The 144,179-nt window shown below is 37.5% G+C and overlaps 2 protein-coding genes and 1 pseudogene across 4 annotated transcripts; 1 reads left to right on the top strand and 2 right to left on the bottom strand.

The window, feature by feature from the left end:
* Positions 1–2,752: 2,752 nt before the first annotated feature.
* Positions 2,753–53,145, bottom strand: LOC105870545 (amine sulfotransferase-like). 2 transcript variants are annotated; one of them, XM_012763190.3, is made up of 7 exons: positions 52,910–53,145; positions 20,271–20,422; positions 18,021–18,229; positions 14,699–14,825; positions 13,714–13,808; positions 12,231–12,417; positions 2,753–3,496 (listed from the first exon to the last, which is right to left on the bottom strand). In XM_012763190.3, exons 2-7 carry the CDS (start codon positions 20,410–20,412, stop codon positions 3,369–3,371), a joined length of 888 nt encoding a protein of 295 aa, XP_012618644.1. In that variant the 5' UTR covers positions 20,413–20,422; positions 52,910–53,145; the 3' UTR covers positions 2,753–3,368. The 2 variants fall into 2 exon arrangements, with proteins under 2 accessions (XP_012618644.1, XP_075858843.1); XM_076002728.1 differs by lacking the exon at positions 52,910–53,145 and adding an exon at positions 44,841–44,865.
* Positions 53,146–91,362: 38,217 nt separating this feature from the next.
* Positions 91,363–126,106, top strand: LOC105864882 (putative ATP-dependent RNA helicase DDX43 pseudogene; annotated as a pseudogene).
* Positions 114,075–126,242, bottom strand: LOC105864983 (amine sulfotransferase-like). 2 transcript variants are annotated; one of them, XM_076003037.1, is made up of 6 exons: positions 126,101–126,242; positions 122,627–122,835; positions 119,789–119,809; positions 118,794–118,835; positions 117,268–117,454; positions 114,075–115,126 (listed from the first exon to the last, which is right to left on the bottom strand). In XM_076003037.1, exons 1-6 carry the CDS (start codon positions 126,240–126,242, stop codon positions 114,999–115,001), a joined length of 729 nt encoding a protein of 242 aa, XP_075859152.1. In that variant the 3' UTR covers positions 114,075–114,998. The 2 variants fall into 2 exon arrangements, with proteins under 2 accessions (XP_075859152.1, XP_012608698.2); XM_012753244.3 differs by having other exon boundaries at positions 118,794–118,888; positions 119,683–119,809.
* Positions 126,243–144,179: the final 17,937 nt, after the last annotated feature.

Below are 144,179 nucleotides of genomic sequence, written 5' to 3' on the forward strand. Positions count from 1 at the left end.
CCCAATACAATAATCATTGGAGACCTCAGTACTCTACTTTCAGGTTTCCAAAGATCTTCCAGAAAGCTAGTCAATATTTAAACATTGGACATAACCTTAATGATAGTGCAAGTAGACCTAATGAATATTTACAAAACTCTCCTTCCAATAGCTGCAGAATTCTTGCTCTTGTCCTCAGCTCATGGATCATTCTCAAGCATAGACCCTGTGGTAGGCAAGAAAACAACTTCATAAACAGTCAAAAAAATTGAAATCATACCAACTATCTTCTCTTACCATGATAGAATAAAACTAGTCAGCAATTTCAAGAGGATCATTGCAATATATACAAACGCATGGAAGTTAAACAGAATTCTACTGAATTAATAGTGAGTTAACAAAGAAATTAGAAAGGAAATGTAAAAATTTCTCTAAACAAAGGAAAATGAAAACACAACATATCAAGACCTATGGAATAAAGCAAGAGTAATATTTAGAGGAAAGTTTATAGCAGTAAGAGCCTACATAAAAAAGTAGAATATCTTCAAGTGATCAACTTACTGATGCATCTTCTGAAAGGAGTAGAAAAACAAAGGCATACAAAGTTCATAACTAGTAGAAAAATAAATAAATAAATAACATTGAAGAAGAAATAGATATTAGAATTAATAAAACAACATAAATGGTCCAAGAAACAAAAAGATGATTTTTTGAAAACATAAACAGAATAGACATAACTTTAGCCAGACTAATCAAGAAAAATTTCTGAAGACATAAATAAATAAAATCAGAGATGAAAAAGAAGACATGAAACTGACATGGCAGAAATTCAAAGGAGCACTACAATCTACTATGAGCAACTGTCTGTATGCCAATAAATTGAAAAACCTAGAAGAAATGGATACATTCCTAGATACATACAACGTACAAAGATTGAACCAGGAAAGAATAAAAAACCTAAATAAACCAATAACCAGTAATGAGATAGAAGGAAGAATAGAAGTCTCCCATCAAAGAAAAACCCAAGACCCAATAGCTTCACTGATGAATCCTACCAAGCATTCAAGGAAACACTAATACCAGTTTTACCTAAACTATTCAAAAAAAATGAAGGAGAAGGGAAACTTTCAAACTCATTCTACAAGGCCTATACCACCCAGATACCAAAACCAAAGACACAACAAAACAATAAAATTGTAGGCCAACATCCCTGATGACCATAGAGGAAACAATTCTCAACAAAATACTAGCAAATAAAATTCAAGAACATGTTAAAAAAAACTTTTCATCATGATTAAATGGGATTCATCCCAGAGATGTAAGGATATTACAAATTACACAAATCAATGTGTTACATCATATCAATAGAATATATGGCCAAAAACCATATGATCAGTTCAATTGATACTGACAAAACATTCAATTAAATTCAGCCCCACTTCATGATAAAAATTCTCCAAAAACCAGTGCATAGCAAAACTACCTCAATACTACAAAAGACATCTATGAAAGATGACAGCTAGTTTTATACTGAATAGGGAGAACCTGAAAGTCCCTCCTCTAAGATATAGAACAAGATGAGGATGCCCATGTACACCACTGTTATGCAACATAGTACTGTAAGACAAAACAAAGAAAGATCATCCAAATTGGAAAAGAAGGAGTCAAAATATCTTGTCTGCAGATGATATGATCTTATGTCTAGAGAAACCTAAAGAATCCACTGGAAACCTACTAGAACTGCTAAACAAATTCAGTAAATTTGAAGGATACAAATCAACACACAAAAATTTCTAGCATTTCTATATACCAACAGTGATTAATCTGAAAAAGAAACCAAGAATGTAATCAACTTTACAATAGCTACAAATAAAATACCTAGGAGTACACATAACCAAAAAAATGAAAAATCTCTGTAATGAAAATTGGGAAACATTGATGAAAGAATTTGAAGAGGAAAGACAAAAATGGAAAGATGTTCTATGTTCATGGATTGAAAGAATCAATGTTCTTCAAATGTCCATACTACCCAAAGCAATCTACAAATACAATGCAAGCCTCATTAAAATACCAATGACATTCTACACAGAAATAGAAAACATGATCCTAAAATTTATATGAAACCACAAAAGATCCAGAATAATCAAAGAAATCCCGAGCTAAACAAGCAAAGCTGGAGGAATCACATTATCTGACTTCAAATTTTACCATAGAGCTGTAGTAATAAAAACGGCATGTGATTGACATAAACAGAAACATTGACCAAGGGAACAGAATAGGGACCTGAAAATAAATCCACACATCTATAGTGAACTTAATGTTTCACAAAGGTGTCAGAAACATACATTGGGGAAGGGAGAGTTTCTTCATTATATCGTGTTGGCAATACTGGCTAACCTTATACAGATCAATAAAAGTAGACCCTTATTTCCCACCATGTACAAAAATCAATTCAAAATGGCTTAAAGCCTTAAATCAACTCAGAGATGACAACATCCTTAAACTTAAGGAATGAAATTATAAGACTTCTAGAAGAAAATGTTGGAAAAACTCTTATAGACATTGGCCTAGGAAAAGAATTTATGAAGAAGAATGACCGCAAAGGCACTTACAGCAACAATAACAAAATAAAACTAAAAAAATGGGACCTGATCAAAATAAAAAGCTTCTGTACAGACAAGGAAACTATCCTGAGAGAAAACAGACAATGTAGAGAATGGGAAAAAATATCCAACAGAATTCTATATGAGAATTCATAACATTATTTCAGATATTTATTTGCCATGGTTTTGATAAAAGAAATCAAAGCAGAGCTATGTATACAGAGTCAACTTATTTACTCACAATTTTATGAAATATAATAACATCTATTTTAAGCAGTAAGAAAATGGTGGACAATTCAATAAATGATGCTGCATCAACTTGTTATCTGTAAGAAGAAAAAATTGACTACTGTTTTTACACCATTGGAATAATATCCAAATAAAATTAGATATGATCCATGAATACCTAAATACATTTCAGATAACAGTCCACCAAAGTAAAACATAAACCATACAAACCCTGAAATGAATGTTTGACTCATGTTTTTCTATAAAATTAAAATTCTGAATATGTCAGGAAGATCATAATCAGTCTATAAGTAAATGTAAAAGTAAAGAGTACAGCTCTCCATGATTATATGCCAAAAAGTTATGAGTAATCCTCAGTGGATCAGAAAAGGAGGAATCCCTGGACATGAGACACTCTCCTCATGGCAAAAATATAAAGCAATTAATATACATTAATGAGTGAGATTTTTCAATGTGGTTCAGAGAGTCAAAGATTTAAGTGTAAGATTTAATTTATTTCCTGCTGAAGGTGTTTTCTTGACATTCTGTGTGTTGATCTTAATTCTGTGTTTCATTTACATCCCAGATGAACTGCAATGGAAAGTCTTTCATCTGCTTTTGGAAAATCTTGTCAAATCTTTCATTCTGCTTGACGGTCATGTCATTTTTCCAATCTCCAATGGTGCCTGGTAGAAAATAACAGAAAAATTGCTTCAGTGAAATTTTGTAGTGTACTGAGGGGCAAAACAAACTTATAACTCAGTGCTGGTACAAACATTATTTCCACTTTTATTTTTCTACCCATTAAGCTCAAAGGCAGTCCTCTACCTGGCTAAGAATCTTCCTCTTTTTTGTTTTTTATTTCAGCATGTTTTAGGGGTACAAATGTTAAGGTTACATATATTGTCTTAGCCTCCCCTCCCCCCTCAAGTCAGAGCTTCAAGCCTGTCCATCCCTCAGAGGACGCTCATCGCACTCATTATGTATGTGTATACCCATCCCCGCCTCCCCCCTCCCACCTGCCTGACAGGCATAAATGTTATTCCTATGTGTGCACTTAAGTGTTGATCAGTGAAACCAATTTGCTGGTGAGTACATGGGATGCTTATTTTTCCATTCTTGGAATACTTCACCTAGTAGAATGGGTTCTAGCTCTATCCAGGAAAATACATGAGGTGCTATATCATCATTGTTTCTTTTAGCTGAATACCACAGATAAACACACTTATCATTGCAATTTTACTATAATTAGGTATAATCATCTCCCTCATTCTCATTGTCAGCACCTGGAAAATTGAAAATTACTACAACTTGATCACTGTTTTGTTCCAAGATCAAATAGGTTCCTGTATTCTATAGAAGTCTCTTAAAAATTAGGTAAGATAAGTCATCCCTGAGATAATACTTACAGGTAAAGACTTGGATGCTCAGAGAGATTTTGTGAAACAGCCCAAGATCACACAGTTTCTAATGGCAGAGCTGAACTCATGACAGCTTTACCACATTTACTTGCGAGTTAGCCTTAAACTAAACTTCGAAAGACACGCAGTTGTCATGAGGAATAGTAGGTGACACAAAAAGAGGCAAAAGAAGAAAGATTGATAGGAAAAACAGGTTGTGCTGAAAACACACTAAAAACTGAAACAAATGACTGAAGCACTGAATGAAGTAAGAACACAAACACCTAGTGCAGGACAGCTAAAGCCACAGCAAACGATGATAAGGTGGATAAAATCAAGGAGAGTCCTGTATGAGTCTCTTTAGAATAAACACATGACTCACTTCCACAAAAACACTTTTCTCACTCATATTTCTGATAGCCATAATGGTCTCTCATTGTCAGGGTTTCCTAAGGACATACAAACACAGAATAATGTCGTCTTTCAAATACAAAATACAAGTGTGGTGCTAACAGAGGTGGTCAGTGGCCTGAGCATCTGGAAGACAGTTGGGTGTATTTGGCCTAATGGCAATGGGCGTGTCCCACTTCTTGTCAGCTCAGTGCTACCAGTGCTTCAGGTATTTCAATAGAAGGGGAAAGGACACACCAAAGAGACCATGGGAAGGAAATACTAACTTAGAGAAATGTAAACCCAATATTTATTGCTTCTTGACATAAGATATATAACTTTATGAAAACATCAACTGCTAAGAGGGGAAAAAATGGCAGAGTAGAGGTAATTTTCCAGACTTCTGCTCCCAGAGAAGGAGACATAGATCTTGGTCTCCTACACACGAGTGGATCTTCCCACTACAAGGACAGCGTTGAGAATCTGCAGAGGTACAGCGCAGGACTCCCATAAAAGGATAAACAAGGTGACAGGAAATAAGATTGCGTTCTCTGGAGAGTGCAAAGCAAACAATAGGGTGTGTGGGAGGGCGCTGGCCCTCCAGGCCAGGTGGTGAAGTGGGATCAGACCCACAGGAGAACTCCTTGCTTCCCCATTGACCTCCACACCCACCCAGCCAGAGACCTGTCTGAAACTGGTGCGAAATCGCAGCAGGAGAAGAGGGTCCTGGAGGGTGCGGTTGATGGTGAGAGGCGGCAGCGTGGTCTCCCCTGAGCCCTGTGCTAGGACGGCTCCAAGACAGAAAGAAACTGATCAGCGCAGACCTGGGAGGTGGTTAGAGGTCTCACCTCCGGTAACCTTCGAGACTAAGAGGGGGCTCTAAGCTGGAACTGCCCCGGGTGAATAAAACTGCACAGGGTGGGCCAGTAAAAGCGTGGGCTCTGACTGAAGACGGGCGGGCAGGCGGCATGGAGGAACCTGCGGGGCATCCTATTGACCCAGGCCCCCAATGTGGCACTGGCTGCACCCTGATCAGTCGCCTCAGTACTGGTGCCCTATGAGTGGGCTAGTGATCGCCATTGAGGAGGTCCACAGCCCAGCTGGCAGCGGCCAAGTCCCCTACCCCCGCCCAGATTAGAGTCTCTCCTGGCAAATCCCGCCCCTACACAATCTGCAGTCGGCTCCTCAGGCCTGGCTCCATCAAGGATCTACTGAGAAGTCTAACAGCCGAAGGGAGTTACAGCCACTAGGGTGCAGGGCATGCAGGGCAGCCTGGGGAGATACCGCCTCCCCTCAGCCCGCATCTTTCTTGTCCAAAGTGGTAGGCTCCACCCCTGGTGGTGGGGCGAGACAAGAAAACCCACTCTCTCCAAAAGCTACCCCTGTCAGGGGAACCTTCCAAGTGTGGTGGAAGAGCTTTCCCCAGTGGTTGATCAAGAAACCACAAAAAGTAGTCGACTGAGCTCTAGCAATCTACCCAGGATAGGGAGGACCCAATGCAACTAAAAAAATCAAGCCGAATATACTCCCCCTACGAGATACACCAACTCTCAAGAAATGAAGCCTGAACAAACCCAAAACACTAAAATGACAGAAGAAGAATCCCAAAATTGGATTGTTAAAAAGCTTAATGAAATGCAAGAAAAAATGGATAATCAACACAAAGAAACTACGAAGAAGATACAAGAATTGGAAGAAAGGTTCACTAAGGAGATCGACATCTTGAAGAAGAATCAATCAGACATCCTCGATATGAAGAATTTATTCAGGAAAATTCAAAACACAGTGGAAAGCCTCAAAAATAGGGTAGACCAAATAGAAGAAAGAATCTCAGAGCTTGAAGACAACTCATTCAAATCAAATTAATCACAGAGCTAGAGCAGAAAAATAAGAGACACGAGCAAAGCTTACAAGAATTGTGAGATTATACGAAGAAAAATAACCTGCGGGTCCACTGGATTCGCAAGAAGGAGGAAGAAAAAACCCAAGGGTTAGATAAGCTTTTTGAAGAAATAATTGAGGAAAACTTCCCAGGTCTAACCAGTAACCTAGAATTAGAAATACAAGAGGCCAAAAGGACTCCTGGGAGATACAATGCAAACAGGAAAACACCATGCCATGTAGTCATCAGACTGACCAAAATATCAACAAAAGAGACCCTCCTACAAGCTGTGAGATGCAGGAAGAAAATTACATATAAAGGAAAACGAATCCGAATACCTCCAGATTTCTCAACTGAAAAAAAACAAGCAAGGAGGGAATGGAGACCCATTTTCACTCTTTTAAAACAAAATAACGCCGAGCCTAGAATCTTGTAACCTGCAAAATTAAGCTTCATATATGAAGGAGAAATTAAGACATTCTCAGATAAGCAAAGTCTCAGAAAATTCACCAAGACAAGACCAGCCCTACAAGAAGTCCTCAAAACAGTGTCACACACGGAACACCATAATAAAAACTCACGAATATAAAAACAACCAAAACCCAAAGATTAAAGGCCAGATATTACAATGGCTCAAGACAGAAATCAAAGCAACAACATCCAACCCAACAGAATGAACAGTAATCTACCTTACCTATCAGTTCTCTCAATATATGTGAATGGCTTAAACTCTCCACTCAAGAGCCATAGGCTGGCTGAATGGATAAGAAAATACAGGCCAAGTATATGCTGTCTTCAGGAAACACATCTAACCTGCAAAGATGCATATAGACTAAAAGTAAAAGGGTGGAGATCAGTATTCCAAGCAAGTGGAAGCCAAAAGAAGGCTGACGTGGCAGTTCTAATCTCAGTTGATTTAGTTTTTAAACAAACAAGCCGGGTGTGGTGGCTCATGCCTGTAATCCTAGCACTTTGGGAGGCCGAGGCGGGTGGATTGCTCAAGTCAGGAGTTCGAAACCATCCTGAGCGAGACCCCGTCTCTACCAAAAATGGAAATAAATTAATTGACCAACTAAAAATATATATACAAAAAATTAGCCGGGCATGGTGGTGCATGCCTGTAGTCCCAGCTACTCGGGAGGCTGAGGCAGTAGGATCGCTGAGCCCCGGAGATTGAGATTGCTGTGAGCCAGGCTGACGCCACGGCACTCACTCTAGCCTGGGCAACAAAGTGAGACTCTGTCTCCAAAAAAAAAAAAAAAAAAGTAGTGAAAGACAAAGATGGTCATTATATAATGGTGAAGGGCACAGTTCAACTAGAAGACATAAAAATTTTAAATATATATGCACCCAACTTAGGTGCACCCAGATTCATAAAGCTAACCTTACTGGATCTAAGCAAATGGATTAATAGCAACTCCATAATCACCAGAGATTTCAACACCCCACTGACGGCACGAGACAGATCCTCCAAACAGAAAATTAATAAAGAAATAATGGACTTAAACAAAACTCTAGAACAACTGGCTCTGACTGACATTTACAGGACATTCTACCCAAAATCCACTGAATATACGTTTTTCTCATCAGCTCACGAGACATTCTCTAAGATTGACCATATCCTAGGACACAAAGTAAACCTCAAGAAATTTAAAAAAATAGAAATCATACCATGTATCTTCTCAGATCACAGTGGAATAAAAGTAGAAATCAACATAACAGAAACTCACACTTCTACACAAACACGTGGAAATTAAACAACCTCCTACTAAATGACTACTTCATAAATGAAGAAATCAAGATGAAAATAAAAAAAATCTATGAAGAAAACGACAATGGAGAGACAAGTTATCAACTCCTCTGGGACACAGCTAAAGCAGTTCTGAGAGGAAAGTTTATTTCCATAAATGCCTATAACCAAAAGTCAAAAAGATCACAAATAGACAATCTAATGAAACAACTCAAAGAGCTGGAAAAAGAAGAACAGACCAACTCCAAACCCAGCAGAAGAAGTGAAATCAACAAGACCAAATCAGAACCAAATGAAATTGAAAACAGGGAAGCTATTCAGGAGATTAATAAAACAAAACGTTGGTTCTTTGAAAAAATAAATAAAATTGACTTGTGATTGGCAAGGTTAACGAAAAGCAGAAAAGAGAAATCTCTGATAAGCTCCATCAGGAAATAGAAGATATAATTTATGAATACTACAAAAACCTTTATGCACACAAACTAGAAAATGTGGAGGAAATGGACAAATTTCTAGAAACACACAGCCTCCCTAGGCTCAATCAGGAAGAAATAAATTCCCTGAACAGACCAATCTCAACAGCTGAAATAGAAACAGCAATTAAAAATCTCCCTAAAAAGAAAAGTCCCGGTCCAGATGGTTTCACACCCGAATTTTACCACACTTACAAAGAAGAACTAATACCTATCTTGCATAAACTATTCCACAATATCGACAAGAATGAAAACCTCCCCGACACCTTTTATGAAGCAAATATTACTCTGATACCAAAACCAGGAAGGGATGCAACACAAAAAGAAAGCTACAGACCAATATCCCTAATGAATATAGATGCAAAAAATTTTCAACAAAATCTTAGCTAACCGAAACTAGATGCCTATCCAAAAAATAATCCATCACGACCAAGTGGGCTTCATCCCAGGGATGAGGGTTGAACGTACGTTCAACATACGTAAATCTATAAATGCAATTCACCACATAAACAGAAGCAAAAACAAAGACCACATGATTCTTTCAATAGATGCAGAAAAAGATTTTGACAAAATTCAACACCCCTTCATGATATGAACACTCAATAAAATAGGCATACAAGGAACATATCTAAAAATGATACTAGCCACATATGACAGACCCATAGCCAACATCATACTGAATGGGGAAAAATTGAAATCATTCCCACTTAGAACTGGAACCAGACAAGGCTTCCCACTATCTCCACTTCTATTCAACATAGTGATGGAAGTCTTGGCTACAGCAATCAGACAGGAAAATGGAATTAAGGGTATCCAAATAGGGGCAGAAGAGATGAAACTTTCACTGTTTGCTGATGATATGATATTATATTTAGAAAACCCCGAAGAGTCAACTAAGAAACTCCTGGAACTGATTAATGAATTTAGTAAAGTCTCAGGATACAAAATCAATACACAGAAATCAGAGGCATTCATATACGCCAACAATATTCATATATGAAATCAGAGGCATTCATATTCTCAATCAAATTGAGAACCAAATCAAAGATTCAATTCCCTTCACAATAGCAACAAAGAAATTAAAGTACCTAGGAATATACTTGATGAAGGATGTAAAAGACCTCTACAGAACAATGAAACACTGAAGAAGGAAATAGCAGAGGATGTAAACAGATGGAAATCCATACCATGCTCGTGGGTCGGCAGACTCAACATCATTAAAATGTCTGCACTACCCAAACTGATCTACAGATTCAATGCAATACCTATTAAAATCCCATCAGCATTCTTCACAGATATAGAAAAAATAATTTTACGCTTCATATGGAATCAGAGAAGACCCCAAATATCAAAAGCAAGCCTAGGCAACAAAAATAAAATGGGAGGTATCAATATGCCAGATATCGAACTATACTACAAAGCTGTAGTAATTAAAACAATCTGGTATTGGCACAAAAATAGAAATATTGACCAGTGGAATAGATCTGAGAATCCTGATATAAAACCATCCTCATATAGCCATCTAATCTTTGACAAAGCAGACAAAAACATCCATTGGGGAAAAGAATCCCTTTTCAATAAATGGTGCTGGGAAAACTGGATAGCCACTTCTAGAAGGCTGAAGCAGGACCCATACCTTTCACCTCTCACAAAAATCAACTCATGCTGGATAACAGACTTAAACCTAAGGTATGAAACTATTAGAATTCTAGAGGAAAATGTTGAAAACACTCTCCTAGACATTGGCATAGGCAAAGAGTTTATGAAGAAGTCCCCAAAGGCAATCACAGCAGCAACAAAAATAAATAAATGGGACATGATGAAACTACAAAGCTTCTGCACAGCCAAAGAAATAGTCATGAAAGTAAACAGACAACCTACAGAATGGGAGAAAATTTTTCCATCCTACCCATCTGATAAGGGGCTGATAACTAGAATCTACTTAGAACTCACGAAAATCAGCAAGAAAAAAATCAAATAACCCTATTAAAAAGTGGGCAAAGGACTTGAACAGAAACTTTTCTAAAGAAGACAGAAGAATGGCCAACAAACAAATGAAAATATGTTCAACATCTCTAAGCATCAGGGAAATGCAAAACAAAACCACAATGAGATATCACTTAACTCCAGTGAGAATAGCCTTTATGAATAAGTCCCCAAACAATAAATGCTGGTGTGGATGCGGAGAGAGAGGAACACTCCTACACTGCTGGTGTGACTGCAAACTAGTTCAACCTCTGTGAAAAGCAATATGGAGATACCTTAAAGTGATACAAGTGGATCTACCATTTGATCCGGCAATCCCATTACTGGGCATCTACCCAAAAGGTCCAATGACACTCTACAAAAAAGGCACCTGCACCCAAATGTTTATAGCAGCACAATTCATAATTGCAAGGCTGTGGAAACAGCCCAAGTGCCCATCAATCCAATAATGGATTAATAAAACGTGGTATATGTATACCATGGAGTACTATTCAGCTCTAAGAAACAACAGTGATATAGCACATCTTATATTTTCCTGGTTAGAGCTGGAAGCCATACTACTGAGTGAAGTATCCCAAGAATGGAACAACAAACACCACATATACTCACCAGCAAACTGGTATTAACTGAGTAGCACCTAAGTGGACACATAGGAACTACAGTAATTGGGTATTGGGCAGGTGGGAGGGGGGAGAGGGTGGGTATATACATACATAATGAGTGAGATGTGCACCATCTGGGGGATGGTCACGCTGGAAACTCAGAATTGTAGGGGGGAGGGGGGAAAGGGCATTTTTTATACCTTAAAATTTGTACCCCCATAATATGCTGAAATAAAAAATAAATAAATAAAAAAGAAAACATCAACTGCTATGCCTATGTTTATAATTCTATGTAATACTATGTTAACAAACATGAAATATAGTATGGAATGATAAAGTAACTAAAATATTTTTTAATTCTAGTAATTGTATGAAAAAATCCATGTATTCTAAAAACTCATTCTACAGAGGCCAGATAAATGAAATATAAATATAAATTTTTAACGTGTTATACTAGTTTAATAAAAGACATGTTGCAGTCATCCCAATAAAAAAAAGAATAGCCAATGTGTCTTGTTCTTTCACCACAGTCAGAATTCCAGGATAAATCATGGAGATAGAAGAGAACAAGTGATGATCAATAGGCTTGTCAATATTTCATTGTCAGCTGTTGTGGCTCTGTTTAGTATGGGGAATCATATAATCTTAAATGAATATCAATTTGTTGGCAGGTAGACACTGTGCTAGACATCAGTAGATTTTCTGTGGCCATAGAGTTTGTGAGCTTAGGTTTCCTATCAGATAACCTTCATGAACCAGATAATGTAGTCACATGGAGAGCACCAGGCAGACATCATGTGAAAGAAACTGAGTAGAGAAGGGCAAAGGCCAAGAAGGCTCCACTGTTTGAAACTCTACAGGAAACCCTGGGGCTATACTCTGTTCCATCCACACCACAGTGGAAAACAGCTGTTCACTCTTCACTGCTGAGCTTCACCTTTGCGAAGAAAATGGCCTTCTCTTAGTTTTGGCCCAAAGTTCCTGTAGAGTGTGCTTTCATTGTTTGCTAGTGGGTCATCCTTCATGTTCTCAAATGAGGCCTGTTTCACCACGCCATCCAAAGTCTCCTCACTCAGGTCTTCACCCAGAAATTTGCAGAGTTTTAACACAGAACTTCTGAGATCCTGAAATAAATCACAGTGTGATAGATTATACAAATTGTTGGAAGGGAGAGATATGCAGGTATCACAGATAAATATCATTGCGGGAGTGAAAAATGTAGGTGCTTCAACTGGTATTCAGTTTGGAGTTGGACAGTGCAACTTGACTTTCTTCTTCCATACTGGTAAATATTTCATTTATCTGCTGTTTGAGAGTTTAATTAGGTTAATTGCACATTTTTCATTTTCTCTGTGTTCACTTAGCAAAGTTTCTACTTTCAGGGACTCTCCTGGGTGACATGGGGATGGGAGAAAATCAGTGCTGGGAATTGAGTCCAAGATCTAGGGAAAGGGACTGATTGTGGAATGGAATACAAGAAAGTTACAACAAAGAAGTGATATTACTCTGGGTCTTAAAGGAAAAATAGTAATTTTATAGGTAGACAAAACTGGAGATATGCAGTGTGAACATAAGAAAACAAATACACAGTACTGTAGTTGTATGGTATGTATGAGATATCAGGCAACAAAACATTTAGAAACCTGGTACCCTCAGATTGATGGAAACAGACCTGGGATGAGAAAGTAGGAGACATACCTGGAGAGATGGGCGGGACCAGACTGTAGGGAGGCTTCAAATTGGCCACATCGACTCAACTAGACACACACATTAGACTCAACTTTGGCCATTGAAACAGAAAGAGGAAGTCAAATGTAAGAAATTTCTGAGATTGACTTTCATCTTGGAGCAAAGCTGAGAGTAAACAAGAGAACCAGTCCCTCTAACCAACTTTCTTATAGTTGTGAGGATTGATGTCACTGATATAGGACATATGACAATATGGAAAGGTAGAAAATGTTTGAAACATTCATAACACCCTTGAGGTGCCATGCCCAGCCTCAGGATAGCCAACCTCTACATCTCAGTTACTAAAGAATAGACATTTTTGTATATTAAGCCACTTATAGTTGACTGTCCTGGGAGCCAGATTCTCACAACAAAACATAAACATTTTCTTGTTTATGTAATATTTTTTATCTTTTTTCATTACACACCATTCTGTTGAAGGATGGCTTTCATGGATTCCAGTGAGTGGGCTGCTCTGCTAAGTACGATTTTTTTCATTTAATTTTTCATGCAATTCTTAACTAAAGACAACACAGATAAGGTGAGTGATACCAGAAAAAAAGCCTCATATTAAACTTAATCTTGGATCTCAAATTCCACATCATTTTCTGTGTGTTGTGGTCATGAACAATGATTAAATAGTCCACACTGGGTTAGAGCTTACATAAAACACAAATGTGATCCCATCTCACCTTCTTCATCTCTTCGTACATCATGAACTGAATATTGAAGTTGTTTCTGTGCTCGTACCAACCTCTGACATGGTCAAACCAAAGGCCTCCTACCACTGGGGGAAGAAGAGGTAAGTAATTAGGTAAATATGTTGAGTGGGTTGAACAGATTATGACCTGTAGGAATCTCGAGGAACCAAAAAGGAAACAGATGTCTGTTGGTAGTTTCTAGATTTTCCTTGCCACATGTTTATTGGGGAAGCATTTAGCTGCCACCAGGGAAGAATTTTACAAAATCAAAAACAAGTTAGTGTTTTAAAATGCAGTTTTTATGAACAGAAAAGCAGCCTAGAGTGAGGAAAGACAAAAATGGAGAGCTGTTCAAGGAATTATTCTTCTCCATGGTACTCCTCTACCTGTCCCCAAACACAGAGAGAGAGAGAGACATTTCTCCTCTCCAGGTGCCAACGTAGAGTCCCAGAGGTGTTATTTTAGCTTTGCCTAGTGGATAATTGCCTAAGCTTAGGCGTCCTGTGTGATATTATCATCTCTGTCTCTGCAGGCCTTGCTCCTTCTCACCCAGTTATGTTAGATCCTTAGAAAAACAAATGGGAAGGGAATTCTGAGACAGAGTCCTCTGGGAGGTGCCACATGTAAGATGAAATGACAAAGCAGTAAAGCAGTTGTGATCTCAACTGAGCTCCCTTCTTAGCTGAGATAGAACAGACACCTCCGTGTTAGGGAAACACTAATCTGTCTTCACTCTTTTCATGGTAAGTGATTTTGTAATCTAGGCAACCTCTTGAGGATGGTTGAGACTAGAGGAATTGGCATGAATGGCAGGACTTGGTCCTTCTAGAAAATCATTCCAATGGGTTGATACATTGACCACTGTCTGCCACTCTACTCTATTTTCGCCAACCTCTTCCCCCCCCCCCATATTCATAAAGCCCAAAAACTCATCGCGACACAGCAAACATAGTATTTGGGTGTTAATATCAGTTACCTTTCCCTTCCAAAAATTGTTTCATAAATGCCTCAATGGTGTCTACAGCTTTAAATATTGGATAAGTGTTTACATAATGAAAACAAGAGCACATAACATCCTTAGGGTTTCTGTATATGTATACAATCTGCAAAAAAAGAAAAGAATGATGGTTTCTGATGCTTTAATTTATCATATTTTCTTCAGAATACATTTCACTTGGGTTAAACACATTATTTTTAGCTTTCATAATTCTCTGTCCTGAACATTCACAGTTTCTCCTCTATACTTAGTGCTTCCCCTGCTCTGCAACACCAGATACATCTCAGAAGTTACTTCTTCTTGTCTCCCCGAGGCAGAAAGAGCAATTTCGCCCCAAAATCAACTGACTCACTAATGCATGTGAAAATACTTCATTAAAAAATATGAGAGAATAGCAACAATTTACTAAAATGGTTTAAACTCAAATTATAAAATTTATGGTTTGCTTTAGTCATCTTTTAATATAAGGTTTACCTAATTTTTATTTGTATATCCTTATTGAATCAAGCACAAGTGATTGGCACACAGAAGTTACATTCTAAGTATTTTTTTGCTTTCAAACTATCAATAAGTAGAGAATTTGATGGGGTTTTTTGTTTATTTTTTGTTGTTTGGATTTTTTTAGGCTAGTCAAGTGAAACAGTGGGAATGGATAAGGAACCCAGGAATCGTTTATTTGTTGTAATCAAATATTTGTAAACACCTCTGCACTCAGATAAGCCTAGGAGATTTGTTTTTTAAAATTGTCCACCATAACAAACAAATTAATTCTGAATAACAATTAACCAATCCAATAGTATTTAAATACAAAAGATCATCAATATCTACTCTGGCTGATTCTATATCTGCACAGAATATTCAGGTGCTCTGGATAAAATTGTATGCCTATATCTTTGTTTTTATTTTTATTTGTTTATTTTTTGAGAACAGAATCTCTCTCTGTCACCAGGCTAGAGGGCTACGGTGCTGTGGCATCAGCCTAGCTCACAGCAACCTCAAATTCCTGGGCTCAAGTGATCCTCCTTCCTCAGCCTCCCATGTAGCTAGGACTACAGGTATGCACTATGATGCCCAGCTATTTTTCTATTTTGAGTAGAGATGGGGGGTCTCACTCTTGCTCAGGCTGGTCTCTAATCCCTGAACTCAAACTATCCTCCCACCATGGCCTCCCTGAGTGCTAGGATTACAAGCATAAGCCATCATACCTGGCCATATATCTTTGTTTTTAAATTAAATGTATGACTTTTGTTGCTCCTCTGTGAAAACTTCCAAGTTTGGTACAGAGAAGCTAGCCCCTAATGCTGTGAGATGAGATGATGGATGCAGGGTGCATCTGATCCTGATTCTCCTCATCCCTGAGTAATCTCTTAATGCAGTGAAGTACAGTCCTTCACCCATGGGTTATCAACAACGGTTGATATTGGTGGAAATGAACAAATGCTTCTTCTGGGCTTGAGAAAAATAACTAACTCTTTTTCAGTTCCTTGCTATAATTGTTTGGTTATAAGAATGCTTCCTGTCATTTTTTAATTTGGTTATGTAAAAATGACACACATAAAAGTAGTATCCCTGAGTTCCTTGTGCCACTTGTCCTGGTTGTGTCCCTCTTATATAGATAATGACATATGTTCTTAACACAGGGAAAGTGGGAGGAGAAGAGGTGTGAGGAAAAAATAAAAGGTTCTATTTGAATCTTTTGAGTTTGATATGTCTATTAGACAAACAATGGAAAATATTAAATAGTTTATATCAGTCTAGAATTGAGGAAAAAGTCAACTATTTATACATTATATTTAACTTGATGTGATTGGATAATATTACCTACCAGTTATCTACACAGGGAAAAGAGGAGGAGAGGCCAAATATCTGGGAATCATCAGCACTGGGAGGTTGGACAGAGGAGTAACCAGTAAGGAGGAAGCAATAATGCCTAAGCATGTTATTATTGGTTAGAGAAAAGCCCAAGTGATGTTTTCTGAATAGCAAGGATGTCTAATTTCTCACAAAGCAGGAAAGCCCGGAATTAGTTTGGAAGAGATTCAGTTAACCTATCATCTCAGAGTTGTCATCAGGGAGTTACAGTCTCCCTGCTTTTCTACTCTGACAAGCTGACTCTCGTCCATGTCTGAGCCATCACTGCTTTTTCTTCCCCAAGGCCTCTTTAAAGAGTGAAGAGACTTTCTTGAGAAGATCCCCAGTAAACTCATTTTCCTGTGTCATAGGCCAGAAGATTATTACAATTGGAGCACCCTAAAAGGAATAAAAATCATTGGAGGCAACAGCCAAATAACCAGGGGCTTGAAGTCACACTTTAAGTTCAGGTGATTTCTTCATTCATTCTTTCAACCAATCCACCTGCCAGGCACTGTTCTACACACTCTGAACACAGCAGCGAGCACACCTATACCTTTGCCATGAAGGTGCTACAGTCTGGCCAGAAACATTAAAAACAAATGAATACCCAAGTATATATCAGATACCAATCAGTGGTGCCAATAGATGCAGGCCTGTTATAGAAGACAGTGGCTAAGGCGGGTGAAAGATCACAGGAGTCTAAGAACACCAGGAGGCAGGGAAGGGCTACCACCAGGCTGAGGCAAGTGCAGAGCCTGAGTTATGAACTATAAGGAGGCCCTCACTCTCAGGATTTTGCAGGACTGATTCTGCACTTGCACAAACCTGAGAACATGGGCCTCCTAAAATGCTGACCACAGCTGCCTTGTTAGTCTGTGCCTTGTGTGGCTCTGTCAGAAGATCATTTCTATGAACTTTTCCAATCACATGAGGGACAGGCATAGAGCTAGAGAGAAAGGTAGAGAGCCAAGTGCTGACATTTTCAATAGATGGTGGTCACTGATCCAGGGAGGAAGTTACAAAGGGAGAGAATGTCATTATACAGAAGAGTGACTTGGTCCTAAGTTCCCTCGATCTTCAAAGTAACTAGGTCTATGGGGAGAAAGGAGCTTGAGAATTAGGTTGGGAGTGTCAAAGGGAACCTGGGAGGGCACTAGGGGTGTAGGAGGGACAGGAGTGCTCATGCGATGTGTGTATGTATAGATGCCTATTAATGCTTAAATTAGCTCTATTACCTACACAATTAGGAAAGAGACAAGATGAAAAATCAAATTCAAATATTATAACAGAAGAATGCAGATGTGTGCTGAAAATGACAGTATGTAAAATACGTTCAATTTCATCCTTTGCTACCAGATAAATTATTATTATATCAGTGTGAGGAGGTACGAGGAGGTAAAGAAAGAGAGCAGTTCTTTTCAGCACTCATAGTATTTCTATGCCCTACTTTGGCTTTTTTGTCTTTCAGCCCTCTTGGAACCAAGTAGTATGGGAGGTGGGTAACAAAGAGACGAGGAGATGGTCTTTTGCCAAAATCTATATGTCCAGAGGAGTACTCAAGAAAGGGGACACGATGAATTGTTTCCAGATTTTCCGTTCTTTTGCGATGTTCCTCAAAATAAATCAAGCTTAATATTTGCTGAGCCCAGATGGTTCCTACAAAAGTAATAATTTTTTTATTAATGCATGGCTTTCAGAAAAATATATATAACCAGTTTTCTTGTCAAATAAAGTTTGTTATAACAGTATGATAATTTCATTTATGCAAAATGACTTAAGGCTAATGGAACATATATTGCTTTTCTTTTTCCTTTTAGGATGTTCGATGCAGGTTTCTCACCAGGTTTATCCTTTGATACCTTTTTAAACTTTCTTCTGCTTCATATATGGTACCTTTCAAATTATCTTCTATGCTGACTTGTATATTTTTGCCCTCAACCTTATTCTTGCAGCATTAGCTAAGATAAACACAGACAAAAAGAATTGCAGTGAAGAAGTAACTTTCTATTTTCCCCCTTTCCCCATGTTTACCTCCTGATTGTTGATTAAGGAAATGGTGTTTAATTTTAATACCTGCAAAAGGGCTTTTGACACCAACATGTAGACAGAAATGAAAAGTTAGTAACTGAAGTTTGACCGTTGGCTTGTAAAGGGGACTTAAAAAAAGTATTTAGATTAATTATGATTAGAGGGAACATTTAGTTTCTTATACTTCTTTTGTACCCTTAATTATTTGGATTCAAGATTTAACACATTCCTTGTATATAGGTAGTGTTTCTGCAATTTTCGGTCGAAATGTGTTGAAATGATTGGTTTATGCCACCAAAAAGTCACAAGGTCCAGTTGGATATTTATCAGATTTCCACTAGGAGAAAAAGTATTGCTTCTCAACAATTCTCATCCTAGACCTCAATTTCAAAGACTATTCAATCACCCCTGGTGAGCAGCTGAACCTGGTAAGATCACTGTTGAACATACATCCCTTGATGGCAGGTACAGGTGATATGGACCTTACATGTTCCTCTTACTACCTAAATATTGGTGGCTGTAGTCTTCAGTGTTGCCAGGGAAGACTATGACCACATGTGCCTACTTGCTGTCATATCTGGACCAAATATTCCACTGAAAATTCATTGATATGAAACTCTACAGAGTTTCTTACATTCTTCCTTCTTTCCCAGATAACACATACTGCTTTTAAAAGAGATATCATCTCGTTAAGTCCACCAACTCTGGTATGGGACAGGTTGCCAATGCTGAAAAGAGGTGGCCACAGGTCTGTAGATATTGAAGAACAGGAGACCTGGAAGAGTGTGTTCCCCATGCAAAAGAGTCTACCTACATTTCTTCTCCCTCCTCTCCTTATTCCTTATTCTCCCTCTCTCTCCTCTCCCCTCCTCTGCTCCTTATTCTTCTGTTTCCACTTCCCTTCACCCTCTCCCTCCCTGTTTTTCCACATTTTTGTTCTTACCCTATTAGGATGTCAGATGTTAGAGTAAGGAATCTTCATCTTTCCCTGCACTAAATGACATATTACCATCACTGATTCATTTCAGTCCCTCATTTATCTACTTGTATGTTCCTTTTATTCCCACTTCCTACCTCAAATGCTACACCTACTCCTATCATTGCAACCAGTCAATTGGTTTTAAGGTGCATCTGTTTGCTTGAGTGTATTCTTTTGAGATGTGTACTGTTGTGAGTTCTTATAAAAATCACAGGCATGGAGACTGACAACCTTTTAGGGTTTCCATACTTGAATTTCCATATAGCATGTTGCTTTAATCAAACAAACCATTCTATGACTTAGAGATAATTAAAAATGTTTAGAAATTATTCTGTAATATGATAATTAGTATGCCAACTTTTCTCCTTCTTATGCTCTTCAAATATACGTTCCATCCTTGACTAAATGCTAAATATTCTTGCTTCCTTTCTCATCCTACCTGAGTATTTAGTGTTTGATGTTATCTTAAGTTTAAAAGTTTTAACATTTTGCCCATTCCAATGCCAAGTAAGAAATAACTAATAACGGCATTGTAAGAAACCTATGTCACCAGATATTGAATAGTGAGTTTTCTATTTACAAAGGAGTAACACTATATGGCCATATGTAATACTAGTGAAAAAACTAAATTCTCATAATACAGAAGTATCATTTTATATCTTAGATTAGCTATTGGAATACTGAACTTACCAGATTTGGGGTATGTGACTACGAAGATATCATCATCTCTAATTTCAAAATCATCTAAATTTTCTAAAAAGTCATTATCAAATGCTTTATGGTGAACATAAAATCCTTTAAATTTCAATAAATCTGTTTCTAAATCTTCCATAATGCAGTACCTGCAAAAGACATATAACATTCTTTGAATGAAATTTAGATGAATTTTTATCTTCTTTCCATCAGCATTATTGCCTTCCAGTCATATATTTAGAAAAGAAATTGATTATTTATTTTTTCCATAAATATATATAACATTCTAGACCTATAAACCAATGCTGGGTGTGTGTCACTTGCTCCAATCCCCAGGAGCATGTTGCTCAAGGGTTGGGTCATTGTTTTATGTGTATATGCTCCACTCACATAGCTACAGGGAGGAGAGCTGAAAGTATTTATCATAAAAATTTCAAAAAATGGTGTTATCAGATGTTTGGTATATATTCCATTATAAACAAATATAAGCATTGTATTTAAACAGGTATGAGAAACATTTGTCTGTTGTAGTAGATGAATAATCCTTTATCAGCTGAGTCCTTTATGCTTTTTTTTTATTATTTTGATCTGTAACTGAAGTATGGGGGCTTAGCTTTTAGCAATTTTATAGAAGCTTTTCTTTGTATATTTTCTGGAGTTATGTCCTTATATTTTCTGACAACTTTTTACTAAAATATGATTTTATGTCTTAACTTATTATTTAGAGCAATTGGGATAATAAAACAAGGAAGTCACAGATATAAATATATTGAAGGAAGCCTGGGAAGTTGAAGATGACCAATTAAATTGTCCATAATGAGAAAATAAACATTGGGAGAAAGTAAGAACATGAAATAAAACATTCAAATAGTGGGTCAACATGAAAAGTGATAGAGGGAAGATTTTAAACCAAATCTTGTGAGTCATCATCTATATATATTTTACCTTGCATTATTTTATTATTTTAATATTGGAAATTCTGAAGATTTATTAATTAAGGAGTTCTTCATAGGAAGCTCACCTTTTCTTCTTCTTTCCAATTTGCTAATTATAGGATTGAAATCAAGAAAAGCATAAGAAATGCACAATTTGAAAGCACTTAGCAATTCCATGTAGCTTAGGCAAAGAGTCAGTCCAACAGAAAAGGAAATAAGTAATTTAAAAAATATGTTTAGAAAGAAATACTCTGACTATGTATCTTAATTTTGATAGCTTTTCCTCTAGAATTATATTTATGAAAGATCAAAATTAGTTGGCACCATCAGCATATGTTTCTTGCCAAAGCAAGGAACAGGGAGGGAGGTGGGAAGGAGGACAGCAGAGAGACAGAGACTTGTTCTGTCACTAGAGTTACTTAAAAAGCCTCTTTTCTGTCCCCAAGTGTTAAAGCAAAATGGCCTAATTTTCCTATATTAGAGATTAGATTTGGGCTCTACTATTAATTACTCCTAGAAAGAAGTAGAATTCCATGAAGAATAACCAAATCCATAGCTTAGGATCAGAACAATGAGGATGAAGCTGTGAGATCATTCCCTTATCATAAAGTAAACATAATTTCAGTGCTTTTGGAGTAATGCTAAAGGGACAGAAGATCATAACAAGAATGGCTAGTGACCTAGGAGCCACTATTTGAGTATGAGAAGGCAGAAAATGATTATAATCATCTAGAAAAGTAAACATGATTTGAGGAGCATGAGTTGATGTTGATGGTATTTAAGGAAGGAACACAAATTTAATGTGATGTGCAAGACATTTCCAAACCACTAACAGACATTCCATGACTACCACATGGAATTCTAATCAATAACCAGGTCATCAATTACAGAGTATTGGTTAAATTAGACGATATGCTCAGAGTGCATTTTAAAATGTATGTGCTGTTCAGGGTTCTTCCACCACACTTGGGAGGCTGCACCCTGAATAGCACATATATTTTGAATTGCCTCTATCAAAAAGTCGCAAAATGACAAATGTTGGCATGAATGTGGAGAGACTGGAACACTCTTACACTGCTCATGGGACTGGAAATTAGTACAATTTCTCTGGAAAGTAATTTGGATATACCTCAAAGAGCTAAACATAGAAATACCATTTGATCCAGCAATCCCACTACTAGACATCCACCAAAAGAAAAAAGACATTCTATAAAAAAGATATTTGCACTCGAATGTTTATAGCAGCACAATTTGCAATTGCAAAGATTTGGTTGTGGGGAGAGAATAGTTGAGAGTACTTGAGTCAGGCCCGTGAGATCAGCTGCTTCTCCCCGTGGAGCCGAGTCCCTAAGATAGTGGTCGCCACAGAGGATAAGGAAATTGATAGGCAACAGAGAGTAATAAAAGAATAGACAGAGGCTGAGGTATAATTTATGGTTTTATATATATATATAAAACTATAAACTATACCTTACCCATATATATATATATATAAACTATACCTTAGTTTATAGGTATAGTTCTTATGTATAAAAGTTCTTATGTATAAAGATCAGATATAACACAGAGGGAAGTTCCTGTGGGACTGGCAGATCTCCACAACTGCCAGCAATATGGTTAGATTCATACAGATTTTTATAATCACAGACATCAATTACCAGTTGTCAGGGTAACATATTTGTATATCAGGGAATACAGTTGCTAGGGGATACAGGTAGTAGGTTAGGGTCAAAAGTCCTCTCAAGGGGTTTCTAATCTATCTAGGTGAACAAACAGGTACAAAGTCTTCAGGGGCTAGTTTCTAAGTTCTAAGAAGTAGTTGTCAATAAACAAAGGTAAAACAAAAGAGGTATAGTGACTCAATATTTATCTTTGATTAGTTATGGTGAACTTAAAGGTAGACAGAGAGCAGGAAGCCTATCTCTAATAAAACAGATTTATGACCACTGGGGCGCTTCTCTGGGCAAAGTGCACTCATTGTCTCCAGCTCCCATTCTGTGTGCCATGTTTGCCTTGTCTTGTCTTTCAAGACACAGGGAAGCTCACAGATTTTGGGATACTGGGAAGCCTTCCTAGAAAACATCCCTACCGGAGATTTGAGAGCTCTCCCATGATAGCAGCATTTAATAAGTCAACCATTGAGTCCACATATTCCTTCAGGGCAGAACCCTGCAGACTCCTGTTTTTGCCTTTAACATAGTAATATTGGGTTGTACAATAAAATAATTATCTTATGAGCCACATTTCATTAATTCTTCAATCATGTTTTCCCAACATGTGGAAACAACCCAGGTCCCCATCAATGTATGAGTGGATTACTAAAATGTGGTATATGTATACCATGGAATACATCTCAACTACAAAACACAATGGTGATCTAGCACCTCACATATTATCCTGGATAGAGATTGAGCCCATCCTTGGAAGTGAGGTATCACGTGGATGGAAAAACATGGACCACGTGTACTCTCCATCAAACTGGTACTAATTGATCAACAATAAGGTGCTCACATAGTAGTAATACTCACTGGGTGCCCATCAGGTAGATGGGGTCACAGCTAGGGGGTGGAGCGGGTGGGTTGAGTAAACCCACAGCTAATGGAGATGGAGCAGTCTGTATGTGGGAAGGACACTCTTGTAGCCCTGGCTTGAGTGAGGCAAATGCATTTTATGTAACCAAAATGTTTTTACTCCCATAATATCCTGTATAAAATGAAATGAAATAAAATAAAATATATGTGCTTAATTCATTAGTTTAGATGGAGGGAGAATGAAGATTATTAACACAAAGAATGTAGAAAATTTATAGTGGCTTTTAGCATTGAGAGAAAAAGTTGTAAAAAACGTGTAAAAGGTAGAGGAATGTGAGGGATTGAATGTTTGTCCCTTGCTATCTTTTCACAGGGTGAAACAACAGTACCGGATGGTCACCAAACTAAAATATGGTTACAAATGCATCTGGGAAAGAGATTGTTCATGATCTGGAATGCCACTTGATTCTGATAGATCCAGTGGATTATGCACTATTATGTGAAGGAAAAAAAAATGTACAGAGCAGGCTTTTGGGGAATGCATATACCCCACACCTAAGCCCTACCTGAAGCTAAATTGGATTGGAAGGAGCACAGGGCATGTGACATATGCACGATTACACATTATGGTATTTTGAGGTGTAGAATTAGAAATATTTTCAATCACAATCTTTTAAAATGGCACATTTGGGATTTTAAAATGTTTTTAATTGTCTATTTCTTGATGTTTTAGAAACCAAAAAATATATGAAAGCAAGGGAAATTGCCATTAACTGGAAGTAGCCAAAGAGAAAAAATATTTAAATGTAAAGCAGGTGGTGTAGCAATTAATGATTCTGTAGAGAGTGGCAGGGAGGATATAAATAAACTTTTCTTATTCATTGCAATATATAATGCAAAAAGAAATCTGTCTCAATGTTTATGGTAGCAGGAAGACATTGTGTATGATTGCAACAATTGAGCCTTGTTCAGAGGGAATTCACATTTAAAGAGATTGAGGTTACTGAAACCCTGTTTAGAATAATACAGAATGTTGCAATAATAGAAAACTTTATTTTTTTCTTCTAATATTTTTCTATAGCACTAGGATATAATGAAACTAAACAAAATGGCAGAAGGGCAATACAAATGAGTTCTTTTTTCTGAGAAAATGAAACGTCAAAAAGACTCAAAAATCTTGGGAAAAAGTTGACTGTGCTAAGTAGATCAATAGTAGGAGTAGAATAGAAGACAAACAAGCTGGATCTGATATCTAGTTCTACTGTCACATAGAAATTCCACTGCTTTATAATCTAGTTATATATAGAATCTATATGTTTTTTTAGACAGAGTGTTGCTCTGTTTCCAAGGCTAGAGTGCCATAGTGTCAGCCTACCTCATAGAAACCTCAAACTCCTGGGTTCCAGGGGTTCTCCTGCCTCAGCCTCCCAAGTCACTGGGAACATAGATAAGTACCAACATGCCCAACTAACTTTTTCTATTTTTAGTAGAAAGAGGATCTCACTTTTGCTCAGGCTGGTCTTGAATTCCTGACCCAAGTTATCTTCCTGCCTTAGCCTCCCAGAGCGCTAGGATTACAGGTTTGAGCCACCGCACCTCACCTATAATCTATGTCTTTGCCTTAGTAGAGTGTGTTTTTAAATCACTAAATAGATATTTTGGAGCTACATCATTGCTAGGTCTGTTGAATGTCAAAACAAAACAGTCACACAATAATTTTGTTTCTAATAGATTAGAGGGGGTATCTTAAGCATATTTAGGGTAGTGTTTGGAAATCACACCAATGAAACTGCATGTAACTAGTATACAACTGACACAAGAAAGAAGCTACTACCATAGGAGTTATGTGAGAATTAAGAGTTAAACTCTCATATAAAGGCAAGTGAGAAGAAGAATTGTGTTGTTGAAAGCAATCTAAATCACTCTAGTGAGTAGTACTCCCACAAGATTGGCTTTGAGGAATTGCAGGGAAGCTTCAAGGGTCAAGCAGTGCTGGGAAAAGGAGGAACGTGACTCAGTGGATTTGCCACAATGTTCCAAGAGTCTGAGTTGTACAGCAGGGATTTTAGCACAAGCTGGCTGCACTCAGCGGCCAGCCAGTGATCTGTCCCACAGGGGGACATCTTCTCCCTCCCTCACTGACCCCCACACCCATGAAGATAGCAAAGTGCCTGAAGTCAGTGGGAAGAGGTAACATGGGTGGTCAGAGGGTGTGAAGAGGAGACAAGAGCGGCAAGCAATTTGAACTCTCCAGTGCACTGTGTGGGAACTCTTTGGATGGGGTGAGGGGGGTCTGTACACACCCGCGGCTTATGTTTTGCTTTTGGAGGGGCATTAAAGTGGAAAGATCGCTCATTTGGCTGAGTTCTCTGGTGGACTCCGGTGGCCCAAGCTCCACCAGTGATGGGGAGGAAAAGCGAGAGTGTTAGCTCCTGGGCAGAACCTCCCAGGGGACTCCGGTGGCGAGGGATGGAAAAGGGAGAGTTTACACTCCTTGTTGGAGCCTCCCAGGGGACCCTGGCCGCTCAAGCTCCACAGGTGATGGGGCAGAAAAGGGAGAGTGTTAGCCCCTGGGCAGAGCCTCCCAGGGGACTCGCTCCTCAGTGGAGCCTCCTGGTGGACCGCAGTGGCTAAAGTTCCACAGGTGAGGGGGCGGAAGAGGGAGAGAGATTGCTCTCTAGGCAGTGCCTCCCAGTGAGGTTGGATGGTCCCCATTCCACCCAGCCACCTGTGTTTTTGCCTAAAAATTAGACCCCGCCCTAGCAGGGTGGAGTTGGGAAGGAGACGAATTCCAACCGTGAGCTGGGACAACAGTACCACCCACACTTTCTTGTGTTTTGGTCTGGGTGCTTCTGTCCAAAGCTACAGACTCCAACCCTTGGCAGTGTTGTGAAACAAGCCATTTTTCAAGGTGATACTGGAGGTTGGAATGCTACTTCATCCTGCTTATTATACACGGCTGGCCCATTTTTCTTCAAAGGGCCAGATCCCACCCCTGAAATGGTTTAGCAAACCTTCTGTAGACCACTACCCAACCTGAGACCCATGGCCATCTCCTGGATGCGACTTAGTAGACAGGGCCTCCAGCCAAAGGATCAGCCCCCAGTCTTGGAAGCACAGAGTGGTGAGGGAGACCACTTTTAGGACTAAGGCATGCCTGGGTTGTGGAGGGTCCTGGTCCGTGACCAGGCCACTGGTATTTCCTAGGGAAGGGCCTGACCCTCCTTTGCAGGAGCAGAGCATCCAGGTAGGTTGCTCTGTTCTGTGTCCCTCAGCGGCCCTGAGCAGGGCCTCTTCAACAGCTCTGAAGCTTTTACTTTATATCAACCAGATAAACTCCATTCTTCGAGGGGCGGAGTAACAAGAGTTGATGCCCTACTATGAGTTGGTATGGATCATCTGATAAAAACAGAATACAAGGGCTTGCCCTTGGTATCCAGGCAGTTGCCAAATTACAGGCTTATTTTCTGGGAAGGAAAATCTCAACCAGAATCCCTAGCAATTGCACCAAAAGACACCTCCCACCAGGTGCTGCCCCATATAAGCAGTGAAGGTTCTCTGAATAAATTTTTAGCAGCTCCCTCCTAACAATAGATCAAGCAACCTCTGAAGTATACTCTTAGGCTTGCCGATACCTGTTGCTTATCTCACCCTATCTAAATAGGTAACAGGTCTCAAGGATCTCTTGGGAGTGGCATGACACTATCCAAAGACTGAGCTTCCTGTTTTCCACATTTAGGGGTTTAGAGCTCATTACATTGGTATTGGAATAACTTGATAATTGACACCCCCCCATGCAAACCACAAGCAACAAAGAGAGAGAGAGTAACCTCATAGCTCATCACAGTGCCTCCCATCTCATACTAGTAGTTGTTAGGGAAGTCACACACACAAGAGTGATATAACTCCTGGGAGTCTAAGCAAGGGATCCAATCTCACTAATCTCTATTAAGACGGTGAAGACAGCAAGTGAAAGATAACTCAACAGGCTCAAACTTCTCTAAGACATTATAGGACTAAAGCACATATCCCAAGATCTGCCAAGGATCATGCAATCCCAGAATTTAGCTTATAATCCTGTCCCTGCACCTTTGGTCCTTGATAAAGCACCCAGATGAGAAAGAACCAGTGAAAGATCAAGGAAACATGAAGGAGCAGAGAGAAAAGTCACCTCCAAAAGAAAATACTCAATCTCCATCAATTTACACCAACTTACATGTTATGATAAAACTAACAGAGGAAGAATTCCAAATATGGATTGTTAGAAAACTCAATGGAATTGAATATAAAATAAAATCCCAACATAGAGAAACCACAAGAACAATTCAGGAAGTGAATGAAAAATTCTCTAAAGCAATTGAAATTATTCAGAAAAAACAAACAAAAATTCTGGCAATAAAGGAAACAATCAAGGAACTCCATAATACAGTGGAAAGCATCAAGAACAGGATGGACCATGCAGAGCAAAGAATCTCAGAGCTTGAAGATTATGCCTATACGCTAAACAAATCAGAGGAATAACGGGAACACAGAAACAAGAGACAAGACCAAAGTTTACAAGAAGTGTGGGATTATGTAAAAAAGCCAAATCTCAGATTGATCAGGATTGTGGAAGGGGAAGAGGAATATTCACAAGGGCTGGAAAACATATTTCATGGAATAGTGGAGGAAAATATGCTGGGCCTGACTAGAAATTTTAATATCCAAATATAAGAAGCACACAGAACTCTTGGGAGACTCAACGTGAAAAGCCAATCACCTTGTAACATGGTTATTAGGCTGACCAAAGTAAATGTGAAAGAAACAATTCTCCGTGCAGCTGGATGAAAGCAGCAAATAACCTATAAAGGAAGGCCTATCGGACTAATAGAAGACTTCTCATCTGAAACCTTACAAGTCAGGAGGGATTGAGTGCCTGTCTTCTAAAACAGAATACTCTTCTAAAACAGAACAAAGCCCAACCTAGAATTCTTTATCTGGCAAAATTAAGTTTTGTCTATGAGAGAGACATAAAGTCCTTCTAAGACAAGCAATCACTGAAGGTATTTGCAAAGACCAGACAAGTCCTACAGGAAAGTTTCAGATCTGCTTCCACATCGAACAGGGCAATAAACACTCCTCAAAGTTAAATATTCAAAGAATTTAAGGCCAGAAAATTGAACTGCATGATGGCTCAAACACCAAGTCAAAGCAACAAGACTTCACCCAGCAATATAAATGGAAATTTTCCTCCAATTTCAATCCTCTCGATAAATGTAAATGGTTTAAGCTGTCCTCTAAAAAGGCATAGACTAGCAGAGTGGATAAAAATCCACAAGCCTAGTATCTACTGCTTACAGGAAACACATCTAACCCACAAAGATTCCTCCCAGCTGAAGGTCAACTGATGGAAAACTATCATCCAGGCAAATGGAAGTTAAAAGAAAGAAGGGGTAGCTATACTATTTGCAGGTAGCAAAAGCTTTAAAATAGCAAAAGTAAAAAGGGATAAATATGACCACTTTATAGTGGAAGATCCAACAAGAAGATTTAGCAATTCTTAATATTTATGCACCCAATGCAGGAACACCCAATTACATAAAGCCAACCCTGTATTATCTAAATAGCATGTTAAACAATACTGCCATAGTAGCAGGGGACTTCAACCCTCCACTGAATGAATGGGATAGATCCTCCAAACAGAAAATAAGCAAAGAAATATTGGGCTTAAACAAAGCTCTTGATCAAAAAGTTCTGACAGATCTATACAGAACATTCCACCCAAATAAAGTTGAATTTACATTCCTCTCAGCTGTCCATGGATCCTTCTCCAAAACTGATCACATACTAGTCCACAAATCAGAACTCAAAAAATTCAAAAAAATAGAAATTATACCATGTGTCTTCTCTGACCATAGTGGTATAAAACTAGAGTTCAATTCCTATAGAAACACTCAATACTTCACAAAGTCATGGAAACTAAACAATCTATTATTGAAGAATTATTGGGTCAAGGATCAAATTCAGAGGGAATTCAAGAGTTTTTTCAAACAAAATGATAACAAAGATACATGTTACTAAAACCTGTGTGATACAGCAAAATTATACCTGAGAGGAAAACTAATAGCAATAAATGCTCACATCCAAAAAACAGAAAGATTAGATACTGACAACCTAATGATTAAGCTCAAGGAATTGGAAAAAGAAGAACAAACAAATTTCATTCCTAGTAGAAGAAAATAAATAACTAAGATCAAAGCAGAACTAAATGAAATGGAGAACAAGAGAATTATACAGAAGATGAACAAAACCAGAAGCTGGTTGCTTGAAAAGATAAAAAAAAATTGATAGCACTCTTGCTAGACTGACAAGAACCCAAAGGGAAAGCACTCTAATAAACTCAATAAGAAATGAAAAAGGAGATGTCACAACAGACACCACAGAAATACAAAATGTTATGTTTACTATAAAAAACTATATGCCAAAAAACTAAATAACAAGGAAGAAATGGACAAATGCCTGGATTCATACAGAATTCCTGAATAGACCAATCTGAAGCTCAGAAATTGGAGCAGTAATTAACAACCTTCCCAAAAGGAAAAGTCCCAGACCAGATGGCTACACTTCAGAGTTTTACCAAACATACAAAGATGAACTCATACCTATACTACAGAAATTATTTCACAACATTGAGAAGGATGGTATCCTTCCTAACTCATTCTATGAAGCCAATATCACCTTGATACCAAAGCCAGGAAAGGATGCAACAACAACAAAAAAATTACAGCCAATATTCCCCATGAATATAGATGCAAAAATCCTCAATAAAATTTTAGCAAACAGAATTCAGCAGCATGTCAAAAAAATAATTCACCATGACCAGATAGGCTTTATTCCAGGGATGCAAGGCTGGTTCAACACACACGAGGCTATAAATGCAATCTGCCTCATAAATAAAAATAAGAACAAAGACCAAATGACTCTCTCAATAGATGCAGAAAAAGCTTTTGACAAAGTCCAACAGACCTTTATGACAAAAACTCTTAACAAAACAGGCATAAGCAGCTCATACCTTAAAATTGTCTAATCCATTTATGACAAACCCATGGCCAATGTCATACTCAATGGGGAAAAACTGAAACCATCCCCACTTCGATCTGGAACTAGACAAGGAAGTCCACTATCTCCTCTTCTATTCAACATAGTACTCAAAGTCTTATCTATAGCAATCAGACAAGAGAGAGATATTAAAGGCATCCAAGTGGGTGCAGATGAGATCAAACTCTTGCTCTTTGCCGATGATATGATATTATACCTAGAAAACCCCATGGATTCGTCCAAGAGACTCCTAGACTTGATAAATTAATTTGGTAAAGTCTCAGGTTACAAAATCAATATACACAAACCAGAGGCATTTATATATGCCAACAACTGTCAAGCTGAAAATCAAATAAAAAGCATAATACCTTTTACTATAGCCTCAAAGAAAAGTAAATATCTAGGAATATATTTAACAAAAGATATAAAAGACTTATACAAGGAGAACTACAAAACACTAAAAAGAGAAATTGTAGAAAATGGAAACAGATGGAAAAATCTACCTTGTTCATGGATTGGTAGAATCAATATGGTTAAAATGTCAGTATTACCTAAAGTGATCTACAGAATAAATGCAATCCCCATCAAAGTACCACTATCATTCTTTACGGACCTAGAAAAAAATAATTCTTCAATTTGTATAGAATCAGAAAGAAACCCATATAGCCAAAGCAATCTTAAGTAAAAAGAACAAACTGTGTGCATCAGTCTTCCTGACTTCAAGCTGTTGTATAAACCAATAATAATTAAATCACCCTGGTACTGGCACAAGAACAGAAGCATCAATATTTGGAATAGGACTGAGGTTCCAGAAATGAAACCATCTGCATACGATAACCTAATCTTTGATAAAGCAGACAAAAATATACATTTGGGGGCCAGGCGCAGTGGCTCACGCCTGTAATCCTAGCTCTCTGGGAGGCCGAGGCGGGCGGATTGCTCGAGGTCAGGAGTTCGAAACCAGCCTGAGCAAGAGCGAGACCCCGTCTCTACTATAAATAGAAAGAAATTAATTGGCCAACTAATATATATACAAAAAAATTAGCCGGGCATGGTGGCGAATGCCTGTAGTCCCAGCTACTTGGGAGGCTGAGGCAGGAGGATTGCTTGAGCCAGGAGTTTGAGGTTGCTGTGAGCTAGGCTGACGCCATGGCACTCACTCTAGCCTGGGCAACAAAGCGAGACTCTGTCTCAAAAAAAAAAAAAAAGAAAAGAAAAATATACATTTGGGGAAAGAATCTCTCTTCAATAAATGGGCCTGAGAAAACTGGATAGCTACATGCACAAGAATAAATCAGTATCCCTACCTCTCACCTCTCACAAAAATCCACTCAAGATAGATAACAGATTTACACCTAAGGTATGAAATCTTAAGAATCCTAGAAGAAGAGGTTGAGAAAACCCTCTCTGACATTGGCTTAGGCAAAGAATTCTTGAGGAAGACCCTCAAAGCAATCACTGCAACAACAAAAATAAAGAAATGGGACCCGATCAAATTAAAAAGCTTCTGCACAGCCAAGGAAATGATCAGTAGAGCAAATAGACAACCTACAGTATGGGATAAAATATTTGCTCTCTAGGTCAGATAACAATAATCTATCTGGAGCTCAAAAGAATTAACAAGGAAAAATCAAACAATCCCATCAAAAAATGGTCAATGTAAATGAACAGAAAATTTTCTAAAGAAGACAGAATAATGGACAACAAACATATTAAAAAATGCTCAACATTGCTAATCATTAGAGAAATGCAAATCAAAAGCACAATGAGATATCATCTAACCCCAGTGAGAATGGGCTGAAGGCTAAGCAGGACCCACACCTTTCACCTCTCACAAAAATCAACTCATGCTGGATAACAGACTTAAACCTAAGGTATTAAACTATTAGAATTCTAGAGGAAAATGTTGGAAACACTCTCCTAGACATCGGCCTAGGCAAAGAGTTTATGAAGAAGTTCCCAAAGGCAATCACAGCAGCAACAAAAATAAATAAATGGGACATGATCAGACTAAAAAGCTTCTACACAGCCAAAGAAACAGTCATGAAAGTAAACAGACAACCTACAGAATGGGAGAAAAATTTTGCATCCTACGCATCCGATAAGGGGCTGATAACTAGAATATACTTAGAACTCACAAAAATCAGCAAGAAAAAAATCAAATAACCCTATTAAAAAGTGGGCAAAGGACTTGAACAGAAACTTTTCTAAAGAAGACAGAAGAATGGCCAACAAACATATGAAAAAATGCTCAACATCTCTAAGCATCAGGGAAATGCAAAAGAAAACCACAATGAGATATCACTTAATTCCAGTGAGAATGGCCTTTATCAAAAAGTCTCCAAATAACAAATGCTGGCGTAGATGCGGAGAGAGAGGAACACTCCTACACTGCTGGTGGGACTGCAAACTAGTTCAACCTCTGTGGAAAGCAATATGGAGATACCTTAAAGCAATACAAGTGAATCTACCATTTGATCCAGCAATCTCATTACTGGGCATCTACCTAAAAGATCCAATGACACTCTACAAAAAAGACACCTGCACTCGAATGTTTATAGCAGCATAATTCACAATTGCAAGGCTGTGGAAACAGCCCAAGTGCCCATCAATCCAAGAATGGATTAATAAAATGTGGTATATGTATACCATGGAGTATTATTCAGCTCTAAGAAACAACGGTGATATAGCACATCTTATATTTTCCTCGTTAGATTGGAACCCATACTACTAAGTGAAGTATCCCAAGAATGGAAAAACAAGCACCACATATACGCACCAACAAACTGGTATTAACTGAGTAGCAGCTAAGTGGACACATAGGTACTACAGTAATAGGGTATTGGGCGGGTGGGGGGGGTGGGTATGTACATACATAATGAGTGAGATGTGCACCATCTGGGGGATGGTTATGCTGGAAACTCAGACTTGGGGGGGAGAAAGGCAATTTATTGAAACGTTAAAATCTGTACCCCCATAATATGCCGAAATAAAAAAAAAAGAAATCCCCAAATAGCAAATGCTGGTGAGGATGTGGAGAGACAGGAACATTCTTACACAGCTGGTGGGACTGCAAATTAGTGCAACCTTGTGGAAAAGAATTTGGAGATATCTCAAAGAGCTAAACATAGAAATACCATTAGACCCAGCAATAGCATTATTAGGCATCTACCCTAAAGAGCATAAGACATTCTATTATAAAGACATCTGCACCCGAATGATTATGGTGGCAAAATTCACTATTGCAAGGATGTGGAAACAACCCAAGTGCCCATCAATTCATGAGTGGATTATTAAAATTTGGTATATGTTTGCAATGGAATATTACTCAACTCTAAGAAATGACAATGAGCTAGCACAACTTATATTATCCTGGATTTAAGTGTAAGCCCATTATCCAAAGTGAGTTGACATAAGATCAGAAAAACGGGCTTCACATGTACTCGCCATCAAATTCATACTGACTGATTAACATTATGGTGCTCAAAGGGTGGGGGTGTTCTCCAGGGATTAGGGGGTTGGAGGGTAGACCCACATCCAAGGGATGTGGTGAGCATTGTGGAGGTATGTTATTGACCTTAACTGCTACTTCTTGTCTAGTTTAGTACGTCTTGAATAACATGTATGTCTTACCATCTGCTAAGATAATTTATGACTCTGTTGGACCTGCTGACTTAACACCAAGGACATTACTAGATTTGAAACACAGCATAGACCCATCCCCACATATGCACCTTCACCTCTATTTTGTAGACACAAAACTAAGCAAAGCTAGTTTGTATTTCTGGCCTTAGTAGTTTTGGATTTCATGGCTTCATCTTGCCCATTGTCACCATTCACTAAAAAGAAATTTTATGTGAATAAAGATGTCAATCACTTTTGTTGGAAAAATCTTTAATGCTAAGAAAATTGGGTTTTACTCTGACAGAAATTTGATCTTGTAACTATTTAGACTGCCTTTCTCTCATAGTGATTTCTAAATTTAAATAAGAAATACTAATTTCCTTAAGACCAAGTATGTTAATAGTTAGAAAGTAATAACTGCCTGTCACTAACTAAAATACATAACTTGAGAAAAGCAATTAAAAATTATTATTGTTAAACCTTTAAATTTTTTTATCAGCCTTATAGGGTGAAAGGTGAAAAGTGTATCAGTTTCCAGTGTTTCAGCACCACCTGTGACCTACAACTGATCAACTACTAAGCTGTGTTGGTCCAGATCTAAATAAAAAGGAATGGGACTGAATACTAGGGCACCCTCCTTGGTAAATTGTATGGAGATACCTCAGAGAACTAACAGTAGAACTACCATTCCATCCAGTAATCTCACTACTGGTATTTACTAAAAGGAGAAAAAGGCATGCTATAATAAAAGCATCTGCACTCAAATGTTTATAGTAGCAAAATTGACAATTACAAAGGTATGGCAACAACCCAAGTATCCATCAATACATGACTGAATTAATAAAACATGGTATATATATACCATGGTCTACTACTCAGCCATAAAATGATAAACTACCTTTTGCATGGTCCTCGATGGAGCCCATTCTTCTAAGTCAAGTATCACAAGAATTGAAAAACTAACACCAGATACACTCACCACTAAATTGGTACTAATCAAACAACACTATGTGAACATATCAAGGTAACATTCACTGGGGATTGAACTGGTGGGGGATGGGAGGAGGGGATGGGTAAATTCACACCTAATGGGTGTGGAGTGTATTGTCTAGGGATGTGCCTGCCTATAGCTTTGACACAGGAAGTGCAAAGGCAAGTTATGTGATCAAAGCGTTTATACCATTGTAATATTCTGAAATTTAAAAATGAATAAATAAAATAAAATAAATTTCCAAGGACATAAAATTCAAACTGAATAAATCATCTTTTGGCCTTCAAAAAACAAATCAGTGGATATATGAATGTGCACATTTTGCTCATGAAACAGATTCCATAGAATTACTTCTGGTGTTTCACTAAGTTAAACACATGAAAACAAAACAACAGAGCAGAAACAAAATTATCTCCAGGAAAAGAACAGAATTCAGAGAAACTGTATTATACAGAATGTTCAATTTTGAACAAAAACAATATAACATTCCAAGAAAGAAGAAGGTATGACATATATGTTCTTAGTTCCTTTCACATTGCTATAGAGAAATGTCTGACACTGGATAATTTGTTAATAAAACAGGTTACTTAGCTCATGATTAATTTCTTTCAGTTATTATTTTACACGGAAATGAATTAAACCTCCCAGTGAAAAAGCAAACATAGCAAAATGAATAAAAATTATGATGCCACTGTATTCTATCTACAGGTGACTCACTGTAAATCTAAAGACATCAATAGGGTTGAAAGTAAAAGAATGAAAAAAAGATATATGCAAATAGTAATCAAAAGAAAACTAGGGTGGGCATATTACTACCAGAGAAAATGTATTTTAAATAAAAAAAACCTGATCTATATGTAAACAAGGTAATTATGGACTTATAAAAGAGTGAATCCACCAAGAAGATATATCAATTATAAACTTATATGTACCAAATATCAGAGCTCAAAAATATATGACACCAAATTGACAGAATCAAAGGCAATAATAGAAAGCTCACAGAGTTGAAAACTTTAATACCACCCTTTCAAAAATGGATAGAGTTTGTAAAGAGAGGACTTGAAGAACAACATATATCAATTCAACCTAAAGGTCATACCCAGAACACTCCTGTCCAAATAAATCAAAATACTCTTACCTCTGTGCACACAGAACATTCTACAGGATAGATAACAAATTAGGCCTTAAAGCAATAAGTTTTCATTGAAATTTTTATCTAAATTTAAATCTAAATAAAATCTAAATCTAAATAAAATCTATTTAAATCTAAATAAAATTTCATTGAAATTTTATCTATGTCTCCATCTATTTATTTTATGTGAACATCTGTGCATAATTAATTTACACAGCTTGATGTTTTGGTGATGAATGCACACCTTTGAAACCATTATCACAATCTCCACCCTAAATCTATCTATATCTATAACTTCCCAAACTTTCTTCGATTCTCTATTTACAACTTTTCTATTTATTTTATGATAAAAACATTTTATAAAAGACCTAGACTCTTAGGAAATGCTTAAATATACTGTATACTATCAGTAAGTATAAAATACTGTATTGTATACAAATTTTTAATCATGTAATACAGTATTTTATTATACTATAATTTTAAGTACAGTATTATATTACACTATAATTTTAAGTACACCATACAGTATACAATGCATAAGATCTAGGTCTTAAAAAAATGTTAAGCTATATTACAGATAACATAACATAGGCACTGTTTTGTACACCAACTATCTAGGAATAATTTATATGATATAAGTAAAATCTTGTGCCCTTTAATGAATATATTCCTATGTCCTATTTCTGTCAGCCCCTGTCAACCACTATTTCATTCTTTGCATTTATCTGTTTGACTAGTTCAGATTCATCATAGAAGTCATGTAATGTAGTATTTATGTTTCCTTATCTGTCTTATTTAACTTAGCATAATGTTCTCCAGGTTAATCTATATCATCACATATAGAAGATTTTCTTATTTTATAAGGTAGAATAATAACACATTGTTAGTGTGCAGTACAAATTCTTTATTCATACATTTATAAACATTTAGGTTGCTTCTAACTCTTGGTTGTTGTGAAAAATGCTATGATGAATGTGAAACATCTCCTTGAGATACTGATTTTATTTCTCTGACTATATATTCAGAAGCAGGACTGCTGAAAGACATATTATTTGTATGGTAATTTTTTAAGATAGCTGAATAATGTTTCCCATAGGACCTGCACCAATTTAGATTTCCACCATCAGTGTACAAAAATTCCCTTTTCTCCATATCCTTACCAAGATTTGTCACTTTTAAAAATAATAATCATCCTAACAAAGGGGAGGTGATATTTCATTGTGGTTTGATTCACATTTCCCTGATGATTAGGGACATAGAGCACCTCTTCATATACAAGTGGATTTACCTTGGGGTTGTATTCTGTTCCATTTGTGTATATTCGTGTTTGTGGCAATACCATACTGTTTTGATTACTATAGCTATATTTTCAAATTGAGATGCATGCTGTCTCCAGCTTATCTTCTTCCTCAGAATTGCTTTTGGTAATCAAGATCTTTTAAAGATGGCTGAGTTTTGTTAAATATATCACTGGGGTTATGATAGGAATTGCATTGACTCTGTAGATCATTTTGGGTAATATGGATATTTTAACAAAATTAATTATTGCAAACTATGAACACTAAATAAAATTTCATTTATTTGTGTCTGTTATAATTTCTTTCAACAATGTTTATAGTTTTCAGAGGCCAAGTTTTTTACTCCCTTGATTAAGTTTATTCAGAAATATATTATTCTCTGTGATGCTATTGTAGATAAAGTTGCTTCTTTAATCTTTTCTTCAGATTTCTTGGTAGTGTGAAAAAACACAATTCATTTTTTATGTTCATTGCTTCTTCGTGTGTGTGTGTGTGTGTACGTCTGTGTGTTTATAAAGACTTTACAGTTACCCCACAAGATCATGTTATCTGCAAACTGATCATTTTACTTATTCCTTTCAGATTTGGTGACTTTTGTTTCTTTTTCTTACCTAATTGCTCTGGGTGTGACTGCAAATACTATAATAAATACAAGTGATGAGAGTGGGTACCCTTGTCTTGCTCTAGATCTTAGAGGAAGAGGTTTTAGTTTTTCACCTTTGAGTATGATGTTAGCTGAGGATTTTTCATATGTGGACCTCATTGTTTTGAGGTAGTTTCCTTCTATATCTAGTTTTTTAGAATTTTTATTTTGAAAGTGTGTTGAATTTCATCAAATGCTTTTTCTGAATCAATGGAGATGATCATATAATTTGTATCCTTCATTTCATTAATGTGAGGCATCACATTGATTATTTTGCATTTGTTCAATCTTCTAGGATCTCAGTCATAAATTTCACTTAATTACAGTGTATGATCCTTTTAATATGCTGTTGAATTTAGTTTGCTAATATTTTTTTCAGGATTTTTTATCCATATTCATTAAGCATATTGGCTTGCAATATCCTTTCTGTAGAGTCTTCAACTGTCTTTGAAATAAAAGTAATTTTTTTCAGTCTAAAAAGAAGTTGGAAGTATATACCCTATTCTATTTTGTCTGAAAAGTTTTTTTTTAAGTTTTGAGATGATTTTAATATCTGTTGGTTTCAACAGAATTCAGTTTGTAGGTTATCATTTAAAAAGTTTTTAAACAAACTTTACTAAGTGAGATTAAAATTAAAAAATAAACAATGGGGTGGAATTCAATAGTAGATAATGAAAGTTACACATGGAATATCTTTGTTAAACAACCTGGTCATTTTTTTCTCTGGTGTATGGGGCTTTTTGCCTTAGAGGTAAAGTTCAAATTCATTTTTGGCATGATGTGTGACCTGTGCCAACATTTTTCCTAAATGTTGGTAAAGGAGGATTGATGTAAATTTTTCTATAAATATTTGGTTGTACTCATTTGTGAAGCCATCTGGTCCTGGGCTTTCCTTTATTGGAAGACTTTGATTACTGATTCAATCTTATTATTTGTTACCACTGTATTCAGACTTTCTATTTGTTCATGAGTCAGTCTGGATAGTTATATGTTTCTAGGAATTTACCCATTTACTCTAGATTGTACAATTAATTGGCAGATAACTTTTCATAATAGTCCCTTATAAATGTTTCCCCTTTAGCATGTTGCAAAGTCTGATATTCATTTCTGATTTTATTTGTTTGAATCTTCTCTCCTTTTTGTGTAGCCTAGCTAACAGTGTGTCAATTTTGTTTATTTTTTCAAAGACCCAACCATTAAATTTATTGGTCTTTTTCTATTCTCCATTTTATTTATTCCTGCTCTATTCTTTATAATTTCCTCATTCTTCTAAATTTTTCTGAGTTTTTTTCTTATTTTGATAGTTTCTTGAGGTGTAAGGTTAGGTTGTTTATTTGAGACCTTTAATTTTGATGTATACATTTAACCCTATAAAATTATTCCTCCAGTTTATCAGTATTAATACTCCTATTCTCAGAATCATAAGTTTTTCTGTTTCGTGTTTTTGTTTTTGTCTGTCTCAAGATGGTATATCATTTCCATTTTGGTTTCTTCTTGGAACCATTAGTTTCTCAGGAGTGTGCTGTTTAATTTGCATGTATTTGTGAATTTTTCCCTTTTGCTCCTTTTACTGATTTTAGTTTCCACTGGGTTCAGAAAAAGATAACTGGCATTATTTCAGTCTTTTAAAATTTGAGACTTCTTTAATTATGTAGCATGGGATCTATCCTGGTGAATATTTCATGTATGTTTGACAAGAATGTGCCTTCTGCTCCCATTGTGTTGAATGTTCTGTGTATGTCTACTAGGTCCAGTAGGGCATAGAGGATTATAATGGTTCACACTCTTCCACTATAAACTTTTATATCTATAAGATCTGCAGTGATGTTCTCTCACATTTCTGATACGATAATGTGTCTCCTCTCTCTCTTGTTTTTTTTTTTTTCTTGTTTTGTTTATTTGTCTTATTTTTGTTTTTGTTAGCTTAGCTGGAGTTGTATTAATTTTACAGATTTTTTCAAAGAAACAGCTTTTAGTTTCATTGAATTTGTCTATTGATTCATTATTTTCAGTTTCATCAATTCTTCTCTACTAATTTAATGCTCTTTTTCTAGTTTCCTATTATGGAGGCTTAAATAATTTATGCAGCTTTTTTTTCTTTCCTTATATATGGTGTTAATGTCTCCCAAACACTGCTATACCTATATTCTACAAATATTTGGGAAGTTGTGTTTTCATTTTGTTCAAGATATGTTTTATATATATCTTATATCTTGAGATTTCTTTCATTGACTCATGTGTTATTTTAAGGTTTTAATCTTGTTTTAATCTCCAAATATTATGAGATTCAGATTCTCTTTATGGTATTAATTTTTAGTTTAATTCCTTTGTGATCTTAAAGTAGACATTGTGGGATTTCTTTTTTAAAAAAATATGTTAAGGTGTGTTGTATGGCCCAGAATATGCTCTATCATGCTGAATGGTCTATGTGATCTTGATAAAAATCTGTATTCTGCTATTGTTGTGTGAATTAGTTGATTGACATTCTTTATATCCAATTGATTGATGGTGCTGTTGAGTTCAATTATGTCCTTCCTGATTTTTGTCCATGCTTACTGAATCTGTTCATTTCTAATAAAGGATGTTGAAACGTCGAACCGTAACGATGGCGTTATCTAAACAGATAACTCTTTGCAACTGGCTATGGTTTAGTTTGTCCCAACCAAAGCTCTTGTAGAAATTTGATCTCCACGTGTAAGCGTTTGGAGGTAGGGCCAAAGTAGAGGTGTATTGGACTTAGATGTGGATCCCGCATTAATAGATTAATGTCCTCTTGAGGGGAGGAGGGAGAAGTGAGTTTTGCTCTTGCAAACTGGGATTAGTATCCCAGAGAGTGGGTTGTTTTAAAAAGTATGGAGGCTGAGCACAGTGTCTCACACCTGTAATCCTAGACCTTGAGGAGGCAGAGGCGGGCAAATCATTTGAGCACAGGAGTTCAAGACCAGCCTGAGCAAGAGTGAGAACTTTAAAAAAATAATAGAAAAATTAGCTGGACAACTAAAAAATATATGAAAAAAGTTAACCAAGCCTAGTAATATATGCCTGTAGTCCCAGCTACTTGGGAGACTGAGGCAGGCAGATTGTTTGAGTCCAGGAGTTTGTGGTTGCTGTAAGCTACACTGACGCCACAGCACCCTAGCCCTGGCAACAGGGTGAGACTGTGTCTCAAAAAAAAAAAAAAATCAGTATGGCTTGCTTAGTTTCTCTCTTTACCTTTTCCTTTCTCTCTCACCATGTGGTCTCTTGGTAAACACTGGCTTCTCCTCCACATTCTGCCTTCAGCTGAAGCAGCCTCAGATGATTACTAGATTGCATGTGTTCAATCTTGAACTTTTACACTACCAATATCATGAACAAAATTAACTTCTTTCTTTATAACCTACCCAGTCTCAGGTATTCTATTAGAGCAAGATGAAACAGCCAAAGATACAGCTCCATCAATATATGCCTCATGTATTTTGAGACTCTGTGGTTGGGTACATACATATTAAGGATGGTTATGATTTTTGGAGAACTAACCCCTTTCTTATTGTAATTCTTCTCTTAATCTGTGATAATGTGCCTAGCTCTGAAATTCAGTCCTACTGAAATTCATATATCTACTCCTACTTTCTTTGTATCAGTGTAAGCATGGTGTCTGTTTCTCAACCCGTTTACTTTTAATCTACCCATCTTTATATTTAAAATGAGTTTCTTGTAAACACCATATAATTGAATGTGCTTGTTTTTTATAATTATAACTGATACGGTAAATATAAAACTAAAAACATTTTCATTTATAGGAGGCTAAAACCCAAAACTATTTTAACTTTAGTTCAATATTCTTTGTCTACATTATTGAGTATTATCTTTTAAAAGAAAAAATCTATAAAATCTTATTAGAAATGGATATTAAAAATTGGTCTATGCACATTAATGAAATTGAATCAATAATTAAAGACCATCAAAACAAAAAGAAGGTAACCAGGCCCAGATGGGTTCACATGTGAATTCTACCAAACATTTAAGAAATAAATTATATCATTTCTCTACAACATTTTCCAGAAAATAAGAGCAGAAGGAATACTTTCCTAACTCATTTTACAAGGTTAGCATTAACTTAATACCACAACCAAAGACATTATAAGAAAAGCAAATAACAGATCAATATCTCTCCAAATATATGAATATAGATGCAATGATCCCAACCAAAACAATAGCAAATTAAATTTAAAAATATGTAAAAATAATCATATCTCATGATCAAGTGGGACTTATCTTAGGTTGCAAGGATAATGCAACTTCAAAAACCACATGATCATGTAGTAAATAAATGCAGAAAAAGCATTTGATAAAATTCAATAACCATTCACTATACATGTCAGTAAACCTGAAATAGAAGTTAACTTCTTCAACCTAATGAAGAATATCTGGAAAAAACCTACAGCTAATATCATATCATAGTATGAGAGATTGAAAAAGTCAGACCTTTTCCACTATGATCAAGAATAACTCGAGGATTTCTGCTTTCACTACTTCTTTTTAACCTTATACTGGAATCCTACTTAATGAAATAAAACAATGAAAAGAAGAGAAAGAGTATACAGATACAGAAAGTAGGAAAAACCCAGCCTTTATTACATAAAACATAATTATTTGTGTGGAATAGCTGAAAGAATCAACAACAAAATTACTCCTAGAGTAAATGATTATAGCAGGTTGCAGGATAAAAGGTTAATATATGAAAGTTAATTGCTTTTATATATATCAGCAACAAACAAGCATAATTTGAAATTAAAAATACAGCACCATTTACATAAGCACACAGTAAAATAACATACTTGGGTATAAATCTGACAAAACACGTACAAAATCTATATGACGAAATACAAAGTTCCGATAGAAGGAAACCAAAGAAAAATCAAATAAATGAAGAGATATTCCATGTTTATGGATAGAAAGACTCGATATTGTCAAGATATCAGTTCTTTCTAAGTCAATTTCTTAAGGCAGTCTCAATCAAAATTATAGCATGTTATTTTCTGAATAACAACAGACTAAAGTTTATATGGTGTGGAGAAAGACTCAGAATAGCCAACACATCACTGAAGATAAGGACAATATTACAGGATTAACATGACCCAACTGTAAGATTTACAAAAATTTACAATCTACAAGAAAGTTTATTATTTATGAAAAAATAAGGAAAATAGATAAATTGAACAGAATAGAGAGCTGAGAAATAGATCCACATAAATACGGTCAACTGATATTTGACAAAGGCAATTAATGGAGCCCAGATCATCTTTACAATAAATGATGCTGAATCAACAGGACATCAACATAGAAAAAAAAAAAAACAAAGGAAAGAAGTAAAATGAAAAATTAATCTAAAAACATATCATACACCTTGCATAAAATTTAACTCAAAATGGATCTTAGACCTCAACCAAACAAACAAACAAGCAAACAAAACAAAAAACTACTAGAAAATTCTTAGAATATAATAGAAAAAAATTTGGATGGTTTTGGGTTGGCAATGATGTTTTAGATAAAACAGCTAAGCCACATCTCTAAATAAATACTTGATAAGCTGGGCTTTATTAAAATTAAAAATTTCTGCTCTGAGAAAGACACTATCAAGAGAAGGAAAGGACAAATCAAAGACTAAGAGAATATATTTATAAAGATATATCTGACAAAGGACTGTCATCAAAATTATACAAACAACTCTTAAAACAACAATAAAAAAACAAACACCCAATTTAAAACTGGGCTAATGAGCTTAACAGACACCACACCTAAGAATATACAGAGATGGCAAATAAACATACAAAAATGTACACCACATCATAGGTCATCAGAAAACGCCAGTTAAAAAATATTAATATATCCCTATTCTCTTATTATAATGACCAAAATCCACACTATTGACAATGAAATACTGGCAAGAATGTGATCCACTGTGTGGATTCTCATTCATTGCTGGTGAGAATGAAAAATGGTACAGCCTCTTTGGAAGGTGGTTTCACAGTTTCTTACAAACCTATAGACACTCTTACCATATGATCCAGCAGTCCTGCTTCTTGGTATTTATACAAAGAAGTTGAAAACTGCTGTCCTCAAAAAACCTGCATATGGAGGTTCATAACAGTTTTATTCATAATTGCCAATGTGGAAGCAACCAAGGTTTTCTTCATGAGGTAAGTGGATATACTGTGGTACATGCAGGCAATGGAATATTATTTAGCATTAAAAAGAAATGAGTATCAAGCTATGAAAAATCATGGAGAAAATGTAATGTATACTACTAAGTGAAAGAGGCCAAACTACAAATGCTGCACATTGTGTACTTACCAAATATATGACATTCTGGAAAGGCAAAACTGTGGAGACAGTAAAAAGATTAGTGGCTGCCAGGTATTATGGGGGATTGAGGAATGAACAGTCAGAGTAAGAAAATGTTTAGGGCAATAAAACTACTCTGCATGATAATATAACAGTGGATACATAATACTACACATTTGTCTGAAACCATAGAACACCAAGAGTATAGCTAGCGTAGACTGGGAATTTTGTGTAATATTCAGTGTTCATGTGGATCCATCAATTGTAACACATGGACAATTTCAGGGGGGATGTTGATAATGGGGAGGCTATCTATGTGTAGGGGTAGAAAACATATAGGAATTCTCTGTATCTTCTGCTCAATTTTGCTGTGAACCTAGAACTGTTCTAAAATCTAAAGTCTATTTTTAAAAACAAAGAATTCTTATTAATTTACAAGAAAAATAATTCTGAAATTTTGGCATAAAGCCATTCTATACAAACCTTATAAATAATCTGTTTTCAAGTTCTCTGCCCTGATGTCTCACCTGAGTGACTCTTGGCTCCATTTCAACTCATATGCCTACCACTCTACCAGCATGTCTCGCCTTCCAAATTTCAGGAATGTTACAGCTACTAACAAAACCTATCTTTGGTGAGGCAGATCCCAAGATAGTATAAACAGCCTTTTATGTTTAATTATAATACATGCCCCAATACCTATATTATAACATAATTTGGCTGCATGTATATTTTCATGAAATGAATATAAATGATGAAGATGACTTATATTATTAATGATAGATAAATAGAGATAGAAATCCTTAAAATGCATATATTAATATCAATTCTTTATATATTCTAATAATAGTCTGCCTTACCCCATGCCCTCGGCCACTCAAATTTCCTAGCGCTTAATATAGGAAGAGATCACCTCGGCCTAATCTTTTCTGCCAAAGGAATATTCTGTCTAATATCCAGCTTTACATAATTATTAGCACATAGCACAAACTGTACGATAACAATAACCTTGGTTTAATCTCCTTTATTGAAATACCAAAAAAAGAAAAACCATATATTTACTAACTTACTTGTTCTCCCTTCTACCCCAATAACATACCTTAGGCAATCAGGTAAGTGCAAGATGGGAGGTCAAATTCCCTACCAGTGGGATGAGACACAGCCCTAGCTCTGCATTAGAGATAAAAAGGTGAAAATTTTCCCTGTAGCATGCTTCTGGCTGGCTGGTTTGGCTGCTGCTAGGGGTCCTTCTGATCAGAAGTAAAGATTTTGCTTTGCCAAGATAATTTGCAGTGTCTGACTGTTTTCTTAATATCAGCACAGGATACTTCCAACAAATTGGGGGCTCCTCTGGGATCACCCATTCCCTTTGGAAGGACTACTTGATCCCTGATCCAGGGGGAGAGGTGTCCTGCTACCTCAATTTGGCAGCACTTGAGATCCAGATGACCGAGACTCCCCAAAGTGGTGAATGAACCCGGGCTCTCCACAATGCAGGGAAAAAGGCCTGAGCAGGAACCACAGCAAGCAGGTAACTCTTTGGACAGACCCAGGTAAGAAAAGTCATGGGGGCAATGAAGTATTTCCTCTGTGATCAAGACATTCCAGAAGGGGTGTGTGTGTGTGTGTGTATGACTGAGACGTGCCTTGGGCATGAAGCGATTGTGAAGTCCTGACCCACAGTTCTGTGGCTGCCTCATGTGACTGAAGGCAGTATCTAGTCTTGAACTAGATCTTAGTCAGGGGTTATATCGACACCCAAATGTTAAGAGGAGCCTAAATTCCCATGAAGGAAACAGCCAGAGATGGATGAAGTAGAAGCTGAGAGTATAAGAAACTTCCGGGGGTGGAGGGAGTTGAACCTCTAGACTAGGACACACATACACCCAGGAAAGTAGGATGGGAAATAACACAAGTAAGAAAATCTCTAGAGAAAACAGAGGAAAAGATAAAATTCCTGATAACCTGCTAAGACTAATAGATGGTAAAATATTGTTGTTTCATTTGGACTCAAGAACCCATTCTTAAACTCCCTTTCTCTTGGCCCAAATTTGGTTGCCATGAAGACTGGGTTTGTTTGCCAACTTTTAATTGAATGTGTTAATAGCAAAAGTCCTGCTCTCAGGAAGAAATTGATTATGCCCTGTGGTAGAGAAGAGACTCTGTTGTTTTGTTCGGCTTAAAGGGAGAGACAATGAAGAAACAGGAAAAGAGGAAAAAGAGAATACCTCTCCCCCTGGGGGTCCCCTCTCCCCTCTACTTTCCCCTTCGAACCATGAAAATCCATGTGCTGAAGATTCTCAAAATGTCAGGCCTTTATCTGACCTCCTAGAGGGAGGAGCCAAAGAAATGAGGACAGAATAGATGGATCCAGAACTACTCGCTGGGGCCTCAGATTCCACAAGTGGAAGTTTAAACTGGCCTTCAAGGTCTTTCATAGCAAGGATGGGGCGAGGCAAGAGGAAAAAGACAGAATGGGACTGATAGCAGCCCTGAGAGCAAACAAAAGCTTTTCAAATAGAGTCTGCCTCTACAAAACAGTTTTCCAGAGACAGAGATACCCTGAAAGCTAAGGAAAGAAGACACCAGGAGCATGTCCTGCTCTGGGAAGTATAGCTTGCTTCCTCTACAATCAACTGGGTACCTGGAGAAAAATGCCCCAGGGAACAAAGCTCCCTTCCAAAACTGACATTGCTCCCCTGAGCATCCTCCATGCCCACAGATCCACTGGGACTGCTTCAGTATAATGGACAGTCCCACTTTGGAACAAGTTCAACGTGGTCACAGTGGGATGGCCAAGCCTTAGGTAACTCTCTTTCTGTCACGGTAAGCATATTGCCTTTAGTAAACACTGGCATCACTTACTCTACTCTCCCTAAATTTTCATGACCTCTATTTCCTTCTCCTATCTCCATCATCAGAGTGAAAGGTAAAATACAAACCCCTTATGTATTCCACAGCCTCTCTGCCCATTGGGAGATAAAGTCTTTGCCCATCCCTTTTTGTGCTTACCTTAGACTGGAAAAAGATATTATGGTTCAGTTTGGTACCTAACCCCTTTAACACCACAGACTTCCTTTCTGGGGCTCATGGAAAAAATTAATTGAGAATTTACATACAACCTTCTTTTCCCCTTTATCTAGACCTAGAGTCCTAAGTCTATTATTTTAGCAAGAAAGTAAAAAACAAGATAGAAGGAACCAGTGAGTAGGAGAGAGAGAGATGTAATGAAAGTTAAAGATATGAAAATGTGTTCTTGATAAGGAAAGTTGAAAGAAAGAGAATAATTTTTGTACAGAAAGGAAACTTGTATGAAAATTTTTGTCCTAACAAATAACTGGTGGCTTAAGAAAGAAAATCTAAGAAAAAACAGAAATTCCAGGCATGTCGAGGATAGTCTGCGCAAGTTGAGATAAGGTTTGTGGAGGAGAATTTACAAAAGGATTTTATATGTGATAAAGCTGGCTATAATGAATGATAAATCTCTGGTTAAAGCAACAAAGTTTTCTGTTCTCAGTTTATAAGATTTATGTATAAAACTTTTAGAATTTCTGTTCTTGTATATCTGTTTAAACAAATGTACAAAATACATTAAAATTTCAAAATTCAATCAATCTGCCACTATAGAGTTAAAATGTAGAGTTTGTTAAGCTTTCTATGTATCGTTTGCCTACTAAAGCTACATTTGATAAGTTACTGGCATTGCAATAAAACTCACTGAACTATGTTATAATAAATTCAAGAGCAACTGGGAACAGCCAGTTACTCATTTAAAACTGAAGGAAAATAAACAAAAAGTAGGTAAAAAGAACCTTTACAGTTTTGTGATTCCTGTCCTGCCTCTACTCTCACTTTTAAAACCCTCTGAATTCAAACTCCTCCCCCTTTGTGACACAAATAAATTCTCAGCTCAGGTAGAGACATCTCAACCTCCAAGTCAATCAGGAAACAACTACAAAGAGGATACTCCCACATTTATTCCCCAGATTTTAAATTCATTAAATATAATTTTTTTTTTTACCAAAGAGAGGGGGAAATGAAAGGTAATCTTACAATAACCTATCTAACAGAGGAAAATAAACTATCAAATAGAAAGTAAGAGGAATAACGCACACAACACTATACCTTCATTTTTCCCTGATGACCAATCTAAGGTAACTGTTATAAAAGTCAAGGATTTAAGGGAAACAGTTTCAATAGAAACTGGATATATAAATGAAAGTGCGTGGTTAAAATCAATCAAATATTCTGTCTGAACCCTACATAAGTGCAATTGTTATTCCTGTGTGAGAGGAAGACGGGAGACCCAAATAGTTTCCTTTCCACTCGGATGGTCTGTAGATCCTATGAGCATGCACTGTATGGTAGCTCTCTTCCAAGAGACCACGGCATGAGGAAATAAATTATGCAAAACCCCATGATTACTTTTCCATGACATGAGAGGTCTTGCAGCTCAGCCTCCAAGGACCATAAGGTCACCAGTCTCTGACATCAACTTACCTTCTGTCTCTCTAGGTAGGAGGAGGGGGCGGTGGCTCTTAGAAACACGATAGGGTGCCATGAAAGCCTGGCCTTCAAGAAGCTACAGGATCAGTCTATGCTCTCCACATCCTGAGGAGACCTCTGGTGGTAATGAAAGAAGAAAAATTTCACGTCCTACTAAAAAGCTACAGTGGCACCTGCGCATTTGTGCAATTGGATGTCTCTTTTACCATGGTGTCCCATCAGCGCCCAATTCAGGAAAGAGAACATCAGACAAAAAAGAGAAATAGATAGTCCAAGAGGATCTTTGGATTCACATATTTTTATTAATGCTATTAGAGTCCCCCAGGAGTTACTAAATGAATACAAAAATAGAAACCAAATAGGAGCTAGATTTGAATCTTTATTCTTCTGGTGTTCCACTGTGAATAAATGCAGACTGAATCAACTGTATAGATTACAATCAACAAAGATTTGTAAATTATACCAGGGATGCCATCAAAGATATAGCTAAACAACTAGGCCCACCAGTAAAATGACCCAGGAAAATAGAATGGCTTTAGATAGGATATTAACAGAAAATGTGCAGTGGGTGTGACATGACTGGAGGCCAGTGCTGCACTTATAGCCCCAACAACACAGCTCTGGATGGCACAATCACCAAAGCTCTGCAAGCACTTAGTACCTTCTCTAACAAGCTAGCTGAAAGCTCCAGGATAGATGACCCTTTCACTTGCCTCATGGAGCAGTGGTGAGAAATTCTACCTTGCTCATAAATTGGCAGAATCAACATTGTTAAAATGTCCATACTACCCCAAGTGCACTACAAAATTAATGTAGTCCCTATCAAAGGACCATCATCATTCTTCAAAGATCTAGAGAAACTAATTCTATGCTTTGTATGGAACCAGAGAAAACTTCATGTAGCCAAAGCAATCTTAAGCAAAATGAACAAACTGGGAGGTATCAGTCTACCAGACTTTAAGCTGTACTACAAGGCTATAGTAACTAAGATAGCATATTACTGGCACAAGAACAGAAATATAGACCTTTGCAAAAAGCATGAGAATCCAGAAATGAAATCATCTGCATATTTTCATCTAACCTTTGACAAAGCAGAGAAAAATATACAATGAGGAAAAGAATCTCTTTTCAGTAAATGTGCTGGAAAAACTAGATAACTACATGCAGAAGATTGAAGCTGGATCCCCACCTCTCACCTCTTACAAAAATCAATTCATGACAGATGATAGACTTAAACCTAAGGCATGAAACCTTTAGAATCCTGGAAGAAAATATAGGGAAGATTCTTTCAGACATTAGCCTAGGCAAAGAATTTATGAAGAAGACCCCCCAAACAATCATAGCAGCAACAAAAATAAAGAAATGGGAGCTAATCAAATTAAAAAACTTTTGCACAGCCAAAGAAAATATCATTAGAGCACCTTAACTAAACAACCTCTTCCACCTCCATATGAAAAAAGTTGTTACTATTAAAAAACCAAGAACACCAAAGTCAGCTTCTCCTCACTGAATTTGAAGAAAAGAGTAAAAAAATCTAATACAAAAGAAGTGGAAATTGTAGGAGGAGATGACCTCGGCCTAATCCTTTCTGCCCAAGGAATACTCTGTCTGATATCCAGCTCTACATAATTATTAGCACATAGCACAAACTGTACAATAACAATAACCTTGGCTTAATCTCCTTTATTGCAAGACCAAAAAACTGAAAACCACACATTTACTAACTTTAACTTCCTTCTTCTCCATTTTACCTAAACAACATGCCTTAGCCAATCAGGGAAGGAGAAGATTGTGAGGTCAAAGTCCCTACCAATGGGATGAGACACAGCCGTAGGTCTGCATTAGAGGTAAAAAGATGAAGAAGCACACTGCTGCCTGGGTGCTTTGGATGCTGCTATGGGTCCTTCTGATGAGAAGTAAAGGTTTTGCCTTGCTGGGACAATCAGGATTCTCTACTTCTCTATTTGTAATCTATAATTATTCTTTGATTGGTCAAGTTTTTGGTAACTGTTACATTTTTTCAGCAGTATAATATTTGAAAAAAATTTGAATCATTTCCATACTATGGAAAGGTTAAATAAAAGATATTATTTAACCCTGAAATTTTAAAAGACAGTTTTAAACTTTGTGGACAGTTCCTTGAATAGTATGACCACAAAAGTTCTTGCACTTCTTAGGTCCTCAGAGTTTGACTTTATTCAGAAACAAGGTTGTTGCTCATCTAATTGATTAACATGAGGTCAATGGCTACATTGGTTCTACAAGGTGCTGCATCCTGTTTTCATAGCAACCGTGAGTACGGTTTCTCCAAGAAAAATGAAACACACCTCTTGTCAGGATTCTAGGCAGTTATTCTGGAAAGATGAAAATTCTAGATTTGTGATTTAGTGGAGACCTGCCCTTCTTACTGATGCACCCATTTTGACTTGGACTCTATTAGTCTTAGTTGGAAACCTGAGAACTCCTGGTCCTGCACCTTGAGCACAAAGTAAGAGGAATGTGATCCAGAGAGGAAGAAATTTGAGGATCTGAGAGTTTGGTCCAAGTTGTGCTGTGAGTAGCAATCTTGCAGCAGTAGAGGGACAATGTATTTAGAGTGTGAGTACATGCACATATTCATAATGGAATAGGTTAGGACATTAACCCAGGATGAGCTAGTGTCCTTATAAGAATAGAGAAGATACAGACACAGACACACACAGAGAAGAGAACCCATGTGAAGACCGACACAGAGGGAGAATGCTAGGTAAAGTTGTTGGAGAAATTGGAGTGAAGTGGCCTCCAGCTAAGGACTGCTTGGGGCTAGCAAAAATTGAAGAGGCAAGACAGTATTCTCCCCTAGAAGACTGATTTCAGAATTCTAGCCTCCAGAATGGTAGAAAAAAATTTCTGTTGCTTTAGGCATCCAGTTTGAGGTACTTAGTTTTTGCAGCTGTAGGAAATTAATACACTTGATAATGTCCTTTTAACATCTTCCACAGTATTTTAAAAGTTCCTCATTCTTTTCTATCCTTAACTCAATACTTCTCATTTGTCTTGTCCCAGGAAAATTGTTAATGTCACCAGTATTTTACACTTTAACAGACAGGTGTTGAAGAGAGTAGTTTCATTTAATTACCTATTTAAAGGTAATAGTACTTATGACTTACTCTTTTCTGCTTCTGTTTTCCGTTTTAGTTAGCCTGCCAGCTTGGGCCATTTATCTTTTCAGAAAAACATAAAGGAGATAAACATTTGTACTTATTTTCAATTCTACTGTTAGTTTGTTATCAAAATATTAGTTTCAGTTTTTATCATATTTAATGCCATTCTCCTTTTCTATTTTCTGACTTCTTGAGTAAAATGCTTAGTTCAATGTTTTCACTCTCATTTGTTAACATAACAGCACTTAAAGTTGTGCATTTTCTTTGATCATTCATTAGCAAGTCTACCTCAAATTAGAGCCAACACAATTAGATAAAACCAATCTTCTCCCACGTAAGTTCAAGAGGGAATTACAGCACACTCTTAGAATAATAATGTTTTCAGGCAAACATGTACACAGCAGCAAGCTCTGAGAAGGAGTCACATACCTGTGTAGTCCTGGTCAGTCTTTCACACTGCCTCTCTTCAACTTTCACAGCAGCCCCAGTCTTCTCTGCTTTAAAGTCTTTAAGACTAATCCTCTTATACTCTTGCTCCCAGGCACATTGTTCATCACAAGCAACCTTTGATTTCAACCCTACCCTTGTCTTCACCCAACAAAGTCGACATGACTTTTGCTGAGTCTATATTCTATCACTCCAAATTCCTGAAATGCAATATCTGTGCCCTTAGAAATCATAACCAATTAATTTTTAATTTTAACTTCTCCCTCTGGCTAGGCTGAATATATATTCTACCTTTTCCCACCTCCTAAATCCCTTAAAATTCATGGTCACTTATTAACCAAATGCTGCATAACCTCAACCTCTTCTGAAGACTAATCCTTTACCAATTTACTGTAACAGATCTATCTCTTCCCTCTGAAATTAATGCAATCCTTATCACTCTCTCAAGTGATGGATATTTTCATTCTCATGAGTTGAGATTTTTCTTCCTTCCTTCTTATGGCTACATTTAAACATGAGACACCCCTTCTATTAATACTCACAATTTTGACATTCATATCATCTACCCATATCACACATGTAGAAAGTTCTCCTTGGACCTTGAAAGTTTTGCTAAAAAACTAGAAAATTAACTCTCAAAATGTAGATTAACTGGAGAAAAGGCATAACAATTTATTTAACATGACCACATGAGATCTTTAAGGATGAAGAACCAAAGTAGAGGTGAGATTATACATTGTTTTGCTTAAGATTATCAGAGTATACACTGTGTAGAAATATGGTTGGGCAAAATGGGAATAATTTAATGGTAAAAGACTGATTGGGGAAACTCAACAAGGTCTGCACAGATTCTTCTTTTTCTTTCTGTGTAACATTCCTTCCTACCTGATGTAGGCAGGACCTCTTCAGAGCTGAGGGTCTTATGACCTACAATCAGGCAAGACAGGTCAGAGAATTTCTCTATGGCAATGTAACAGTGACAGTATCCAGGGCAAGAGAGTGAGACTCTGTCCAAATAAATAAATAAATAAAATCTTCTAGAAGAATAATACAGATCTTTCAGCATTAGTGTCAGAAAGAGTAGGTTTTCTATTGTGCTGCTATCACTTCCTAAATATTTGCCTTTGGAAAAATTAGTTTACTTCCCTAAGCTTCTACATTTCCTGTTTATTAAAGAGGACCTAGCTCACAAACATGTTGTTAATATTATAGGAAAGAATTCATAAAAAATTATAAACCCCATATTTAGTAGACAGACAGTGCCAAATATTTACTTTTGTAAAGCATAACATTTCCTTGCCATCTAAATTCATATTTAAAAAATAACAGAAAAGATAGAGTGGAGCAATAAAGCCAAATAGAATTTGCCAAGGATTCTCTTTCTAGATGACACCTAATTCAACAACTATCCACAATAGCAAGCAAATACAAAAGAAACAAATTTACGTGAGTGATTATACTACCCAGTTTTCACATTATATCAAAGGATGAGTTACCAAAGAGGGCACATAGACAATCTTCCATTGCCTACACCAACTCCCAATCTTTGGCAGTGATGGACTAGCTCACAGAATGGACAGAGAATCTATCTGGCAGAGGAAGGAAAGTGAAGTACTTCTAGGACTTTACATTGAAAGTCTGGGCCACACTGGCAGAGTGGAACACAACACAGGGCAAAATTCTGTCAGTGCTCACAGAAGAAGCAATTTTCCCAGCATAGCTAGTGGGAAATTGTCCCCCCAAAGCCTGACTCCCTACTAGTCCAACCACCAGTAGAAAAAGAGCCGCCTTGAGACTGTACTAAATTGGTAAGGCAGCAGGACCACAAGGGCTGCATCCCTTGGGGAATTTCTATGGCTGTGCTGGCTCAGAGCCATTGGACTTATGGGGCATATGATCCAGTGAGAGACCAGGAGCTATGGCCAAGCCAGGTGTTCTGTCAACCTTCCCCCAACTTCAGGCAGCCAGGTTCATGGAGTGAATTCTTCAGCTTGAGGAAATGAAAGGAAGAGCTTAGAGGATTTTGTTTTGTGACTCAGGCAGCAACCCAGCCACAATAAAATTAAGCACCAAGTAGACTCTTGATGCCTCTCAGTATACCAAAATTTCCTTCTTGGCATTTCTGGACCCACTCTTGGCCAGAAAGAAACATGCTACCTTGAAGGGAAGCATGCAGTCATTAGAGGATTCACTTCTTTTGAATAAACAGCTCTTAGACTTTTAATAAACATCAATAGTAGTGAGGCAACAGTGACCACTGGCTTTGAGTAAGCATGAGCTTGCTTCAGGTGTGACCTGCCACATTTATAGTTGTGGTGGCCCTGATTGAGTGACCACAGGAATCCTCCCTCCTCTCCTCCTCCACAGATAGTGGACAGATAGTGAGGATGGAAAGTGAGAAACTTTGCCTGGCATTCAGGGAATTCTCTTGTTTCTTTCCCAAGGTCATGAAGGTGGTACTATAAGGAGACTGCAAGAATCACAGCATTACCCAGTGCTAATATAGCTGCAGTGATCTAAGACTTAGACCCCAGCACTCAATTCCATTTCAGTATCTGGAAAGCCTTCTAAGAATATTGTGTTCAAACAATCCCAGATTGTGAAGACTAAATAAATACCTATTGCAAAGATATGGATACAATCCAAGTACCCTTCTATTCATTATTGAATTATTCAAATTTGGTATATGTTCACAATGGAATATTACTTAACTCTAAGAAACGACAATGAGCTACTGCCACTTATACTATTCTGGTTTAAGCTTAAGCGTATTATCCAAAGTGAGGTGACATAAGATCTGAAAAACATGCTCCACAGGTACTTGTCATCAAATTGGTACTGACTGATTAACACTATAGTGCTCATTTGGTGGTAATGTTCACCAGGGATTCAGGGGTTGTGGGGTAGACCCACATCTTAGGGATGTGATAAGCATTGTGGAGGGGAAGGGCATACCTCTAATCTTTGCTAGGGAGAAACAAAGATATAAAATGTAACCAAAATGTTAAAAAAAAACAACATTTATTGGTGGTCGGGCAGGTGGGAGAGGGGAGGAGGGGATCGGTATATACATATATAATGAGTGCAATGTGAACCACCTGGGGGATGGACATGCTTGAAGCTCCGACTCCAGGGGGTAGGGGAGCCAAGTGCAATATATGTAACCTTAACTTTTGTACACCCATCATATGCTGAAATAAAAAAATTCTCTCATTAGCAGAGTTGAGCAATCAGAAGAAAGAATAAGTGAGCTCAAAGACTGGCAGTTTGAACATACGAAGCATAAGAGAAAAAATAAAGAGTAAATAAGAATGAAATACACCTACAGGATCTAGAAAACATCCTCCTAAAATCAAATATAATAGTTTTTGGTTTCAAAGAGGAAGTAGCAAGAGAGATTGGGATAGAACATTTATTCAAAGAAATAATGAACGAGAACATTCCACACGTAAAGAAAGAAATAAATATTCAGGTATAAGATGGTCATACAACACCAAGCAGATTTAACCCAAACAGGGCTACCTCAAGACACTTAATAATCAAGCTCCCAAATAGTCATGGATAAAGAAGACAATGGAAGAGATGCAACAAAAAAGAAAAAAATAACATACAAAAGAATTCCAATACATCTGGCAACTGACTTCTCAGTAGAAGACTTATAGGGCAGGAGAGAGGGGTATGATATATTTAACATGCTCAGAAAAATACTTTAGCCCTAGAATATTATATCCTGCAAAAATATCCTTCAGATGTGAGGTCTAAATAAAGACTTTCCTGGATAAAGGCTGAGGGATTTAACTAAAACCAGACCTATTGTACAAGTAATGCCAAAAGGAGTTCTCCAACCTGCAAGAAAAGGCCATTAATAAACAGTAAGAAATCTTCTGATGGTACACAACTCATTGATAATAATAAGCACACAAATGCAGAATATTGCTGTAGGTGTGGTGTATAAACCACTTATATCTTGAGCATGAAGACTAAAAGACAAACCAATTATAAATAACAACAAGTTTTTGAGAGATAGATAGTACAAAAAGAGAGCATAAAAAGATATGGATGGAAAGAATAACCTTTTATAATGGAGGAATGGAGTTAAAGGGTCAAATTTCTGTTAGCATGGTCTTTTCTTTGTTATTTGTTTGTTTGTGAGCAGTGTTGGCATATGTTTAAAATGATTGGTTATAAAATGCTTATTCTAAGACTTGTAGTAATATCAAATCAAGAATCCTCAACAGGTGCCAAAAAATGAAACACAAAAATGAAATCACACTCCCAGAGGGTATTACAAGAAAGAAAGAAAGAAAGAAAGAAAGAAAGAAAGAAAGAAAGAAAGAAAGAAAGAAAGAAAGAAAGAAAGAAAGAAAGAAAGGAAGGAAGGAAGGAAGGAAGGAAGGAAGGAAGGAAGGAAGGAAGGAAGGAAGGAAGGAAGGAAAGAAGAAAGAAATGAACACAGACAACAAGAAAGCAAATAACAAAATGGCAGTAGTAAGTCCATACCTATCAGTAATAACATTAAATATTACTGGACTAAATATTCCAATCAAAAGACATAGAGTGGCTAATTGAAAAAAAAAGAGTGAACTGTAATTGTCGAAAAGGAACACACTCACCTATAATGACATATATAGACTGAAAATAAAGAGATGGAAGAAGATATTCTATGCAAAGGGAAACCAAAAATGAGCAGGAGTAGCTATACTTCTCTCAGATAAAATAGATTTCAAGATAAGAGCTGTAAAAAGAGGCAAATACAGTCAGTATATGCTGAAAATGGGGTCAATTCAGCAAGTGAATATACCAATTCTAAATATATAGGCACCCAACACTGGAGTACCCAGATATATAAAACAAATATTATTAGAGCTAGAGAGATGGACCACAATAAAATAATCATTGGAGACCTCAGTACTCTACTTTCAGGTTTGCAAAGTTCCTCCAGACAGAATATCAATATTGAACATTGGACTTGATCTTCATTATAGTACAAATAGACCTAATAAATATTGCAAAACCTGTCATTCCAATAGCTACAGAATTCTTGCTCTTGTCCAAAGCTCATGGATCATTCTCAAGCATGGACCCTGTGTTAGGAAAGAAAACAACTTCATCAACAGTTTAAAAAATTGAAATCATACAAAGTAACATCTATTACTACAATATAATAAAACAAGACATCAGTTACAAGAGGAACATTGCAAAATATACAAACACATGGAAGTGAAACAATATGCTACTAATTAATAATGAGTTAATGACAAAATTGAAAAGGAAATGTAAAAATGTCTCAAAACAAAAGAAAATGAAAACACAACATATCAAGACCTAGGGAATAAAGCAAAAGTAGTATAAAGATGAAAGTTTATAGCAGTAAGTACCTACATGGAAAAAGTAGAAAAGCTTCAAATAATCAACCTATTGATGCATATTTTTAAAAGAATAGAAAATCAAGAGGATACTAAACCCACAACTAGTAGAAGAATAAATTAATAAATAAGATAGGAGAAAAAATAAAAATATTGCAACCAAAAAAGGCAACACAATTGGTCCAAGAAACAAAAAGAGTTTTTTCTTAAAAGATAAACAAAGAGACATAAATTAACCCAGAATAAGAAAAAAGGCAGAAGACACAAATAAATAGAATCATAGATGAAAAAGGAGACATTAAACTGACACGGTAGAAATTCAAAGGGTCATTAGAGTCTACTATGAGCAACTGTATGCCAATAAATTGGAAAACATAGAAGAATTGGATAAATTCTTACACACATACAACCTACAAAAATTGAACCAGAAAAGAATCAAAAACTCTAATAAACCATTAACAAGTAATGAGATAGAAGGAAGAATAAAAGTCTCCCATAAAGAAAAACCCAGGAACCAATAGCTTCACTGCTGAATCCTACCAAGTATTCAAGGAAACACTAATACCAATTTTACTTAAAAAAAAAAAAAAAATCAAGGAGAAGGGAAACTTTCAAATCCATTATATAAGGACTCTACCACCCAGATACCAAAACCAGCCAAAGATACAACAGAAAAATAAAACTGTAGGCTAATATCTCTGATGAGCATAGAGGTAACAATTCTCAACAAAATGGTAGCAAATGAAATACAAGAAAATTAAAAATATTTTCATCATGATCAAATGGAATTCATCCCCTAGATGTAAGGATAGTTCAACATACACAAATCAATGTCATACATCATATCAACAGAATGAGGCCAAAACCCATATGATCAGTTCAATTGATGCTGACAAAACATTCAATAAAATTCAACCTCTCTTCATGATAAAAATTCTCAAAAAAAGTGTAAGGAACAAACCACCTCAACACAACAAAAGACATCTATAAAAGATGACAGCTACTTTTATACTGAATTGGGAAAAGCTGAAAGTCTTTCCTCTAAAATATAGAACTAGACAAGGATACCCATGTACACCATCTTTATTCACCAATGTACTGGAAGACAAGACAAAGAAAGACCATCCAAATTGGAAAGGAAGAATTCAAAATATCTTCTCTGCAGATGACATGATGTTGTGCCTAGAGAAACCTAAAGACGCCACTGAAAAACTATTAGAACTGCTAAATAAATTACTAAATTTGCTGGATACAAATCAACACACAAAAATTATTAGTATTTGTATATACGAACAATAAATAATCTGAAAAAGAAACCAAGAATGTAATCCACTTTACAATAGCTACAAATAATATACCTAGGAGTACACATAATTGAAGAGGTGAAAAAGCTCTGTAATGAAAATTATAGAACATTGACGAAAGAATTTGAAGTGGAAAGATAAAAATGGAAAGATGTTCTATGCTCATGGATTGGAAGAAGCAATGTTCTTCATATGTCCATACTACCCAAAGCAATCTATAAATACAATGCAAGCCCCATTAGAAAAACAATGACATTTTACACAGAAATAGAAAACATAATCCTAAAATTTATATGGAACCACAAAAGACCCAGAATAGTCAAAGCTATTGTGAGCAAAAGGAAAAGAACTGGAGGACTGACATTACCTGACTTCAAATTTTACTACAGAGCTGTAGTATCAAAAACGGCATGGTATTGGCATAAACACAGAAACATTGACCAATGAAACATAATAGGAAATCTGGAAATAAATCCAAACATCAATAGTGAATTTACATTTGACAAAGGTGTCAAGAAACATACCTTGGGGAAAGGACAATGTCATTCATAAGTGGTACTGAGAATACTGGACAACCATATGCAGAAGAAAAAACTAGACCTTATTTCTCACCATATACAAAAATTAAATCAAAATGACTTAAGGACTTAAATCTAAGACCTAAAATTATGAAAGTCCTATAAGTAATCTTTGAAGAAATGCTTGAGGACATTCATTTGAGCAAGAACTTCTTCAGTAATATCCACAAAGCACCAGAACCAAAGCAAAATTAGACAAATGGGATCACATCAAGCTAAGAACTCTTCTGTACAGGAAAGGAAACAATCAACAAAGGGAAGGCACAACCCACAGAATGTGAGAAAATAATAGAAACTACTCATCTGACAAGGGATGAATTACTAGAATATAGATAAGGCACTCAAGCAACTCAATAGGAAAAAATCAAATAGTCTGGTGTAAAATGTGGGGAAAACACCATCTGGATAAACATTTCTCAAAAGAAGACATAGAAATAGCCAACACGTGTATGAAAAAAACTCAACATCATTTGTCATCAGGAAAATTCAAGTCAAAACCAGAAAGATCATTGCACCCAAATTTAATTGGCTTTTCTAAAAAAAAATAATAAAACAGACAATAATGAATGCTGGTGATGTGCAGAAAGGGGAATTCTCATAAACTGCTAGTAGGATTCTAAATTAGTGTAGCCACTGTGGAAAACAGTATGGAGATACTTCAAGAAACTGAAAATAGAATTACTATAGGACCCAGCAACCCCACAGCTGCGTATGTACCCAAGATATGAAAAGACATCTATACCCCCATGTTTTCTGCAGCACTATTCATAATGGTAAAGGTATGGAATCAATGTAACTGGCCATGAGCAGATGAATGGATAAAGAAGTTGGGTACATATAAACAACAGAATATTACATAGTCACAAAGAGAATGAAATCATGTCATCTGAAAAAACACGGGTAGAACTGTAGAACATTAGTTATGTGAAATACGCGAAGCACAGAAAGACAAATGTTGCATGTTCTCACATATATGTGGGAGCTAAATATTAAACACAATGAATCTCAGAGAGACAGAGAGTAGAATGATGATTACAAGAGGCTAGAAAAGGGAGTGAATGGGCAGGAATGAATAAAGTGGGGATCGTTAATGAGTGCAAAAATATAGTTAGATAACTAGATAGAATGAAGAATATTTGATAGCACAACAAAGAGAGCATAACCAACAATAACGGTATATTTCAAAATAACTTAAAATGTGAAATTGGAATGTTCCTAACACAAAGAAATGTCAAATGCCTAAAGTGATGGACACCTCAATTGCCCTGATTAGATTAATTCGCATTGTATGCCTGTATCAAAATATCATATGTACTCACTCTATAAAGATATACAACTAATGATATTATGTACCCATAATAATTAAAAATAAAAAATATTTTAAATAAAGTGGAGAAAAGAAGAGAAATGGAATGCTTCTCTGGAAATACATGTCTCCTTTTAAACTTACACATGTGGAATATATGAGCCCGTGAAACAAAGGAACCCAGAAAGGCAAAGGCAGTGTACAAGGAGGGACAAGGGGAATGGTGAATCCTCTCCTGGTGCAAGAGTGTCAGGGCCCTGTGTACTCTTCTTTAAAGCAGTAGATTATGATAGAAATAATGTGTGTGTTTCTTAGGAAAGGTGAACAGAATGATAGGGTGAATTGATATAAAAGGGTGTAAGGCAGCTAGCAGCCCCAGGGGGATACCGAGAGAGTGGGTGTCCTAGTGCAACTGCAGAATTAGCTGGCTGGTGGTGTCACCACCTATAGTACTGCCAACCTCAGACTAACTGCATTGCTTTCCACTCAGCCAGGCCTAACACCAAAATCCCAGAATATGGATGAGCAAGTGAAATCCACAAACAGCAGCAAAGCAGTTAGAAAATGCTACTGAATAAACATCGTCCTCCTGTTAGCTTCAAATTCTACATATACATGCTTAGAAATAAACTTAACTGCAACTTGGTATGGCTTTTATAAGGACCATGTATCCTTAGCAATTGATATGAACAAAAACACAAATAGATGATGAACACAAAATATTGCTGAATGGCAATCTCAATTTATATATTCAATTTTAAATTACTTTTTAAATGTAAAGCAATAACTAACAAAATTCCAACAGGATTCTATATGAGAGTTCATAACATTATTTTATAAATTTAAATGGCATGGTTTTGATAAAAGTAATGAAAGAGGAACAACATATACAGAGTCAACTTAGACAATTATTTAGAAAATAATAATGTTTATTATAAGGTGTAAGAAAATGGTGGGCAATTCAACAAGTGATGTTGGGTCAACTTGTTATCTATCAAAATAAATAATTAAATCATATTTTTACAGCATGAGAATAATATTCAAATAAAAGTAAGATATGACTTATGAATATGTGAATACATTGGAGATAACAGTCCTCCAAACTAAAACATAAAAATAGACACCATAAAATGAAAGATTGACTCATGTTATTACATAAAAATGACAATTCTGAGTATGACAAAAGATCATAAGCCATTTGTAAGTAAATGTAAAAGTAAAGTGCACAACTATCCATGATTATATGCCAAAACAATATGAGGACTCCTCAGTGGATCAGAAAAGGGGGAATCCCTGGATGTGGGAAGCTTTCCTGATGACAGAAGTATAAAGATATTAATATTCATTTATGAGTGAGATTTTATAACATAATCAGAGAGTCAAAGACTGAAGTGTATGATTTACTGTATTTTCTGCTGAAGGCACTTTCCTAGGATTCTGTGTGCTGAGCTTAATTCTGTGTTTCATTTGCATCCCAGATGAACTGAAATGGAAAGTCTTTTATCTGCTTTTGGAAAATCTTGTGAAATCTTTCATTTTGCTCAATGGTCATGTGATTTTTCCATCCTCCAATGGTATCTGGTATAATATAATAGAGAAATTGCTTCAGTGAAGATGGTTGTGTGGTGAGGGCCCAAACAAACATGTAACTTGGTGCTGGGAGAAACTTTTTCCCACTATTATTTTTCTGCCTTGTAAGCTCCCAGGCATTCCTATACCTAGCTAAGTCTCTCCACTCTCTCACTTTATGTCAAGCAGATAAACACGTTTATCATTGCAATTTTACTATAATTACATACAATCATCACCCACATTCTCAGTGTCTGCACCTGGGAAATTGAAAATTACTAAGATCACCATTTTGTTCCAAGACCACATTAGTTCCCATGATCTACAGAAGTCTCATAAAATTCTGTAAGATAAGTCGTCATTGAGATAACACTACAGAAAAGGACTTGGATGCTCAGAGAGATTTTGTAAAACAGCCCGTGATCATACAGTTTCTAATGGCAGAGCTGAAATCATTCCAGCTTTACCCCATTTACTTGTGACTTGCCCTTAAAATAAACTTCAAAAGACACACAGTTATGAGAATAGTAGCTGATACAAGAGAGGCAAAAGAGGAAAGATTGATTTGATAAACAGGCTGTACTGAAAGCACACTGAAAACTGAAACAAACGACTGAAGCACTGAATGAACTAAGAACACAAACACCTAGTGCAGGACTGCTAAATCCAAAGCAAACAATGATAAGGTGGATAAAATCAAAGAGAGATCTATTTAAATCTCTTTAAAATACACACGTGGTTCACTTCCACAAAGGCATTTTTCTCACTCTTATATTTCTTATAGCCATATCAGTCTCTCATTGTCAGGGTTTCCTAAGGACACAGAAACACAGGAAAAAAATGTCTTCTTTCAAATACAAAATGCAAGTGCAGAGCTAACAGAGGTAGGCAGTAGACTCAGCATCTGGCAGACAGTAGGCTGTGTTGAGGACTAATGGCAATGGGCATGTCTCTCTTCAGGTCAGCTCAATACTACCAGTGATTCAGATATTTCAAGAGAATGGGAAAAGATACAGCAAAGAGAGGAAGGAGAGGAAAAACTAACGTAGAGTAATACAAACCCAATATTTATTGCTTCTTGACATAAGGTATATAACCCTATGAAATTATTAAGTGCCAAACCTATGTCTATAATTCTGTATAATATTAAGTTAACAAACATGAAATATAATATAGAATGAGAGTATAAAGTAATTAAAATGTTTTAACATTTTTGATTCTAGCAATTATACAAAGAAGTCTATGTATTCTAAAAACTGATTCCCCAGAGGCCAGACATATGAAATACAACTATACATTTTTAAAGCAAGATCCTAGTTTAATAAAAGACATTAGCTAAGAGTGCATCCTAATACCAAAATTAGAGCCAAAAGGTGCTGTTCATGTGCAACAGTCAGAGTTCCACGATAAACCATGGAGATGCAAAAGAGCAAGTGATGACCAATAGGCTTGTCAATATTTCATTGTCAAGTGTTGTGTCCCTGTTTAGGAGCCAAAGCATCTAATCCCAAGTGAATATCCATTTGGTGGCAGGTAGGCACTGTGCTAGGCTTCAGTAGATTTTCAGAGGCCATATAGAAGACTATGATTTTAGGTTACCCATCAGATACCCTTTAGGTATCTAAAGGATTCCTTTTAGGAACCAGACAATGTAGGCACATGGAAAGCACCAGGCAGACATCATGTAACAGAAACTGAATAGAGAAGGTAAAGGGCTAAGAGGGCTCCACTGTTTCAAACTCTAGCAGGAACCCCTGGGGCTACACTCTGTTCCATCTGTACCACAGTGGAAAACAACTGTTAACTGTTTCACTGCTGAACTTCACCTTTGTGAAGAAAGTGGCCTTCTCTTAGTTTTAATCCAATGTTCCTGTTTAGTGTGTTTTCAAAGTTTGCTCGTGGGTCATCCGTCATGTTCTCAAATGTGGCCTGTCTCACCACAGCATCCACACTCTCCTCACTCAGGTCTTCACTCAGAAATTTTCAGAGTTTTCACACAGAACTTTTGAAATCCTGAAATAAATCACAGTATGGTAAATTGTGCAAATTGTAGGAAATGAGATGTATGCAAGTGTCACAACTAAATATTGTAGGAATGAAAATTGTAGGTGCTTCAGCTTATTGTAAATTTGGAGTTGGCCATTGCAACTCCACTTTTTATTTCTTACTGGTAAATATTTAATATGTCTGCTGTTTGAGAACTAAGGTTATTTGCACGTTTTTCATTTTCTCTGTGTTCACTTAGCAAAGTTTCTACTGTGAGGCACTGTCCAAGGTGATGTGAAAGTGAACACAGGGACAGGAAGGAAATCAGGGCTGGGAGTTGAGTCCAAGGTCTAGAGCAACAGAGTGATTGTGGAATAGAATTGAAAGAAAGTCACAACACAGAAGAGATACTTATTCTGGGTCTTCAAGGAAAAACAGGAATTTTCTAGGTAGACAAAACAAGAGATATGCAGTGTGAACGTAAGAAAACGAATGCACAATACTATAGCTGGTGTGGTATGTATGAAATATTAGGCCACAGAAAAGTTAGAAACTGGTATCCTCAGAGCATGACAGAAATAGTCCTGGGATGAGAAAGTAGAAGACATGCCTGGAGAGATGGGCGGGACTAGACTTTAAGAAGGGCTGCAAATTGGTCACCTGGCACAACTGGACCTACACCTCAGCCCCATCTTTGGCCATGGAAACAAAACAAGGAGGTCAAATGTAAGAAGCTTCTGAGATGGACTATTGCCTGTAGAGAAGGTGGCAACAAAACAAGGGACACAGTCCTTCCCTTCCTGTATTAGGTGCTTCCAGATGAGGACTTGAGTTTAGAGCCCTGACAACTGTGTTACAACTATTAAGAGATCTGTCACTGACACAGCAAATATAACAACATGGAAAGGTAGAAAATGCTTGAGACATTCATGACATCCTTGTGTTGCTATGCACAGTCTCAGGATAGCCAACCTCTGCATGAGTTACTAAACAATAGATGTTCTTGTATTTAAAATCACTTATAATTGACTGCTCCTATGAGCCAGATTCTTGCCATGGAAACACAGGCATTTTCTTGTTTATGTAATTTTTCTTTTCTTTTTTCATTACAAACCCTTCTGTTGAAGTATGGCTTTCAGTGAATTCCAGTGAGGGAGCTGCTCTGCTTTATACAAAGTTTTCATTTACTTTTTCATGCAATGCTTATCAGAAGACAACACAGGTAAGGTGAGTGATACCAGAACAAAGCCTCATGTTAACCTTAGTGTTGGTTCTCAATTCCACATTGGTCTTTGGGTGTTGTGGCATGAATTATGAATTCATTAGGCCACACTGGTTTAGAGCTTAGATCAAAGGACAAATGTGATCTCATCTCACTTTCTTCATCTCTTTGTACATCATGAACCGAATATTGAAGTAGTTTCTGTGCTCATACCAACCTCTGATATGGTCAAACCAAAGGCTTCCCACCACTGTGGGAAGAAGAGGTAAGTGATTCGGTAAATATGTTGAGGGGTTTGAACAGGTTATGAGGTGTGGGAATCTTTAGTTACCAAAGAGGAAACAGACATCTGTTGCTAGTTTCTAGATTTTCCTTGCCATGTGGTTACTGGGGAAGCATTTAGCTTTGAAAAGGGAACAATTACACAAAATCAAAGACTAATCTTTTAAAATGCAGTTTATATGAACAGAAAGCAGCCTAATGTGGGGTGAGTAAAGACCAAAAATGTAGAGCAGATGGACAAACCATTCCTCTACTTCCTGCTCTTCTTCCTGTCCCCAAACACACATGCAGAGACATTTCTACTCTCCATGTGCCACCATAGGGTCCCAGAGGAGTCACTGCAGCTCTGACAAGGAAAACTCCCATCTATTACTTGACACATCAGCCACCTGAGACCCCTACCCCTCATGGAAGACCAGCATCAGAATAATACTAACCTATTACCTGGCCCATCAGCTAATCTATTACCTGGCGCATCAACATAACACTAAATCTATTATGTGGCACATTAACTACCCTATTACCTGACACATCAACTAACCTATTACCTTAGTCATCTGAGACCTGACCCCTTGCACCACCCCAATTTAATAAAAGTAGGAAAAATCCACTAGATGGGGCTCAGAATTTGGTGGCCAGACCCCTCTGAGCCTGCTGGTGAATACAGTTTGACTCTTCAACTCTCCTTGTGCCACTAGGTTTGTCCTCAGAACCACCCGCTATAACACTTGCTGTAGCTGCTCTGCACATTGGATCAGAACCTAAGCTTAGGAGTCCTGTGTGATATTATCATCTCTGTCTTTGCAAGCCTTGCTCCTTCTCACCCAGCTTTGTTGGGTCATTAGAAAAACAAAGGGGAAGGGAACTCTCAGACAGACCCTTCTGGGAGGTGCCACATGCAAATGTAATGACAAAGCAGTAAAGCACTTGTGATCTCAACTGAGTTCTCTTCTCAGCTGAGGTAGGAGAGAAACCTCTGAGTTACTGAAATGCTGATCTGTTTTCACTCTTTTCATGGTACCTGATTTTGTAATCTAGGCAACCTCTTAAGAGTTGGTGAGACTAGAAGAATTGGCATGAATGGACCACTGACCGCCATTCTACTGTATTTTCACCACCCTCTTTTCCTCCCTCCAAATTCATGAATCTCGAAAACTCACCAAATCACAGCAAACTTATTATTTGAATAATAATATCAGTAACCTTTCCCTTCAAAAAATTGTTTCACAAATGCCTCAATGATGTCCACAGCTTTAAATAGTGGAAACTTGTTTAACCCTTTGCACTCGCTTCTTTTTTCTCGATTCCTTTATTCTACTCAGGATTTAATTTTTAAATACCTCGGATTTTACAAAGCATGGCAGTAGAATAAAAAACTGGAGTTTCTTTTCATACAAATTTATTTATTTCTTTTTTTATATTTCAAGTTATTGATACATTCAAAGAGTAATTTCAATCTCTAATTTTTCATGGTGTGATATTTTTTGAAACATACACATGAAGACCTGGTTTACATTCACATGTTTCACAAATATAAATCATCTCTTTCCTTCCTCCTTTGATTTTTCTGTTAGAACATACAACACAATCTTTGTGTTTTTTTGTTAGGGTGAGGTGTGATTATATGGAGCTTTCCATCTAAAGATTGCTCTAAGTTAGTGGATAATAATCTACCCCTGGAAGTTAGTGTACCATCTCTGAATTCTCCAACAAGATCATGTACTAGTTTCCTAATAAATTTCACATGCGTTATCGGTTTTTCATTTTTTCTTTTTTGGCATCCTTTGTACAATTGTAAAATTCATCATCGCTGCTTTCTATGTCTTTGGAAAACTTATCCATCCTGAGAAGGGGAAATTCACTCAGAACATGTGACTGCTAGGGGGCAAACCAATCATCCAACTAAACCGGTGTCATGACAACATCCGTGATATGCTAATAGAAACCCAAACAAACCTAGGAGATGAAAAGATAAAGAAGGTTCTTTACCAAGGGAAGAGATGCAAGCTCAAAAAGGCATGATGTAATGCCTCATGCCTTGGACCCTCCTACTCAAGATTGCTGCCTATGCAAAAGATAAGCTTAGGTGGTGACATCAGTTGAAAGGCATTTACATTTTACTTGTCCTTTCATGCTAATGAAAACAAGAAAAGACACTGGAAAAATAGACAAAAATCCCCCTTCCCCCGCGGTGAAACTACGTGTCGTGTCAAGTGTGGCTCAACATACGAGCTGCTACTGATGCTAACCGTGTCGAGTCACACTCGACATCCAAGTGCAAAAGGTTAAATATGAAAATATGAGCACATAACATGCTTAGTGTCTTTGCATATGTATATAATCTGCAAAGAAAAAAAGCAATTATTGTTTTTGATGCTTTCATTTATCATGTTTTCTTCAGAATACATTTCAATTGGGTTAAATCCATTATTTTTAGCTTTCATAATTCCCTGTGTCCTGAATATCCACAGCTGCTCCTTCATATTTACTGCTTCCCCTTCTCTGCAACGCTGTTCAAGACACATCTCAGAAGTTACTTCTTCGCATCCCCCCCCAGGCAGAGAGCAACTTCATTCTTTTGCCCGTACATCAACTGGATCATAATGCTTGTGAAAATGCTTCATAAACTATAAAAATATGTGAGAATAGCAATAACTTACTAAAACGGCTTAAACTCAGATTGTAAAATTTATGCTTTACTTTACTCATCTTTTAAAGTAAAGTTTGCCTAATTTTTATTAGTATATCCTTATTGAGTCAAGCACAAATGGTTGGCACATAGAAGTTACATTCTAAGTATTTTTTGCTTTGAAACCATCAAGAAACAGAGAATTTGCTGGGGTTTTATCTATTTTTTGTTATTTGGGGTTTTTTAGGTTAATCAAGTGAAAAAATGATAGTGCAGAAAGAACACAGGAAACTTTTCCTGGTTGTGATCCATTATCTGGAAACACCACTGCACTCAGCCCAGCCTAGAACATTTGATTTTTAAAATTGTCTAGCAGAACCAACCAGAATAAATTAATTCCAAATAATAATTAAGAAATCCAATCATATTAGAATACAAATAATCGTCAATATCTACTCTAAATCACAACTAAAAGCTCAATCTATGTTTGCACAAATATTTAGGGTTTCATCCACATGAAGCCTCCCTGGGCACAGCCTGGAGCTACCCCTCATGCTGCGAAATGAGGTGATGGACGCAGGGTATATCTGCAAGTCTCCTCAATCCTGAGTGATCTCCCAGTCCATTGAGGGATAGTCCTTCCTCCATGGATATCAACAATCATTGACATTGCCGGAAAGGAACAAATGGCCCTTCACATCTTGAAAAAAAAGAACTTCTCTAAGTTTCTTGCTGTGACTCTTTGGGTCTAAGACTGACTTCTTGTCATTCATTCATTCTCTTATGTAAAAATGACACACATAAAGGGATTAATAGTATCCCTGAGTTACTTGTGCCAGGAGTCCTGGTCCTACCCCTCTTACATAGATAATGACACATGTTCTTGACAGAGAGTTGTGAGAAAAAAATAAAATATTCTATTTGAATATTTTAAGTTTGAGGTATCTATTACACATATAATAGAAGATATTAAATAGCTCATGTCACTCTAGAATTGAGAAAAGATGTTGACTATATATACATTGTACTTCATATAATGTGACTGTTTAATATTACCTAGCAATTAACTGCATATGGAAAGAGGAGAAGGAGAGGAAAAGTATCTAACATCATCAGCACTGGGAGGCTGGACAGAGGAGAAAGGAGGAAGGAGGAAGGGACAATGCCTCAGCATGCTTTGTGTGTTAGAGAAAATCCAATTAATGTTTTCTGAATAGCAAGGATGTCTATTTTCTCACAAAGCAGGAAAGCCAAAGATTAATTTGGAGCAGAACTGGTTAACACATCATCTCAGAGTTGTCATCAGGGAGTTATAGTCTCCCTGCTTTTCTACTCTGACAAGCTGACTCTCCTCCATGTCTGAGCCATCACTGCTTTTTCTTTCTCAAGGTCTCTTAAAGAGTGAAGAGACTTTTCTGAGAAGATTCCCAGTAAACTCATTTTCCTGTGTCATAGGCCAGAAGTTTGTTACAATGGGAGCACCCTAAAAGGAATAAAAATTATAGGAGGTAGCAGCCAGATAACCAGGAGCTTGAAGTCACAATTTAAGTTCAGGTGATTTCTTCATTCATTCTTTCAACCAAACCACCTGCCAGGCACTTTTCTACACGCTCTGATCACAGCAGGGAGCCCACCTATACCTCTGCCATGAAAGTGCATGGTCTGGCCAGAAAGATTGAAAATAAAAAAGGGGAGCAGAGCAAGATGGCGGACGAATAACACCGCTAGACAGAGGGTCTCTGCAGAAAAGACAGATTCTAACAGAAATTAGAGGAAAGAAGCAAGAAGACGAGCATACAGCGGACAAGGGCCGGAAGGAGGGGTACCTGAGACCCCGGGAGACTCCAAGGGAAGAGGCTACGGAGGAGAACTGGAGGCTGAGAACACCGGAGCAGCCCGGAGACCAGCAGCAAGGGTAGGTGGATTTGCTGTTTCCCCTCCCCTGCATTTGGGACTGCTGGTGGGCTTCCCAGCGGGTGGAGAGACCTGCGGACACCAGCCCAGAGACCGCTGCCACCTACCAACGGTGAGCCTGTAGCAGACGTGGCACCAGGTTCCCAACTTCCTCCGGGCACCTCTGTGTGCACAGACCCGAGCCGCGCGGCAGGAGCCATATTGACTCCTCCTCCCCTCCGCCGACCCTACCCGAGGCTGCCCAGAGAGACAATAGAGCCACCAGCCAGAGGCAGCTCCAGGGAACGGGACCTTCCCGTTTGGGACCCTACACCTGACTCAGGGGAACTCAGACTGTGAGCTCCCTACCCGCCTGCCCTCCCAGGTGCTGCTGGCACCGTGTTCCCAGGAGAATGGTGCCGACTCAGAGGCTGAGAGACATAGACCCAGCTTGGGCTCCCTGTGGGTGAATTGGGACCGGAAATCCTCTCCCCGGTGGGGATACAGTTTGAACTCTGGGACCCAGAGGTCGGACCTGCAGACCAGATCCCCAGCACCGAGGGCTAGCATTGCCCGAAGCACAGAAGGGTTATACGTGAACAGCCTACTGAGGTGTGTGTGCCTCCAGGGGCAGATCGGTGTCCTAGAGGGCAACCCTCCTCCCAGGAGGAGGCCTTGCGCCCAACCCAGGTGGCGTTCCTGTGCAAGGAATCTCCCCACCGGCATCACAGTCCGGGGAGGCCTGGTGGCTTGTGGTCTGGCCTGCTGGCAGAGGCCCAGGAGTAGCTGCGGAGTTGGGGAGGGTGGAAAAAAGCGAGGCCCGCTCCAGACTGCGGGTCTCAGACAGCACCACCCCCACACACAGACTTTCTGGCTGAGCAGGACCATTCCAGCCCTGCCCTGACAGCTTTCCCTGGAAGCAGAAAACAGAACTTTGACCCCTGCTAACGGCCTGAGGGCAGGCTTACCCAACCCAGCTCTGCCCAGAACAAGAGCTGCTAACAGGACACAAAATCAACAGTATAGCCTGTTCCTCCAAGCAAACGCCACCTACTGACAGGGACAGCATCTTGCACAGCCTTTCCACGGCACCCACTGACTCAATATACAGGGAGTGGTACAATTTAACCCACAGACACCACCTAATGCCTCAGAAACTAAACAAGGTGTGTGAATACCCAAACAATAACCTAAGGAAAGAAACAACAACTGATCTACATGGGAAGAAGTCAGCGAAAGAACTCAGGAAATATGAAGAACCAAACGGAAAACACACCCCCAAAGAGGAGCACTAGCCCCCTAGAAACGGACACCAACCAAAATCAGGCAAACAATATGACAGAAGAGGAATTTCGTATGTGGATCATAAGAACACTCACCCAGCTGCAACAACAACTCAATAACCAACACAAAGAAACCACAAAAAGCCTCCAGGATATGGGAACAGAAATAGACACAATGAAGAAAAGTGTAACCGAACTCCTGGAAATGAAGAATCAATACAAGGAACTACAAAATACAGTGGAAAGTCTCAAGAACAGGGTAGATCAAACAGAAGAAAGAATCTCAGAGCTTGAAGATAACACCCTCCAATTAAATAAATCAGTCACAGAAATAGAGCAGAGAAACAAGAGAAAAGAACAAAGCCTACAAGAGCTGTGGGATTATGTGAAGAAACCTAATGTGAGGGTCATAGGGTTACAAGAAGGGGAAGAAGACAACACTCAAGGGTTGGACAAGCTGTTTGAAGATATAATAGAGGAAAATTTCCCAGGCCTTGCTCAAAATCTTGATATACAAGTTCAAGAAGCTCAGAGGACCCCTGGGAGATTCAACGCAAACAGGAAGACGTCACGACATGCAGTCATCAGACTGACCAAAGTATAAACTAAAGAGGCCCTTCTAAGAGCTGTAAGACAAAAGAAGCAAGTAACATACAAGGGAAAGCCAATTTGAATAACATCAGACTTCTCTAATGAGACTTTACAAGCAAGGAGAGACTGGGGCCCCATTCTCACTCTTTTGAAACAAAACAATGCCCAGCCTAGAATATTATTCCCTGCAAAACTAAGCTTCGTATATGAAGGAGAAATAAAAACATTCTCAGACAAGCAAAGGCTCAGAGAATTCACCAAGACAAGACCAGCCCTACAAGAAGTACTTAAAACAGAGTTATGCACGGAACATCATAATAATAACCCACGAATATAAAAACAACCAAAACCCAAATATATTCAAGGCCAGATATTACAATGGATCAAGACAGAAATCATAGCAACAACATCCAACCCAACAGAATGATCAGCAATCTACTTTACCTATCAGTTTTCTCAATCAATGTGAATGGCTTAAACTCTCCACTCAAGAGACATAGGCTGGCTGAATGGATAAGAAAATACAGGCCAAGTCTATGCTGTCTTCAGGAAACACATCTAACCTGCAAGGATGCATATAGACTAAAAATAAAAGGGTGGAGATCAATATTCCAAGCAAATAGAAGCCAAAAGAAGGCTGGTGTGGCAGTTCTAATTTCAGACGATTTAGTTTTTAAACCAACAAAAGTAGTGAAAGACAAAGAGGGTCATTATATAATGGTGAAGGGCACAGTCCAACAAGAAGAGATAACAATTTTAAATATATATGCACCCAACTTAGGTGCACCCAGATTCATAAAGCAAACCCTACTGGAGCTAAGCAAATGGATTTATAGCAACTCCATAATCGCCGGAGATTTCAACACCCCACTGACGGCATGAGACAGATCCTCCAAACAGAAAATTAATAAAGAAATAATGGACTTAAACAAAACTCTAGAACAATTGGGTCTGACAGACATCTACAGAACATTCTACCCAAAATCCACTGAATATACGTTCTTCTCATCAGCTCACGAGACATTTTCTAAGATTGACCATATCCTAGGACACAAAGAAAATCTCAAGAAATTTAAAAAAATAGAAATCATGCCATGTACCTTCTCAGATCACAGTGGAATAAAACTAGAAATCAACCCTAACAGAAACTCACATTTCTACACAAAAACGTGGAAATTAAACAACCTCCTACTAAATGATTACTTCGTAAATGAAGAAATCAAGACAGAAATAAAAAAGTTCTATGAAGAAAATGACAATGGAGAGACAAGTTATCAACTCCTCTGGGACACAGCTAAAGCAGTTCTGAGAGGAAAGTTTATCTCCATAAATGCCTATAACCAAAAGACAAGAAGATCACAAATAGACAATCTAATGAAACGACTCAAAGAGCTGGAAAAAGAAGAACAGACCAACCCCAAACCCAGCAGAAGAAGTGAAATCAACAAGATCAAATCAGAACTAAATGAAATTGAAAACAGGGAAGCTATTCAGGAGATTAATAAAACAAAAAGTTGGTTCTTTGAAAAAATAAACAAAATTGACACACCTTTGGCTAAGCTAACGAAAAGCAGAAAAGAGAAATCTCTAATAAGCTCCATCAAGAATGAAAAAGGAGATATCACAACTGATCCCAAAGAGATACAAGATACAATTTATGAATACCACAAAAATCTTTATGCACACAAACTAGAAAATGTGGAGGAAATGGACAAATTTCTAGAAACACACAGCCTCCCTAGGCTCAACCAGGAAGAAATAGATTCCCTGAACAGACCAATCTTAACAGCTGAAATAGAAACAGCAATTAAAAATCTCCCTAAAAAGAAAAGTCCCGGTCCAGATGGCTTCACATCTGAATTTTACCATACTTACAAAGAAGAACTAGTACCTATCTTGCAGAAACTATTCCACAACATCGAGAAGAACGAATACCTCCCCGACACTTTTTATGAAGCGAATATTACTCTGATACCAAAACCAGGAAAGGATGCAACAAAAAAAGAAAACTACAGACCAATATCCCTAATGAATATAGATGCAAAAATTTTCAACAAAATCTTAGCTAAGGGAATCCAGACACTTATCAAAAAAATAATCCACCACGACCAAGTGGGCTTCATCGCAGGGATGCAGGGATGGTTCAACATACGTAAATCTATAAATCCAATTCACCACATAAACAGAAGCAAAAACAAAGACCACATGATTCTTTCAATAGATGCAGAAAAAGATTTTGACAAAATTCAACACCCTTTCATGATACAAACACTTAAGAAAATAGGCATAGAAGGGACATACCTAAAAATGATACAAGCCATATATGACAGACCCATAGCCAACATCATACTGAAATCATTCCCACTTAGAACTGGAACCAGACAAGGCTGCCCACTATCTCCACTTCTGTTCAACATAGTACTGGAAGTCTTGGCTACAGCAATCAGACAGGAAAATGGAATCAAAGGTATCCAAATAGGGGCAGAAGAGATCAAACTTTCACTGTTTGCTGATGATATGAAATTGTATCTAGAAAACCCCAAGGATTCAACCAAGAAACTCCTGGAACTGATCAATGAATTTAGTAAAGTCTCAGGATACAAAATCAATACACAGAAATCATATATGCCAACAACAATCTAATTGAGAACCAAATTAAAGACTCAATTCCCTTCACAATAGCAACAAAGAAATTAAAGTACCTAGGAATATACTTAACCAAGGACGTAAAAGACCTCTACAGGGAGAACTATGAAACACTGAGGAAAGAAATAGCAGAGGATGTAAACAGATGGAAATCCATACCATGCTCGTGGATCGGCAGACTCAATATCATCAAAATGTCTATACTACCCAAACTGATCTACAGATTCAATGCAATACCTATTAACATCCCATCAGCATTCTTCACTGATATATGAAAAATAATTTTACGCTTCGTATGGAACCAAAGAAGACCCCGAATATCAAGAGCAATTCTAGGCAACAAAAACAAAATGGGAGGCATTAATATGCCAGATATCAAACTATACTACAAAGCTGTAGTAATTAAAACAATAAGGTATTGGCAGAAAAATAGGAATATTGACCAGTGGAACAGATGTGAGAATCCTGATATAAAACCATCCTCATATAGCCATCTCATCTTTGACAAAGCAGACAAAAACATACGCTGGGGAAAAGAATCCCTCTTCAATAAATGGTGCTGGGAAAACTGGATAGCCACCTGTAGAAGGCTAAAACAGGACCCACAACTTTCACCTCTCACAAAAACCAACTCACGCTGGATAACAGACTTAAACCTAAGGTATGAAACTATTAGAACTCTAGAGGAAAAAGTTGGAAACACTCTCCTAGACATTGGCCTGGGCAAAGAGTTTATGAAGAAGTCCCCAAAGGCAATCACAGCAGCAACAGAAATAAATAAATGGGACATGATCAAACTACAAAGCTTCTGCACAGCCAAAGAAATAGTCATGAAAGTAAACAGACAACCTACAGAATGGGAGAAAATTTTTGCATCCTATGCATCCGATAAGGGACTGATAACTAGAATATACTTAGAACTCATGAAAATTAGGAAGAAAAAATCAAATAACCCCATCAAAAAGTGGGCAAAGGACTTGAACAGAAATTTTTCTAAAGAAGACAGAAGAATGGCCAACAAACATATGAAGAAATGCTCAACATCTCTAATCATCAGGGAAATGCAAATCAAAACCACAATGAGATATCACTTAACCCCAGTGAGAATGGCCTTTATCAAAAAATCTCCAAACAATAAATGCTGGCGTGGTTGCAGAGAGAGAGGAACACTCCTACACTACTGGTGGGACTGCAAACTAGTTCAACCTCTGTGGAAAGCAATATGGAGATACCTTAAAGCGATACAAGTGAATCTACCATTTGATCCAGCAATCCCATTGCTGGGCATCTACCCAAATGATCCAATGACACTCTACAAAAAAGACTCCTGCACCCAAATGTTTATAGCAGCACAATTCATAATTGCAAGGCTGTGGAAACAGCCCAAGTGCCCATCAATCCAAGAATGGATTAATAAAATGTGGTATATGTATACCATGGAGTACTATTCAGCTCTAAGAAACAATGGTGATATAGCACATCTTATATTTTCCTGGTTAGAGCTGGAACCCATACTACTAAGTGAAGTATCCCAAGAATGGAAAAACAAGCACCAGATATATTCTCCAGCAAACTGGTATTAGCTGAGTAGCACCTAAGTGGACACATAGGTGCTACAGTAATAGGGTATTGGGCAGGTGGGAGGGGGGAGGGGGGCAGGTATATATATACATAATGAGTGAGATGTGCACCATCTAGGGGATGGTCATGATGGAGACTCAGACTTTTGTGGGGAGGGGGGGAAATGGGCATTTATTGAAACCTTAAAATCTGTACCCCCATAATATGCTGAAATAAAAAAAAAAAAAAGATTCTCCACTGGCACCCCAGCTCCTATAAGATCAGTTCCTTCCTCTTAAATTGCTCTCTAGGATTCCCAGGGGATGAGCAAAGAGATGTAAATAATGCAAAAGTGGCAACACCGACAACAATGAGCTCTTCTGGCTGAGACCCTGTGATACCATGTCTGGAATCCCAGTGCTTCAATCACTGCGTGTCCCCTAGAAGCATATTGAGACATCATTAATTCTCTCAACTTTCCTTGTCAGCATGGTTGACCACACAGCCCTCATCCCTCCTGAGTTCATCCTGGGCATGACATCACACTGGGGTGGTGCTATCCTCAGAAGTCTAAGACAGATGTCCTCAGTGCTTCCTGGGTATTACACCTCAGCCATGTCTCCATCCACTGCAGTCCTCTGAGAGAAACCAAGACCTTCTCTTCTCTGCTCTTTCCATCCCCAAAGAGGTCAAGCTAGGGTGAGAGGAATCATGGCGCTGTGGCTAAACTCATGTACTACGAAGCCAGGCTACACTGGATACTAACCTAGACTCTGCTGATCAGTGAACATGTGGTCTGAAGTCAACTGAGCTCCATGTTTTGTGTTTTGTTGTTCTTCTATAGGGTGGGAACAATGATAATATCTACAAGTGACTAGGGAAAAAATTATCTAACATTTATATGAGATAATTAAGCTATGTACAGAATTCAGCAGACTGCCTGAAACAGATAATTATTCAATACACATAAATTATTGATAAAATGAGATACCTCTCTCTATTGTCACATACATATAAACACAAGGAACCATAAGAGAATAAAATAATTCTCAAGCTATTAATAATTAATTATCTATTAATCTAACAATAAATCTAGTGCTAATTGCTTTATTCATGCAAACGCTATAGAAAAATTCTGCCTATCTTTCTTTGGGAGAGATCATTGAAAATGATACTTTTCTTTCCTGAATACATTGAGAGTTTTACTGAGCATCAGATAAATCATCAGACACCCTCATGGCTTCCTCCATTTTTTAATTTAAATGAATGCAACAATTATTTATATCGAGCTAATAAAATTGCATTTTATTTAAAAAAAAAAAAGAAAAGAAATGAATGCCTAAACATATATTATATCAGATGCCAATCAGTGTAGCCAATACAGGGAGGTGTGTTATAGGAGACAGTGGCTGAGGTGGGCGAAGGAAAAGATCACAGGACTCTAAGAATCAACACCAGGAGGCTGGGAAGGGCTAGGACCAGGCTGAAGCAAGTGCAGAGCCTGAGCTATGAACTTTAAGGAGGCCCTCACTCTCAGGCTCTTGTAGGGCTGATTCTGCACCTGTACAAACCTGAGAGCATGGGCCTCCTTTAATGTTGAGCCCAGGTGTCTTATTCTTCTCTTCCTTGTCTGGCTCTGCCAGACAATCATTCCATTAACTTATTCAATCACATGAGGAACAGGCATAGAGCTAGAGAGAAAGGTAGAGAGCCAAGTGCTGACATTGTCAATAGATGGTGGTCACTGATCTAGGGAGAAATGTGAGAAAGCAGAGATAATCACTATACAGAAGAGACACTTGGTCTGTAGTTCCCTTGACCTTCAAAGTAAATAGTCTATAGAGAGAAAGGGGCTTGGGAATTAGGTTGGGAGTGTCAAAGGGAACCTGGCAGGGCACTAGGGGTGTAGGAGGGACAAGAGTGCTAAAGTGATGTGTGTATATATAGACGCCTACTAATATTTTAATTAGCTCTATTACCTACACAATTAGGAAGAGACAAGGTAAAAAATCAAATTAAAATATTATAACAGAAGAATGCAGATGTGTGCTGAAAATGACAGTATGTAAAATATGTTCAATTTCATCCTTTGCTGTTTGCCACCAGCTAAATAAATGTGGTGTCAGTTTGATGAGGTACAAGGAGGTAAGAAAAGAGAGCAGTTCTTGTCAGCAGTAATAGTGTTTGCCCTACTTTGGCTTTTTTGTCCTTCAGCCCTCTTGGAATCAAGTAGTATGGGAGGTGGGTAGCGAAGAGATGAGAAGATGCTGTTTTCCCAAAATCTATTTGTTCAAAGAGGTACTTAAAAAGGGGACACGATGAATTGTTTCCAGATTTTCTGTTCTTTTGGATGTTCTTCAAAATAAATCAAGCTTAATACCTGCTGAGACCAGATGGTTCCTATAAAAGTAATAATTTTGTTTTTATTAATGCATGCATTTCAGAAGCATATATATAACGAGTTTTTTAGTCAAATAAAGTTTGTTATTACAGTAGGTTGTATGATAATTTCATTTATGCAAAGTGACTTAAGAAAAACTGGAAATATGTTGTTTTTATTTTTCCTTTAGGATGTTCGATCGGGTTTTTCACCAGGTTTATTCTTTACTGCCTTCTTTGAGCTTTCTTCTGCTTCATATATGGTACCTCTCAAATTATCTTCTAGGCTGACTTCTATATTTTTGCCCTCAACATTATTCTTACAGCATTAGCTAAGATAATCACTGAAAAAAGGAATTGCAATGAAGAAGTAACTTTGAGTCTCTCCCCCTTTCCCCATGTTTCCCTCATGATTGCTGATTAATGAAATAGTGTTTAATTTTAAGTACCTACAAAAGAACTTTTTACACCAACATGTAGACAGAAATGAAAAGTTAGTAATTGAAGTTTAACCATTGGCTTTTAAGTGGAATATTAGAAAAGTATTTAGATTAATTCCAGTTAGAGTGGACATTTAGTTTTCTTATACCTCCTATGAAAACATATTTGGGACTAAGATTTAAAACACTCCTTATATATTGGTAGTGTTCCTAGAATTTTCAGTCAAAATGTGTTGAAAGGATTGATATACACCTCCAAAAAGTAACAAGTCCCAGTGGGATATTTATCAGATTTCTGCTAGGACAAAAACTATTGCTTCTCAACAATTCCCATCCTAGCCTTTGATTCCAAAGTTTATTCAATAAACTCTTGTGAGCAGCTACACCTAGTGAGTAAGATCATTGTTGAGCATACATCTCTTGATGGCAAGTACAGGTGATATGCACCTTATATGTTCCTCTTACTACCTAAATATTGGTGGCTGTAATCTTCAGTGTCACCAGGGAAAACTATGACCACATGTGCCTACTTGCTGTCAAAGCTGGACCAAATATTCCACTGAAAAATCATTGATATGAAACTCTACAGAGTTTCTTACATCCTTAGTTATTTACAAGGTAACAGATACTGCTTCTAGAACAGATATCACAGCTTCAAAGCCACCAGGTCTGGTAGGGTAGGGGTTGTTTATGGTGACCAGAGGTGGCCATAGGTCTGTAGATATTGAAGAACAGGCGAACTGGAAGAGTGTGTTCCCCATGCAAAAGAAGCTGCATTTCTTCTCCCTCCTTTCCTACTGCTGCTGCTTCTTCTGTTTCCACTTCCTTTCCCCCTCTCCCTCCCTCTTTTTCTACATTTTTTTTGTTTTTACCCTGTTAAGATGTCAGATGTTGGGTAAAGGGATCTTCATCTTTCCCTGCACTTCCAGACATATTAACATCACTGCTTCATTTCAGTCCCTCATTTGTCTGCTTGTATGTTCCTTTTATTCCCATTTCCTACCTCAAATGCTACACCTCCCCTACCCTGCAACCAGTCAACTGGTTTTAAAGTGCATCTGTTTGCTTGAGCATATACTTTTGTAATGTGTAGTGTTGTGAGTTCTTATATTTTCAACTTAAGTGGAGCATCTTATTTCTTATGCTTTTTTCACTGGGCGCTATGATTTTAAGATCCATTATGTGCTACCTCTGATCTATTGCCGCCATCTGCTGCTGCCTCCTACAACATAGGGTGCACCCCTGGGTTTTACCTATCCACTTTCTCTCTCAGGGACTTCCTGGCTGAAGCAGCATAGCAATGCGCATCCTCATTTTGTTCCTTTGCATGGACCTGTTTAAGATTTCTTTAGGGTAAGTCTTCAGGAGAGCAATTCCTTGTGTTGAAACTGAGTTCATAAGGCTGATAGAATAGACTATTTCTTGTAAAAAGATACCAAATAATAAACCAGATCTAAGGCCATGGTAGGCCAGGGGTCAGTCATGCACCCTTACATTTAAAGTATGAATTTGATATGAGGTGTCACAAGTTGCTTCTTTTTTCTAGCAGCTAAACACACACTGGCCTGGTGATAAGCAATATGAAAATTAAATCTACAAAATATGTCATACATTATAAGGTCAAAAATAGCATATTGTGAAGAGAAAATTAATCAGCAAAAAATTGGGATATTTTTCTGGTGAGGCTGCATTTTTAATTATGGCCATTCAGAATGGCTTCAGTGATACAGTAATAATAACATGAGGAAGCAAATGAGAGGAGGAAATAATCCATAAAGATGTCTAGGGGACGAGCATTTCTGGAAGAGGAGAAAGGTTGTGCAAAGGGCCTGAGGCAGCAACATGCTTTTAGCAATTTCCTAGAGCAGGTGTGTTGGATCAAAGTCAGCTAAAGCACCAAAAATATGTTTAAGTACTCACACCTTGTATTCTGCTGCTGTGAAACCTTATACTATAGAAGTAAGTCCTGTTGATTTATTTGGACACTTTAAAACCTTTCAAAGCACATGACCTTTTTTGTTACATATATAAAGACTATTTGAAATATCTGTGATGATGTAAATGGTGATAAGTTTCTATGTTTCAGAGACCTTATTTTTAAAAATTTGAAAGGGTCACCATTTGACCACCTCTTTCAAAGTGACCAGGAAGCTATGGCATTGGAAATTGACTAGTGTGGTGAGCTATTAGACTCATTGATTGCCAGGGGTCACTGCAGATACAATGTGTCTTCAGAGTACAATGTGTCTTCTTTATACATGATGTAAAACTGGGCCACCTGAGAGGCACTAAAGAGAGTAGAAAATGGAATTGAAATCAGGCTTTAGTCATGTTGGGTCACCAGCAGGGAAAGCAGGCTCAAGGAAAGAATGGAGGCACCAGGCCCTGAGGCAGATGCTCAGGCAGGAAGTAAAAGTACAGCAGGCAAGGGCCAGGAGAGAGACAGCCCTTTATGGTTTCCCTAACTAAATTCCTATCTAGCATATTGCTTTAATCAAACGAGGCTTTCTATAACTTAGACATAATTAAAAATGTTTAGGAATTATTCTGTAATATGATAATTAGTATGTCAACTTTTCTCCTTATGCTCTTCAAATACATGTCCCAAGTACCTGACTAAATGCTAAATATTCTTGCTACCTTTCTCATCCCTCCTGAGCATTCAGTGATTGATGTTATTTTAAGTCTAACGGTTTTAACATTTTGCCCATTCCAATGCGAAATGAGAAATAACTTATGACATCATGGTAAAAAACCTTATTTCACAGGGTATTGAACAGTGAGTTGTGTACGTCCAAAGCATTAACACGATATGGCCATATGTAATAACAATGAAAAAAACTAAATTATCATATTATAGAAGTATCATTTTATGTCTTAGATTAACTATTGGAATACCGAAGTTACCAGATTTGTGGTATGTGACTACGAAGACATCATCACCTCTAATTTGAAAATAATCTAAATTTTCTAAAAGGCCAGTATCAAGTCCTGCACACAGAAAATAAAATCCTTTAACTTTCAATAATTCTTTCTAAATCTTCCATAATACAGTACATGCAAAAGACGTATAACATTCTTTGAATGACATTTAGTTGAATTTTATGTCTTCTTTCCATCACTATTATTGCCATCTGGTCATATACTCACAAAAAAAAAATTCATTCTTTATATTCACGATAAACACATATAACATTTTAGCTCTAAAAACCAATACTGGTTGTGTCACGTGCTCCAGTAAGCAGGAGCCTGCTGTTCATGGAGTGAGTCTTGGTTTTCTGTGTGTATGCTGCACTCATGTAGCTATAGGGAGGAGAGCTGAAGGTAATTATTGTAAGAATTTTAAAAAATGATGTTATCAGATCTTTGGTATATATTCCACTATAAACAAATATATACATTGGATTTAAACAGGTGTGAAAAACGTGTCTGTTGTACTAGTCAAAGAATCGTTTATCAGCTGAGTCTTTTGTGGTTTTTTTTTTTTGTTTTTTTGTATTTTTTTGGTCTGTAACTGAAGTATGGGACTTAGGTTTTAGCAATTTTATAGAAGCTTTTCTTTGTATATTTTCTGGAATTATCTCCTTATATTTTCTGAAAATTTTTTACCAAAATATGAGTTTATGTCTTAACTTATAACTTATTCAGAGCAATAGGGATAATAAAACCAGGAAGTCACAGATATGAATATATTCAAGGAAGCCTGGGAAATTAAAGATGATCAATTAAATTGTCCATAACAACAAAATAAACATTGGAAGAAAGTAAGAACATGTAAGAAAATATTCAAATAGTGGATCAACATGAAAAGTGGTACAGGGAAGATTTTAAACCAAATCCTGTGAGTCATCATCTATGTATATATTTTACCTTGCATTATTTTACTCTTTTAATATTGCAAACTCTTAGTGTTTTTTAATTTGGCAATTCCTCCAGAGGAAGCTCAAGTCTTTTCTTCTTCCAACTTGATAATCATAGGATTAAAATCAAGAAAAGCATAATAAATTCACATTTTGAAAGCAATTAGCTATTTCAGGTAGCTTAGGCCAAGAGTCATTCCAACAAAGAAGGAAATAAGTAATTTTTCAAATATATAACTTGAAGAAAACACTGTAACTATGAATCTTAGTTTTGATAGCTTCTCTTCTAAAATGAGCTTTATGAAGTTAAAAATTACTTGGCACTATCGACATGTGTTTCTTACAAAAGCAAGGAACAGGGAGGGAGGTGGATAGGAGCTCAGCACAGAGACAGAGACTTGTTCTGCCACTAGAGTTATTTAAAAGCCTCTTTTCTATTCCCACGTATTAAAGCAAAGCAGCCTTATTTACCTCTATTAGAGATTAGATTTGGGATCTACTATTAATCTCTGCTAGAAAGAAGTAGAATTCCATGAAGAGTAGCCAAATCCACTCCTTGGGATCAGAACAATGAAGATGAAGTTGTGAGACCTTTATCTTATCAGAAAGAAAAAATAATTTCAGTGCTTTTGGGGTCATGCTAAAGGGACAAAAGATCATAACAAGGATGGCTAGTGACCTAGGAGTGACTATTTTAGCATGAGAAGGCAGAAAATGATTATAATCATCTAGAAAAATAAACCACATTTGAAGAGCATGACTTCATGATGATGATATTTATAGGGACACAAATTTTATGTGAAGTGCAACAAATTTGTAAACCCCTAACAGATGTTCCGTCACTACCACATGGAATTCCAATCAACAACCAGGTCATTGATTACAGAGTATTGGTTAAAGTTAGAGGATATGCTCAAAGTGCATTGTAAAATATATGTGCTGTTCAGGGTTCTTCCACCACACTTGGGAGGCTGAACCCTGAACAACACGTAAATTTTGAATCATCTCTATCAAAAGTCTCAAAATAACAAATTCTGGCATGCATGTTGAGAGATTGGAACACTCTTACACTACTCATGGAACTGGAAATTAGTATAACCCCTGTGGAAAGTAATTTGGATATACTTCAAGGAGCTAAACATAGAAATACCATTTGATCCAGCAATCCCACTACTAGACAACTCTCCAAAGGAAAAAAAGACATTCTATAAAAAGGACATCTGCACTTGAATGTTTATGGTAGCGCAATTTACAATTGCATAGATGTGGAAACAACCCTAGTACCCATCAACATATGAGTAAATTAATACAATGTGGTATGTGCATACCATGGAATACTACTCAACTATAAAAAACAATGGTGATCTAGCACCTCTTATATTATCCTGGAAAGAGTTTAAGCCCATCCTTGGAAGTGAGGTATCACAAGGATAGAAAAGCATGCACCACATGTACTTGCCATCAAACTGGTATTAATTGATCAACAATAAGATACTCACATGGTAGTAGTACTCACTAGGTGTTGGTAAGGTAGGGGGGGTATGGAGAGTGGGGGGATGGGAGGTAGGAGTGGGGTGGGTAAACCCACAGCTAATGGAGACGGGGCGCACTGCATGTTGGAAAGACACGCTAGTGGCCCTAGCTTGAGCGAGGCAAATGCATTTCATGTAACCAAAATGTGTATCCCCATGATATCCTGAATAAAATAAAATAAAATAAAATATATGTGCTTAATTCATTAGTGTAGATGGAGGGAGAATGAGAATTATTAACACGAAGAATGTAGAAAATTCATAGTGGTTTTTAACAGCAAGAGTAGAAGTTACAAAAAACATGTATAAAAGATACAGGAATGTGAGGGATTGAATGTTTGTCCCTTGCTATGTTTCCACAAGATGAAACAACAGTACCTCATGGTCACCTGGGCTGATATAGTTACAAATGCACCTGGGTGAGAGATGGCTCATGATCTGGGATGCCACTTGGTTCTGATAGATCAAATGGATTATATGCTATTTTGTGCAGGAAAAAAATGTATAGAGCAGAATTTTGGGCAATGCATATACCCCACCCCTAGTCCTACCCAATGCTAAATTTCTTTGGATGGCCACAGGGGTTGCGACACATGCACTAATACACATTATGGTATTTTGATGTGTAGAATTATAATTAGAATGATGTTCAATCACAATAAGTCCCAGGGCCATTTGGGAAATTTTTAAATGTTTTTAGTATCTATTTCTTGATGTCTCAGAGAATCAAAAATTTGATAAAAGCAAGGGAACTTGTCTCTCGCTGGAAATAGCCAAAGAGAAAGAATATTTAAATGTAAAGCAAGTGTTTGTATAGCAATTAATGATTTTGTGGGGAGTGGCAGGGAGGATATGAATAAACTTTTCTTATTCATTGTAATATAAAATGGAAAAATAAATTGGTCACAATATTTATGGTACCAGAAGACATTGTATATGAGTGCAACAATTGAGACCAGTTCAAAGGGAATTCGTACAAAAAGAGATTCAGGTTACTGAAATCCTGCGTAGAATAATACTGAATGTTGTAATAATAGAAAACAATTTTTCTTCTAATATTTTTCTATACTAATAGGATATTATGAAATTAAACAAAATGGTATGAAGGGCAATATCTTTTCTGAGGAAATAAAGTGCCAAAAACATGCAAAAATCTTGGGGAAAAGTTTATTGTACTATTTTGATCACAAGTAGGAGTAGAATAGCAAACAAACAAGCTGGATCTGATAACTAGTTCTATTGTCACATAGAAGTTTCACTGCTTTGCAATCTACTTATATATAGAATCAAATTTTTTTTGAGACAGAGTCTTGCTCTGTTGTCCTGTGTAAAGTGCCGTAGTGTCAGCCAAACTCACAGAAACCTCAAACTCCTGGGCGCCAGGAATTCCCCTGCCTCAGCCTCCCAAGTGGCTGAGACTCTAGGCAAGCACCAACATGCCCTGCTGATTTTTTTCTGTTTTAAGTAGAAAGGGGATCTCAATTTTGCACAGGCTACTCTTGAATTCCAGACCCCGGGTGGTCCTCTTGCATCAGCTTCTCAGAAAGCTAGGATCACAAGCTTGAGCCACCAAACCTAGCCTAGAATCTGTATCTTTGCATTAGTAGAGTGTATTCTTAAATCTCTAAATAGATATTTCGGAGCTACATCATTGCTAGGTCTGTTGAATTTCAAAGCAAAACAGTTACATAATAATTTTTCCTCTAATAGATTAGAGGAGGTACCTTCCGCATATTTAGGCTAGTGTTTGGAAACCACACCAATCATAAACCTATGTAACTAGTATACTACAGACATAAGAAAGAAGCTATTCACCATAGAAATTATGTGAGAATTAAGACTTAATGTCTCATATAAAGGCAAGTGAGAAGAATTGTGTTGTTGATGATAGAGAAATACCTAAATGGAGACTAAATATTCCACAAAGAGAATTAATGACTGACCAATTAACAGGGCTTCTAAAATCAATCATTCACTCAAGGGGAGGGTTAAACTGTTGCTGACATGCAGCTCTCACAGTTGACCACTAACAAAAGCCTCATTCATTTACTAGGAAAAATAATCTTGGCTCAAAAACGTCTAACTTTTCAAAGCAGCTGGGCCAAGTACAACATGGCTGATTTGGAATAACTTCAGAAAGTTAGGATGAATGTTTTGAAACAACTGTCTGCTTACTGTCCTACTTAGGACTCCCTTATGTTCACGGATCACTGTTAAAATCAATTCAGTTGCTTCTACTTCAGTAGCACAGCTAGTGGAGACTTTCCATTTTTGTGTTGTTTCTTGTGAGACAGAATTGAGAATGAAGTGGGAAGATGAGAAATGAATGCCATATCTACCCGTCATAGAAACATTTACTTTGGAAGATTAGACATTTTCCAAAATTCTATTACAATAAATCACCATTTATCTGCCATCACAGCCACTCAACTGGGCATATGCTTATATGGTCTTCATATCACTGGATCACACAGGTAGAGCAGGATTCTGAGGTTGGTTCTTCAGGTCTTGTTTTGTGACATCTTTGTTAAGGGTTCCACAATATCCAGTCAGTTGTCTACAAATGGAATGACCTTAATAGGTAAATATTCCAGTAATTACTTGATCTCTCTGCTCACTTAGATTATTGACCTTAACTGCATCTTCTTGTCTAGTATTGGTGCTTCTTGCATAACATGTACTTTTTGCCATCTGCTAAGATAACTTATGACTCTTTTGCACCTGCCAACTTAACACCGAGCACATTACAAGATTTGAAACACAATATAAATCCATCCCCACACATCCACCCTCATCCCTATTCTGCAGACACCAAACTAAGGAAAGCCGGCTTGTATTTCTGACTTTAGTAGCTTTGGATTTCATGGTTGCATCTTGCCCATAGTTACTATTCACTAAAAAGAAATTTTATGTGAAGAAGGGAGTTGATATCTTTTATTGGATAAATCTTTAATGCTAAAATATTGAGTATTACTCTGACAGAAATTTGAGTTTGTGACTATTTATACTGCCTTTCTCTCATAGTGATTTCTAAATATTTAAATAAGATATATACATTTCCTTAAGACAAAGTATGTTAATGGTTAGAAAGGAATAATTGTCAGTTGCTAACTAATATGAATAACTTGAAGAAAATAAATTAAAATTTATTATTTTTAAACTTTCAAATTGCTATCAAACTTACATGGTGAATTTGTGAAAAGTTTATCAGTTTCCAGTATTTCAGCACAATCTCTGACCTACAACTGACTGACCACTAAGCTATTCTGGCCCAGATTTATATAAAAAGCAATGGGACTGCAAACTAGTACATCCTCTATGGAAAGTTGTATTGAAATACTTTAAAGAACTAAAAGTAGAACTACCATTTGATCCAATAGTTCCACCACTGGGTATTTACCAAAAGGAAAAAAAAAAACGTATTCTATAAAGAAAGACATCTGTACTTGAGTGTTTATAGCAGCACAATTCACAATTGCACAGATATGGAAACAACCCAAGTGCACATCAACACATGTGTGGTATACGTATGACATGGAGTACTACTTACCCATAAAAAATGACAAACTACCTATTATAGTACCCTGGATGGAGCTGGAGCCCTTTCTTTTAAGTGAAGGATCACAGCAATGGAAAACAAAACACCACAGGTACTCACCATTAAATTGGTAGTGATCAATCAACACTTGCATGCACATATGGAAGTAACATTCATTGGTGATTGCACAGGTGGGTAGGGCAGGACAGGATGGGTAAATTCTCACCTAATGGGTGTGGAGCACGTTGTTTGGATGATTTGCATGCTTATAGCTTTGACACAGCGGTGAAAAGACAACATAAGTGATCAAAGAGTTTGTACTCCTGTAATATTCTCAAATTTAAAAATAAATAAATTAAATTAATTTCAAACAACATAAAATTCAAACTGAATAAACTTATTCTGGCCTTCAAAAATATTGCATGGATACATAAAAGTCTACACACTGCTGATTAAACACACTCCATAGAATTACTTCCGGTGTTTTACTAGGTTAAAAACATGAAAACAAAACAAAGTGAAAGAGCGGAAACATCAATTATCTCTAAGAGCAGAACAGAATTTAGAGTAAATATATGATATAGACTGTTTACTTTTTAACAAAAACAACATAACATTTCAAGAAAGAAGAAAGTATGACATATATTTTCTTAGTCCATTTCACATTGCTATAGAGGAATACCTGAGGCTGGATAATTTGTAAATAAAACAGGGTTATTTAGTTCATGGTTAATTTCTTTCAGTTATTATTTTACATGGAAATGAAGTAAACCCCTGAGTGAAAAAGCATACATGATCTCTCTATATTCTGTCTACCAGTGATTCATTGTAAATCAAAAGACATCAATAAAATTGAAAGTAAAAGAATGGGAAAAAAGATATTATATGCAAATAGTAATCAAAAGAGAGCTAGGGTGAGTATATTACTACCAGAGAACATATAATTTAAGTAAATTTTGCTACATATGACATACAAGGTCATTATATACTTGAAACAGAGTCAATCCACCAAGAAGATATAAGTTTATATGGATATATATATAAGTTAAGTTATATATATAACTTATAACATAAGTTTATATGGATATATCAGAGCTCAAAAATACGTAATGTAAAATTGACAGAGTCAAAGGGAATAACAGATAGCTCACAGTTAGAGCTGCAAACTTCAACACCACACTTTTAAAAATAGAGAGATTAAGTAAGGAGAGAACTTGAACAACAACATATACCAAATCACCCTAAAAGACAAAGACAGAACACTCTAGTCCAGATAAATCAAAATACCCTTATCTATTGTGCACAAAGAACATTTGCCCTTAAAATAAGTTTTCATTGAAATTTTTTATTGATCTATCTATTTATTTTATGAGTGTCTGTACAGAATTAATTTATAGAACTTGATGTGTTTGGTGATGAGTATACTCCTATGAAACCATCATCATGTTCTATACCATAAACCTATCCATCACTTCTAGAAGTTTCTTATATCATCTTATTTGTAATTTTTCCTTTTATTTTATGATAAAAACATTTTACCTAAGACCTAGCCTCTTCATAAATGCATAAAAATACCATATACTATCAGTAAGTATAAAATACTGTATTGTGTACAAATTCTTAAGCATACAATACAGTATTTTAAGTATATAAAACGCTATAATTTTAAGTATACCATACTGTATTTGTAAGTATACAATATAGTATACAATATATAACAACTAGACTTTAAGAAAAATTTAAGTGTATATTACAGATAGCATAACATAAGCACTATGGAGTACACTAACTATCTAGAAATAATTTATATAAGATAAATAAAGTCTGTGCCCTTCAAGTAATATATTCCGATTTCATGCTTCCCTCAACCCCTGGCAACCACCTTTTCCATCTTTGCATTTATGAGTTTGACTGCTTTAAATTCATCACAGAAGTCATATCATGTAGTGTTTATGCTACCAATCTGGCTTATTTAACTTAGCATAATGTTCTACAGACTAGTCCATATTGTCACCTATGGAAGATGTTCTAATTTTAGAAGGTGGAATGATATTACATTGTTAGTGTATAGTATAAACTCTTTATTCATCTATTAATAAACATTTAGCCTGCTTCTGACTTTTGGCTGTTGTGAATGATGCTACAATGAATGTGGAAACATTTCCTTGAGATATTTATTTTATTTCTTTGGAATTAAATATATATATATATATATATATATATATATATATATATATATATTTCTTATATATTCAGAGGTAGGATTCCTGAAAAATATATTAGTATTACTCTTAGTTTTTTAGTATAACGTTTCCCATAGGACCTGCATCAATTAACATTTCTACCATCAGTGTACAAAAATTCGCTTTTCTCCACATCCTTACCAACATTTGTCATAGTTTTAATAATAGTCATCCCCCCACAGTAGTCCTGCAACCGTGCGTGAGGGTGCTGGGGAGCGGATTGGAATGATGTCGGACGCACCTGTTCTTAGAATCGTGTCTGGGCAAAGAACTGGAACCAGCGCCTCCAGTTGGGTCGTTGCTTCCCGGCAAGCTCCACAGCGTCGCGCTCCAGAGGGGAGGCTAGCGGAGGAAGCGCAGCGCACGGTCCGGGCAAGTAGGGGCGGCAGAGGTGGCGGCAGGAGAGACACTGGTCTCCAGGATCCACCCCTTTGTTTTGGGTTAGAGAACGACTTCGTCGGTCTGGTGATCGGTTGCGGTGGGTCAAATATAAAAGATATCCAGAGAACAACAAGTACCAAGATACAGATAATAAAAGGATATCCAGTATCATTAGTGAAAATATTTGGCAGCACGGAGACGCAAACAAAAGCAAAAGCAGTGATAGATAATTTTGTTAAGAAACACGAAGAAAATTATTATCCAGAACGCAAAGTTGACTTACTTCCAATTGAGAAAAACTTTTACAAAGAGTCAACAACAACAAGCTCGATGACACAGGTGGAAATAGACAATTGGAGAAAGGAAAATTTTAATATGATGTGTGATGACTTGAAAGTTGGTGAAAAACGTCCAATCCCTAATCCCACGTGTGCCTTTGCTGATGCTTTTCAGTGTTACCCTGAAATTTTAGAAACCATTAAAAAGACAGGTTTTCAAAAGCCAACATCTATACAGTCACAATCGTGGCCAATAGTTCTACAAGGAATAGACCTTATAGGAATAGCCCAAATAGGAACAGGAACGACATTGTCCTATTTAATGCCTGGATTTATTCATCTAGATGGTCAACCAAAAGTTAGAGGAAAAAGAGGAAGACCCTGTATGTTAGTTCTCACACCCACTCGTGAATTAGCTATTCAAGTGGAATTTGAATGTTCTAAATATTCATATAAAGGACTTAAGAATGTTTGTATATATGGCAGTGGAAATAGAGACTAACAAACAGAAGATCTTAGAAAAGGTGTAGACATCGTCATTGCAACACCTGGAAGGTTGAATGATCTGCAAATGAATAACTTTGTCAACTTGAAAAGTATAACTTACTTGGTTTTGGATGAAGCAGACAAAATGCTTGATATGGGATTTGAACCCCAGATTATGAAGATTTTGTTAGATGTGCGCCCAGATAGGCAGACTGTTATGACAAGTGCAACTTGGCCATGTGCTGTTAGGTGACTCGCACAGTCTTATTTGAAAACACGAATGATTGTCTATGTTAGAATGTTGGACCTTGTAGCTGTGAGCACAGTAGAACGAAGTGTAATTGTCACAACAGAAGAAGAAAAACGAGGTCACATCCAAACATTTCTAGAGCATTTTGTTGCCCAATGATAAAGTCATTGTCTTTGCCAAAAACCCGTTGCAGATCATTTATCGAGTGACCTGATTCTCCGACATATATCAGTGGAATCGTTACATGGCAACAGAGAACAGGGGGACAGAGAAAAGGCTTTAAGAGATTTTAAAACAGGAAAAGTAAGAATACTAATTGCCACGGGCTTAGCGTCCGGAGGTCTGGACGTTCACGACGTTACGAATACGACTTCCCAAGGAACATCGAAGAATATGTCCACAGAATAGGGCAGACTGGAAGAGCAGGGAGAACAGGTATTGCAATAACTCTTGTCACCGGGAGTGACTGGAGAATTGCAACAGAATTAATCGATATACTGAAAAGAGCAAATCAGACTGTCCCAGGGGAGCTTAAGGGAATGTCAGAAAGATATAAGGCCTATCAGCTGAAAAAACAAATGGAAAGAAAAGTGGGAAGACCACAGAGAAAGCCCAAGAAGTTTTATTAATGCCTCACTGAAAAGTGCTGGAGAATTCAAGGTATTGTAGAAATACTGGATATGGAAGTACTGGAACATATTGGCAGTTATAAAGAGACTTCCCGGATTCTTAAAATAATAGTGTTTAAAAATGTAGAATTCAATATTTTATACTTCAACAAAATGAAAAGTATTTAAATGTGAGTTAAATTTTTCCTAGATATTTGTTAAGGAATATAACATGTAGAGGTTTTCTTGTATTTAAAGCTTTTTCTATTTAAAAAAATTTTAAATTGTCTCTTGTAATATTGCTGTTCTAAAGTCAGTCTGTAAAAAGTTTAATGCTTGTTCAGATGTCATGGCAGTGAAAGAAGATGCCATTAACAAAATAAATGTTAACTTATGTGATTAAAAAAATAATAATAATCATCCTAATAGAGGGGAGGTGATCTCTCATTGTGGTTTGATTCACATTTCCCTGATGATTCGAGATGTTGAGCACCTTTTTACACACACGTGGGTTTACTCTGGGGCTATATGCTGTTCCATTTGTGTATATGTCAGTGTTTGTGCCAGTGCCATGTGATTGTGATTACTAGGGCTATGAAAGAGATTTTAAAATTGAGAAATGTGTTGCCTCCAGCTTATCTTCTTCCTCAAAAATGCTTCTTTGGCTATTCAGCATGTTTTAAAGATAGCCTTTTTAATTAAAAATACCATTGGGATTACGATAGGAATTGTTTTGACTTTGTAAATGAATTTGCAGAATATGAATATGCTAACAAAATTAATTATTGCAAATCATGAACACTAAATAAATTTCCATTTATTTGTGTCTGTTATAATTTCCTTTAACAGTGTTTATAGTTTTCGGTGACAAGTTTTTCACTTCCTTCACTAACTTTATTTAGAAATAGATTATTCTTTGTGATGCTATTGTAGATAAAATTGCTTTCTTAATCTTCTTTTCAGAAATTTCTTGGTAGTGTATAAAAATACAACTAATTTTTGGATGTTCATTTTGTGTACTGTATCTTTAATAAATTTCCTTATTTATTCTAAAATGTGTGTGTGTGTGTGTGTGTGTGTGTGTGTGTGTGTGTGTGTGTGTTTGTAAAGACTTTAGCGTTGTCCCGATATAGGGTCGTGTCATCTGCAAACTGATAATTTTACTTCTTTCAAGTATTGGTGACTTTTGTTTCCTTTACTTATCCAATTGCTCTGGCTGTGATTTCAAATATCATATTAAAAAGAAGTGATGAGAGTGGGCACCTTGCCTTGCTTTAGATCTTAGAGGAAGAGGTTTCAGTTTTTCATCTTTTAGTGTGATATTAGTTGAAGACTTTTCATATGTGACCCTTATTGTGTTGAGGTAGTTTTGTTATATAGCTAATTTTTTAGAATTTTTATTATGAAAGTGTGTTGAATTTTGTCAAATGCTTTTTGTGCATCAATTGAAATGATCATGTAGTATGTATCCTTCATTTCCTTAATGTGATTAATCACTTTGATTAATTTGCATTTGTTGAATCTTCCTAGCATTGCAGTGATAAATGTCACTTAATTATGGAATTTGGTCCTTTTAATGTGCTGTTGAATTCAGTTTGGTAATATATTGTTTAGGATTTTTGACTCATATTCATTAAGCATATTGGCTTGCAGTGTTATTTTGTAGAGCTCTGACTGTCTTTGGAATATGGATGATGTTTTCATTGCAAAAAGAATTTAGAAGTGTACCCAATTCTCTTTTTTCTAACATGTTAAAGGATGATTGATATAAATTCTTCTATAAATAAATGTTTCATACACTTGTGAGTACTTCTGGTCCTTGGATTTCATTTATTGAAAGAATTATGATTACTGGTTCAATCTTTTTATTTCTTATCTATTCAGGTGTTCTATTTGTTCATGAGTCAGTCTTCAGAGCTTTTATGTTTCTAGGAATTGTCCCATATGTTCTAGATTCTGCAATTGATGAGCATATAATTGTTCATAATAACCCTTATAAATATTTCACCTATAACATGTTGCAAAGTCTAATCCTCCATTTCTGATATTATTTGTTTGCGTCTTCTCTCTTTTTTGCATAGCCTAGCCAAAAGTTTGTCAATTCTGTTTATTTTTTCCAAGAACCATCCATTAATTTTACTGATTTTTTCTATCATTTTTCTAGCCTTCATTTTATTTATCTCTGCTCTATTCTTCATAATTTCCTCTTTATTCTAACTTTTTCCTGACCTTTTTCTTATTTTGATAGTTTCTTGAGGTATACAGTTACGTTGTTTATTTCAGATTTTTTCTTTTGATAAATTACCTACTCCAGATTATCAATCTTAATACTCCTCTTCTTGCTACCATAAGTTTAGTTGTATTGTTTTTTATTTTTGTTTTTCTCAAGATATTATTTTATTTCCATTTTGGTTTCTTCTTTGAACCATTGGTTGCTGAGGAGTGTGTTTTCTAATTTCCATGCATATGTGAATTTTTCCAATTTGCTCTTCCTGTTGATTTTAGTTTCATTTAACTTGAGTCAGAAAAGTTACTTAGAATGATTGCTGTCTTTATGAATTTGATAATTGTTTAGTTATAGAGCATGTGATCTATCTTCATAATTATTTCATGTGTGCTTGATAGAGTGTGTACTCTTCTGCTGTTGTCTGGAATATTCTCTTTATGTCTCCTACGTTCAGTTGGTCTACATTGTTGTTCACCTCTGCTTTTTCCTTGTTCACTTATTGTCTGGATGATCTATGAATATAAGTGGGGTGTTGATCTCTTCTACTATTTTTTGTATAGTTTTCTAATTCTCTGTTCAGTTCTCTCGATTTTTGCTTTATTTATTTTGGTATTCTCAGGTTCAATGCAAGAGTCATTGTTACATCTTCCTTTTAAATTGACACATACGTCATTAATTTTATAAAGCCTGTGTTTCTTGTGATAGCTTTTGACCTAATGTCTATTTTTTCTTTGCTGTTTTTTATTTTTGTATTATTATTTTTTTTTATTTTGGCATATTATGGGGGTACAGATTTTAAGGTTTCAATAAATGCCCATTTCCCCCCCTCCCCCCAAAAGTCTGAGTCTCCATCATGACCATCCCCCAGATGGTGCACATCTCACTCATTATGTATGTATATACCCGCCCCCCTCCCCCCTCCCACCTGCCCAATACCCTATTACTGTAGCACCTATGTGTCCACTTAGGTGCTACTCAGTTAATACCAGTTTGCTGGAGAATATATCTGGTGCTTGTTTTTCCATTCTTCGGATACTTCACTTAGTAGTATAGGTTCCAGCTCTAACCAGGAAAATATAAGATGTGCTATATCACCATTGTTTCTTAGAGCTGAATAGTACTCCATGGTATACATATACCACATTTTATTAATCCATTCTTGGATTGATGGGCACTTGGGCTGTTTCCACAGCCTTGCAATTATGAATTGTGCTGCTATAAACATTCGAGTGCAGGTGTCTTTTTTGTAGAGTGTCACTGGATCATTTGGGTAGATGCCCAGCAATGGGATTGCTGGATCAAATGGTAGATTCACTTGTATCGCTTTAAGGTATCTCCATATTGCTTTCCACAGAGGTTGAACTAGTTTGCAGTCCCACCAGCAGTGTAGGAGTGTTTCTCTCTCTCTGCAACCACGCCAGCATTTATTGCTTGGAGATTTTTTGATAAAGGCCATTCTCACTGGGGTTAAGTGATATCTCATTGTGGTTTTGATTTGCATTTCCCTGATGATTAGAGATGTTGAGCATTTCTTCATATGTTTGTTGGCCATTCTTCTGTCTTCTTTAGAAAAATTTCTGTTCAAGTCCTTCGCCCACTTTTTAATGGGGTTATTTGATTTTTTCTTCCTAATTTTCGTGAGTTCTAAGTATATTCTAGTTATCAGTCCCTTATCGGATGCATAGGATGCAAAAATTTTCTCCCATTCTGTAGGTTGTCTGTTTACTTTCATGACTATTTCTTTGGCTGTGCAGAAGCTTTGTAGTTTGATCATGTCCCATTTATTTATTTTTGTGCTGCTGTGATGGCCTTTGGGGACTTCTTCATAAACTCTTTCCCCAGGCCAATGTCTAGGAGAGTGTTTCCAACTTTTTCCTCTAGAGTTCTAATAGTTTCATATCTTAGGTTTAAGTCTGTTATCCAGCGTGAGTTGGTTTTTGTGAGAGGTGAAAGTTGTGGTCCTGTTTTAGCCTTCTACAGGTGGCTATCCAGTTTTCCCAGCACCATTTATTGAAGAGGGATTCTTTTCCCCAGCGTATGTTTTTGTCTGCTTTGTCAAAGATGAGATGGCTATAAGAGGATGGTTTTATATCAGGATTCTCACATCTGTTCCACTGGTCAATATTCCTGTTTTTGTGCCAATACCATATTGTTTTAATTACTACAGCTTTGTAGTATAGTTTGATATCTGGCATATTAATGCCTCCCATTTTGTTTTTGTTGCCTAGAATTGCTCTTGATATTCGGGGTCTTCTTTGGTTCCATACGAAGCGTAAAATTATTTTTTCTATATCTGTGAAGAATGCTGATGGGATTTTAATAGGTATTGCATTGAATCTGTAGATCAGTTTGGGTAGTATAGACATTTTGATGATATTGAGTCTGCCGATCCACGAGCATGGTATGGATTTCCATCTGTTTACATCCTCTGCTATTTCCTTCCTCAGTGTTTCATAGTTCTCCCTGTAGAGGTCTTTTACGTCCTTGGTTAAGTAAATTCCTAGGTACTTTAATTTCTTTGTTGCTATTGTGAAGGGAATTGAGTCTTTGACTTGGTTCTCAATTAGATTGTTGTTGGCGTATATGAATGCCTCTGATTTCTGTGTATTGATTTTGTATCCTGAGACTTTACTAAATTCATTGATCAGTTCCAGGAGTTTCTTGGTTGAATCCATGGGGTTTTCTAGATACAATATCATATCATCAGCAAACAGTGAAAGTTTGATCTCTTCTGCCCCTATTTGGATACCTTTGATTCCATTTTCCTGTCTGATTGCTGTAGCCAAGACTTCCAGCACTATGTTGAACAGAAGTGGAGATAGTGGGCAGCCTTGTCTGGTTCCAGTTCTAAGTGGGAATGATTTCAATCTTTCCCCATTCAGTATGATGTTGGCTATGGGTCTGTCATATACGGCTTGTATCATTTTTAGGTATGTCCCTTCTATGCCTATTTTCTTAAGTGTTCGTATCATGAAAGAGTGTTGAATTTTGTCAAAAGCTTTTTCTGCATCTATTGAAAGAATCATGTGGTCTTTGTTTTTGCTTCTGTTTATGTGGTGAATTGCATTTATAGATTTACGTATGTTGAACCATCCCTGCATCCCTGCGATGAAGCCCACTTGGTCGTGGTGGATTATTTTTTTGATAAGTGTCTGGATTCGGTTAGCTAAGATTTTGTTGAAAATTTTTGCATCTATATTCATTAGGGATATTGGTCTGTAGTTTTCTTTTTTTGTTGCATCCTTTCCTGGTTTTGGTATCAGAGTAATATTCGCTTCATAAAAGGTGTCGGGGAGGTTTCCGTTCTTCTCGATGTTGTGGAATAGTTTCTGCAAGATATCTACTAGTTCTTCTTTGTAAGTATGGTAAAATTCAGGTGTGAAGCCATCTGGACCGGGACTTTTCTTTTTAGGGAGATTTTCAATTGCAGTTTCTATTTCAGCTGTTGAGATTGGTCTGTTCAGGGAATCTATTTCTTCCTGGTTGAGCCTAGGGAGGCTGTGTGTTTCTAGAAATTTGTCCATTTCCTCCACATTTTCCAGTTTGTGTGCATAAAGATTTTTGTAGTATTCATAAATTGTATCTTGTATCTCTTTGGGATCAGTTATGATATCTCCTTTTTTATTCCTGATGGAGCTTATTAGAGATTTCTCTTTTCTGCTTTTCGTTAGCTTAGCCAATGGTGTGTCAATTTTGTTTATTTTTTCAAAGAACCAACTTTTTGTTTTATTAATCTCCTGAATAGCTTTCCTGTTTTCAATTTCGTTTAGTTCTGATTTGATCTTGTTGATTTCACTTCTTCTACTGGGTTTGGGGTTGGTCTGTTCTTCCTTTTCCAGCTCTTTGAGTCGTTTCATTAGATTGTATATTTGTGATCTTCTTGTCTTTTGGTTATAGGCATTTATGGAGATAAACTTTCCTCTCAGAACTGCTTTAGCTGTGTCCCAGAGGAGTTGATAACTTGTCTCTCCATTGTCTTTTTCTTCATAGAACTTTTTTATTTCCGTCTTGATTTCTTCATTTACGAAGTAATCATTTAGTAGGAGGTTGTTTAATTTCCACGTTTTTGTGTAGAAATGTGTGTTTCTGTTAGGGTTGATTTCTAGTTTTATTCCACTGTGATCTGAGAAGGTACATGGTATGATTTCTATTTTTTTAAATTTCTTGAGATTTTCTTTGTGCCCTAGGATATGGTCAATCTTAGATAATGTCCCGTGAGCTGATGAGAAGAACGTATATTCAGTGGATTTTGGGTAGAATGTTCTGTAGATGTCTGTCAGACCCAATTGTTCTAGAGTTTTGTTTAAGTCCATTATTTCTTTATTAATTTTCTGTTTGGAGGATCTGTCTCGTGCCGTCAGTGGGGTGTTGAAATCTCCGGCGATTATGGAGTTGCTATTAATCCATTTGCTTAGCTCCAGTAAGGTTCGCTTTATGAATCTGGATGCACCTAAGTTGGGTGCATATATATGTAAAATTGTTATCTCTTCTTGTTGGACTGTGCCCTTCACCATTATATAATGAACCTCTTTGTCTTTTACTACTTTTGTTGGTTTAAAAACTAAATCGTCTGAAATTAGAACTGCCACACCAGCCTTCTTTTGGCTTCTATTTGCTTGGAATATTGATCTCCACCCTTTTATTTTTAGTCTATATGCATCCTTGCAGGTTAGATGTGTTTCCTGAAGACAGCATAGACTTGGCCTGTATTTTCTTATCCATTCAGCCAGCCTATGTCTCTTGAGTGGAGAGTTTAAGCCATTCACATTTATTGAGAGAACTGATAGGTAAGGTAGATTACTGATCATTCTGTTGGGTTGGATATTGTTGCTATGATTTCTGTCTTGAGCCATTGTACTATCTGACCTTTAATATCATTGGGCTTTGGTTGTTTTTATATTCGTGGGTTATTATTATGATGTTCCGTGCATAACTCTGTTTTAAGTACTTCTTGTAGGGCTGGTCTTGTCTTGGTGAATTCTCTGAGCCTTTGCTTGTCTGAGAATGTTTTTATTTCTCCATCATATACGAAGCTTTGTTTTGCAAGGAATAATATTCTAGGCTGGGCATTGTTTTGTTTCAAAAGAGTGAGAATGGGGCCCCAGTCTCTCCTTGCTTGTAAAGTCTCATTAGAGAAGTCTGGTGTTATTCGAATTGGCTTTCCCTTGTATGTTACTTGCTTCTTTTGTCTTACAGCTCTTAGAAGGGCCTCTTTAGTTGATACTTTGGTCAGTCTGATGACTGCATGTCGTGACATCTTCCTGTTTGCGTTGAATCTCCCAGGGGTCTTCTGAGCTTCTTGAACTTGTATATCAAGATTTTGAGCAAGGCCTGGGAAATTTTCCTCTATTATATCTTCAAACAGCTTGTCCAACCCTTGAGTGTTGTCTTCTTCCCCTTCTTGTAACCCTATGACCCTCACATTAGGTTTCTTCACATAATCCCACAACTCTTGTAGGCTTTGCTCTTTTCTCTTGTTTCTCTGCTCTATTTCTGTGACTGATTTATTTAATTGGAGGGTGTTATCTTCAAGCTCTGAGATTCTTTCTTCTGTTTGATCTACCCTGTTCTTGAGACTTTCCACTGTATTTTGTAGTTCCTTGAATTGATTCTTCATTTCCAGGAGTTCGGTTACACTTTTCTTCATTGTGTCTATTTCTTTTCCCATATCCTGAAGGCTTTTTGTGGTTTCTTTGTGTTGGTTATTGAGTTGTTGTTGCAGCTGGGTGAGTGTTCTTATGATCCACATACGAAATTCCTCTTCTGTCATATTGGTTGCCTGATTTTGGTCGATGTCCGTTTCTAGGGGGCTGGTGCTCCTCTTTGGGGGTGTGTTTTCCGTTTGGTTCTTCATATTTCTGAGTTCTTTCGCTGATTTCTTCCCATGTCGATCAGTTGTTGTTTCTTTCCTTAGGTTATTGTTTGGGTATTCACACACCTTGTTTAGTTTCTGATGCGTTAGGTGGTGCCTGTGGGTGAAATTGGACCACTCCCTGTATATTGAGTCAGTGGGTGCCATGGAAAGGCTGTGCAAGATGCCGTCCCTGTCAGTAGGTGGCGTTTGCTTGGAGGAACAGGCTATGGTGTTTATTTTGAGTCCTGTTATCAGCTCTCGTTCTGGGCGGAGCTGGGTTGGGTAAGCCTGCCCTCAGGCCGTTAGCAGGGGTCAGAGTTCTGTTTTCTGCTTCCAGGGAAAGCTGTCAGGGCGGGGCTGGAATGGTCCCACTCAGCCAGAAAGTCTGTGTGTGGGGGTGGGGCTGTCTGAGACCCGCAGTCTGGAGCGGGCCTCGCTTCTTTCCACCCTCCCCAACTCCACAGCTACTCCTGGGCCTCTGCCAGCAGGCCAGACCACAAGCCACCAGGCCTACCCGGACTGTGATGCCGGCGGGGAGGTTCCCTGCACAGGAACGCCCCCTGAGTTGTGTGCACGGCCTCCTCCTGGGAGGAGGGTTGCCCTCTAGGACGCCGATCTGCCCCTGGAGGCACACACACCTCAGTAGGCTGTTCAGGTATAACCCTTCTGTGCCCCGGGCAATGCTAGCCCTCGGTGCAGGGGATCTGGTCTGCAGGTCCGACCTCTGCGTCCCAGAGTTCAAACTGTATCCCCACCAGGGAGAGGATTTCCGGTCCTAATTCACCCACAGGGAGCCCAAGCTGGGTCTATGTCTCTCAGCCTCTGAGTCGGCACCGTTTTCCTGGGAACACGGTGCCAGCAGCACCTGGGAGGTAGGGCGGTGTCCCAAACGGGAAGGTCCCGTTCCCTGGAGGTGCCTCCGGCTGGTGGCTGTATTGTCTCTCTGGGCAGCCTCGGGTTGGGTCGGAGGATGGGAGGAGGAGGCAATATGGCGCCTGCCGCGCGGCTCGGGTCCGTGCACACGGAGGTGCCCGGAGGAAGTTGGGAACCTGGTGCCACGTCTGCTACAGGCTCACCGTTGGCAGGCAGCGGCAGTCTCTGGGCTGATGTCCGCAGGTCTCTCCACCTGCTGGGGAGCCCGCCAGCAGTCCCGAATGCAGGGGAGGGGAAACAGCAGATCCACCTACCCTTGCCGCTGGTCTCCGGGCTGCTCCGGTGGTCTCAGCCTCCAGTTCTCCTCCGTAGCCTCCTCCCTTGGAGTCTACCGGGGTCTCAGGTACCCCTCCTTCCGGCCCTTGTCCGCTGTATGCTCGTCTTCTTGGTTCTTTCCTCTAATTTCTGCTAGAATCTGTCTTTTCTGCAGAGACACTCTGTCTGGCGGTGTTATTCGTCCGTCATCTTGCTCCGCCCCCCCCTAATGTCTATTTTGACTGAAATAAATATAGCCACCCCTGCTTCATTTTGGTTACTTTATCATGAAATATTTTTTTCCATCTCATCGTTTTAGCCTAAGACTGTGCCTGTCATTTAACCTAAAGTGGATCTCTTGTTGATAGCATATTGTTACATTTTGTGATTTTATCCATTCAGCCACTTATGTCTTTTGCTTGGAGAATTTAATCCATTTACAGCTAATAATATAGGGAAGAATTTAGTGTCATTATTTGGTTCACTGTTTTCTGCCCTTTCATACTTCTCAAGACTTCCCTTTCTCTCTTGATCTTTTCGTGATTTTATAATTTTTGTTGTGATATATTTTATTTTTCTTTATTTCTCATTTTTTCTATCTGCCATAGGTTTTCTTCTTTCTTAATAGAATGAGCTTTGCATAAAACTTCTCATTGTTATAACTATTTTGAGCTGGTAACAACCTTAACTCCAATCATGTACAAAAGTTCTACACTTTCCTCTCCACCCCCAATGCTTCATGCTAGTGATAGCAGAATGTACTTCTTTTTATATTGTGTATCCATTACCTGAATTTTGTGATTATAGTTATTTTCATACTTCTGTCTTTCAACTTTTATAATAGTGTTACATGATATATGATCCACCATTTCAGCATTATATTAATCTAGATTTCAATATACATTTCCCTTTATCAGTGAGATTTCCATTAACACTTTCATATGCTTTTATGGTGTACCTTTAGCTTCCTTTATTTCACCTTGAAAAATTCCATTTAGTACCTCTTCTAAGATAGTTCTATTTGTGTTGAATTCCCTCAGATTTTGTTTATCTGGGAAAGTTTCTAGTTATTCTTCATCTTAAAGAAGAATATGCACAGATATACAGTAAGTCTTCCCTTAATTTTCTTGAGAGGTTCCTGGAAACTGTAATTTTAAGCAAATAGATGTACAGCAGGTCCTCAAAATCATTTCATTCAATGTCATTTTGCTGCAACAGTGACCAGAAAACTTGTTTTCATTAAATATCATGAGGATTTACAGTGGTATTATTGGTTGCCAGGGATCTTTTTTTCCATGTTTATGAATATATCATTTTACTCTTTCCTGCCCTGTAAAGATTTTACTGAGAAAACCACTTTTAATTATATGGAGGTTCCTGGTATGTAAAACACTGGTTTCTATTCCTGCATTTTGTTCTTTGTCTTTTATTTTCACAATTCATTATAATGTGTTTCTGTGAGGAACTCTAGGTTCAAACTATTGGAATATTTTGGGCTTCATGAATTTCTATGTCCATTTTTCTCTTCATATTTGGGAAGTTTTTAGCCCTTAATTTGTTAAGCAGCCTTTCTGCATCTATCTCCCTTCTTTCCTCCTTCTTGGACTTTCATCATGATTTCATCAGTTTGCTTGACGGTATACCACAAGTCACAAGTCTTTCCCATGTTATTTTATGCTTTTATTTCCTTCCATTGACTGCATAATTTTAAATGACTAGTCTCTGAGCTCACTGATTCTGTCTTTTGCTTGTCAATCTGCTGTTAATTAAAGCTATTATAATTCTTTATGTGGTCATTACATTGTTCAGCCCCAGAATGTCTGGCTGGTCCAGAGTTCACTGAGGAAGCCTAATCCAGCATTTGTGGGTTGTCAGCTATTCTCTTCATGCTCTTTCACCCACAAAAGAACTCCAAGAAAAAGAGGATCTCTCTTTCTTCTTTTCTATATTGGCTTTTAGGTTTCACACATTTGGGGACTCTTTATACTTGTCTTTTATGGCTACTATTTTCTTAGTTAGATTTATGTTCTTTTTCTATGCATTCTTTCTAAACTTTATGTCAATTTGCACAAATAACATACTCATTGTAGAAAGTTTAAATATGCAGATGAGTAAAATTCAGGGAAATAAAATGTACTTAAGGAATACTAGTGTAGATATTTTCTTTGATGATATTTCATCTCTTAATAAGGTTTATTATTATTGATATTTGCCTTATGTTCAAAAACATATGAATTAGCCTATACTCTCCAAGAAATATTCTTCTAAATAATTATGTTACATATCTCTTTCCAATACTTTACTTAGAATTCTCTACTTCTCTATTTATGATCTATAATTATTTTTGATTGGTCACGTTTGGGAAACAGTTACATATTTTTTTAATAGTGTTTTATTTTAGAAATTTTGAGTCATTTGCTATGCTCTGGAAAGGTTGAATAAAAGACATTATCCAACCCTGAAATATTAAAAGGCACTTTTAAACTCTGTAGATATTTACTTTAATAACATAGCTCAAAAAGTTCTTGTAGTTCATAGATTCTCAGAGATTGACTTTATTCAGAAACAACATTGCTGCTGATGTAACTGGTTAACATGAGATCAATGGCTCCACTGGGTCTGCAAGGTGCTGCTTCCTGTATCCATACCAATCCAGGGCAGGGTTTCTCTAAGAAAAACAAGGCACACCTCTTGCCAGGATTCTAGGGAGGAGATCAACATCAATGAAATTTCTAGGTTTGTGATTTAGTGGAGCCCTGCCCGTCTTTCTGATGCAGCCATTCAGACTTGGACTCTAAAAGTCTCAGTTGGAAACCCGAGAACTCCTGGTGCTGCACCTTCAGCACAAAGTAGGAATATTGTGAAACAGAGAGGAAGAAAATCAAGGATCTGAGAGTTTGATCCAAGCTGTGCTGGGAGGAGCTAGTATTGCTTTAGTGGAGGGACAATGTATTTAGAGACCATGTGCACATGGGTTGGTGTTGCTGATGAAAATTAGGTCCTTAATCTAATATGAAGTAGTGTCCTTATGAGAGGAGAGAAGATACAGACACAGACACATGCAGAGAAGACAATCCAGGTGAAGACAGACAAAGAGGGATAATGTGACGTGAGGACATTGGAGGAAATGGAGTGCAGGGCCCTCAAGCTAAGGACTTCTTGCGGCTATCAGAAATTTGACGAGGAAGGGAAGTTTCTTCCCTAGAGGACTGATTTCAGGCTTCTAGCCTCTAAAACCATTGAAAATATTTAAGCATCCATTTGAGGTACTTTGTTTTCACAGCTGTAGGAAAGTAATACTCTTAATAGTGTACTTTTATCATCCTCACTGGTATTTTATAACTTCGTCATCCTTTTGTCTCCTTAATTCAACATTGCTCATTTGTCTTTTCAGAAAGTGTTAATGCCACAGTATTTTACAACTTACCAGCCTGGTGTTGTAAACAGCCTGGTGTTGTAAACAGTGGTTTCATTTAATCACATCTTTATTTGTAGTCATACTTATAACTTGCACTTTCTTGTTTGTGTTTTCCCTTTGAGTCAGCCTGCCAGCTTGGGCCATTCGTCTTTTCAGAAAAACAGAAAGGAGATGAACATTTGCAGTTATTTATTAATTCCATTGTTTCTCTGTTCCAAAATACTAGTTTCTGTTTGTATCATTTTTAATAATATTCTCCTTTTCCATTTTCTAGCTTCTTGAGTAAAATGCTTAGTTGAATGTTTCCACTCTTATATGTTAATGCAAAAGCACTTATAGTTGGCATTTTAATTCACCATTCATTAGCAGGTCCTCCTCAAGTTAGAGCCAGTACAATTATATAAAACCAATCTTTGCCCAGCTGAGGTCTAGAGGGCATTTCTGCACACTCCTAGAATAATCACTTTTTCAAACCAATGTGTACCCACCAGCAGGCTCTGAGCAGCAGCTGCATAGCCCGTGTGACCCTGGCAGGTGTCCCACACTCCCTCCCCTCAACTCTCACAGCAGCCCCACTCTCTTCTGCTTTGGAGTCTTTAGGACTAATCCTGTTGTACTCTTGGTCCCAGCAATGTTGGTCATCACAAGAGATTTGGGCTTTCAACTCATCCCCACGTTGGTGCCCCCCCACCAGGCTCTGGACATTACTTTTACTGAGTGCACATTCTGTCCCTCCAAATTCCTGAAATGCTATATCTTTGCCCTTTGAAATCATGATCTGTTAATGATTAATCTGAACTTCACCCTTTTGCTCACTGATCTTACATTCTGCTCTTCCACAACCCCTGAATCCCTTTGAAATACATGGTAACATATAAACCAAGTATTTTGTAACCTCAGCATCTTCTGGGAACTGGTCTTTCACCAATTTGCTGGAACAAATTTGTCTCTTTCCACTGAAGTTAATGCTTCATTTGTAACTCTCTGAAGTGATGGATATTTTCGTCCTCATACGTGGGGTGTTGTCTTCCCTCCTTCTTATTGCTACTTTCAGACAATGAGCCCTACTCCCTCCATAAATACACACAATTTTGATTTTCATATCAAGTACCGAGTTCACCAGTGGAGAAAGTTCCCCTGGCATTTAGAACAAAGACCCAAAGTATAGGGGAAATTATCTATTTTTATGCTTAAGTTGATCAAAGTCTAGACTGCATTGAATTATGATGTGACAAAAAGGGCATGATATGACGGTAATTGACTAAGTGGGGAAACTCAGTAAAGTCTGTCTGTTCAGATTCTTCTTGTTCACTCTGTGCAACATTCCTTCTTACCAAATGTGGGGCAGGACCCCTTTGGAGCTGAGGGGTTTTGACCTACAATCAGGCAAGACAGGTCAGAGAATTTCTTTATGGCCATGTCACAGTAACAGTCATCCCCTCTAAAGCTAACTAATGACTCTATTTTGTCCAGTGCTTAATTGTGTATTTGCTTAACAATGCCAGCAACTGTACTTGAAAAACTAACTATAGAACCACAATTATGAGATGCCCCCACTTGAGGAAAATGGTGAGCAGATGACCTTTAATGCTGTTGTGGCCTAGCTGACACCAGCCAGGCTGCCAGATGGCCCATTCCTCACGATAACCATCAGAACAGGATGTGCTCCCTGCATGTAGCTAGCTGCTCTCAAGCCTCCTTCCCCTTTAAAAATCTTTCCATCAGCCTCAGCAACGGGATATGGCCATTGGGACATTAGCCTGCCATATTCTCAAGTTATTGGCTCTTGAATAAACCCACTTTTCCTTTCAACAACCCTTGCCTCTTGAGTTTGTTCTTTGAGGGGTGAGCAGCTAATTCCAAATTCAGTTAAAGCCAGATATGGGGAAAGATTACTGTATATTTCTAGTTTCTAAGGCTTGCCTTGGGGAGACAGAAAAAGGACTATGGGAGTTATGAGCCAAAAACTCTGAATGAAAACCAATATATCTATTATATGTTCTGTTATAACTTCTGATGTTATATTACATATTCTCATCATAATCTACAGAAGTGCTTCCTTAATCATCAGTATATATTAGTTAAATGCATACTGAGGATATAATGTATCAATTATTGCAGCTATTACTAGGCTTTAAGAAATATAAGATATAATTTTAATGCCTACTCATAAAAAACAAATATTTGATGTGAGAAATTTTTGACTAACACCAAGATTGGGAAGTCAAAATATTGTATATAAATTATTTCAGTTTACAATTTCCTTAACTTGTAAGAATGTGATTTGCTACTTAGTAGTGGACTCTACCTGAACATGTGATATAAACATCTTTTCATAATGCTCTGGATTAAATGAGAAGAATGAATTTACAAACCTAGCTCAAATAGAAAGAGAGTGCATTATAAATACCTGTGGGTGCACTAACAATTTAAAACTGAATACTTAGGACAAACTAGGATGGAAAAAAAAAAATAAAAATAAAAAAAAAAAAAACTGAATACAAAACCACAAATGTGAGAAAATCAGATATACATACAGATTGCATAAGTCCCACACCCTTTTCTAGTCATTTCTGCCAAAAGTGGGATCCACTAGAATGTGCACTTGATAAAGGACCTTTTCTTTCTGCTCCTCTACTTCAGTTGGTACTAGAATAATGACTAGCATAGAGGAGGCATCTGCAAATACTTGCTGAGTGTGTAAAGGAATGAGTCCTTTGCTACTTCTATTTTATAACGTAGTGTATTTTTTTAAATATACAAATTATCAGATAGAGCTTGGGATAAATAAAAATAAATGTGACCAAAGGAGTGCCCCCCCATTAGAAAAATACATTAAATAGACAATATACAAAATTTTGGAAAATTGTCACACACACACCTCCCACCACTAGCGTACCATATTAAAACAATTATAATTCCAGTATATAAAATATTTACTTCCAAAATACTCTACCAAAAATTTACCTGTTAGCCAATTTGCCTTATGCATTTGGTTAAATTGCCTTAATCAAATTGCTTTCAGCCAGAATTTATGATCACAAGAGGGAGTAGAATGATAAGAGATGGGAAATATGGTCTCTCTTCTTGAGGAATTCCCACTTCGGGGATAGATAAATATGCCACTAGATGAAAACTCACAGGATGCTCCTATGCCACAAACATGGGATACCTAACTTACCTGGATTGCTATGGCCCAAGGCACCTTCTCAAAAGAGAAAGTACCTGAGTGGACCAGCTAAAGGGCAGGGGCTGTGTTTTAGTTGGCTTTATATTTATAGCTTTGTAGAGAATCTATATTGAAACTTTTATTGGATGAGTATATGGAATCAAGTGGAAGATACAGGGGGCCACGTTAAAATGATGTATCTTAGGATTTAATCTGCATGGGAAAATATAATTTAAAAGAAGGAATTATGGGAAGAAACATGGAGACATAGGAATCTCTTGAAATATCAGAGAAAATCCCTATTGGGAAATAGAGAAAAGAGAGTAAATTGGAATTATGGAGGTTAAAATTTGGGAGAAGAAGAGGAGCATTTAAGATTTTGAGAAGCTCCTTTATAGAATGACAATTTCCAGAGTGTTCTTTAAGGTGGGAGATGGCTAAGGTGGGGTGAAAATAATATCATTCATGAAATTAATAAATTATGAGGCTAGAATATTGAGCATGGGTTATACATTAGAAATTGAAGTGCCAATGATAGCTCTTAGATATGTTAGTTGATATTAATTCAAATTTTAAAACACATTCTTAATCTTAAATTTCTGTGATTTTTTTTTAAATAAGGGTCCTGCTATGTTGCTCAGGCTTACCTGGAACTACTGGGGTCAAAGGTCCTCCTGCCCTCAGCCTTCTGAATGTTTGCGAATACAGGCATGCACCAGCGCACCCAGCTATGTTCTTGTGATTTGTGCCAGATTTAAAAGATGGAAATCTGAAGTCAAAGACTCAGAAATGATTTACTTTGATTAGGTGCTTACAAAATAATGTACTAAAAAAAAGAGAGAGAGAGAAAACAAGTGAAAAGCACCCACAGCACTTAGGTTTTCAAGCCATGAGGTTTTGCTTTTAAAACTGTACAAAAATTAAAACAAAATTATTTCCTATGCATCCATTGGAAGGATGAATGTTGTGTGTAAGAGGCTTGGTGAGGGCTAAATTTGCCTTTAGGAATAAAAACTTCTAGAGTTCTTAAATATCCTGGAGTGAAATAACCCTGAGTTAATTCACCTAAACTTTAAAAGAACTGTCTTTTTTACTTCAAACACACTTTTGCTCAGGAGAAGATGATCTTCATATATGGAAACAAGAAGGGTTTGGCAGTAGGCTTAGGGCCCCTCCAAGGTACAAGTCTTGGGGGTGTGGTCAGCATGTGGAATTTAAGCCCCTGCATCTGCAGTGGGAAAGAAAGGAAGGGAATTGGATTGGGAATGCACCTAATATCCTCCAGTAGTGAAAGATGGGAAAATGGTGGAGAAGGTCAAGGACAGAATAAAGGGTGGGGAGTGGGGTGACAGAATGGGCTATTAATCAAAATTTTAAATAGCATAGTGCAGAACCATATTGGAGACTCAGGAAAATGCAAAAATTAATGTGTATTTAATATTTTGATGTTTTGTTCATTGTAGATTTCATTTTTACTTTTATGTTAAAAATATTGCCTTAAAATATTATTTCTCTTGATTATTGAGTTTTGGTCCCTTCTTATGGATTGCACCCAAGACCAGTGCTTCACTCTCCTCTCCCTAGGCTTCGGCAGATCAAGAAGGCTTTTGGGTTCCCTGGGTTCCACCCCCAAGATCATTAGGTAGAAAGGCCTGGAGACGGAACCACATGGGGCTTTGAAGTAAGGGAGGCTTCTCTGCCAAAATGAAGTTGCTCTGTGGACATGAAAAGAAGCCCCAAGCAGACAGCATAACTAAAGCAATTAAGGATCTAGAAGTTACTGGGGTTAGGATACTGTTTCGTGCCCAAGACATTAAAAAATATGTTCTTGACTTTGATCATATCCAGTCCACACATATCTAAATGTGACAGAACCGAAAAATTACAGTGCATAATACTCCAAGTATGGTGGTGGTGTTAATGGTTTGATTCTTGTGAAATTCAGACAGTCTTGACAATACGGATCTGGAACGTGTTCCAGCTATACTTTTGGGATAATAGGTTTTGAAAACCTTCTTGATCATTTTTCATATTGTTTTTGAAATGTTTTCTTTTCTGAACATTTACTCCTTTAACTTTTTACTCTCACAAGTTTTACACACAATAATTCTGTTATATTTTCTGACATTTAACATTGTTTTTCTAATGTCAGATGGATTAATCTCTATATAAATCCCTTAAGAGATTGGAATCTGTTACTAAAGGTGTTTTAAGGGTAATTATTGAATTCTAAAAGGTAATTATTGACCTTTATGAAAATAAAGTTACATTAAAGATTTAGGCAAATCCTCAAAGGTATGCATTTAATATTTTCTTTCTTTCCTAGTTATTGTCAACTAATTTTATAGAATTCTATGTGAAAATGAAGTGTCTCTATTCACTTGCATTTCTTATAAAGAAAAGTTGGAGTTTCTGTCTTCACAACTTTGGAGCTCAATGGATAATGAACCATAAGCTGCACACATTGTACCAGCTCCAGAGAGTTTGAGCACAGGGAAAAAGATTGTGAAGATGTATTATTTAATTCATACTTAATGTTCAAGTTCACTACTGAAATTTGACACATTGCCTAGTATGAACATATTTCATACAGTTAGTGAAACAGGTGAACATACGGTGAGAATTGGGATAATAGGCTCTTTCGCTAACTGTGGGAACTTGAACAAACATCACTGTACTTGTGATCCTCAATATTCTATCTGTAAGATGGGGATAATAATAATTACTTAGTATGAACAATTTATCTTTAAAGATGAAAAATTTATCAACATATTCCTAATTGGTCAGTTATCAGTGAAGTTTTTCTCAAGGCTTTGCCTATAAATCTTTCCTCTTTCCTATCACCCTCTATTCCACCTACCTTACACAAGTAAATTATAGTGAAGAGGAAGACGCTACCTTCCTTTTGCCATTGTTTTATTTAAAAAAATATATAATTCAGGAAAACACCAAAAGGTAACTTAGCTGCACAGGCTGTGCCTCTTTAGCTACAGTTGCACAAATGCTGCCCTGCATTGCCATCTGTAGCAACAAAACTGCCCCAATTTAGAAGAACTCTGAGGAGCATCCCTTCCTTCTCCTTAGCTCCCTCTTTGGTCAGCGGTGGCCTCTGTTGCAAGTGCATTGCAGTTCAACTGCTCCCTCAGTCATGTCTCTTTCATTCTCACAGATTGTTCCTGAGAGCATTTCCCTGTCTTCATGCAAATCCCAGTCTGTTTCCTGGGGAAAACAACCTAAAGCATCTTATCAAATGATTTAAATTCAAACACCAAGTGACTCATTGGTGCATCAGAACTGTCTGAGGGCAGAGTTTGGTAGGACAGGTCTTCAGCTAGTAGTGCCCTTGGCTAGTGCCCACAGCCATCGAACCATGGTAGGGAGAGTGCTTCTGTGTGGGTGCTGGGAATGCGTAGGAGCATTGCTGGTTCTCGCAGTATATTGGGATGGGTGGCAGCCAGACTTGGTAGACATTTTCTGGTGTGAGTACAGTCCCACAAAACAAAAACTGTCCTAAATTTAAAATGATCCTCTGGACATTCATAGTTGTGAAAACCCATATTTAGCTACCTGAGTATAGAAACAAATTCCATTTGGAATAAAAATGCAAAGTTTGTTTTGCAAAATTTTAATAATCACTGAATGCTGTAAGAATGAAATTACCATGCAAATTGAGGGAAGAGTAGGCTTATGTTTAGAAATTTATCAGGAACTTTTCAACATTTGAAAAAATAACATTATCAATTACTTGCCTCATATTGTACAGAATTGCCAAGACAATGTATATATTGTATACACTCCCAGTTTTTTAATTTATCGTGGTTGTACTTATAACTGCAATAATTTGGCTGCTTTATTATGTCATGTCATCTAATAATACTTGAGTATTTCATATATTTCCTAAATAAAGTATATATAATAGATCTTAGTTCTATTAATGTTTGCCTTAAATGCTTTCATAGAAATGATACATATTTATTTTAGACATTCACAATGATATAAAATTGTACAATTAATTTTAAAAGATCTCAAATGCCCCTATAAGAAATACTGTCATTAATATTTGATGACCACTATCACTCTCTGCATAACTATTGGTAGAAAGGTAATACAAACAGGGCTGCTATCCGCCAGCACACATGAACACTCCCACCCAACTGCTTTAAGGCACTGTTTGCTCTGAATTGTCAGTGACTTTGTCATATTGATGCTACATATTTTGAATATCATTGTGGAATAACACTATCATGGCCACCACCAATGATAACATCTAGCACACACTGGGAAAACAGTTAAATGTTTAGCTCCACTCTAAGTCTTTTGCATGTATTAACTTATGTAATCCTCCCAACAATTATACAAAGTAGGCACTCGTTATCTTTATCTATGGATATGACAAGTGAAGGCAAAAGTTGATGTAACTTGTCCAAGAACACAGGGCTACTGTATGACTAGTGACACATGGATATACAGGCACCTTTCTTGTGCTCTCTGCCAGTCACTACGCTCTTCAGGATAGCCATTGTCCTGACTTGCTAAACCACAGATTAATTATACCCTATTTAAATGTCATACATGTATGATATCCACACTTTTGTGGTGGTCATTTTTGCTCAATACCACACTCTAATGATTTATACATGCTTTTGCATGTTTTATAATAATGTGCTTATTTTCATTGAGTTATTACATTACAGGTGTACACTACAATGTTTTATCCCATTCTGTAGGTTGCCTTTTCATCTGTTGATGGTTTTTAGTTTGATGCAAGTCATTCATCTACTTTTGTCTTTCTTGCCAGTGCATTTGGTGTCATATGTAAAAACTCCTTGCCCACACCAATGTACATAGGCTTTTCTTATGTTTCCTTCTAGTCGTGCTATGATATCAGGTCTTACATTGAACATACACTCTTGATTAACACTCTCAACAAAATATAAGGGGTAAGGAAAGGATATCCCACAATGCAATAGGTTTTCTTGATGTTCTTTAAAATACTTATTGACTTATAAGACTTTTGAATATTTTGAGATATATATGTGGTATTATGATAAATGTATACAATGAGAAATGGTCAAATCATGGTAATTGGAATAACCATCACTTTGTTTTATTTTATATTTTAAGATAATTTTTTCTAATTTTTTTTATTTCAGCATAATATGGGGGTACAAATATTTAGGTTACATATATTGCTTTTGGCCCACCCGAGTTAGAGCTTAAAGCGTGTCCATCCCCCAGAGAGTGCACACTGCACCCATTAGGTGTGTATATGCCCATCCCTTCCTCACCCTCCTCATCTGCCTGACACCTGATGATTGTTATTACTATATGTGCACTTAAGTGTTGATCAGTTAATATCAATTTGATGGTGAGTACATGTGGTGCTTGTTTTTCTATCTGGTGATATTTCAATTAGTAGAATGGTCTCCATCTCTATCCAGGATAATACAAGAGGTGCTAGAACACCACTGTTTTTTATGGCTGAGTAGAACTCGATGGTATACATATATCACATTTTATTAATCCATTCATGTATCAACTTGTTATCTATAAGAAGAAAATATTGAATAGTTTTCTTAAAGCATGAGAAAAATAGCCAAATAAAAGATATTACCCTTGAATACCTGAATATGTTTAAGATAACAGTCCTCCAAAGTAAAACATAAACCATACAATCCATGAAATGACAGTTTAACTCATATTATCACACAAAAATTAAAATTCTGAATATGTCTGGAACATCATAATCAGTTTGTAAGTAAACGTAAAAGTAAAGAGTACAGTTCTCCATGATTATATGCCAAAACGATATGAAGAATCTTCAGTGGATCAGAAGTGGATGAATCCCTGGACATAAGAACCTCTCCTAATGGCAGAAATATAAAGCTATTAATATTCATTAATTAGTGAGATTTTTCAACATAGTTCAGAGAGTCAAAGATTGAAATGTAAGACTTAATGTATTTCCTGCTGAAGGTGTTTTCTGAGGTTTCTGTGTGCTGAGCTTAATTCTGTGTTTCATTTACATCCCAGATGAACTGCAATGGAAAGTCTTTCATCTGCTTTCGGAAAATCTTGTCAAATCTTTCATTCTGCTCGACGGTCATGTGACTTTTCCAGTCTCCAATGGTACCTGGTAGAGAATAACCGAGAAATAGCTTGAGAGAAGTTGAAATTTTGCCATGTAGTGAAGGGCAAAACAAACATGTAACTCAGTGCTGGAAGAAACCTATTCCCACTTTTATTTTTCAGCCCATTAAGCCCTCAGGCATTCATCTACTCGCTAAGACTCTCTACCCTCTCACTTTATGACAAGCAGATAAACACACTGATCATTGCAATTTTACTATAATTATGTTAAGTCATCACCCACATTCTCAGTGTCTGCTCTTTGGAAACTGAAAATTACTACAACTTGATCACGGTTTTGTTCAAGACCACATTGCTTCCTCTAATCTACAGAAGTCTCTTAAGAATTCTATATATAAGTCATCACTGAGATAACACTTACAGGTAAAGACTTGGATGCTCAGAGAGATTTTGTAAAACAGCCAAGATCATACAGTATATATTGACATAGCTGAAATCATTCCAGCTTTACCCCATTTACTTGTGACTTGCCCTTAAACTAAACTTCAAAAGACACACAGTTGCCATGAGGAATAGTAGCTGATACAAAGAAAGGCAAAAGAGGAAAGACTGATTTGAAAAACAGGCTGTACTGAAAACATATTGAAAACTAAAACAAACGACTGAAGCACTGAATGAAGTAAGAACACAAACACCTAGTGCAGCACTGCTAAAGCCACAGCAAACAATGATAACTGGATAAAATCAAGGAGCAACTCTTTGAGTCCCTTTAAAATAAAAACATGTTCACTTCCACAAAGACATTTTGCTCATTTTTATATTTTTTATAGTCATATCAGTCTCTCATTGTTGGAGTTTCCTAAGGACACACAAACACAGGAAAATGTCTTCTTTCAAATACAAAATGCAAGTACAGTGCTAACGGAAGGAGGGCAATTTCCTGAGCATCAGGAAGATAGTAAGGTGTATTTGATCTAATGGCAATGGGTGTGTCCCACTTCTTGTCAGCTCAGTGCTACCAGTGCTTCAGATATTTCAATAGAAGGGGAAAGGACACACCAAAGACAGGAATGGAAGGATATACAAACTTAGAGAAATTCAAACCCAATATTTATTCCTCATTGACATATGGTATATAACTATATGAAATTATCAAGTGCTAAATCTGTGTCTATAGTTCTGTGTAATACTATGTTAACAAATATGAAATATAATGTGGAATAATAGAGTAAAGTAATTAAAATATTTTAATATTTTTAATTCTAGCAATTGCATGAAGAATCCATGTATTCTAAAAACTCATTCCCCAGAAGCCAAATAAATGAAATATATCTATAATTTTTTAAAAGTGTTATACTAGTTTAGGCCAGGCGCTGTGGCTCACGCCTATAATCCTAGCTCTCTGGGAGGCCAAGGCGGGTGGATTGTTCAAGGTCAGGAGTTCAAAACCAGCTTGAACAAGAGCGAGACCCTGTCTCTACTATAAATAGAAAGAAATTAATTGGCCAACTAATATATATACAAAAAATTAGCCAGGCACGGTGGCGCATGCCTGTAGTCCCAGATACTCGGAATGCTGAGGCAATAGGATTGCTTGAGCCCAGGAGTTTGAGGTTGCCGTGAGCTAGGCTGATGCCATGGCACTCACTGTAGCCTGGGCAACAAAGCTTCTGTATCAAAAAAAAAAAGTGTTATACTAGTTTAATAAAGACATGTTATAGTTCATCCCAATAACAAAAAAAGAGCCAATATGTGTTGTTTTTTCACCACAGTCAGCGTTCCAGATAAAACATGGAGATGTAAGAGAGCAAGTGATAACCACTAGGCTTGTCAATATTCCATTGTCAGGTGCTGTGGCCCTGTTTAGGAGGGGGAATCATCTAATCCTAAGTGAATATCCATCTCGTGGCAGGTAAGCACTGTGCTAGCCATCAGTAGATGTTCCAAGGCCACATGGAAGACCTTGTGAGCTTAGATTCCCCATCAGATAACCTTCAGGAACCAGACAATGTAGTAGCATGGAGAGCACCAGGAAGACATCATGTAAAAGAAACTGACTAGAGAAGGGAAAGGGCCAAGAGGGCTCCACTGTTTGAAACTCTACCACAAACCCCAGGGCTACACTCTGTTCTATCTGCAATACAGTGGAAAACAACCGTGCACTAATTCACTGCCGAGCTTCACCTTTGCGAAGGAAATGACCTTCTCTTAGTTTTGACCCAAAATACAAGTAGAGTGCATTTTCATAATTTGCTAGTGGGTCATCCTTCATGCTCTCAAATGTGGCCTGTCTCACCACAGCATTCAAGGTCTCCTCACTCAGGTCTTCACCCAGAAATTTGGAGAGTTTTAACACAGAACTTCTGAGATCCTGAAATAAATCACAGTATGATAAATTAGACAAATTTTTAGAAGGGGGACACAGGCAAGTGTCATAGATAAATATCATTGAGGGAGTGAAAATTGTGGATACTGCAGCTGGTTGTCAGTTTTGAGTTGCATAGTGTAACTTGACTTTCTTATTTCATACTGGTATTTTTTCGTTTGTCTGCTGTTTGAGAGTTTAATTAGCTTAATTGCATATTTTTCATTTTCTCTGTGTTCACTTAGCAAAGTTTCTACTGTCAGGCACTGTCCTGGGTGATGTGGGGACGGGAAGAAAATCAGTGCTGGGAATTGAGCCCAAGATCTAGAGCAAGAGAGTTATTGTGGAATGGAATTAAGAGAAAGTTACAACAAAGAAGAGATATTACTCTGGGTTTTGAAGGAAAAACAGTAATTTTCTAAGTAGACAGAACTGGAGATATGCAATGTGAACATAAGAAAACAAATACACAGTGCTATAGTAGTATGGTATACATGAAATATAAGGCAACCAAAAAGTTAGAAACTCAGTTTTCTCAGAGCTTGATGGGGAAAGGCAGGATGAGAAAGTAGGGGACATGCCTGGAGAGATGTGTGGGACCAGACTGTGAGGAGGCTGCAATTGGTCACGTGGACCCAGCTGGACGCAGACATGAGACCTCACTTTGGATATTGAAACAGAAGAGAAAGTCAAATGTAAGAAGCTTCTGAGATTGGCTTTCATCCTGGAGAGAAGGTAGGAACAAAACAAGGGACCTAGTCCCTCTCTTCCTGCATCAAGTACTTCTAGATGAGGAACTGAGTTTGAAGCCCTGACAACTGTCTTATGAGAAGACACGTCACTGGTATAGCAAATATGAGAATATGGAAAGGTACAAAATGTTTGAGACATCTATGACATTGTTGAGTTGCAATGCCGAGCCTCAGGATAGGCAACATGTGCATGTCAATTACTAAACAATAGATGTTCTTGTATTTTAAGCTACTTATAGTTGACTGTTAGTGGGAGCCAGAATATTACCAAGGAAAGACAAACATTTTCATGTTTATATAATTTTTATTTTATTTTTTTCATTACAAACCCTTTTGTCAAAGGATGACCTTCAATGGATTCCTGTGAGGGAGCTGCTCTGCTGTATATGATGTTTTCATTGAACTTACTATGCAATGGTTAACTCAAGACAACACAGATAAAGTGAGTGATACTGGAAAAAAGCCTCATGTTAACCTTACTCTTAGATCTCAAATTCCATACTGTTCTTTGGGTGTTGTGGCATGAACTATGAATTCCTTAGGCCAGGCTGAGTTAGAGCTTAGATCAAAGTACAAAGGCGATCTCATCTCACCTTCTTCATTTCCTCGTACATCATGAACTGAATATTGAAGTTGTTTCTGTGCTCATACCAACCTTTGATATGGTCAAACCAAAGGTTTCCTAACACTGTGGGAAGAAGAGGTAAGTAATTAGGTAAACATGTTGGTAGATTGAACAGGTTATGAGGTGTGGGAATCTTTAATAACCAAAGAGGAAACAGATTTCTGTGGCCAGTCTCTAGATTTCCTTGCTGTGTGGTTATTGGGGAAGCATTTAGTTTTGAAAAGGGAGCAATTACACAAAATCAAAGCAAGTTAGTCTTTTAAAATGCAGTTTTTATGAACAGAAAGCAGTCTAGTGTGGGGTGAGTAAAGACCAAAAATGGAGAGCAGATGGACAAACCATTCGTGTCCTCCCTGCTCCTCTTCCTGTACCCAAACACACATGCAGAGACATTTCTACTCTCCATGTCCCACCATAGGGTCCCAGAGAAGTCACTTCTGCTCTGCACAGTGACCCAGAACCTAAGTTTAGGCGTCCTGTGTGATATTATCATCTCTGTCTCCACAGGCCTTGCTCCTTCTCACCTCCCTACGTTGGAATCCTTAGAAAAACAAAGGGGAAAGGAACTCTCAGACACACACTTCTGGCTTACTGAAACACTAACCTGTCCTAACTCTTCCCATGGCAAGTGATTTTGTAATCTAGTCAACCCTTGGAGAGTGGGTGAGACTAGAGCAATTGGCATAAATGGCAGGACTTGGTCCTTCTAGACAATTCTACCAACTGGTTGCTAAATTGACCACTGACAGCCATTCTACTCTATTTTCAACACCCTCTTTTCCACCCTCCAAATTAATAAAGCTTGAAAACTCACAACAGCACAGCGAATGCATTTTTTGGGTAATAATATCAGTTACCTTTCCCTTCCAAAAATTGTTTCATAAATGCGTCAATGGTGTCCGCAGCTTTAAATATGGGATATGTGTTTAAAAAATGAAAATATGAGCACATAACATCCTTAGGGTTTCTGTATATATATATAATCTGCAAAAGAAAGCAAAGGAATTATTGTTTCTGATGCTTTCATTTATCATGTTTACTTCAGAATATATCTCAATTGGATTAAGCCTGTTATTTTTAGCTTTCATAATTCCCTAAGTGTGTCCTCAGTATTCACAGCTTCTCCTTTATATTTAGTGCTTCCCCTTCTCTGCAACACCAATCAAGACACATCTCAAAGTTACTTCTTCGTATGGTTTGATTCACTCATCTTTTATGGTAACGTTTACCTAATTTTTGTCTACCCTTACTGAGTCAAGCACAAGTGCTTGGTACACAGAAGTTACTTTCTAAGTATTTTTTCTTTGCAAACCACCCAGAAATAGAGAACCTTGTGGGGTTTGTATTTTTTTGTTGTTGTTTGTGGTTTTTTAGGCCAGTGAATAGAAACAATGATAGTAGAGAAAGAACATAGGAAACTTTTACAGTAGGAACCCTGGCTGTGAGCAATTATTTGCAAACATCACTGCTCTCAACCAACCTAGAATATTTGTTTTCTTAAAATTTTCTAGCAGAACCAACCAGAATAAATTAATTCCAAATAACAATTAAGCAATCCAATCATATTGCAAAAAATCATCAATATCTACTCTACGCCACAACTCACTAGCTCAGTCTATGTTGCACAAATATTTAGGGGCTCTGATAAAATTGTAGGCCTGCTTCTTTGCTTTTAAATGAAATGTATAACTTTAATTACATATCTGGGATAACTTCCAAGTTTAGTAGAAAGAAGATTTCATTCACGTGCAGCCTCCCTGGGCACAGCCTGGAGTTAGCCCATAATGCTGTGAAATGAGGTGATAGACACAGGGTGTATCTGCAAGTCCCCTCAACCCTGAGTGATCTTCTAGTTCATTGAGGGATGGTCCTTTTTCCATGGGATATTGACAACTATTGATATTGCTAGAAAGGAACAAATGACCCTCCACATAACTAAAAAAAAAAAAAAAAAAAAAACTTTTATTCAATTTCTTATTGTGATTCTTTGGGTCTTAGAATGGCTTCTTATTATTCATCCATTTGCTTATATAAAAATGATGCACATGTAAGTATTAACAGTATCCCTGACTTACTTGTGCCATGAGTCCCGGTCCTAACACCCTTATAGAGATAATGACACATGTTCTTGACAGAGGGAACTTGAGAAGGGGAGAGTTGTGAAGAAAAAATAAAATATTCTATTTGGATAGTTTAAGTTTGAAATGTCTATTACATATACAATAGAAGATACTAAATAATTCATGTCACTCTAGAATTGAGAAAAGAGGTCAATTAGATATACATTGTATTTAACATGATATGTTTGGATAATATTACCTAGCAATTAACTGCACATGACAAGAAGAAAAGGACAGGAAAAATATCTGGAATTTTCAGCACTGGGAGAATGGACAGAGGAGAAAGGAGGAAGGGGCAATGCCTCAGTATGCTATTGTGTATTAAGAAACCCAAGTAACGATTTCTGAATAGCAAGGGTGTCTATTTTCTCTAAAACAGCAAAGATTAATTTGGAACAGAATTGGTTAACTCATCATCTCAGAGTTGTCATCAGGGAGTTACAGTCTCCCTGCTTTTCTACTCTGACAAGCTGACTCTCCTCCATGTCTGAGCCATCACTGCTCTTTCTTCCCCAAGGTCTCTTTAAAGAGTGAAGAGACTTTCCTGAGAAGATCCCCAGTAAACTCATTTTCCTGTGTCATAAGCCAGGAGTTTGTTACAATGGGAGCACCCTAAAAGGAATAAAAATCATAGGAGGCAACAGCCAGATAACCAGGGGCTTGAAGTCACAATTTAAGTTCAGTGATTTCTTCATTCATTCTTTCAACCAAACCACCTGCCAGGCACTGTTCTACACACTCTGAACACAGCAGTGAGCCCACCAATACCTCAGCCATGAAAGTGCTATGGTCTGGCCAGACAGATTGAAAATAAATGAATAACTAAATATATATGGTATCAGATGGTAATCAGTGCTGTCAATACAAGAACTTGCGTTATAGAATACAGTGGGTGACTTGGGTGAAGGAAAGGATGACAGGACTGTAAGAATCAACTCCAGGAGGCTTGACAGGGCCAGCACCAGGCTGAGGCAAATGCAGAGCCTGAGCTGTAAACTTTAAGGAGGGTCTCACTCTCAGGATCTTGCCACCTGCACGATCAGGGCTGATCCCGCACCTTCACGGCTCCTAGAGCATGTGCCTCCTTAATGTTGAGCCCAGGTGTCTTATTCTTCTCTGCCTTGTCTGGCTCTCCCAGAAGATCATTCCCATGAACATGAGGAACAGGCATAGAGCTAGAGAAAAAGGTAGAGAGCCAAGTGCTGACATTTTCAATAGGTGGTGGTCACTCGTCCAGGGAGGAAGGTACAAAGGGAGAGAATGTCATTATACAGAAGAGTGACTTGGTCTGTAGTTACCTTGACCTTCCAAGTAACTAGGTCTATAGGGACAAAGGAGCTTGGAAATTAGGCTGGGAATGTCAAAGGGAACCTGGCAGGGCACTAGGGGTATAGGAGGGACAGGAGTGCTAATGGGATGTGTGTAGGTATAGATACCTATTAATGTTTAAATTAGCTCTATTACCTACACAATTAGGAAGAGACAAGGTGAAAAATCAAATTCAAATATTATAACAGAAGAATGCAGATGTGTGCTGAGAATGACAGAATGTAAAATACATTCAATTTCATCCTTTGCTGTTTGCTACCAGCTGAATGAATGTGGTGTCGTGCAAGAAGGTACAAGGAGGTAAGGAAAGAGAGCAGTTCTTATAAGCAGTAATAGTATTTGTATGCCCTACTTTGGCTTTTTTGTTCTTCAGCCCTCTTGGAACCAAGTAGTATGGGAGGTGGGTAGCAAAGAGACGAGGAGATGGTCTACTGCCAAAATCTATATCTTCAAAGCAGTTTTCAAAAAAGGGGATACGATTATATGTCTCCAGATTTTCCGTTCTTTTGCGATGTTCCTCAAAATAAATCAAGCTTAATATCTGCTGACACCAGGCAGTTCCTATAAAAGAAATAATTTTGTTTTTATTAATGCATGGCTTTCAGAAAAATATATATAACCAGTTTTTAGTCAAATAAAGTTGTTATTACAGTAGGTTGTTGAGAATTTCATTTATGCAAAGTGACATAAGTCTAAAGGGAACATATATTGCTTTTATTTTTCATTTAGGATGTTACGTGGGGGTTTTGCATACAAATTTATTCTTTGACTCTTGCTTTCTTATGCTTCACCCATGGTACCTTTCAAATTATATTCTGTGCTTACCTCTAGACTTTTTGTCCTCAACCTATTCCCTAGGGGATGAGCTAATATAATCACAGAAAAAAAGGAATTACAGTGAAGAAGTAACCTGTAATTTTTCTCCCTTTCCCCATGTTTCCCTCATGATTGCTGCTTAAGGAAATGGTGTTTAGTTTGAGGCACCTACAAAAGGACTTTTGACACCAACATGTAGACAGAAATGAAAAGTTAATAACTGAAGTTTGACCATTGACTTTTAAGTGTGATTTGAGAAAAGCAATTAGATTAACTCCAATTAGAGTTGACATTTAGTTTTTTGATACCTCTTATGTATGCTTAATATTTAGGACTAAGATTTGAAACATTTCTTGTATATAGGTTGTTTCTCCAGTTTTTAAGTCAAATTGGGTTGAAATGGTTTACCTCACTGAAAAGTCACAAGCCCCAGTGGGATATTTCTCAGATTTCTGCTAGGAGCAAAACTATTGCTTCTCAACAATTCCCTACCTAGCCCTTTGTTTTCAAAGACTATTCAATCATCCCTGGTGAACAGCTGCACCTGGTGAGTAAGATCATTACTGAGTAAGATCATCCCTTGATGGCAGGTACAGGTGAGATGCACCTTACATGTTCCTCTTACTACCTAAATATTGGTGGCTGTAGTCTTCAGTGTTGCCAGGGAAGACTATGACCACATGTGCTTACTTCTTGTCATAGCTGGACCAAATATTCCACTGAAAATTCATTGATATGAAACTCTACAAAGTTTCTTACATCCTTCTTTATTTCTCAGATGACAGACTCTGCTTCTACAAGAGATATCACAGCTTCAAGGCCACAGCTATTGTAGATGAGGGTTTCTCAAGACTGACCAGAGCTGGTCACAGGTCTGTAAGTATTCAAGAACAGAAGAACTGGAAGAGTGTGTTCCCCACGCAAAAGAGTCTACATTTATTCTCCCTCCTCTCCTGCTGCTTCTTCTGTTTCCACTTCTCTCCCCCCTTCCTCCCTCTATGTCTACATTTTTTGTTTTTACCCTGTTAGGATGTCATATTTTAGAGTAAAGGAATCTTCATCTTTCCCTGCACTTCCTGTCATATTAACATCACTGCTTCATTTCAGTCCCTCATTTGTCTGCTTGTATGTTCCTTTATTCCCATTTCCTACCTAAAATGCTATAACTACACCTATCATTGCAACCAGTCAATTGGTTTTAAGGTGCATCTGTTTGCTTGAATATATTCTTTTGAGATGTGTACTGTTGTGACATCTTATATTTTCAATTTAAGTGGAGCATCTTAATTTTTATGCTTTTTTCACTGAGCACTATGATTTTAAGATTCATTCTGTGTTACCTCTGATCAACTGCCCCTATCAACTGCTGCCTCCTACTTCATAGTGTGCATCCCTGGGTTTTACCTATCCACTTTCTCACTCAGGGACTTCCTGCTCAAGCAGCATAGCAATGCACATCCTCATTTTGTTCCTATGCATGGACTTGTTTAAGAATTTTTCTAGGATAACTATTCAGGAGAGCAATTGCTTCTGTTGTAATAGAGATCAAAAAGCTGAAGGAAAGATACTAAATTATGAACAGGACCTAAGGCCATGCCAGGCAAGATTTCAGTCATGCACCTCCACATTTAAAGTATGAACTAGGTTTGAGGTGCCACAAGGTGCTTCTTTTTTCTAGTAGGTAAACATTGGCCTGGTGATAAGCAATATCGCTCACTGACTGCCATATGCTGACTAACTGAACCCCTATTACACATGCCACAACCGTACCTTTGATTGGACAAGAGATTGATTGCTGTAACTTTCTCCTTATAAGAGACCACCACCCATGAAGCAGTTGTGGCCAACTTACAGATACTGATCACTGAGTGCCTTTGTGTCCTTACTTCACCTTTTGATTCATAGGGCCTAACTGGAATGCAGTTAAATGTGGTCTCTACCCCCAAAGTGAACATGGAATGTATGTGACACGCATGTTTGCTTATTGTGCATGTGTGCGTCCCCTCTTGCAGAATATTCATAACTGCATCTAAAATCTATTGAACAGGTATGCTTGTCTACTCAGTTCAGCATAAATTCCTGTCTCATCCTTCTCTTCCTCAAAGTGGTTGATTTTCGATTTCAACCAGAGGCTGAGCCTCCTTTCTGGAGCTTGTGACTCTCTATGAGAAATAAAGAAACAAAGTTCTCCTCTCCAAAGTTATGAATCCTCAGACTTTTTCTGAGGCACTTAGTGTGGCTGTATGAACATGTCCAAGAATTTCCATATTGCTCTGCAGAGATGGCTGTTTTGGTCTCTTCTCCCATTGGTAATACAATAATGCATGTAGATCTGTATCCACTCCCTGTCTGCACTTGACATATTGACCTTTCTAATTCTTGTTAGTCTATGTGATGGTTAATATTATATGTAACTTGAGTGAGCTAAGAGATGCTTACATTGCCGGTAAAACATTATGTCTAGATGTCTCAGTGTGAGTGTTTCAGGAACAGATGACAGTTTGAATAAGTAGAATAAGAACATTGTCCCTCACCAATGCAGCCAGGAATCATCCAATCCATTGAGAACCCAAATAGAACAAAAAGCTGGAGGGAGGGCAATTACTTTCTCTTCCTGAGCCGAGACATCAGCTTCTCTGGCCCTTGGACATAGGAGCTCCATGTTTTGGGGCCTTTGAACCCTGGGACTTGCATCTGCATCTCCCCTATTCCCAGGGCTTCGTCCCCATACTGGGAGTTACACTATTGTCTCCCTCACTCTGAGGCCCTCAGACTTGGTCTCAATTACACCACAGACTTTCTGGGTTTCCTGCTCCCTCAGGGCATATCCAAAATAACATACAACTACACTGTAAAAAACCTCATTTGGCAGGATATTGAATAATGAGTTGTGTATGTCCAAAGGATTAACACGATTTGGCCATATGTAATACTAGTGAAAAAACTAAATTCTCTTATTATAGAAGTGTCATTTTGTGTCTTAGATTACTTTTTGAAATACTGTACTTACCAGATTTGGGGTATGTGACTATGAAGACATCGTCATCTCGAATTTCAAAATCATCTATATTCTCTAAAAAGCCAGTAATAGATGCTTTACGCTGAAAATAAAATCCTTTATATATCAATAAATCTCTTTCCAAATCTTCCATAATGCAGTACCTGCAAAAGACATACAACATTCTTTGAATGATATTTAGATGAATTTTGTATCTTCTTTCCATCGGTATTATTGCCTTTCAGTCATAGATTCAAAAAAAAAATTGATTCTTTCTTTTCCCAATAAACATATACAACATTCTAGCACTAAAAACCAATGCTGGGTGTGTGTCACTTGCTCCAAAGTCCAGGAGCCTGCTGTTTAAGGGGTGGGTCGTTGTTTATGTGTATATGCTGCACTCATGTAGCTACAGGGAGGAGAGCTGAAAGTAATTATTGTAAAAATTTCAAAAAATGTTGTTATCAGATGTTTGGTATGTATTCCACTATAAACAAATCTTTGTTACTTCCATATGTGCACATAATTGTCGATTGATTACTACAAATTTAATGATGAGTACCTGTGGTGTTTTTTCTCTGTTGCTATGATACTTTAATTAGTACAATGGGCTCAGCTTCATCCAGGGTACTACAATAGGTAGTTTGTTATTTTTTTTTTTATGGCTGAGTAGTACTCTATGGTATACTTATACCACGCATGTATTGATGTGCATTTAGGTTATTTCCATATCTATGCAATTATGAATTGTGCTACTATAAGCACTCAAGTACAGATGTCTTTCTTTATAGAATTTTTTTTTCCTTTTGGTAAATACTCAGTAGTGAGATTGCTGGATGAAGTGGTAATTCTACTTTTAGTTCATTGAGGTATTTCAATACACCTTTCCATAGAAGGTTTACTAGTTTGCAGTCCTATTGCTTGTTATATAAATCTGGACAAGAATAGCTTAGTGGTCAGTCAGTTATAGGTCAGAGGTTGTACTGAAATACTGGAAACTGATAAACTTTTCACATTTGCACTCTATACGACCGATAAAAAATGTAAAAGCTTAAAAGCAATAATTTTTTTTTTTAAGCAATCAGAAGTTTATTAACTTGTACATTTCATATATACATGGCCTTATCCTCCTGGTGCAGAGAAAGACACCCTTACAAATGGAAATTTCCTTTATAAATATAAATTTCCCTTTTAAAACAGTATCTTTTTTGACCTTTTTTTTCAGAACTTCTGCCAACTTCTGTCTGCTGTTGGCCAACATAATCAGCTCAGAATAATGCTTATACTAAACTAATATATTTTAGGATAGCATGTCTTGCTTTCTGCAAGCTATTCATTTTAATTAGTGACTGACAATAATTCCTTACTAACCATTAACATACTTGGTCTTAAGGAAATGAATATTTCTTATTTAAATTTAGAAATCACTATGAAAGAAAGGCAGTATAAATAGTTAGCCACAAACTCAAATTTCTGTCATAATAAAACTTAACATTTTACCGTTTAAGATTTCTCCAATAATAGAGATTGACACCCTTCTTCACATAAAATTTCTGTTTAGAGAATGGTGACAATGGGTAAAACGAAGCCATGAGATCCAAAGCAACTAAGGTCAGAAATACAAGCTGGCTTTGCTTAGTTTGGTATCTACACAGTAAAGATGACTGTGGGAGTGTGGGGATGGGTCTATGTTGTGATCCAAATCATGTAATGTGCTCAGTGTTAAGTCAGCAGGTACAAAAGAGTCATTAGTTATCTTAGCAGATGGCAAGACATACACGTTATTCAAGAAGCACTAATAATAGACAAGAAGGAGCAGTTAAGGTCAATAATCTAAGTGAGCAGAGAGTTTGAGTAGTGCCTGGATTATTTCCCTATAAAGTTCATCCCATTTTTAGACAAACTGCTTGGTTATTGTGAAACCCTTAACAAAGATGTCACAAAACAATACCTGAAGAACCAGCCTCAGAATCCTGCTCTACCTGTGTGATCCAGTGAGATGAAGACCATATGAACATTTGCCCACTTGAGTGGCTGTGATGGCAGATAAACGGTGATTTATTGTAATAGAATTTCAGAAAATGTCTAATCTTCCAGAGTAAATCTGTCTACTATGGGCAGATATGGCATTTGTTCATAATCTTCCCACTTGATTCTCAATTCTGTTTCACAAGAAACAACATAAAGATTGGAATTTCCCACTAGCTGTGCTACTGAAGTAGAAGCCCCTCGATCGATTTTAACAGTGACCTATGAACATAAGGGAGTCCTCAGTAGGACAGCAAGCAGACAGTTGTTTCAGTACATTCATCCTAACTTTCTGAAGTTATTCCACAACAGCGATGTTGTACTTGACGCAGCCACTTTGAAAAGTTGGAAGTTTTTGTGCTAAGATTATTTTTCCTAGTAAATAAATTTGGGGCTTTTTTCAGTGGTCTACTGTGAGAGCTGCATATCAGCAACAGTTTAACCCTCCCCTTGAGTTATTGTTGATTTTAGCAGCCCTGCTAGCTGGTCAGTCATTGATTCTCTTTGTGGAATATTTAGTCTCCATCTATATAACTTTCCATCCTCAAGAACAAAATTATTCTTCTCATTTGCCTTTATATGAGACACAAACTCTTAATTCTCACATAAATCCTACGGTAAGTAGCTTCTTTATTGTGTCTATTGTATACTACTTATGTGCAGTTTGATTGGCGTGATTTCCAACCTCTAGCCTAAATATCCTTAAGATATCTCCTCCAATCTATTGGAGGCAAAATTATTGTGTGAATGTTATGCTTTGACTTTCAACAGACCTAGCAATGATGTACCTCCAAAATATCTGCTTAGAAATTTAAGAACATACTCTACTAAAGCAAAGATATACATTATAGGTTAGGTACGGTGACTCAAGCCTGTACTCCTAGTGCTCTGGGAGGCTGAGATAGGAGGGTCACTTGGGGTCAGGAATTCAAGACCAGCCTGACTAAGAGTGAGAACTCTTTTCTATTGAAAATAGAAAAAGTGCACTGGGAAAGTTGGTGCTTGCCTATAGTCCCAGCGACTTGGGAGGCTAAGGGAGGAGGATCCCTGGAGCCCAGGAGTTTGAGGTAGGCTGATACTTTGGCACTGTAGACTTGGAAACAGAGCAAGACTCTGTCTAAAAAAAAAAAAAGATATAGATTCTATATATAAGTAGATTATAAAGCAGTGGAACTTCTATGTGACAGTAGAACTAGACATCAGATCCAGCTTGTTTGTTTTCTATTCTACTCCTACTCTGATCAACTTACAGTCAACATTTTCCCATGATTTTCACGTCTCCTTTGAAATTTTATTTCCTCTGAAAAAAGAGCTCACCTGTATTGTCCTTCCTGCCATTTTGTTTAGTTTCATTATATCCTACTGCTATAGAAAAATATTAGAAGAAAAAATAAAGTTTTTGTTATTGCAATATTCTGTATTATTCTACCCAAGATCTCAGTAACCTCAATCTCTTTTTGTCAGAATTCCCTCCAAACAGGGCTCAATTGTTGCAATCATACACAATGTCTTCTGTCTACTATAAATATTGAGGCCAATTTCTTTTTCCATTTTATATTGCAATGAATAAAAAAAGTTTACTCATATCCTCCCAGCTACTCCCCATAGAATCATCAATTGCTACACCACTTGCTTTACTTTTAAATAGTCTTTCTTTTGGCTACCTCCAGCTAACAAAAAATTCCCTAGCTCGCACCCAATTTTTCGTTCTCTGAAATATCAAGATACACATACTAAAAACATTTCAAAACTTGTCAAATGGGCAATTTTAACAGATTGTGATTGAACATCATTTTAATTATAATTCTACACCTCAAAATGTCATAATGTGTATTTGTGCATATGTTGCAACACCTGTGCTCCTTCCAATCCAATTTAGAACCAGATAGGGCTCAGGTCTGGGGTATATGCATTCCCCAAAGCCAGCTGTATATATATTTTTCTGCACAAGATAGCATATAGTCCACTTGATCTATCAGAACCAAGTGGCATCCCAGATCATGGGCAATCTCTCTCCCAGATGCATTTGTAAATATATTTTAACCCAGGTGACCATCAGGTACTGTTGTTTCACTCTTGTGAAAAGAGAGCAAGAGACAAACTTTCAATACCTCATATTCCTCTATCTTTTACACATGTTTTTTATAACTTCTTCTCTCACTGTTAAAAGCCCCTATGAATTTTCCACATTCTTCTTCTTAATAATTCTTATTCTCCCTTCATCTAAACTAATGGATTAAGCACACACATTTTAAAATGCACTCCGAGCATATCCTCTGCCTTTTACCAATACTCTATAATTGATGACCTGGTTGTTGATTGGAATTCCATGTGGTAATCATGTTAGGGGTTCTGAAATAGGTCTGTTAGGGGTTCAGAAATTTGTTGTGCATCACATAAAATTTGTGTCCTTTCCTATAAATACCATCATCATGAACTCATGCTCCTCAAATCATTTTTAATTTTCTAGATGATTGTAATCATTTTCTGCCTTCTCATACTCAAATAGTCACTCCTATGTCACTAGCCATCCTTGTTATGATCTTTTTGTCCCTTTAGCATTACTGCAAAAGCACTGAAATTGCTTTTACTTTATAATAAGATAAAGGCCTAACAGCTTCACTTTCATTGATATGATCGCAAGGCATGGATTTGGCTACCCTTCAAGGAATTCTACTTCTTTCTAGCAGAAATTAATAGTACAGCCCAAATCTAATATCTACTAGAGGTAAATTAGCCTGTTTTGCTTTAACACTTGCAGACAGAAAAGAGGGTCTTTAAGTAACTCTAGTGACAGAACAAATCTCTGTCTCTTTGCTGTCATCCTTCCCACCTCCCTACCAGTTTGTTGCTTTGGCAAGAAACATATGTTGATGGTGCCAACGAACCTTTAACACTGGCTTCTTCTCCAAATTCTTCCTTTAGTTGAAGCAGCCTCAGGTGATTACTAGATTTCATGTGTCCAATCTTGAACTTTTAAACCACCAATATCATGAACAAAATTAACTTGTTTTCTTTATAACCTACCCAGTCTCAGGTAGTCTATTAGATCAAGACTAAACAGACTAAGATATAGCTCCATCAGTTTTTCCCTCATGTATTTTGAAACTCTGTGGTTGGGTACATACACATCAAGGATGGTTATGCTTCTTGGAGAACTGACCTCTTTCTTATTGTAACTCTTCTCGTAATCTGTGATAATGTTCCTAGCTCTGAAATTCAGTCTGTCCGAAATTAATATAGCTACTCCTACTTTCTTTGTATCAGTGTAAGCATGGTGTCTGTTTCTCAACCCATTTACTTTTAATCTACTCGTCTTTATATTTAAAGATTTTCTTCAGTAGGTGAGTGAATAAACTGTGGTATATGCAGGCAATGGAATATTATTCATCATTAAAAAGAAATGACCTAGCAAACTATGAACACACATGGAGAAAACTTAAATGTATACTACTAAGTGAAAGAGGCCAAACTACAAATGCTGCATACTGTGTACTTACCAAATATATGATATTCTGGAAAGACAAAACTGTGGAGACAGTAAAAAGATTAGTGGCTGCCAGGTATTATGGGAATTGAGGAATGAACAGTCAGAATAAGAATATGTTTAAGGCAATAAAAGTACTCTGCATGATACTGTAACCATGGATACATGGTATTACACATTTGTCTGAAACCATAGAACACCAAGAGCATAGCTATTGTAAACTTTGAACTTTGTGTAATAATGCAGTGTTCATGTGGATCCATCAACTGTAACACATGGACAATTTCAGGGGGATGTTGATAATGGGGAGGCTACCTATGTGTAAGGGCAGAAAACATATAGGAATTCTCTGTATCTTCTGCTCAATTTTGCCGTGAACCTAGAACTGTTCTAAAATCTAAAGTCTATTCTCAAAAACAAAGAATTCTTATTAATTTACAAGAAAAATGATTCTGCCATTTTGGCATAAAGCCATTCTATACAAACTTTATAAATAATCTGTTTTCAAGTTCCCCTCTGCCCTGCTGTCTCACCTGAGTGACACTTGGCTCCATTTCAACTCATTTGCCCACCACTCTAACAGCATGTCTCTCCTTCCGAATTTCAGGAATGTTACAGCTACTAACAAAACCTATCTCAGGTGAGGTAGATCCCAAGATAGTATACACAGCCTTTTATGTTTAATTATAATACATGCCCCAATATCTATATTATAACATAATTTGGCTGCATGTATATTTTCATGAAATGAATATAAATGATGAAGATGAGTTATATTATTAATGATAGGTAAATAGAGATAGAAATCCTTAAAATGCATATATTAATATCAATTCTTTATATATTCTAATAATAGTCTGCCTTACCCCATGCCCTCGGCCACTCAAATTTCCTAGTGCTTAATGTAGGAAGAGATTACCTCGGCCTAATCTTTTCTGCCAAAGGAATATTCTGTTTGATATCCAGCTTTACGTAATTATTAGCACATAACACAAACTGTACGATAACAATAACCTTGGTTTAATCTCCTTTATTGAAATACCAAAAAAAGAAAAACACACATTTACTAACTTACTTGTTCTCCCTTCTATCCCCATAACATACCTTAGACAATCAGGTAAGTGCAAGATGGGAGGTCAAATTCCCTACCAGTGGGATGAGACACAGCCCTAGCTCTGCATTAGAAATAAAAAGGTGAAAATTTTCCCTGTAGCATGCTGCTGGCTGGCTGGTTTGGCTGCTGCTAGGGGTCCTTCTGATCAGAAGTAAAGATTTTGCTTTGCCAAGATAATTTGCAGTGTCTGACTGTTTTCTTAATATCACCGCAGGATACTTCCAACAATTTGGGGGCTCCTCTGGGATCACTCATTCCCTTTGGAAGGACTACTTGATCCCTGATCCAGGGGGAGAGGCGTCCTGCTACCTCAATTTGGCAGCACTTGAGATCCAGATGACCAAGACTCCCCAAGTGGTGAAAGAACCCAGGATCACCACAATGCAGGGAAAAAGGACTGAGCAGGAACCACAGCAAGCAGGAAACTCTTTGCACAGACCCAGGTAAGAAGAGTCATGAGGGCAATGAAGTATTTCCTCAGTGAGCAAGACACTCCAGAAGGGGTGTGTATATGTGTGTGTGTGTGTGTGTAACTGAAACGTGTTTTGGGCATGGAGCGATTGTGAAGTCCTGATCCATAGTTCTTTGGCTGCCTCATGTGACTGAAGGCAGTATCTAGTTTTAACTAGATCTTAGTCAGGGGTTTATATCAACACCCAAAGGTTAAGAGGAGCCTAAATTCTCACAAAGGAAGCTGCCAGAGATGGATGAAGTGGAAGTTGAGAGTGTAAGAAACCTCCGGGGGTGGGGGCAGTTGAACCTCTAGACTAGGACACACATACACCCAGGTAACTGGGATGGGAAATAACACAAGTAATAAATAGAGGTAATAGAGAATAGAGGTAAAGATAAAATTCCCCTTGATAGCCGACTAGCACTAATAGATGGTAAAATATTGTTTCATTTGGACTGAAGAACCTATTCTTAAACTCCCTTTCTCTTAGCCCAAATTTGGTGATACAAAGACTGGGTTTGTTTGCCAACTTTTAATTGAATGTGTTAATAGCAAAGGTCCTGCTCTCAGAAAGAAATTGACTATGCCCTGTGGTAGAGAAGAGACTCTGTTGTTTTATTCTGTCTTAAAGGGAGAGACAATGAAGAAACAGGAAAAGAGAAAAAAGAGAATCCCTCTTCCCCTTTCCCCTCTACTTTCCCCTTCCAACCCTGAAAACCCATGTTCTGAAGATTCTCAAAATGTCAGGCCTTTATCTGACTTCCTGGAGGGAGGAGCCAAAGAAATGAGTACAGAATAGATGGATCCAGAACTACTTGCTGGGGCCTCAGATTCCACAAGTGGAAGTTTAAACTGGCCTTCAAGGTCTTTCATAGCAAGGATGGGGAGAGGCAAGAGGAAAACAAGAGAGTGGGATGGATAGCAGCACTAAGAACAGAAAAACGCTTTTTGAACAGAGTCTGCCTCTACAAAAAAGTTTTTCAAAGACAGAAATAACCTGAAGGCTAAAGAAAGAAGACACCAAGAGCACGCTCTGCTCTGGGAAGTGGGTACATGGAGAAAAATGCCCCAGGGAACAGAGCTCCCTGCCAAAACTGACATCGCTCCCCTGAGCATCCTCCATGCCCACAGATCCAATGGGACTGCTTCAGTATAATGGACAGTCCCACTTTGGAACAAGTTCAACGTGGTACAGTGGGATGGCCAAGCCTTAGGTAACTCTCTTTCTGCCACGGTAAGCATACTGACTTTAGTAAACACTGGTACTCTTTACTCTCCCTGAATTTTCATGACCTCTGTTTCCCTCTCCTGTCTACATCATCAGAGTGAAAGGTAAAATACAAACCCCTTATGTATTCCATAGCCTCTCTGCCCAATGAGAGATAAAGTCTTTGCCCATCCCTTTTTGTGCTTCTCCATTGCCTTACCCTAGACTGGAAAAAGATATTATGGTTCAGTTTGGTACCTAACCCCTTTAACACCACAGACTTCCTTTCTTGGGCTCATGGAAAAACTTAATTGACAATTTACATACAACCTTCTTTTCCCCTTTATCTAGACCTGGAGTCCTAAGTCTATTATTTTAGCAAGAAAGTAAAAAACAGATAGAAGGAACCAGTGAGTAGGAGAGAGAGAGAGAGATGGAATGAAAGTTAAAGATATGAAAATGTGTTCTTGATAAGGAAAGTTGAAAGAAAGAGAATAATTTTTATACAGAAAGGAAACTTGTATGAAAATTTTTGTCCTAACAAATAACTGGTGGTTTAAGAAAGAAAATCTGGGACAAAAACAGAAACTGTCGAAGATACTCTGTGCAAGTTGAGATAAGGTTCGTGGAGGAGAATTTACAAAAGGATTCAAAATGTGATTAAGTTGGCTATAATGAATGATAAATCTCTGGTTAAAACAATAAAGTTTTCTGTTTTCAGTTTATAAGATTTATGAATAAAACTTTTGGAATTTCTGTTCTGGTGTACCTGTTTAAACAAATGTAGAAAATACATTAAAACTTCAAAGTTTAATCAATCTGCCACTATAGAGTAAAAGTGTAGAGTCTGTTAAAATTTTTATGTATCTTTTGCCTACTAAAGCTAGATTTGATTAGTTACTGGCATTGCAATAAAACTCACTGAACTACGTTATCATAAATTCAAGGCCAACTGAGAACAGCCAGTTACTCATTTGAAACTGAAAGAAAAAAAACAAAAAGTAGGTAAAAAGAACCTTTACAGTTTTGTGATTCCTGTCCTGCCTCTACTCTCACTTTTAAAACCATCTGAATTAAAACTCCACCCCTATTGTGACACAAATAAACTCTGAGCTCAGGTAGGGACATCTCAACCTCCAAGTCAAGCAGGAAACAACTACAGAAGAGGAGACCCCCCACCTTTATTCCCCCGATTTTAAATTCATTAAATATTTTTTTTACCAAAGAGAGGGGGAAATGAAAGGTTATCTTAAGAACCTATCTAACAGAGGAAAATAAACTATCAAACAGAAAGTAAGAGAAATAAACTCACAACAACACTATACCTTTATATTTTCCCGATGACCCATCTAAGGTAATTGTTATAAAAGTCAAGGATTTAAAGGAAACAGTTTCAATAGAAACTGGATGTAAAAATGAAAGTACTTGGTTAAAATCACTCGAATATTCTGCCTGAACCCTAAATAAGTGTGATAGTTATTCCTGTGTGAGAGGAAGACTGGAGACCCAAATCGTTTCCTTTCCACTCGGATGGTCTGTAGATCCTATGGGCACACACTGTATGGTAGCTCTCTTCCAGTAGACCACGGCATGAGGAAATAAATTACGCAAAACCGTATGATTATTTTTCCATGACATGAGAGGTCTTGCAGCTCAGCCTCCAAGGACCGTAAGGCCACCAGTCTCTGACATCAACTTACTTCTGTCTCTCTAGGTAGGAGGAGGAGGCAGTGGCTCTTAGAAACAAGATAGGGTGCCAAGAAAGCCTGGCCTTCAAGAAGCTACAGGATCAGTCTACACTCTCCACATCCTGAGGAGACCTCTGGTGGTAATGAAAGAAGAAAAATTTCACGTCCTACTAAAAAGCTACAGTGGCATCTGCGCTTTCATGCAATTGGATGTCTCTTTTACCATGGTGTCCCATCAGCGCCCAATTCAGGAAAGAGAACATCAGACAAAAAAGAGAAATAGGGGGCGGAGCAAGATGGTGGACAAATAACACTGCCAGACAGAGTATCTCTGCAAAAAAGACAGATTCTAGCAGAAATTAGAGGAAAGAAGCAAGAAGGCGAGCATATAGCAGATGAAGGCCGGAAAGAGGGGTGCCTGAGACCCCGGGAGACTCCACGAGAGGAGGCTGCAGAGGAGAACGGGAGGCTGAGACCACCGGAGCAGCCCGGAGACCAGCGGCAAGGGTAGGTGGATTTTCTGCATTCGGGACTGCTGGTGGGCTCCCCAGTGGGTGGAGAGACCTGCGGACATCAGCCCAGACATGGCGGCCGCCAGCAAGCGGTGAGCCTGTAGCAGACGTGGCACCGGGTTCCCAACTTCCTCCGGGCACCTCCGTGTGCACAGACCCGAGCCGCGCGGCAGGCGCCATATTGCCTCCTCCTCCCCTCCGCCGACCCTACCCGCGTCTTCCCAGAGAGACAATACAGCCACCAGCCAGAGGCACCTCCAGGGAACGGGACTTTCCCGTTTGGGACGCTACACCTGACTCAGGGGAACTCAGACTGTGAGCTCCCTACCCGCCCGCCCTCCCAGATGCTGCTGGCACCGTGTTCCCAGGAGAACGGTGCCGAATAAGAGGCTGAGAGACATAGACCCAGCTTGGGCTACCTGTGGGTGAATTGGGACCAGAAATCCTCTCCCTGGTGGGGATACACTTTGAACTCTAGGACCTAGAGGTCAGACCTGCAGACCAGATCCCCTGCACCAAGGGTTAGCATTGCCCGGGGCACAGAAGAGTTATACGTGAACAGCCTACTGAGGTCTGTGTGCCTCCAGGGGCGGATCCGTGTCCTAGAGGGCAACCCTCCTCCCAGGAGGAGGCCATGCGCCCAACCCAGGTGGCGTTCCTATGCAGGGAACCTCCCTGCCGGCATCACAGTCCCGGGAGGCCTGGTGGCTTGTGGTCTGGCCTGCTGGCAGAGGCCCAGGAGTAGCTGCGGAGTTCGGAGTTCGGGAGGGTGGAAAGAAGCGAGGCCCAAACCAGACTGCGGGTCTCAGACAGCCCTACCCCCACACGCAGACTTTCTGGCTGAGCGGAACCATTCCAGCCCTGCCCTGACAGCTTTCCCTGGAAGCAGAGAACAGAACTTTGACCCCTGCCCATGGCCTGAGGGCAGGCTTACCCAACCCAGCTCCGCCTAGAACAAGAGCGGATAACAGGACTTAAAATCAAGAACATAGCCAGTTCCTCCAAGCAAACGCCACCTACTGACAGGGACGGCATCTTGCACAGCCTTTCCATGGCACCCACTGACTCAATATACAGGGAGTGGTCCAATTTCACCCACAGACACCACCTAACGCCTCAGAAACTAAACAAGATGTGTGAATACCCAAACAATCACTTAACGAAAGAAACAACAACTGATCGACATGGGAAGAAATCAGCGAAAGAACTCAGGAAATATGAAGAACCAAACGGAAAACACACCCACAAGAGGAGCACCAGCCCCCTAGAAATGGACACCAACCCAAATCAGGCAGCCAATATGACAGAAGAGGAATTTCGTATGTGGAACATAAGAACACTCACCCAGCTACAACAACAACTCAATAACCAACACAAAGAAACCACCAAAAGCCTCCAGGATATGGGAAAAGAAATAGAAACAATGAAGAAAAGTGTAACCGAACTCCCGGAAATGAAAAATCAATTCAAGGAACTACATAATACAGTGGAAAGTCTCAAGAACAGGGTAGATCAAACAGAAGAAAGAATCTCAGAGCTTGAAGATAACACCCTCCAATTAAATAAATCAGTCACAGAAATAGAGCAGAGAAACAAGAGAAAAGAGCAAAGCCTACAAGAACTGTGGGATTATGTGAAGAAACCTAATGTGAGGGTCATAGGGTTACAAGAAGGGGAAGAAGACAACACTCAAGGGTTGGACAAGCTGTTTGAAGATATAATAGAGGAAAATTTCCCAGGCCTTGCTCAAAATCTTGATATACAAGTTCAAGAAGCTCAGAGGACCCCTGGGAGAGTCAACGCAAACAGGAAGACATCACAACATGCAATCATTAGACTGACCAAAGTATCAACTAAAGAGGCCCTTCTAAGAGCTGTAAGACAAAAGAAGCAAGTAACATACAAGGGAAAGCCAATTCTAATAACATCAGACTTCTCTAATGAGACTTTACAAGCAAGGAGGGACTGGGGCCCCATTCTCACTCTTTTGAAACAAAACAATGCCCAGCCTAGAATATTATTCCCTACAAAACTAAGCTTCGTATATGAAGGAGAAATAAAAACATTCTCAGACAAGCAAAGGCTCAGAGAATTCACCAAGACAAGACCAGCCCTACAAGAAGTACTTAAAAAAGCGTTACGCACAGAACACCATAATAATAACCCACGAATATAAAAACAACCAAAACCCAAAGATATTAAAGGTCAGATAGTACAATGGCTCAAGACAGAAATCATAGCAACAACATCCAACCCAACAGAATGATCAGTAATCTACCTTACCTATCAGTTCTCTCAATAAATGTGAATGGCTTAAACTCCCCACTCAAGAGACATAGGCTGGCTGAATGGATAAGAAAATACAGGCCAAGTATATGCTGTCTTCAGGAAACAATCTAACCTGCAAGGATGCATATAGACTAAGAATAAAAGGGTGGAGATCAATATTCCAAGCAAATAGAAGCCAAAAGAAGGCTGGTGTGGCAGTTCTAATTTCAGACAATTTAGTGTTTAAACCAACAAAAGTAGTGAAAGACAAAGAGGGTCATTATATAATGGTGAAGGGCACAGTTCAACAAGAAGAGATAACAATTTTAAATATATATGCACCCAACTTAGTTGCACCCAGATTCATAAAGCAAACCTTACTGGAACTAAGCAAATGGATTAATAGCAACTCCATAATCGCCGGAGATTTCAACACCCCACTGACGGCACGAGACAGATCCTCCAAACAGAAAATTAATAAAGAAATAATGGACTTAAACAAAACTCTAGAACAATTGGGTCTGACTGACATTTACAGAACATTCTACCCAAAATCCACTGAATATACGTTCTTCTCATCAGCTCACGGGACATTTTCTAAGATTGACCATATCCTAGGACACTAAGAAAATCTCAAGAAATTAAAAAAAATAGAAATCATACCATGTACCTTCTCAGATTACAGTGGTTTAAAACTAGAAATCAACCCTAACAGAAACTCACATTTCTACCCAGAAACGTGGAAATTAAACAACCTCCTATTAAATGATTACTTCATAAATGAAGAAATCAAGACGGAAATTAAAAAATTCTATGAAGAAAACGACAATGGAGAGACAAGTTAATTCCTTTGGGACACAGCTAAAGCAGTTCTGAGAAGAAAGTTTATCTCCATAAATGCCTATAACCAAAAGACAAAAAGATCACAAATAGACATTCTAATGAAACGACTCAAAGCTCTTGAAAAAGAAGAACAGACCAACCCCAAACCCAGCAGAAGAAGTGAAATCAACAAGATCAAATCAGAACTAAATGAAATTGAAAACAGGGAAGCTATTCAGGAGATTAATAAAACAAAAAGTTGGTTCTTTGAAAAAATAAACAAAATTGACACACCATTGGCTAAGCTAATGAAAAACAGAAAAGAGAAATCTCTAATAAGCTCCATCAGGAACAAAAAAGGAGATATCACAACTGATCCCAAAGAGATACAAGATACAATTTATGAATACTACAAAAATCTTTATGCACACAAACTGGAAAATGTGGAGGAAATGGACAAATTTCTAGAAACACACAGCCTCCCTAGGCTCAACCAGGAAGAAATAGATACCCTGAACAGACCAATCTCAACAGCTGAAATAGAAACAGCAATTAAAAATCTCCCTAAATAAAAAGTCCCGGTCCAGATGGCTTCACACCTGAATTTTACCACACTTACAAAGAAGAACTAGTACCTATCTTGCAGAAACTATTCCACAACATCGAGAAGAACGGAAACCTCCCCGACACCTTTTATGAAGCGAATATTACTCTGATACCAAAACCAGGAAAGGATGCAACAAAAAAAGAAAACTACAGACCAATATCCCTAATGAATATAGATGCAAAAATTTTCAACAAAATCTTAGCTAACCGAATCCAGACACTTATCAAAAAAATAATCCACCACGACCAAGTGGGCTTCATCCCAGGGATGCAGGGATGGTTCAACATACATAAATCTATAAATGCAATTCACCACATAAACAGAAGCAAAAACAAAGACCTCATGATTCTTTCAATAGATGCAGAAAAAGCTTTTGACAAAATTCAACACCCTTTCATGATACGAACACTTAAGAAAATAGGCATAGAAGGGACATACCTAAAAATGATACAAGCCATATATGACAGACCCATAGCCAACATCATACTGAATGGGGAAAAATTGAAATCATTCCCACTTAAAACTGGAACCAGACAAGGCTGCCCACTATCTCCACTTCTGTTCAACATAGTGCTGGAAGTCTTGGCTACAGCAATCAGACAGGAAAATGGAATCAAAGGTATCCAAATAGGGGCAGAAGAGATCAAACTTTCACTGTTTGCTGATGATATGATATTGTATCTAGAAAACCAGAAGGATTCAACCAAGAAACTCCTGGAACTGATCAATGAATTTAGGAAAGTCTCAGGATACAAAATCAATATACAGAAATCAGAGGCATTCATATACGCCAACAACAATCTAATTGAGAACCAAATTAAAGACTCAATTCCCTTCACAATAGCAACAAAGAAATTAAAGTACCTAGGAATATACTTAACCAAGGACGTAAAAGACCTCTACAGGGAGAACTATGAAACACTGAGGAATGAAATAGCAGAGGATGTAAACAGATGGAAATCCATACCATGCTCGTGGATCGGCAGACTCAATATCATCAAAATGTCTATACTACCCAAACTGATGTACAGATTCAATGCAATACCTATTAAAATCCCATTAGCATTCTTCACTGACATAGAAAAAATAATTTTACGCTTCGTATGGAACCAAAGAAGACCCCGAATATCAAGAGCAATTCTAGGCAACAAAAACAAAATGGGAGGCATCAATATGCCAGATATCAAACTATACTACAAAGCTGTAGTAATTAAATCAATATGGTATTGGCACAAAAATAGCAATATTGACCAGTGGAACAGATGTGAGAATCCTGATATAAAACCATCCTCTTATAGCCAGCTAATCTTTGACAAAGCAGACAAAAACATACGCTGGGGAAAAGAATCCCTCTTCAATAAATGGTGCTGGGAAAACTGGATAGCCACCTGCAGAAGGCTAAAACAGGACCCACAACTTTCACCTCTCACAAAAACCAACTCACGCTGGATAACAGACTTAAACCTAAGGTATGAACCTATTAGAACACTACAGGAAAAAGTTGGAAACACTCTCCTAGACATCGGTCTGGGCAAAGAGTTTATGAAGAAGTCCCCAAAGGCAATCACAGCAGCAACAAAAATAAATAAATGGGACATGATCAAACTACAAAGCTTCTGCACAGCCAAAGAAATAGTCATGAAAGTAAACAGACAACCTACAGAATGGAAGAAAATTTTTACATCCTATGCATCCGATAAGGGACTGATAACTAGAATATACTTAGAACTCACGAAAATCAGGAAGAAAAAATCAAATAACACCATCAAAAAGTGGGCAAAGGACTTGAACAGAAACTTTTCTAAAGAAGACAGAAGAATGGCCAACAAACATATGAAAAAATGCTCAACATCTCTAATCATCAGGGAAATGCAAATCAAAACCACAATGAGATATCACTTAACCCCAGTGAGAATGGCTTTTATCAAAAAATCTCCAAACAATAAATGCTGGCGTGGTTGCGGAGAGAGAGGAACACTCCTACACTGCTGGTGGGACTGCAAACTAGTTCAACCTCTGTGGAAAGCAATATGGAGATACCTTAAAGCGATACAAGTGAATCTACCATTTGATCCAGCAATCCCATTGCTGGGCATCTACCCAAATGATCCAATGACACTCTACAAAAAAGACACCTGCACTCGAATGTTTATAGCAGCACAATTCATAATTGCAAGGCTGTGGAAACAGCCCAAGTGCCCATCAATCCAAGAATGGATTAATAAAATGTGGTATATGTATACCATGGAGTACTATTCAGCTCTAAGAAACAATGGTGATATAGCACATCTTATATTTTCCTGGTTAGAGCTGGAACCCATACTACTAAGTGAAGTATCCTAAGAATGGAAAAACAAGCACCAGATATATTCTCCAGCAAACTGGTATTAACTGAGTAGCACCTAAGTGGACACATAGGTGCTACAGTAATAGGGTATTGGGCAGGTGGGAGGGGGGAGGGGGGCGGGTATATACATACATAATGAGTGAGATGTGCACCATCTGGGGGATGGTCATGATGGAGACTCAGACTTTTGGGGGGAGGGGGGGAAATGGACATTTATTGAAACCTTAAAATCTGTACCTCCATAATATGCTGAAATAAAAATAAAAAAAAAGAGAAATAGATAGTCCAAGAGGATCTTTTGATTCACATATTTTTATTGATGCTATTAGAGTCCCCCAAGGGTTACTAAATGAATATAAACTAGAAACCAAATAGGAGCTAGATTTGAATGTTTATTCTTCTGATGTTCCACTGTAAATAAAAATGTAGACTGATTCAACCACATTGATTACAATCAACAAAGATTTGTAAATTATACCAGGGATGCCATCAAAGATATAGCTAAACAACGAGGCCCACCAGTAAAATGACCTGGGGAAATAGAATGGCTTTAGATATGATATTAACAGAAAATGTGCAGTGAGTGTGACATGACTGGAGGCCAGTGCTGCACTTATAGCCCCAACAACACAGCTCTGGATGGCACAATCACCAAAGCTCTGCAAGCACTTAGTACCTTCTCTAACAAGCTAGCTGAAAGCTCCAGGATAGATGACCCTTTCACTTGCCTCATGGCGCAGTGGTTTGAGAAATTCTACCTTGCTCATAAATTGGCAGAATCAACATTGTTAAAATGTCCATACCACACCAAGTGTACTACAGAATTAATGTAGTCCCTATCAAAGTACCATCATCAATCTTCAAAGATCTAGAAAAAATAACTCTATGCTTTGTGTGGAACCAGAGAAAACGTCATATAGCCCAAGCAATCTTAAGCAAAATGAACAAACTGGGAGGTATCAGTCTACCAGACTTCAAGCTGTACTACAAGGCTATAGTAACTAAAATAGCATAGAACAGAAATATAGACCTTTGCAAAAGGCAAGAGAATCCAGAGATGAAATCACCTGCATATTTTCATCTAATCTTTGACAAAGCAGAGAAAAATATACAATGAGGAAAAGAATCTCTTTTCAGTAAATGTGCTGGAAAAACTAGATAACTACATGCAGAGGATTGAAGCTGGATCCCCACCTCTCACCTCTGACAAAAATCAATTCATTACAGATGATAGACTTAAACCTACGGCATGAAACCTTTAGACTCCTAGAAGAAAATATAGGGAAGATTCTTTCAGACATTAGCCTCGGCAAAGAATTTATGAAGAAGACCCCCAAAACAATCACAGCAGCAAGAAAAATAAAGAAATGGGACCTGATCAAATTAAAAGGCTTTTGCACAGCCAAAGAAAATATCATTAGAGCAAATAGGCAGCATACATAATGGAAGAAAATATTTGCTTAATACAATCCAAAAAAGGGCCGATAACAAGAATCTATCTAGAACTCAAAAAAATCAAACAGCCGCATCAATAAATAAGCAACAGAAATGAACAGA

Source organism: Microcebus murinus, chromosome 5 (genome assembly GCF_040939455.1).
Source record: "Microcebus murinus isolate Inina chromosome 5, M.murinus_Inina_mat1.0, whole genome shotgun sequence".
Classification (NCBI taxonomy): Eukaryota; Metazoa; Chordata; class Mammalia; order Primates; family Cheirogaleidae; genus Microcebus; species Microcebus murinus.

Coding starts and splice junctions, on each gene's coding strand:
- LOC105864983 (XM_012753244.3), bottom strand. CDS start 126,242: ATGGAAGATTTGGAAAGAGATTTATTGATATATAAAGGATTTTATTTT. Junction 118,889..119,682: donor ACAATTTTTGGAAGGGAAAG/GTAACTGATATT, acceptor TTCTTCCCACAG/TGTTAGGAAACCTTTGGTTT. Junction 117,455..118,793: donor TGTACGAGGAAATGAAGAAG/GTGAGATGAGAT, acceptor GATTTATTTCAG/GATCTCAGAAGTTCTGTGTT.
- LOC105870545 (XM_076002728.1), bottom strand. Junction 13,809..14,698: donor ACAATTTTTGGAAGGGAAAG/GTAACTGATATT, acceptor TTCTTCCCCCAG/TGGTAGGAGGCCTTTGGTTT. Junction 3,497..12,230: donor AGGCCATTTTCTTCGCAAAG/GTGAAGCTCAGC, acceptor ATTTTCTACCAG/GCACCATTGGAGATTGGAAA.